This window comes from Schistocerca nitens, chromosome 5 (genome assembly GCF_023898315.1).
Source record: "Schistocerca nitens isolate TAMUIC-IGC-003100 chromosome 5, iqSchNite1.1, whole genome shotgun sequence".
In the NCBI taxonomy this organism is placed as follows: domain Eukaryota; kingdom Metazoa; phylum Arthropoda; class Insecta; order Orthoptera; family Acrididae; genus Schistocerca; species Schistocerca nitens.
The window spans coordinates 668,704,856-668,849,034 of NC_064618.1; the positions used below are offsets into that span (position 1 = coordinate 668,704,856).

At 39.9% G+C, this 144,179-nt stretch overlaps 1 protein-coding gene and 1 non-coding gene across 2 annotated transcripts; one reads left to right on the forward strand and one right to left on the reverse strand.

Annotated features, from left to right (window-relative positions):
* Window positions 1-7,899: 7,899 nt before the first annotated feature.
* LOC126259590 (uncharacterized) lies at window positions 7,900-100,944 on the reverse strand. Its single transcript, XM_049956502.1, has 13 exons — window positions 100,823-100,944; window positions 77,681-77,741; window positions 71,205-71,237; window positions 50,701-50,867; window positions 50,520-50,602; window positions 46,582-46,698; window positions 45,981-46,067; window positions 42,695-42,805; window positions 30,142-30,208; window positions 25,915-25,949; window positions 20,972-21,074; window positions 8,395-8,670; window positions 7,900-8,310 (listed from the first exon to the last, which is right to left on the reverse strand). The coding sequence occupies exons 2-13, from the start codon at window positions 77,732-77,734 to the stop codon at window positions 7,941-7,943; spliced, it is 1,503 nt and encodes a 500-aa protein (XP_049812459.1). The 5' UTR covers window positions 77,735-77,741; window positions 100,823-100,944; the 3' UTR covers window positions 7,900-7,940.
* On the forward strand, window positions 81,786-81,858 carry Trnas-cga (transfer RNA serine (anticodon CGA)). The gene has a single exon. It is a non-coding gene; the product is annotated as a tRNA-Ser (tRNA).
* Window positions 100,945-144,179: the final 43,235 nt, after the last annotated feature.

The following is a 144,179-nucleotide window of genomic DNA, read 5'->3' on the forward strand; positions in this document are numbered from 1 at the left end:
AGCCACAGAAAGAAAAAGATAAGACATATGAATCAAAGTGCCAAGGATAGAACACTTATCAAGAAATATTACATTTTTATTTTTTCTATCCTGTAATGAGCACAAGTCTAATAGCAAAGAAATTAAATTATCTATAGAGCATTCACACATGATTTGAATATTATACAGGGAATGTGGAAGATGATTTGGCAAGAAAATTCAGCTTTGGCACACAATGTATGGTGGCTCACATAGTGCAAATTTACGTAATAGCTGGAGTTTGTGGTACCATTTCAGACTGATCAAGTATGGTTGAATATGTGTGAAGAGACTATTGTTGTGCCTGTATGCAATTCAGCATCTCTGCTCCATGGTGAGGAGTAACTATTCCTTTCAGAATATTGACACTACTGTTGTGTTTCACTTGGTAATTTGGGCACTACACTAATCCTGTGTCAGTCATGAAACTGTTTAGTCTGCTCTCTGAATGCAGATGCCCCGGTCACTGAGGAAACAGATGCAATGTCACATCATTTGCTAGTGAAAATACAGCCTAAGAAATGCATGAAAATTTTGTACAATATCTAGAGGAAACTGTGGACAGCCAGCTACCAAACTAATACATAAAAATGAATATTTGTTTGGCTGTATATGTGATGCATTTCTGTACCATTCATTTATTTTGTACATTTAAATGTGTGTGCTTTGTACATGTGTACCTACTGAGAACGAAAAGGAGGCATCACAATGCATGCTGAGCACAGCTATCAACAGATACAATGAAACTTTGGTGAACACAACTGTGAAGGTTTAGGAGGAGGAGGAGGAGGAGGAGTAAGAACCAAATACCTCAGAAAAGGATGAGAATGAAAAAAGTGGTGGGGGGGAGGGGTGTGTGTGACATAGTACCATAACATGGGACAGCTAGGAGCAATGTCAGCCAAATGTAGTACATATAGGACTCATTTAATCCATGCTTTGCACATGTTCAATTACACGTTGTATACTAATGGGTGGGTTACCTGAAATATTTGTTTGCTTTTGCAGAAGACTAAAAGACCAAAAATTTCGTACATCCCAAAGCACTTTCATCAACTTTTCAAACTGTATCTAAGTATAGGTTACCATGGCCACTGTCACAGTCAATAAAATTCTTCTGGGTGGATGACTGCATTGTCAATGTGTAAAATTTCTGACATTTCAGCCGCTGTTGCAAATGGCCTCCTGCGGGTGAGTTTTGCTAAGTGTTAGCAAAAACTGCATCCTGAGGAAGGCCATTTGAAATCGTGGCCAAAACATTGGAAGCTTTACGCATTGACAATGCGGCCATACACCCAGAAGAATTTTATTGACTTTTGCAAATGAAATTTTATTCACAAACAATAATTGCATTTCATTTATTTTGTACAAGTAAATGTGTGTGCTTTGTATATGTGTACCTACTAAGGAAGAAAAGGAGGCACCACGATGCATGCTGGGCACAACTAGCAACAGATACAAATGCCAATGTAGAAAGAGAACCAATGGCAGTAATTGAAATAATACTTGTCATTACTTAACACTCATGAGGAGAAATAATAGAATTCCATTTTTTTTAAAAGATTAGATTTACCATTTCGGTACATAGATGTCCGAGAATCACCAAACACTGCCTTCCAAAATTCCTTCACCAAAGAAGACAAAAGTAAATATTCCAGAATTCGAATTGACAACAGCTGCCAACATGAGTAACTTCGAAGTAGATATCCTTGGAGTAGTGATGCAACTTAAACCACTTAATAAAATCAAGTCTTCTGGTACAGACTGCGCACAAATTAGGCACCTTTCACAGTATGCTGATGTATTAGCTCCATACTTGGCAATCATATACAACTGCTTGCTCACTGAAAGGTTCATACCCAAAAACTGGAATGTTGCACAGGTCACAACAATATCCAAGAAAGGCAACGGGAGTAATCGACTACATCACAGGTCCATATCATTAACATCGATATGCAGCAGGGTTCTGGGACATATACTGTGTTCAAACATTATGAACTACCTCAAAGACAACAGTCTATTGACACAGAGTTAACACAGATTTAGAAAACATCATTCTTGTGAAACACAACTAGGTCAATCACACAAAGTGAATTGATTCCTTATTTTTAGATTTTCATAAGGCACTTGACGCCATATCCGCAAGTGATTTGTTATCAAATTGCGTGCTTATGGAATATTATCTCATATAAGCAACTAGGTTTGTGGTTTCCTGTAAGATGGGCCACAGTTGATAGTAGCTGACTGTGTGTCATCGAGTAAAACAGAAGTGGTTTCTGGTGTTTCCCAAGGTAGTGTTATAGCTCCACTGTTGTCCCATATCTATATAAATTATTTAGGAGACAACCTGATCAACTGGCTTAGGGTGTTTGCACATGATGCTGTGGTTTATCATCTAGTAAAGTCATCAGAAGATCAAAACCAACTGCAAAATGATTTAGATAAAATATCTGTATGGTGCAAAAATTGGCAATTGACCCGATATAATGAACAGTGTGAAGTCATCTACATGAACACTAAAAGGAATCCATTAAACTTCAGTGACACCATAAATCAATCAAATCTAAAGGCCGTAAATTCAACTAAATATTTCGGAATTACTATTACGAACAACTTAAATTGGAAAGAACACACAGAAAATTTTGTGGGGAAGGTGAACAAAGACTGCATTTTATTGGCAGAACATACAGAAGATGCAACAGATCTACTAAAGAGACTGTCTACACTATGCTTGTTCATCCTCTTTCGGTGTACTATTGTGTGGTGTGGGATCCAGTTAGGATTAATGGTGGAGAGTGTGACATGAAACAGGATTTGGCATGGGCATCTTTACGACAAAGATGTTTTTCATTGCGGCAGGATACTCTCACAAAATTTCAATCAGCAACTTTCTCCTCTGAATTGGAAAATATTTTGTTGATCCTGACCTACATGGGGAGAAATGATAATCTCAATAAAATAAGGGAAATTGGAGCATGCATGGAAAGATTGAAGTGTGTGTTTTTTCCGCGTGCTGTTGGAGAGTGGAATAACAGAACTGTTATGAAGGTGGTTTGATGAACCCTCTGCCAGGCACGTAAGTGTGATTTATGGAGTAGCCAAATAGCTACAGATGTGGTAATTTATTGGACTACATAAGTTGCAGATCTTCCCCCCATGAACCATGGACCTTGCCGTTGGTGGGCAGGCTTGCGTGCCTTAGTGATATAGAGGGCCGTACCACAGGTGCAACCACAATGGAGAGGTATCTGTTGAGAGGCCAGACAAACATGTGGTTCCTGAAGAGGGGCAGCAGCCTTTTCAGCAGTTGCAGGGGCAACAGTCTGGATGATTGATCTGGCCTTGTAACATTAACCAAACTGGCCTTGCTGCGATGGTACTGCGAACAGCTGAAAGCAAGGGGAAACTACAGCCGTAATTTTTCCCAAGGGCATGCAGCTTTATTGTAAGGTTAAATGATGGTGTCCTCTTGGGTAAAATATTCTGGGATTAGTGAAGTTCGGTGGCAGGAGGAACAAGACTTCTGGTTAAGTGAATACAGGGTTATTAACACAAAAGCAAATATGAGTAATCCAGGAGTAGGTTTAATAACGAACAAAAAAATAAATAAATAAATAAATAAAAATAGGAATGCGGGTAAGCTACTATGAACAGCATAGTGAACACATTATTGTAACCAAGATAAACATGAAGCCCTCATCTACTACAGTAGTACAAGCTTATATGCCAACTAGCTCCACAGGTGATGAAGAGATTGAAGAAATGTATGATTAGATAAAAGAAATTATTCAGACAGTGGTCTGAGATGAAAATTTAATAGCCATGGGGGACTGGAATTCAATAGTAGGAAAAGGAAGAGAGGGAAAAGTAGTGGGTGAATATGGGATAGGGATAAGGAGTGAAAGAGTATGCCGCCTGGTAGAATTTTTGCACAGAGCATAGCTAACGCTTGGTTTAAGAATCATGACAGAAGGCTATATACGTGGAAGAGGCCTGGAGGCACTGGAAGGTTTCATATATATTATATAATGATAAGACAGAGATTTAGGAACCAGGTTTTAAATTGTAAGACATTTCCAGGGGCAGATGTGGACTTTGACCACAATCTGTTGGTCTTGAGCTGTAGATTAAACTGATTAAAACTGAAGAAACTGCAAAAAGGTGGGAATTTAAGGAGATGGGACCTGGATAAATGTACAGAGTTTCAGAAAGAGCATTAGGGAACAATTGACAAGAACAGGGGAAACAAATACAGTAGAAGAAGAATGGATAACTTTAAGAGATGAAATAGTGAAGGCAGCAGAGGATCAAGTAGGTAAAAAGACGAGGGCTGGTAGAAATACATGGGTAACAGAAGAAATATTGAATTTAACTGATTAAAGGAGAAAATATAAAGATGTAGTAAGTTAAACAGGCAAAAAGGAGTACAAATGTCTTAAGTATGAGATCAACAGGAAGTGCAAAATGGTTAAGCAGGGATGGTTAGAGGAAAAATGTAAAGATGTAGATGCATATATCACTAGGGGTAAGATAGATACTACCACAGGAAAATTAAAGAGACCTTTGGAGAAACAGGGGGCCTCTTGTATGAAGATCAAGGGCTCAGATGGAAAACCAGTTCTAAGCAAAGAAGGGAGAGCAGAAAGGTGAAGGAGCATATAGAGGATTTATACAAGGGTGATGCACTTAAGGACATTATTATGGAAAAGGAAGAGGATGTAGATGAAGATTAAATGGGAGATATGATACTGCATGAAGAATCTGACATAGCACTGAAAGCCCTACATCAAAACAAGGCCCCAGGAGTTGAGAATATTCCATTAGAAGTACTGATAGCCTTAGGAGAGCCACCCATGACAAAAGCAGATATATGAGACAGACGAAATACCCTCAGACTTCAAGAAGAATATAATAATATAATAATTCCAATTCCAAAGAAAGCAGGTGTTGACAGGTGTGAAAATTACCAAACCATCAGCTTAATAAGTGACGGCTGCAAAATACTGACATGAATACTTTACAGACAAATGTTAAACCAGGTAGAAGCCAACCTTGGGAGAGATCTGTTTGGATTTCGTAGAAATGTTGGAACACGTGAGGAGATACTGACCTTACGACTTATCTTAGAAGATAGATTACGGGAAGGCAAACCCAAGTTTCTAGCATTTGTAGACTTAGAGAAAGCTTTTGACAATGTTGACTGGAATACTCTCTTTCAAATTCTGAAGGTGGCAGGGATAAAATACAGGGAGCGAAAAGCTGCTTACAATTTGTACAGAAACCAGATGGCAGTTACACGAGTCAAGGGGCACAAAAGGGAAGCAGTGGTTGGGAAGGGAGTGAGACATGGTTGTAGCCTATCCCTGATGTTATTCAATCTGTATATTGAGGAAACTAAAGAAAAATTAGGAATAGGAATTAAAATCCATGGAGAATAAATAAAAACTTTGATGTTTGCCGATGACACTGTAATTCTGTCAGACAGCAAAGGACCTGGAGCAGCAGTTGAACAGAATGGACAGTGTCTTGAAAGGAGGATATAAGAGGAACAACAACAAAAGCAAAATGAGGATAATGGAATGTAATCGAATTAAGTCGGGTGATGCTGAGGGAATTAGATTAGGAAATGAGACACTTAAAGTAGTAGATGAGTTTTGCTATTTGTGGAGCAAAATAACTGATGATGGTCGAAGTAGAGAGGATATAAAATGTAGACTGGCAATGGGAAGGAAAGCGTTTCTGAAGAAGAGAAATTTGTTAACATCGAGTATAGATTTAAGTGTCAGGAACTTGTTTCTGAAGGTATTTGCATGGAGTGTAGCCATGTATGGAAGTGAAAGATGGACGATAAATAGTTTAGACAAGAAGAGAATAGAAGCTTTCGAAATGTGGTGCTACAGAAGAATGCTGAAGATTAGATGGGTAGATCACATAACTAATGAGGAGGTATTGAATAGAATTGGGGAGAAGAGGAATTTGTGGCGCAAATTGACTACAAGAATGGATCGGTTGATAGGACATGTTCTGAGGCATCAAGTGATCACCAATTTAGTATTGGAGGGCAGTGTGGAGGGTAAAAATCGTAGAGGGAGACCAATAGATGAATACACTAAGCAAATTCAGAAGGATGTTACTTTGAGATGAAGAAGCTTGCACAGGGTAGAGTAACATGGAGAGCTGCATCAAACCAGTCTCTGGAGTGAAGACAACAACAAGTTGCAGATCAGAAGGGGTTTACCTACTGTGGAGGGTCAAACCCTTCACTGACATACAATTTTTTTTTGTGTGAAGTTTGTTGAAAAACAAAGTTTATAACCCTCAAATTACCGATTACTGTTCAGAATTTTAAAGCCACATCACCATACTCATGAACATTACACCAGACCTGCTTGAGTGGACTGACTACCATAGAGATATGTTTTATTACTCATGAGACCTACATCACAGGCATCTCGGGTCAGTGTAAATACTTCTAATTACTTCTTTCATCTGGTGGCACTATTGTGCTTCTTTGTTCAATGATTAAAACTGATCCTTATGAAATAGTCTCATAATCAATACTTGCTCTGTATTGTATAACCTCAGTTCAAAGTGCAGCATTTGGTATTAGTTCCTGATGGTAATGATAAATTAAGGTTGGTTATTTTAGCTCACCAATGTTCTATTCATGCCAAGAAAAAGTAATAACTTTTTTCATTTCTTTAATCTAATTCAGTATGCACACAAAATAAAGCTTGCTCCTTCCCATCAGTATGTTACAGTAATAAATAACAAAACAAAAATTCACTTCAGATAATTGTAAAATTACAGGAAGACAGAATGATTAGACAATAATTACCTACAGAGAGCTAAATTCCAAGTACTGTTGAGAGATACATTAAGACATTGAAGAACTGTACTTAGTTTTTGTAATTGTTAGTTCCTTCTTCTGGGTGGCAAGAGGAATAGATTGTGGAAATATGGAAAGGAGCAGCACATCAGTATGACCAAATGATAAGGACCCACCTGCTGCAAGATTGGGTGAGATGCAAGATTTTCTACTTTAAAATGTGTCAGTCCATGGTACTTCGCAATTGCTTCCTGAATGTTTCTACTGCCCAATCATTCTGTCTGTTTATAATTTTACAATAGAAAATAAGACAAAACATATTGCACTAACTTTAAAGAATTGCATAATAATAGTAATGTACTAAGATAAATACCTACTAGTTTGGGAAGAACTTTTGGGTACTGAGAAGTACAACCTGCACCTAACAATTATTTAGCAGTCTTTCGTAATATAATCATTTGAGATTAATTAATATATATATGAAATGTAGCTAACAATACTAATATAACCACAGCTATTGAGCATAAATCCATCCACACAGGTGTTGTCATGAAACAGATTATGTGGTAACACCTTTGTCATCAAATGCAATAAGAGAGAGTACTGGCGAAAAATTGAGAGCCAACATTACATCAATGCATGCAAGCAGTTGATCAATTAACTCATTTAAAATAATTTTTGTATCAATGATTAGTCAAGTCAATATTTCTGTATGCTAACTTGAACCTTTTAGTTTTAATGCCCAGTAATTAATTTATGATTAGCACCTTGTCTTAATTTTGACACTCTCACTGCTGTAAATTATAGTTTCTATAAATAATTATGACAACTATTCAGTGAATAGGCCAAATTTATCAAATAATCTTGTTGATGCTACTACCGTGTCCAGAACTAGAAAAATTAAGATGCATCTTTAGATGGGCTTCCTTTTCAAAGCCAATAAGCTTGCAAAATCATTTAAAATACAGAACCTCTCAAGATCAATGACACACTTACTTAAAATAAAGGAAACATTAAAGAACAATAAAACAGAAGTGTCATTCAGTCAAATCTACAAAAAATATCACAAATGATTTATTAGAAGTTTTCTACTTCAAGGAGTATTAGAAGTATTTTGAATATTATAATTTACCACATTTTGTACATTCAAAACTGTGATTGCATGAACATTAATTCTGGGACTCTCCTGTGATCTGCATGTCTCTTCATCTTCCTGAAGATCTTCAGCTGTACTTGAATTCCCCGAGTCAAATTTTCGCCTCTTGACTAGAGGTCCATCAGAGAAACTATGTGGAACAGCAGTATTTGAACTAAGTGATGCACTACTTGAAGCCTGTGATACACTTGAGTCACCCGCTTGTTGTGCTTCAGTGTCACTGTTAGGAACTGCAATGCGGAGCAATGCACCATTCAAGGTGACATCTGCTGCATCTGATGTTCTTTCTTCTCGTTGCCACCCACTCCTGTAAATTAGTAGTGAAACAACATTAGCTACTTTATACTGTTATTTGTTACTTCCACAACATCCAAACGCAAAGAAAGATTACCTCTTCAGAGTATGGTGTTCTTGTCTACAGCCATCTGCATGGTGTGTTTCAGATCTATTAGGAGTATCAAATTTTAGCTCTTCTTCTTCTTCTTCAGCTGATAAGGAACTAACTGAAACATTGCTTGAAGCTTGTGACAGCCCTGAATCATTCAGATCACATGCTTCACTACCACCACTGTTGTTAACTCCAACATTCATCAAAACTCCAAGGAAGGACGGAGCCTCTGCATTTGGTGGCAAATTGGTCTCCGACTGTTCAACTATCTCGTCAGTTCTGTAAAACAAGAATAGCTTGGAACAGAACAAAATGCCAAATCAGTGATAATGTCATTCAGCTATTAGTTCCTTTAGCAACCTAAGTTACTTAACTCCTAAAAAATATTCTGAAATTGTTATGATAATACATTCGCTAATTAATTATTGAAGAATAACCAAACAGAACAGACCAATTCACCACTGACCAAACAGTTTCTAGCTAGCAATCTAAATTTGTATTTACTATCAACAAATCCTTATAAAGAATAAATTGATAAAATATGAACCTTAGTGATGGGCATTATCCTTTTACTGTTTGTATTAGCTCACCACAGCATTCAAATAATTTTTACATTCTCAATATGAAAACCTTCATGCTATGCATGGTCATATAGCAAATACTCTTGGCAGATCTCAACTGACACCCACAGTTTTATGTCTCTTATCTGCCCCCTCCTCCCTCAACTCAAAAAAATCACCCATCTTATATCTATTTTTTAGTTGTGCTTTACCCCTTAGCCTTCTTTTAGAATTTGTTTTTCTGCACTTCTCAGTGTTTTATTTTTTTATTCTCCACTTTTCTGCCTCCATACTTTCCAATTAGTTTCTCTTTTTACCTACTTTAATCTATATTTAAATTACTTAAAATTATAGTAATTATTTCTCTCCACTGTATGTCTTAGCACATTGCCATTACGTCACTTCAATTTAGCAATTATAATTGATTGTTACCATACACTCATTTTACTATACACTCCTTCGAGGATTTTAATAACATTTTCTTCCCATGCCTATTTCCTTTCCTAATTAATACCTTCCAATTACAAAAATTTCAGTGATTTCTCACAACTCAATAGAAACTTCCACCCAAGTTTCCACAGATCCTGCTGCTACTATTTGCTTAAGCAAATGTTCTACTTCACATAATGTTTACACTTAACTGTTCTGATTGACAATTTGAATGATATCTAGAGCCAGACAAATCACGAACATAGCATATCTAAAATTTTAACTTATAACATACTGTAACATGGCTAAAATGTCTTCCCTTGTTAATGAACATCATAGAAAATGCTGGAAATGACCACCTCTGACAATTATTCAGCACTGTGCTCGATGTAGGAAACTGTGAGACATGCCTAGCTACTCTGCCCGAGGGACAGCAGCAACTGTGTTTTCAATGTTTTGCTATAACTGTTCATATGTGTGAGGCTTATCTGAGTACACCTGAGCTTTCAATTCACCCCACAGGTGTCGCAAGGAGATCAGGTGATCTAGGTGGCCAGGAAGTTGTACTGCCTTTGCTCCTTTGCTGACTGTCCTCTCCTCACCGAACACCTCAGGCACACAACACAGTTGTCATCAAGGCAGTGTGCACTGTTCCTCCATATTGCTGGAAATATCTATACAGTCATCCACCTTCTGTGAGTTGATGTGCTATGGATTTAACAGTTTCTGCACATAATGGTTAACATTAACAGTTCATTGAAAGAACCAGAAATTGTGCACCAAACACCAATCTTGAGGTTATACAATAGCTCTGTTAAGCCCTGATTGATATTTTCTGATGAATAATAGTGCAAATTCTATGATTTCACATACACTAAAAGGCTTAACCACACCTCATCTGAAGAAATGAAAAACTGAGATCCAAAATTGCTGACTCCACTCACAAACCACTGGCAGAACTCAACATGCCAAAGTTCCTTTGGGTGCTTTAACTCATGCACAACAGTATGTTTCTAAGGATACAGATGCAGGTCTTTTCTGATAATGTTTTGACGTGATTATTTCTTAATTCCCACTTGCACACATAAATAGTGTTGAGATTCTGGTGGACTACATTCTAGGCTTGCTTTCACAGGAGTGACTTCTGATGTTCGAACTCATTTCCACATCTAAATAATTACTCTACAATTCACAATTGAGTGCATGGTAGAGACATTCCACTGCCAAACAGCATGTGGGAGAAACAAGCACTTAAATCTTTCTAGAAAAGCACTGATTTCTCTTATTTTATTACAATGTTCACTTCTCCCTATGTACGTGAGCACCAACTTTTTTTTTTATTTTTTTTATTTTTCAAAAAATGGAGGAGAAAGTTGGTGATTGTAATTTCATGAGAACATACTGCCACAACAAAAAATGCCTTTGTTTGAGTGACTGCCACTCCAGTTTGCATATTGTATCCATGGCACTCTCTCCCCTATTTCACGATAATACAAAACTAGATGCCCTTCTTCAGATTTTTCAAATATCCTCCATCAATCCCATCCAAGTCGGCTACTACACTGCATAGCAACACTATTGAAGAGGGTAGACAAACAGAGTGTAAGCAGTCTTTCGAATAGTTATGGTTTTTATTCACTACAGAGCACATCTAGCTATTAAGTTTTGCACTGCATACTCTGCTGGAGGTTTTGTCGGAACACTTTCAGTCAAACTCGAGCGAACAGTTCTGCACACATGATAAGAAGAAATCTGCTGACAACTGGTAAAATTCTCATTTTGTTGATACTCAACCAGTCTTGCGGCCTTAAACTGCATCATCTTTGCACATGATGATGCAGCTTTAGGCCGCAAAACCATTATGTATCAATAAACCATGAATTTTACCAGGTGTCAGCAAAATTCTTCATATCCTCCCTTTCAACAGCTGCAGATGCCATAAATATAAATACTTTTTAAGTTCTGCATATGTTTTTCACAAACTGTGATTTGCATTAGACTTGACTACAAAGCCTCTTTCTTAATCATAAACACCATTCTTCATGTGTTCCACAGGTTACTAAATGTGTCTGTTCCTGCCATGCACTCGATCATAATGGCACAGGGAAGTACTTGGTACAGAGTATGCAAAAGACATGCAGAGACCTACATGAGACAGCAACTGACAGATGCATCAAAAGCATGGTTCCAGCACTTTCTGTGGTGAGCAGTTCTCCTGTTCATTAACAAGAGTCATTTCCAAGTCAGTCTTCTAAGTATTTTCTGGGCCACTTCTTTCACCCATCCTGTGCCTCATGATCATGACCACAAGAGCAAACAAGGAACTACATGGAAAAGTGTGTTGTAACAGTCAATTGCTTAGTTTTCCAGTACTCAATGTTATTGCACACACACACACACAGGCAACAGTACAATATTTTGCATACAATTTGACAATTATTGAACTACACGAAAAAAATGTAAATTAGTTACAAACTACAGTGTGCACACTCTTTATTCAACATGTAAACGCCACTACAGATATTCAGATTTAGGTTACGACACGGTCGGTATGCCTGCCATTATCGGCGGTGATGTGGCGCAGACGGATTGCAAAATTCTGGATGACCCACTGAAGTGTTGGAACATCAATGCTGTCAATGACCTTCTGAATGGTTGTTTTCAGCTCAACAATGGTTTTGGGGTTATTGCTGTACACCATGTCTGTAGCATAGTCCACAAAAAGACATAGCATGTGTTCAGATCCGTAAAGTATGGTGGCCAATCTAGGCCCATGCCAGTGCCCTCTGGGTACCCCAGAGCCAGAATATAGTCCCCCAAAGTGCTCCTCCAGGACATCAAACACTCTCCTGCTTTGATGTGGGTCGAGCTCCGGCTAGCATGAACCACATCTTGTTGAAATCAGAGTAAATTTGGCTAATGGGGATGAAATCATTTTCCAAAACCATCACATACCATTCGGTAGTCACTGTGCCATCAAGGAATATCATGCCCATTATTCAGTGCCTGGACATTGCACACCACACTATCATCGGCTGAGGGTGAAGAGACTTCCTGACCATGAAATGTGGAGTCTCAGTCCCCAAAATGCACTAATTTTGCTTACTGATGAACCCATCTAAATGAAAGTGGGCTTCATTGCTAAACAAGACCATACAGCATGTACTAATCCTAATCATGTCCTGCAGCTAACCATGCAGTTTGAATGTCCTAACACAAAGCATTCAGAAGTTATGACAATTTTATTTCATATAGTTCAATAATTGTTATCCTGTAAAAATAGCTTGTTTGTTTTGTCTGGTGGAGGGTGCAGGCACTTACATTTTAACTTACACTTCACGCAAATCAGTTCAAACAATAAACACTCAAATAAGACACATTCTTTCAAGGTAGCAACAGTATTTATCTCTGGACAAGTATAGCTTCACATACGTTCAATAACATGTTGGTGAGTCTCTCTAATCATGTTTGTCTGGGGTGGTTGTCCCTTTGATGTAGTTGTCATTCATTTGAGCTTGTTCATCAGTTTCAACTGGATCTGTCATGAAACTTCATTTGATGATTGATCAGCTACTACTACTACTACTACTACATGATCTGGTAAGTCAATATTCTTGTAATCTTGGTGCACCTATTAACAACTCAGTCAATATAATTATGCATATATCGGTATCACTAGGTGTGGCATGGAAGGGTACATCTGCCAACAACAGATCATGTGGCAAAAACACCCATGGCAAATTTAAGGGCTGCTGTGGACCAGCACAGACCCTCTTGTCACAACCATCTGGCATTCCTAACAATTTCTCTGTTTTACCTATTGACGATGACCCTGGGCTACATGGTCTTTTTCCTGGATAGTGACTTGGATTTTGTTGTTAACTGCCATCAATGTTGTCTAGCACACAAGACTTGTCAGTCTGCTTAATGCAGTACTGTCTTCCCTTATCATTCAATCAAAAGTTGTATTTTCAATGAACGAAACTATGGGTGCACCGAGAGTGTGGTTCACATTTGAGTACTTCCGAGTCAAACCTCCAAACGGTGTTCAACTGTACTAATGTGTGAATTATGCAACAAATGTGCAGTGTGTTGTATTGGCAAAAAAGTATTAACTTCCAGAAATTTTTCATTTTGCCTATTTCCACAAGTCAGGAACTATTATTTTATGTGATTTATTTCTACATAATTTGTGCTTAGTAAAAGCTGTATTTTCAAAGAAGGAGCCTTACAACAAATGTCATAGTCTCAACATATGTAGTTATCTGCACCAAACAGTTTCTTCAGATTGGTTACTTAACCATTTCAATAAGATGTAAGTGCATTTTATTTTTCCTATACTCATTCATATTTATGTAGATCAATCATCCAGATCTTATCTCTCTTCTTTAATCCAGTAAAATCTCATGCCGAGTGAAGTGTGTAATAATATTTTTGATTTGTCCGATTTTCTTCTTCCTATTTTTGAACTATTTTTATCACTGACACTTGTGGTTCTATCTGCTATGGTGTTGTTAGTATCATCATTCATATCTCTCTCTGCATTAGAAGTTCTGCCAGTGAAACCCACCAAGAGCAGACATACTCTGTAGATTTGACTATTTCATAATTTTGACAACAGTTCTGATGTATATATTGCTTTGCAAAAACTTTGGGCTGGTTGTACTGTGGCTGGAAGATAATTTTTTTGCTTATCTATAAATGTGAATATGAAGAATTGTTCAAAACAATTCCACTGTTGGTCACAAAGGAAAGACTTTCCTTCTCATCCTGTATGGTAAGTCTTCACTGATCTGGAGTTCTGGGTGACTTTCCCAAAATCGACCACTTTTCCTAGACCTCTCCACTCCTTTTCCTTCACCCTTCTTCCTTCCTATTCAAGCCTTCTGCCTGAAGGAGGAAGTCACTGGCTCCAAAAGCTTGCCAATTACAACCATCTTTTATATGTGTGTTCTGCCGCCACTTTGTGAGTAGATTTTTTAATCTATATTAACACTTAGGAGCCAACGCCCATAAAAAATACGGGCGTGCCTGACCAACCCGAAAATCCAACACCCGTAATTTTATGGGCGCATGTGCTCGAACTTCCGCTTCCTTCCTTTACATGTTCGTAGGGCTTCCAATGGTCTGTGAGGCACAGCAGAGGTTATAGTTGAAGTATTTGATGATAAATGGTGCTAATTGGTGGTCAAGGGAGAACCACTGCTTTTTTTGTGAGGCTTTGCAAGTACTCAGTTGTATCATCATGGAAAGCGTAGATTAACAGATGATGAAATCACTCTTGAGTTATCACGCGAGTTTGAAGAAAGTGATGTTGATTTTTTGGAGGATGATTATTTGCTCGATTCTGATGATGACAGACTATATTCAAGAAGAAGATTCTGAGTCTTGAATTAAGGAATGCAGATAAAAAAATACACAATATTTTTTATTCAGATTTCAACTGAAAGAGGTTTCAATATGTAACCACAGTAGTAAGTGATTTTATTTGCAAATACTACTTTTATAGTAGAATCAGACAAGGAGAGCGAGCATCCAAATTCTTCAGAAGCATGTATTGCCATTGTTCCTGCCGATACCACACCTGAAGTGCGTGGGCAACCAAGGGTGAGTGAGAGACCGAGAACTTCATACTGTACCGATTTTGATAAAGGCTGAATGCCTACTGATCATGTGCCAAAGATCTATCCACTCTCGGGACACTCTGGAAAGTGCAACCTTACCAGTTTAGACCAGAACAGCACACCTCTAGACTTCTTTTTGTTTTTACTTACAGACAGTATGGTGAATCATATAAAGCAGCAAACTAATCTGTATGCACAACAAAGCATAAGGAAATTATGAAGCACAAATTCCCTTTCCCCTACCTGCTCACTATCAAAGTGGAAAGGAGTTACTCTCATAGAAATAAGAAAATTTCTAGCCATTGCAGTCCATATGTGTGCAAGTGTGAGACCCCGTATATGACAGCACTGGTCCAAGGATCCTGTTGTGTCATGTAATTTCTGTCCAAACATCCTGAGCTGTGGCAGCTTTATTTCTATTTTGAGAAACTTTCACATCAGTGACAATTCATTTGCTAAGAAGAAAGGAGAAGCTGGCTATGACCCACTGCACAAGGTGAGACGACTCCTGGATATGGTCTCTGCTAATTTCTCATGAGCATATACACCCTTTCAAAACATTACAATTGATGAAGGCATGTGCAAATTTCGTGGCCGTGTGTATTTCAAGCAGTACATGCCACAAAAGCCAAACAAATATGGTATAAAACTGTACATGTTGTCAGAGTCAGAAACAGGTTATGTCTTGAATTTTTCTGTTTATGCAAGTGAGAGGTCTCACACAGTGACACTCGTAAAAACATTCCTTGGAAATCTGCCAGGAAAAGGTTACACTTTGTTTACAGACTGATTCTACACCAGCCCAGTCCTTGCTTCAGAACTGGAAGCTGCAAAAACTGCTCTTCTGGGAACTACAAGAAAATCTAGACAGGGATTACCTCCTGCTATAAAAGATCCGAAACTTCAGCGAGGTGAACTAATTTTTAGGCATAAAGGAAATATCTTGGCATTCTGTTAGAAGGACAAAAGAAATATGTACATGATAAGTACAAGGCACACTGCAGAGACTCTGACTTTTGTTGATAAGAGAGGCAGAGAGAAGTCAAAACCAGCCTGTGTAGTGGGCTATAATAAAAACAAGTTGGGTGTTGACTTATCAGACCAATAACTATCAAACGGGGCTTTTGAGCATCGAATTGTGATGTGGTGGAGAAAGTTGTCATTCCACATAATACTAATGGCGGAGATAAATTCAAGTATATTGTACGACAAGGTAACTGGAAAATGCCTCACATAATCACAGTTTATGACAACTATCTGTGCAGGTCTTGCGGACAGCAGATATCTCTAACCACAACCTGGTACATCGGGACTCTCCAGACTATCAACTGAAAACCATTTTCTGGAAAAGATTGAGACAGAAATAGGCAAGAAAGAGAAACAAAAACAATGTGTAGTGTGTTCTCTGAGAGGCAAAAAGCTTACTGGGAAAGTGTGGCGCAAAGCCACAAGCTACCAGTGTAGTGAATGCAAAGTGGCATTGTACAAACTACCGTGCTTCAAAATTTATCATACAAAGACCAAAATTGCATCTTAAAAATAAAGCCAAAGGAAATTACTGTATATAAAACAAGCAGTATAAATAATTATTAAAATTCTTGTTTAAAATGATGTAGTTTTCCTTCTGAGCATTAAGTGCATATATCCTTCACCAATTTTTTCTCTTTTCAAAAACAACACTATAATTGAAAGTTTCATGAAAGAAAATATTAATTAAAAGAATGAAGTATTACACATAGCTTCAAACTAGAAAGTTCAGGCTTTTCAATAAGGGTAATGCCATTACTATAACAAAAACCATTTAATAGTTGTAGTAAATTAAAATACACAAAAACAGCTAGGCCTTGTGGTAGAACTTCATGCGCTATGGCTCAGGGCCCAAAGAGTTAAGTAATTTTGTATGACTAATGTAGTGCAAAAAACGCAACTAATTTCTGTTTTTCAAACAATGGAAACCCCTGGTTAGAATATCAACAATTTAAGTACTTATTCGTTAGTTTTCAGTCACAGCCTTATCTCTGGCGGCTCGGACCACACACACACACACACACACACACACACACACACACACACACACACACACGGATTTAACTTTCACAAGCTTTTGGAGCCAGTGGCTCCTCCTCCTGGTGGAAGAGTTGAAGGGGAAAGAACAGGGTTGAAGGAAAAGAACTGGAGAGGTTTAGAGAAAGGGCTACAGTTTAGAGAAGTCACCCAGAACCCCGGGTCAGGGAAGACCTACCAAATGGGATGAGAAGGAAAAACTGATTGTTGGGGACTGCACCAGACAAGATTTGAAAACCTGAGAGCTTGAAGCTGAAAAACAGCGTAATATGCAAGACAGAGTTTACTACTAAAACATCGTGCACGAGTTAAGAGTGGAAAGCTAAGTGCATTACATGTAACAGAGGTGGCAGGGGGGACACCAAAAAGTAAAGTCAGAAAATGAAAGATTTCGAAAACTGAAATGGAGTGAAGAAAGGAGTAGTTACTGTGAATAAATGCTGAGACGGAAGGAATTAACATAAATTAAGGCTAGATGGGTAGCGAGAACCAAGGACATGTTGTAGTGCTAGTTCCCACCTGCAAAGTTCTGAGAAACTTGTGTCTGGAGGAAGAATCCAGATGTTGTGTGTGGTGAAACAGGCACTGAGGTCACGACTGTCATGTTGTACAACATGCTTTATAACAGAATATTGTGTGTTCCATATGCCCATTCACCCTGACTGAGAACTGGATGGTAGTTGTGCCATTATAAAAGGTTGAACATTGTTAACATAACAGCTGGTATAGGACATTTGTCATTTCAAGGTGGCTCTCCCTTTGATTTTGTGTGTTTTGCCAGTTTCAGGGCTGGAATAGGTAGTAGGAGGAGGGTGCATAGGGGAAGTCTTGCACCGGAGGTTTGTCAAGGGGTAGGAGCCATAGGGTAGGGAGAGGGGTGGAGGAGCATAGAGTCTGACAAGTATATTGCGGAGATTGAGAGAGCTACGAAAAGCTATTCTAGGTGTGGTGGGAAAAATCTCAGACAGAATGGATCTCATTTCAGTGCATGATTTTAGGAAGTCATGGCCTTGTCAAAGTAGCTGATTGATACATTCAAGACCAGGACAATACTGGGTGACAAGTGGTGTGCTCCGAATTTGTTTTTTTTGGAGGGATCAGCAGTACCATGATTGGATGTGATGGCCTGGGAAATGTGCTTTAGAACTATCCTAGTGGGATAATTATGTCAAGTGAAGGTTGAAGTGAAGAGTGGTAGTGTATTGCTGTAAAGAGAGTGCACCCGAACAAATATATTTTCTTCGAATGCCAACGCTGTATGGGACGGAATGTTCTACATGGAAAGGACGGCAACTGTCAAAATATAAGTACTGTTGTCTGTTGGTGGGTTTGATGTGGACGGAATTTTGTAGCCAGCCTTTGGTGGGGATGAGATCAACATCAAGGAAAGTAACATGGGACTGGGTAGGAAAATGTGAAATTTAATTGGGAGAAGAGACTTAGAGATTCCAGAAATGTTAACAGGCCAGCCTAACTGTGAGTCCATACAGCAAAGACGTCATCAATGAATCTAAAACCAATCCAGGGGCTGAAGATTTATGGATCCCAGGAAAGCCCTCTCCACGTGACCAATGGAAAAGTTGGTGTAGGAAGGAGCCATCCTGTTTCCCATGGCCATATCCCTGATCTGTTTGTAAGTCTGCCCCTCAGAGCTGAAGTAATTGTTGGTAAGTACAAAGTTGATTAAGATGAGAGTGAAGGATGTCATAGGCTTGGAATCAGATGGGCATTAACAGAGGAAATTTTCAGTGGCAGACAGACCATGTACATGGGGGATGTTGGTACTGAGAGAGGGAGATGGCATCAATGGTGACGAGCAACATGTGTGGTGGTAGTGGAACAGGCACAGATTTCAGATGATCTAGGAAATCTTCTACAAGATCCTACAGTTAGTTGCCCTCTTGTTTCTCTGGATGGTATCATCTGCCAAGCCAACTACAGACTGTAACAACATGCCAGACTTCAGCTCAAAAAGCTATCCCACCTTCTCCTAAACTATGTCAACAATGGTGTTTCCCTTCCTCTCCCTCTGCAGATCCCCAAATATCCACACCATCAACAACCACTCCTCTCCTACAAACCAAGCTTGGCCAACCCCCTTAACATCACACAGCCTTCACCACTGCCTCCCAGACCTGTAATAATTCAATCACAAGAACGAGTCACAACAGTGCAGTGTTCTCAACCTTTCGACCCAACTTACTAACAAGTACTTCACCTCTGAGGGGTGTCATATACATACAGATCAGGGGTACGGCTATGGGAAACAGGATGGCTCCTTCCTATGTCTACCTTTCCATGGGTCACTTTGAGAGGGTTTTCCTGGGATACATATATCTTCAGCCCCTGGTTTGGTTTGATATACTGAAGACACCTTTGCTGTATGGACTCCTGGAATCTGTATGGATTCCTGGAATCTCTAAATACCCTCTCCCATGCCACTTTCCTTGATGTTGATCTCATCCTCACCAAAAGCCAGCTACAAACTTCCATCCACATCAAACCCACTAACAGACGACAGGACTTGTATTCTGACAGTTGCCATCCTTCCCATGTCAAACATTCCCTCCCATACAGCATTGGCATTCGAAGCAAACGTATCTTTTGTTCGGATACAGACACTCTACAGGAATACACAACCACTCTCACTTCCACCTTCACTTGACATAATTATCCCACTAGCATAGTTCAAAAGCATGTTTCCCGGGCATTTACATTCAATCACGGTACTGCTGATCCCTCCAAAAGAACAACTTCGGAGGACACCAATTGTCACCCAGTATTATCCTGGTCTTGAAAGTATCAGTCAGCTATCCTGACAAGGCCACGACTTCCTAAAATCATGCACTGAAATGAGATACTTTCTGTCAGATTTTGCCCACCACACCTAGAATAGCTTTTCATAGCCCTCCCAATCTCCACAACATCCTTGTCAGATCCTATGCTCCTTCTCCATTCATCTCCCTACCCTACGGCTCCTACCCCTGTAACACCTCTCCCCCCCCCCCCCCCCCCCGTGCAAGAGCTGCCCTATGCACCCTCCTACTACCACCTATTCCACCCTTGAAACTAGAAAAATATATAAAATCAAAGGGAGAGCTACCTGTGAAACAACATGTCATATCAGATGATATGTTAACACTGTTCAACCTTTTACATCAGCATGACTAACACCCAGTTATCAGTCAGGATGAATTGGCATAGGCAGAGGGTGTATACAGGCAACACAAAAAATTCTGTTGCAGAGCATGCTGTACAATCTGACAGTCATGACCTCGGTGCCTGTTTAACAACACACACCATCTGGATTCTTCCTCCAGACACCAGTTTCTCAGAACTCCGTGGGTGGGAACTAGCACTACAACATGTCCTTGGTTCTCGCTACCCATCTAGCCTTAATTTATGTTAATTCCTTCCGTCTCAGCATTTATTCACAGTAAATATTCTTTGCTTCAATTCATTTTTTCACCCATCTACATGCCAAGATGGGTGGAGCAGGAAGGGAATGTACTTATGAAAAAATATTTAGGTCCCCAGAGACTTATTGAAAACAGGTCTTACTTTACATCCCATTGCTCCTGATTATCATCTTTTTAAAATCTTTTATTTATGTATTAGATTGCTTATTATCTTTTTGTAGTTTTACCAGTTTTTATTTTCTTGAGCATATTAATATTTACACAATTTCTCGTGCTATATGTTTTGCAAGGAACAAGAACAGTAGGAACATAGGTAAGTAATGCTGTGTTTGTGAAGAATTATATAGAATGCAACACCAGTAGAACTGTGCCCAGGGTTCTTTAGGCTTGCTCGCAACTGAAACATGCATTCTGCCAACAAACACTCTTGCTGTCAAATGATGGACTCCGAAAGTCATATGCTGATATGGTAAACTTCACTTACCCATCTGCTGACGCTGGTAAAGTGTCATCATCATGAAATGCTGATGGATACCCACTCTCAATATTAATATCAGGATGAAAAATAGCATCAGTATCAGAGCCATCTGGAAAAATAATAGAAAAATAAAAATTTAATATAGGATTTTTTGTTTTTAAAATTCAGTCTTAATCACACCACGTATGTTACAAGAACATAGGTGACCGGTTTCGGTCATATCACATGACCGTCATCAGACCTGTAATTTAATTTAGAAAGTAATAGAAACCTTACTAGATTTACAATAAAATAAGACAAAATGCTTGTAAGGATAAAATACAATAAGACATGTTATACCCAAGGCGTCCTTCGAAGATGGTAGGTGGAGCACTCTTCTCAGCTGCTGCGATGTCAACTGGTGCCAGCATGTGATGAGCATACACTTAAGTACGAAGATGCTCTGCCTAACTCTTCTTCCTCCACCTCACATCAACCAATCAGTATAAAAATGGGTTCACATAATTGTCAAAACAAAAAAGAAAAGTACAATAATAAAATAAAAATAGTTATGTATAATATCTCTTTACAACCATGGAATTACTTAAATGTTGTCTAAAATATCAATTAAAAGCTTTAAAATAACTGTACAGACGATGCATAGTCAGTGTGCCCTCTATGGGCTAAGGCAGTACAACCACAATGGTTTCAAAGCCAACGATGTTGTGGAGGTCTTTGGCATTGCGGCATCATATCGATATGCGAGTTGTGATTCGACTGCAAGTATACATCTATGCTAGATTCAGTCTGTCTATCTTGTATTAACTTTATTTGGCACTGGAGATATATGTAATGACGGAATGATCAGCTGCAGGGTGGTATGATATTACATAGATTTTTTTATTATTATTTTTTAGTAAAATGTCATAAAACTGATTTATTAAAAATGGAGTCATATTTCATAATATTTCTAGTTGGAAGTTTAAAATTGTGATATAAATATTTACGTACTGTCCTAAGGTACATTTCTGCCATGGATACAACTGGGTCCTATGATTTTCTGAACAAAAGAGTGCATATGTGTTCATAGAATTTCGCCAGAGAGATCATAAATATGTTTTTCACGAAAATCTAACTGTTCATTGAGAAGCATTGACGGTTCATCTCTATAATGGGCATATATCTCCATCTCTTCCAAAGTATTTAATAATAATAAGCCTTTATTAGTGTAATGAAGGACTTGCAAATTCTGTTGTACCGTCCCTTCGGCATGCTTATTAAAAGTTATGTGATGGCCAAAGACTGATTTTGCTCATGCAGTACCTGATGTAAGTTCTTTGTATCGTGTAGTAAAGCTCTGGCCTGTTTGGCCAATGTATATTTTTCTACAATCACCACATTGGATCTTGTAAACCCCTGATCTGAGAATTCTATCGTTATCATTACCTACAGTATGTCTTAATTTATTTTGCAAAGTATTCTTAGTTTCAAATGCTATTATTGTTTCAGAATTCTTAAATAGATTAAAAAAGCATTTTGTAAGTCAGTGATCCACCGGATGTTAAAATTACCCCTTGAAGAAAATGAAATTAAAAAAGAAGCAACTATTGTAAATCAGATTGCGAAGACCAATTCTTTTGATACACGTCAAGTTGACATTATGTTTAATAAAGTGCAACAATCACGAAGTACACCACTAATAGGAGTTCATAAATACACAAAAATGATGTACCTGGGGAACATATCAGATAGGATCAGTAATCTATTTAAGAATTCTGAATAACAATAGCATTTGAAACTAAGAATACTTTGCAAAATAAATTAAGACATACTGTAGGTAGTAGACAGACTGAATCTAGCATAGATGTATACTTGCAGTCGAGTCACAACTCGCATATCGATATGATGCCGCAATGCCAAAGACCTCCACAACATCGTTGACTTTGAAACCATTGTGGTAGTACCGCCTTAGCCCATAGAGGGCACACTGACTATACATCGTCTGTACAGTTATTTTAAAGTTTTTAATTGATATTTTATACAACATTTAAGTAATTCCATGGTTGTAAAGAGATATTATACATAACTATTTTTATTTTATTATTGTACTTTTTTTTATGTTTTGACAATTATGTGAACCCATTTTTATACTGATTGGTTGATGTGAGGTAGAAGAAGAAGAGGTGGGCAGAGCATCTTAGTACTTAAGCGTATGCTCGTCACATGCTGGCACCAGTTGACATCGCAGCAGCAGAGAAGAGTGCTCCACCTACCATCTTCGAAGGACACCATGGGTATAACACGTCTTATTGTATTTTATCCTTACAAGCATTTTGTCTTATTTTATTGTAAATCTAGTAAGGTTTCTATTACTTTCTAAATTAAATTACAGGTCTGATGATGGTCATGTGAAATGACTGAAACCGGTCACCTATGTTCTTGTAACATACATGGTGTGATTAAGACTGAATTATAAAAACAAAAAATTTTAATCACTGTTCCAAAAATGTTTATTAAAATTGTTCAAAATATAGGATATCATGAATTACTGTATTAAAATATGAACTCAGCATGAACTGTGTCAAACCATTAAAGGAAGGAAAGTTTGAGTTTACCAACAGAATTATGATTAGACATGAAGTAGCTGTGTTGAAAATGGCCGAGGAAGGAAATTGGCAGTGGTCTAGTGCACTGTCCAGTCACTTTAATGTGCCCACCTATTAAAAAACTCAATAACCACCTTCTGCAGTACAGACGACTGCAAGACATACAGAAGAGAGCCAATGAGGTTCTGGAAAGTATCAGCAGGGATGTTGAGCCATACTGTGGCAGGTTTCTCGCGTGAGGATCCATGGCATGAACATATTCTCAATTGTCTTTAAATCTGGGGAGTTTGGTGACTAGGGGAGTATGATAAACTCATCCTGGTGTTCTCCGAACAATTCGTGCTGTGTGACATGTTGCATCAGCCTTGCTGGTAGATGCTATTGTCTCAAGGAAAAAAAAGACTGATGCAAACTTGTGTTGATCCATTGTGCCTTCCAGAATAGCAAGATCACCCAGGGAATGTCACAAAAACATTCCCAAGACCATAACTCTCTCTCCTCCAGTTTGGACCGTTCTGACAACTGTTGCAGGATGTTTTCTTTCTGAAGTTTCATGCAGTGCACACCAATAGTCAACTGTCTGATGGAGCAGGAAAGTCAGTCATCTGAAAAGACCACCTGCTGCTACGCAGTGGACATTTGTGTAGCAGTAATGGTATGCTAATTCCACCCTTCATCACCGACAAACAGCACTCAGCATTTATGCATGAACTAGGCACCTGCTGCAGAGGCCCATACACAGCAATGTTCACTGAACATTGATGAGACAATCTTGGTAGCCCCTTGGTTCACCTGGTTGGTCAGTTGCTCAACAGTTGCACATCTAGTCACCTTTACAAATGGCTGCAGCTGTCATTCACCCATCACCCCTCACCCGTAGTGCATCACCGCTACCTCACACCAGTTTTGATTAGAGCCATTTGGCCATGCATGGTATACTTTAACCTCAGTGTCACACGAACAGTTTACAAATTTGGCTGTTTTGAAAGTGCTTCCACCCCTGTCCTGAAAGCCAATGCCCTTTTGGATCTCAGATAAATCACTCTGTTTCCTCATTGTGACAACTGCACAATTCTCTGCATCCCCCTGATATGCTCCTTCACTGCTGCTTCTGTCACTTGCCATCTGTGTGTGGTTATTACATGTTGACACTGAAATGTAGATGTTATTCACTTAATGTAACTGTACCATGTATAAGCAACCAACTAAGGTGTTATTGGAAAACAGAAAATATTTACTGTATGACCATGTGGGGATTTCATGCCTACCCTGCCCATATAGGAATCTAGTGTCTTCACTACTGTGCCACGTAACATGGTGTATGATCTTGAGCAGCTCTCATAAATATGGCAGTGGGATCAACAAACAAAGAACTCATGAACTGTATGTCATGTTGCAGCAACTGATGCAGGTGAATCGCTTTTGAAATTCACCAAACAGCAGCATAAGAAATGAGCACTTTTGAATTATATCAGCAATTCCAAATATTTAAGTTATTTCATAATAACTGTGGTAGTTAAAACTAAAAGTGGCTACTATTGTTTTAAAAAGAATGCACTACAGGCTAATCTGCAGGGCAACTACCGAAATTTCTAACGTCTTTTATTAGTTAAAAAGATCCAGTTATCAAAATTAACTGTCAAAAGAGAGATTGAAGTGACAACTTCAATATTACATATATAATATAAAATATGTGAGTAAAATTCAATTTATTTTTCTCAGAGTTTGCAATTTTCAAATCATGCTGATAGTATATCAAGTTTAGAATGAAGCACAATGTTGTTTCTTTTTTCTTCTAAAAATAATCACAAAATGGGAAGTTTTACATTTAGTTAGCACTTTGAATAAATTTTAATCCACAGGTAAATGTCCCCCTCCACAATAAATGTGCACTGATGTGAAACTTCCTGGCAGATTAAAACTGTGTGTGTGTGAGACCATGACTCAAACTCCAGAGGTTCCGAGTTTGAGTCTCGATCCAGCATGCAATTTTAATCTGCCAAGAAGTTTCAAATATCCTTTTTCCTGCTCAAATGGTAAAAATTGTCTTCCATTAATTCTTCAGCAGAATGATTCAGCCTAATTTGAAATTTAGGACAAAAGCTGTAACTGATTGAAGCAGAAAATTCAAACGTATGGTGAATATTTTATAAAAACCTCAGAAAGTCAAAAATAAATTAAAAATTCTTGATTATGTTCTGCAACTAGTAAGCAAGGTGAACTGAGATACAGAGAACAATATGCATTCAACAGCAAAGATACATTACACAAAACACTCGCTTCATTTGCACACCCACTGCATAAATAGTTGTGACTTATGCAGTTCAGGTGTATTTGACAGCATATGAGGAACTTTTCACTTACCTGTGGATTGGTCATCTTGTCCCTCGTCAGGGAAACTGAAAAGGAAACAAAATTCATTTGATCAAATCACCTAAGACTTTTCACATGTACCTGAGGCGTAAAAAATACAACTCAGTCACAGCTGTTGTGAGGTCTGTGAACTACATCAAATATGAAAGTAAGTTGAACAGAAATGATGAAAAATAGCTTCACATGAGTTTATTGTGGGCTGAGGCTATAATATTCCACTCAATTTATTCAATAAGCTCTCACTCCTACACCATGTATGACATACTGTCCGAAATGTTTTTCTTTAATCTACCTATGCATGTGTCAATGTACAAGAAAATTTCCTGCTATTTCATTTTTGTTTTGCATGGAAATCACTTGATTGATATTTATTCATGTGAAAGTACTGTCTGCTAGAAACTGTGAGACAGGATATAGCTATAGTTGAGTCACCTCCTCTGTGGGAAATACTATAATGCATTTTATGGACTCCTTGACACTTCTCCTTACCCCCCACCCCCTGCTATCAATCTACAGTTTTTGTTCATAAAATCTTTCAAAATTTCTTCACTCAAGGAAGGAAACAATTACCAAATAGATTAGCCACTGAGCATAAGACACAAACATCATTCAACTTCTAGTTAAGCTCTAGAACAGAGTTGTTTCTTTACACTTTCCATCATCTCTATTCCACCCAGCAGGACTTTACAATATATTAATTAACAGTTACTCTGTTATACACTGAAGAGCCAAAGAAACTGTCACACCTTCCTAATATCATGTAGGGTCCCCATGAGCACACACAAGTGCTGCAACATGGCATGGACTTTACTAACATCTAACATAGTGCTGGAGGGAACTGACACCAAGAATCCTGCAGGGCTGTCCATAAATCCATAAGAGTATGAGGGGGTGGAGATCTCTTCTGAACAGCACATTGCAAGGCATTCCTGATAAGCTCAATAATGTTCATGTCATGGGAGTTTGGTGGAGTTTGGTGGCCAGCAGAAGTGTTTAAACTCAGAAGAGTGTTCCTGGAGCCGCTCTATAGCAATTGCAGACATGTGGGGTGTCACATTGTCCTGCTGGTATTGCCCAAGGACATCAGAATGCACAATGGACATGAATGGACAAGTTATCAGACAGGATGATTATGCACGTGTCACCTGGCAGAGTCTTATCTAGACATATCAGTTGTCCCATATCACTCCAACTGCACATGCCCCACACCATTACATGGCCTCCACCAGCTAAAACAGTCACCTGCTCACATGCAGGGTATATGGATCATGAGGTTGTCTCCATACCTGTAAATGTCTGTCCACTTGATACAATTTGCAACGAGACTCGTCTGACCAGACAACATGTTTGAAGTCAACAGTCCAATGTTGGTGCTGACCGGCCCAGGCGAGGCATGAAGCTTTGTGTCATACAGCCATCACAGGTACATGAGTGGGCCTTTGGCTCTGAAAGCCCATTTCAATTATGTTTTGTTGAATGATTTGCACACTGACACTTGTTGATGGCTCAGCACTGAAATCTGTAGCAATTTGCAGAAGGGATGCACTTCTGTCACGTTGAACAATTCTCTTCAGTCATTGTTGGTCCCATTCTTGTGGGATCTTTTTCCGGCTGCAGTGACATAGGAGATTTGACGTTTTGCTGGATTCTTGATATTCACAGTACACTCGTGAAATGGTCATACAGGAAAATACTGACTTCTTCACTATCTCACAAACGCAGTGTCCCATCGCTTAGGTACCATCTATAATACCACATTCAAACTCATTTAAATCTTGATAGCCTGCCATTATAGCAGCAGTAGCCAATCTAACAACTGCACCAGACTATTGTTGTCTTATATAGGCTTTGCCAATTGCAGCGCCATATTCTGCCTGTGTATGTAACTCTGTATTTGAATATGCATGCCTATACCAGTTTCTTTGGCACTTCAGTGTATAAAAAATTATAACATTACTCATATCTTCATCATAGAATACATACTTCAGTGTATAATAAATTATAACATTACTCATATCTTCATCATACAATATAGCTATTGGCACAAACTTGTGGGCAGCAAACATTTCTTCTCAGATAAAGAGCTAATGGTTCTGTGTAGATCATCGAATATCCCAAAAGCACAGTTGTGTGTGTGTGTGAGGCATATGAATTTTATGTATCAGAGTAAGAAAAATCAAGAGCATTCAAACTCAAGATGAGAAGCAGCTGAATTTTAGTTTCTTGATGTAGAAGTTCCTTATCCCTACTGTCATTCAAATTAAGGAGAATAATTTTTGTTTGTTAACATTTTCAACCACTAGATAAAATGATGAGAGCAGTTAGGTGATGAGGTAAAACAAATTAGAGCAGACAAAAATCAAGGGGGACATGTCAGTGTGTATACATACAGAAATTACTACTACTACTACTACTACTACTTACTACTTCTGTTATGGAGGATGTACCAGTATCTGATCAATGAGCAGAGCAGAGAAGGGGGTAAAGACTGGTGGCTACACTGACAGAGTAGCACAAATTGTGGGTGAGGGGAGGTGAATTGTGAGGTGGTGTCAGGCCAAAGGGTGCAGAAACAGTCAGGTGGAAGGTGTGGGAATGGTGGGTTACCTATGGTTAATGATTTCGGGAGCAGATAATGTGTTGTAAGGGTAACTCCCACCTGTGGTGTTCAGAAAAGCTGATGTTGGAGGGGTGGATCCAGAAGGCCTGGGCTGTGAAGCAGCCACTGAAATCAAGCATTTTATGTAGAACTGCAAGTCATGCCACAGGCGTCCACATTGCTCTTGGCCACAGCTTAGCAGTGGCCATTCATCCTCATGGACAGATAGTTGGTAGTTGTAACATTATAAAAAGCTGACCAATGATTGCAGCAGAGCTTGTATACAACACGGCTGTTTTCACAGGTGGCCCAGCCTATGATTGGGCAAGAGAAGCCTGTGATGGGACTGGACTGGGAAGTGCTGGGTGGGTGGATTAGACAGGTCTTCCACATAGATATCATCCCTGTGGCAAGTGGTTGGGGTTGGGAGTGGCATGGGGATGGAGGGGCAAGAGGTAGTGGTCATATGTGAGGTATATTTGCTTGTGTGAACATGTGCGTGTTTCTCTTTCCTGAAAAAGGCTTTGACCAGGAGCTTATTTGTAACACTTTTTTCATCGTGCCTGTCTGCAGCTCATCATGTCATCTTTATGGTATCTTTATGGTGAGTCTCGCTGATGTTCAGTTACATACAAAGGATTTTCTCCATCCTGAATTTGAATGTTGTGCCTTTTAAGCTTGTTACTTATTTAGAAGGTCCCCTCACTGCTAAAAATTCAGACTTGCATTGAATATTTCCTCCTCCACGTCTTCCAGAATTTCTGTAGCATAACTGCTTTTGACTCACTGTGCTTCCACAACAATTGAAATTTTGAACAATTACATTTTCTGCAATTCTTATCAATGTATCACTAAGCATTATATAGTTATAACTGTTTTTAATTATCATATTTATTCTGAATTGCCCTGTATAAAGTATGAATTTTAAACATCATTAACCCTTTTGCTGCTGTGGTTGCATATATACATGCTCCTTAGGTTTTCCTACAGTGCTATACACATATGAATGTGCACTATTATTCACATAAAAAATAATAAAACCCACCACCTCCTCATTGTTAATGAGATATGGCGATTGTTCTGACCACATGATTTACGATGCAGAAGAACGTGAATGGGCGCACTGTGCACAACCACCCTTCCAATTTAAAAAATCAGTAACTCAAGAATGAAATGAAACTTCCTTCTGGTTTCAGTTTTAAGTAAAATTGTGATACCTCACTTTCATTTCATTCACTGCAGTGTATGAAATAAGCCTACGAAATCCATTTTTACCTCTGCAAAATCTTTAAAATTTCGAACAATGTTTTACTTACTCTGATGCAGCACAGTAACTATGGTATATAACGAAAAGAAATTCAGTCCTTTGTCAAGAGAAGAAATTAGACTGCAAGATATGCTAAAAAACCAATTTTTTTCACCTAACAGCTTTTGAAAAATTGAATGATAAGTATTTCATGTTGATTGGAACACTGTGTCTCAGCACAGGCACCAGCATAGCCATAAAAAAAGCAGACTCAGCACAGAATGCAATGAGCACATTTGTAGCAGTGAAAAGATTAAGAACTGAAAATATTTGTGTCTACAGAAACCTGCATAAGAAGGCACTATTTACAAACCTTGATATTTGTAAACCGGGTTCTCTGAAGCACACGGCCTCTTTACATTTAACAGTTCGTTCCACAACTGAAACAAAACAAGACTTACACTAATAAATTACATAATTTCTGTAACATTAGTACATAACACATTAAACAAACACAAACACTTATCCTCACAACAACCATAATTCTGAGTGAAACAGAGACAAAATAGAAAGAATACAGTTTCTTCATACTTCGTAAGCATGCACAGTCTGTGAACTGCTTCCAAGTTTTCAAAAGGCAAACCAACATTTTTATCTTTAAATGTAAAAGAAAATAACACAGTCAACATTCTCCTCCTATGCTTCTATGTATCGCTTAGTCCAACATACATTGTGACTTCCTTTCCTACTCCTTTAAGTAAAGGAGCTCTTATTTCAAAAGTCTCAGATTCTCTATTGTGCTCTGTTTGTGCAGGTGTCAATAGTGCTACACCTTAAGTATTTCAGGATGCAGGGGAGAGGAGAAAAACTGACAATATCAAATCAATGTAGGTGACATTAAATTGATAAAAATTTACCACTGTAGCAGAGTTTGGAAATGCACTGCTGTGGAGACAGGACCACAAAATAGCAACCATTCAGTGACGATTGAATGGAAGTGTGTATGTGCCCAAAACTGCTGCATCTAATATGTGTCTGCGTCTGCATCTACATCTACCTGCAAATATGTACTCTGCAAACCACTTAAGTGAATGGTAGAGGGAACTTCCCACTGTACCCATTATTAAGACTTTTCCTGTTCCATTTACATGTGGAGTGCAAGAAGAATGATTGATTAAATGCCTCTGTGGGCACTGAAATTAGGCCATTTTTGCCTTTGTGACCCGTTTGGAATTGTAAATTCCTAGCTTCATCACAAAGTTGCTTCTTGAAACTTACTAATTAGGCTTTCATGTGATAGTTTGCCTCTATCTTTGTGATTCTGCCAGTTCAGTTTGTTCGGCATCCTGTGACACTTTCCCATGGGAGGGGGGGGACCCACCTTGTAATCATTAGTGCTCCTCCTTTGTATGCATTGAGTATCCCCATTAGTTCACATACTTGACCAAGGTTCTAAGATGGGTCATATAGGAAAAGTACAGATTTTTGTTATAAAATATTTATTCATAAACCTTTTTACAAAATTCATTCAGTCACCTTCAAAGTACTCTCCACTAGATGTCAGGCACTTGTCTAGTCAAGTCTTTTTTCCCACTGTTTGAAGCATATCTGGAACTTTTCAACTTTGATACTGTCCAATGCCCTTTGTGAAGCTTTTTTACAGTCTCCACGTCATCATAACGCTTCCCTTTGGGCTCCCCCCCCCCCCCCCCCCTCCGTCCCCACCCACAGATACAGGTAAAGTCACATGGAGCTAGGTCTGGTAAACATGGATGTTGGGAACGACAGATGCCATATAAGGGTCACTCGTGTGTGTGGGGCCACTGTTGTGATGAATGAAACAGTCACCTGATTGGCAAAGTTCCTGGCGTTCCCTCAGCACATCCTGTCACAGACATCTTAAAACTTCCAAATAAAATGGTTGGTTAACAGTCTGGCCAGCGATGCACAATTCCATGAACATAAAAAAATGATCATTGTCTTCACATTCAACTGCACTTGCCTCTTTTTTTTTGTCAGGGAGAATTGGGAGTCATCCACTGGCTTGACACTTCCTTGGTTTCTGATTCATACCTGTAACACCAACTCTCATCACCTGTAATGACTTTGTTCAAAGAGTTTGAATCACTTTCAACCATTGTTTTCATGTCCCGGCACATGGTTGTTTTTGTTCCTGTGTGAGAAGGTGCAGAAGAAATTTAAAGAAATATGTCTGCTTGTGAGATGTCTGCTTGTGTCTGTATATGTGTGGATGGATATGTGTGTGTGTGCGAGTGTATACCCGTCCTTTTTTCCCCCTAAGGTAAGTCTTTCCGCTCCCGGGATTGGAATGACTCCTTACCTTCTCCCTTAAAACCCACATCCTTTCGTCTTTCCCTCTCCTTCCCTCTTTCCTGATGAGGCAACAGTTTGTTGCGAAAGCTTGAATTTTGTGTGTATGTTTGTGTGTCTGTCGACCTGCCAGCACTTTCATTTGGTAAGTCACATCATCTTTGTTTTTAGTTATATGTTTCCTACGTGGAATGTTTCCCTCTATATATATATATATATATATATATATATATAAAAAGAAAGATGATGAGACTTACCAAACAAAAGCGCTGGCAGGTCGATAGACACACAAATAAACACAAACATACACACAAAATTCTAGCTTTCGCAACAAACAGTTGCTTCGTCAGGAAAGAGGGAAGGAGAGGGAAAGATGAAAGGAAGTGGGTTTTAAGGGAGAGGGTAAGGAGTCATTCCAATCCCGGGAGCGGAAAGACTTACCTTAGGGGGAAAAAAGGACGGGTATACACTCGCGCACACACACACATATCCATCCGCATATACACAGACACAAGCAGACATATATATATATATATATATATATATATATATATATATATATATATATATATATATATATATATATATATAGTGGTACGCTTTACATTTCTCGACATTTAAAGTGAGTTGCCAGTAACTGCCTCATGTTGAAATATCAAGATCTGACTGAATATTTGTATGGCCTTTATCAGACAGTTCATATGTACCCCAAAGAAATAGTGAAGAGAAAAACTGTAAGTTTATACAGGTATAACAATAAAAATATTATTTGGCTGGCAAATTTCTTGACAAAAATCATGAAAGGAGAAGGGGGTAACCTTCCAAATGAAGTGAAAATGAAAACAATATTGTGCTATTTTGCAGACTCAGATTTTCAGACTGGGAGGAGTAGACAGGTATATACACACCAGCCAACTCTGTAACTGTAATTTTTATATGAGTGTTGTTTGAAAAGTTCCTGGAATCACCACAAGAGGTTAGCACTAGCGCAACGAGTTGCCTGTAAACAAGTGCCATGTCAGTGCTCTTGGAAGAGGGCTGTGGTGGTAACGTGACTCTGTTGTTGCTCCCACGTAGTGATTTGCAAAGTTTTGGGGGGGGGGGGGGGAGGGGGGGGGAATCCAGATTCGAGCAGTGATTAAGTACTTCGTAAAGAAAGGTATGAAAGCGAAGGACATTCATGCCGATTTCCAGAATACACAGGGGGACTCTGCTCCTTCATATTCAACTGTTGCCAAGTGGACATATGAATTTAAAATTGGTAGGGAGAGCTCAGATGATGATCGGCGCAGTGGTCAGCCGAGATTTGTCACACCTCCACAAATCATTGCAAAAGTGCACAAAATGGTCATGGATGAACACCGATTGAAAGTGCGTGAAATTTCTCACACTTGCCAGATGTTACTTGAAAGGGTATATCACATTTTAACTGAAGAATTAGAAATGAAAAAATTATCTGCGAGATGGGTGCCACAACTCTTGATGCCGGATCAAATACGCATAAGAATGAACATATCAGAACAATATTTGGCCCGTTTTAAGAGAAACGAACAAGATTTTTTGCGCCGGTTTGTGACCACAAGTGAAAGAAACTTGGGTGCACTACTATACCCCAGAGACAAAACAACAGTCAAAGCAGTGGAAACATGGTGATTATCTGCCACCAAAGAAAGCAAAGACAATTCCTTCTGTGGCAAAGGTCATGGCGTCAGTGTTCTGGGATGTTTGTAGATTATCTCCCCACTGGGCAAACAATTACTAGAGAATACTATGCTAACCTCCTGGACAAATTGCAACAAAAGCTATGCGAAAAAAGGCCAGGTTTACCAAGGAAGAAAGTCATCTTCCATCAAGATAATGAGCACCTGCACACACGTGCCACTGCCATGGCAAAATTACACGAATTAAGGTATGAACTGTTGCCACACCCGTCTTATTCACTTGATATGCCTCCGTCAGACTTCAATCTCTTCCTCACACTGAAAATTTTCTTGGTGGACAAAGATTCACTTCAAATGAAGAATCGATAGCCGGAGTTGACAACTATTTTGCAGGCCTGGAGGAAACTCCTTTTCGAGATGGGGTCATGGCACTGGAACATTGTTGGACCAACTGCATTAATCTACAAGGAGACTACATTGAAAAATAAAAAAGTTTCAGTGATTTAAGTACTTTTGTCCTTTTCTGTTCCGAGAACTTTTCAAACCACCCTCGTACATTGTTCATCATGTTTTCTCACAGTATAAAGCTTATATTTTGCTATGTTGGGAATAAGTAGGCAGATCAGAAAAATTAATAACTGATTAATTACGAACATACTGATCTGTATCTCATAACGAAAACACATGTGCAACCATACAAGTACTTGACAATTGAATGTACCATTATGCTTCATATTTATCAAAATTATCTTATATCAGAAAACTCTGGAAGAGTCCCAATTCTAAGCAGAAAAAAATGTGATGTATTCATATAATGTGTTCACCTAGCTTCAATAACAAAAAGGTTTCCCCACATGTCGCAAAATTTTGTATAATCATCACAAAATGCATTTTCGTACACTGTTTGTAATTGCCTTAATAATACGTTACCGCACAAAAAACTAAAACATAAAGATAGTGCAACTGTTCAGAACACAGTGATGCCAGTTCCATACGTGTACACTGAACAATTTACTTGTTTGAGCGAGCTGAATGAAATGTAAAATTGTATGTATGCTCTGTGCCGGATGTGGCATACAACACACACCAACAACCTTCTCAAGGAGAGCAGTAAGAAAGAATTCTCCATCAGAGATTATGCTTCAAATTTTTTATTCATATGAAACTGAGGACGCTCTCTTCATTATTCACACAAGCCACTGTCTGCAAGGTCATTAATATTCAACATGAACAGCACATAACATTTCCCTGTGGCACATCTGAAGTTACTTCTACATCTGTTGATGTCTCTTCAATGTAATGTAACAGACAGATTGACAAATCAGACTAGGAGATGCACCTTTTTACTGAACAGAATGATACACAATGAACATTGTTTAACTATGGTCAAGTGTTAACTTCCAACTTATAAGGACCACCATCTAATAATAATTATTTTATATTTTGTGAACTGAAACACTTTAATACACATTTTGTTGAAGTCTCATGAAAATGACATACTGTAATGTAACCATCACTTCATTCTAGGTTTTCAGTACTACTTGAAATGTTTTTCATTGTAAAACATGATAAAGCTTCATCCTTCAGGTCACAAACATTGGAGAGAATTAGAATGCGTACTTATTTCTAGTGAAAATGTACATATTTGTATGTAAACTCAGACACACTTATTTAAAGGATATTTATAGAAGAACAATTTTGGAAATTAAAAAAAAGAAGTTTCTTTGAAATCGGTTATTCATACCTGCTTAATACGTCCACACACAAATATCAATTTGAACTAACATATTTCCATTGCAAATCCCAGAAAGATTGGAATCTTAATACTATAAAAATAAATATGAAATAAAGAAGAGTCCAGGTTGAAATACCAACAATAAAAATAATCATGCATTGTCACAATTTTATTTAATGGAGTCCAGGGGAAGTTCAACTAATGGGCAGCCAGTGCAGTTGTGAAGTTTTATGTTGTCACGAGGCACCAGTTAATGGAGGTGAAAACTGTTAATAAAAGAAGAAATTACGTAACATGGATACCAAACTTTATTTGTAAAATATAAAACCTGCCTCCTATGAATGATGGACCTTGTCGAGGTATGGTGGATTGTGTGCCTCATGTGATGCAGACAGCCATACCGTAGGTGCAACTATAATGGAGCAGTATCTTATTAGAGAAGCCACAGTAGCCCATTGTTCTTGTAAAGAGGTAGCAGCTGTTTCAGCAGTTCCAGGACCAACAGTGTGGATGACTGACTTGTTTGGCCTTGCAACATTAGCAAACACAGCCTTGCTGAACTGGCACTGTGAACAGTTGGTAGCAAGGGGAACTAATGCCATGATGTTTTTCTTGCCCGGAGCATGCAGCTCTACCGTATCTTTAATGACAATGGCATCTTTTTGGGTAAAATATTCTGGATGTAAAATAGTCCCCCCATTCGGAACTCCAGGTGGAGACTACTCAGAAGGATGTCATCATTAAAAAAATAAAACTGGCATTCTACAGGTCGAGCATGGAATGTTGGACAGGGTTGTTCCTTCACAGTTCCACTTCACACTCCCACCACTAACAGTCAATGTGGGCAGCTTTAGAAGGACTGAAATATTTCTGATCTACTTGTTACTCAGTTGACATTCAATGAGTAGTCCACTTTAGAAGTCACTTGAGTTCAACTGATAATTACTGCTATTACTGCTTCTTTACTGATAACACAATACTCCCCTCTCCTTTTGTACTGACGGGTCCACCTCTCACGACACCTAGTGGTCAATTCTGCATTACATAGGGGTGTCCAGATACTTCTGATTGGCTAATATATAGAGGATCTATACAACGGAACAAACTTGAGAACAATGTTATACAAAGGGAAGATGAAGCAAGCGAAGATGAGAAAGGCGATATGACACTACGTGAAAAATCTGATAGAGCACTGAAAGACTTAAGTGGAAATAAAACCTCCTGGAGTAGATGGCATTCCCTCAGCATTACTGAGACACTGGGGAATGCCAGCTATGACAAAATTATTCCACCTGGTGTGGAAGATACATGAGACAGGAGAAATATCCTCAGGCTTCAGGAAGAATGTAGCAATTTGTTCCAAAGAAGACAGCTGCTAACAGTTATGAATATTAGCAAACTCTCAGCTTAGTAAGTCATGGTGCAAAATACTGATATGAATTATTTAAAGAAGAATGGAAAAAGTGGAAGACAGTTTGAAGAACAACAATCTTACATTTATAGCATTTGTACATTTTGAGAAAACTTTTGGACTACATGGACTGCACCACACACTTTGAAAATTTGAAGGTAGTGGGATAAAATGAAGGGAGCAAAAGGTTATTTACAACTCATACAGAAACCAAACTGCAGACTGTAAGGCGATGAAAGGGAAGCCATAGTTGAGAAAGAAGTGAGACAGAGTTGTAGCCTGCCCTTGATATTCAATGTAAGTTACTAATTAAACAGTCCAATTGTCAAAATTTAATTAAATTGTAATGACAGTTTACTGGTACAGAGCTTACAAGTACCCCACTGTTGGTGCAACATCCTCTGGCATATATGTAAGGGACTTCTTCCAAATGTGTGACCAGTTCACATTAATAAGGGAAAAAGAATAAAAGAACCTACCAAGTTGTCACAAACACCATCTTCTCAGACATTTGCTGGAGACCATGCCCTTTAAATCCATGAGGATTTTCAGATGCCCACTGGCCAGAGGTATTGATGTTAAATACTTTGGCGGAGAATGTAGGAGGGTTTCGACTACCTCTCATTGTGCCCTGAAAAGAGAAATGTCCTGTCCACTATCCTTCCCACCCTGTTCACAGTGGTAGTCTGCCAACCACTGAACCTACACAATATACTAGTCCATCGTTACACAACCCGTGCTTCCAACCTCCTACCTCATGGCTCATACCCCCATAATAGACCTAGATGCAAGATCTGTCCCATACATCCTTCCACCACCACCTACTCCATTCCTGTCACAAACATCACCTATCCCATCTAAGGCAGGGCTATCTGTGAAACCAGTCTTGATCTACAAGACAAGTGCATTCTATGTGAGCATGACAACCAACAAGCTTTCTGCCCACTTGAATGGCCACCGATAAACTGTGGCAAAGAAACAAGTGCACCACCCTGTCGCTGAGTGCGCTGCTGAAAATGACATCCCTCATTTCAATGATTGCTTCACAACCGTGCCATATCAATCCTTCCCACCAACACCAGCTTTTCTGAGTTGCACAGGTGGTATTTCCCTGCAATACATCCAAAGTTTCCACTATTCTCCTGGTCTCAACCTTCGTTAGTCATTGTTCTCACCCTTCCAGCACCGTCAGTATTCCCATCCCAGCACTACATAGCACTCATCCACCATCACACCCACTCTTTTTACTTATCTCCTTTTCCACTACCCCACACACTGAATTTGTGAGGGCTCCTTAACTATACATCAGAAGAGCAGAACGGTCACCATTAATGGAAGAAAACTACAAGAATTTAGCTAAGGGAAAACATTTTAAGTCTGGTGATGGAAATTCTATGCAGAGTTACATCATATAATTCACTTCAACCTTCATTCCTCCAAACCAGTCCCTACATAAGATTATGATATGAACAGAAAACATCCCTCAAAGCATGATTTCAGTTCATTTATTTTCTTTTTGCCTCTTACTTTAGATAACAAATGTTTCCATAAAGTGCATGAAAACTTATTCAATTCTTTACATTAGTTCAAATAACAGCTTGATAGAAGCAAACATGCTTAAAAATGATAGCAGTGATCAAAGAAATTTGATGTTTTACACTAATTTTAATATTCATAGTATTATTTTTCTGTGCGTCTAGTGATGGCCGCACTTTGCTGCAAGCTTGATACGTATCCATGTTCAAATGTTTTGACTATGTAAGTGGCTTAAGACTTGAATAGTTATGGCTTGCACAAATGTGTATGGTTGACTGCATGTGCCAAATTTATGCATCTTCTACAAGAGAATGTCAGTTTCAAGGGCAGCGTGTCAGGACCTCCAACAGATTGATCATTATCTGTTTGCATTTTTTATTCAATCATGTACTAACTTCAGTGGTGAATGAAATGAAGCCATATCATGATAATGTTGAATGAGATTCAGTATATGAGACTCTGCTGTCAAATTCATAAGTAGTCGATACTCCAAAGAACAAAAATGCTGTCAGTAAGAAAATAAACTCCTTCAGAACAAATTTTAGGAGAATAGTTGGACACCTGCAAGGTTTTTTTGGCTTCTTTCTGTTGCAGGAAATTATAATGTTGCTGTTAATGTTTCATACTGTGTTTTAGTTTCTACCACAGCTTTACATCTTGCTGTCAACCAAGTCAACCAAGAGAGTTAACCCCTTACCGCATAATGTGCCAGATATGGCACATACCACTTTTCTCTTTGCCAATCTCGTATCTGAGAATATATTTCCAAACTGCATGTTGGGACAGATATGGCACACAGTCAAGAGCAGCTGTGCAAGTAGTGTATGCCATCTGTTGGGAGAGTAAGGAATTACGTGTTATGAATCTTTGCTTTGTGTTGCTAGCTGTTTACATCCAAGTTTGGTCACACAAACAGTTGCAATCAGGTACAGTAAACGATGATTTCAGTGTTTATATTATTTGCAGAGGAAAAAGGACATCTGTGGACAGTTATAAAGAGGTAAGTTTATATATTTGTTCATTAGAATACATATAATACTGAAAAATAGGTCTGTGACGTATATGGCACAACATGCAGTCTGGTCCAATCGAGTACGTGGTTGCATTTTACCTAAGGAGGCAGCAATGAAGATGAATGGTCGAGGCAGCATGGAGGAAAAGATAACAACAGTAGACGGTGTGCAACTGTCAGTAGTCTCCTGGTTTGATAATAAGTAGTCAACCCTTTGTCAACTTACGTTGGATGCAAACCAGAAGGCGAGATCAAGAGGCTTTTCAGGGAGGAAAACGATTATAAAATGGTACCTTGTCCACACTCTGTGATGATCTACAATGACTACATAGGGGGGTGTCGATCTATTAGATTCTATGCTAGGATATTATAGAATTCAAATCAGATCAAAGATATGGTACTTGAAGATATTCTTTCATCTAGTTGACTTGGCTTGTGTGAACAGCTGGCTGTTATGGAGAAGAAGAAATACGGACTACATGCCCCTTGTTGATTTCAAGGTCGCAGTTGCAGAGGACCTCTGTAAAATTGGGAAATCCTTATCCAAGAAACGTGGTAGTCCAAGCAATGAAATACAAAAACAGCTTGACTGCAAGAAGAAGAGAGGCCCTACAGCAGATCTTCCACAGCGTCAGGTGCGACTGGATGGGATACATCACATGCCTATCTGGCTGGAAAACCGTGGTCGTTGCAAGTATCCATAATGCAAGGGAAAATCCTATATAGCGTGTATGAAGTGCAGTACAACATTGTGCTTGAATAAGGAGAGAAATTGCTTCATCAAGTTTCATAATGAATAGAGAAAAATGGAAACAGAATGTGTGTTATCTTCTCAAAATGTGTGTATTGTAATGAATAGAAAGTGTAATTGTTTTACATAAATACAGTTCTGCTAGTTCATGTACGTATCTTACTGTGTATTTTCCACATTGTGCATCATCAATCCCAAAACTGGTATCACATGGTATTAGTCGTTACTGCATGCTGTCCCATATATGGCACAAACCCTTAATTCTAAAATAACCGCCCCTACATAAGATTTAGAATTTTTTAAGCATTTTTTATGAAATCAGAACATCGAACATAACATGTAACATTTTTTTCAGAAAAATAAAAAAAATCATGCAGTAAGGGGTTAAGTGACAAAAATTCAAGTATGTCTCGTCATTCAATCGTTGATAATTATGCCTTTCTCATGGATATGTCTTCAAGTCACCGAAAAAGTTAATGAACAAGTTTTTTGTTTTATCACATGTTCTTTAGATGCTCTCCCTCCCTCCCCCACCCCCACCCCCACCCCCACCCACCCCCCACACACACAAAAGCTCAAGGTATTAATCACACAAAATGTACAAGAATGCTTGAGCTTTGTAGAAGTAGAGAATGCTTGTGCAAAAGTGTTTAAGCATACATGAGCATCAAGCTTGTAGCAACATATATTTCCAAAAAATTTAAAGTGTAAAAAGGGAGACTTTTTTCACAAAAATTAAGATATGTTTGCAATAAGTATAATATAAATGGAGAAATAGTTGACCCTCCTCCCAGAACTGGTGTATATTGTGAGTATGTGAAAATCATTGCAAGCTTAAATTATGACGATGCTGCCCTCTGGACAGAACAATTTATTTTTCAATAAGAATATGTAAGCTACCTCATAAAACTCTTATTTCAATTCACTGCCTCAACCAGCTTTACTTCTCTCTCTCTCTCTCTCTCTCTCTCTCTCTCTCTCTCTCTCTCTCTTTTCTCTTTTTGCTTCACAAGTGCAGCCAGACAAGCAGACGCCATTAATAAACTTAGCCCATGAGAGCTATGACACTAACTGTTAAGATGATGACTAGTGCTTTCTGGGTAGTGCTTGAGGATACCATAATCTGTTATTAACAATAGATTAAACTGGCAACACATTTCAAACTTTTTGAATTTAAACATACATTTTTAGGATTAGCTCAAGAACCCCAGTCTGGAATGTATGTATGAAAATAGCTTTACACTGAAGAGACAAAAGGCATGGGATAGTGATATGCACATATACTAATGGTGGGAGTACCACGTACACAAGGTATAAAAGCACAGTGCATTTGTATTCAGGTGATTCATGTGAGAAAGTTTGAGACGTGATTATGGCTGCATGATGCAAATTAATAGACTCTGATAATGGGATGATAGTTGAAGCTACACACATGGGACATTCTATTTCAGAAATTGTTCGAAAAATCAATATTCCACAATCCACAATGCCAAGATTGTGCCGAGAATACCGAAATATCAAATTTCAGGGGCTAACCATCATCATGGACAATGCAGTGGCTGATGGTCTTCACTTAATGACCAAGAGCAGCAGCACTTTCACAGAATTGTCAGTGCTAACAGACAAGCAACATGAAATAACCACAGAAACCAATCTGGGACATACGACGAACATATCCCTTAGGATAAGTGAGGCAAAATTTGGCATTAACAGACTATGGCACCAGATGACAATACAAGTGCCTTTGCTAACAGCAGAACAGCTCCTGCAGTGCCTCTCCTGGGCTTCTGACCACATCCACTGAATCCTAGATGTCTGCAAAACTGTGACCTGGTCAGACAAGTCCCAGTTTCAGTTGTAAGAGCTGATGACAGGGTTCAAGTGCGACACAGACGCCACAGACCCAGGTCATCACCAAGGCACTGTGCAAGCTGGTGGAGGCTCCATAATGGTGTGGGCTGTGTTAACATGGAAAGGACTGGGTCGGTCCTCTTGATGTTTGGCTACTTTGAGACCATTTGCAGCCATTGAGAGACTTCATGTTCCCAAACAATGATGGAATTCTCATGGATGACAATGCAACATGTCACCCGACCAAAACTTTTCGCAACTGGTTTGAAAAGCATTCTGGATGATTCAAGCAACTGATGCAGGCACCCAGATTGCCTGATATGAACCCCATCGAACACTTATGGGAGATAGTCGAGAGGTCAGTTTGTGCACATAATCCTGCACTGGCAACATTTTTGCAATTATGGATGGCTAGAGAGGCAGCACGGCTCAACATTTTTGCAGGGGACTTCCAATGACTTGTTGAGTCCGTGACACATCAAGTTGCTGCACCACGCAGGGCAAAATGAGGTCCTACACAATGTTAGGGGACATCCCTTGACTTTTTTCACCTCAGTGTAGTACATTCAATGTTTGAAGTAAATGCTTGTAATGAATAATAAAATGTCTCTGGTAACAAGCTAATTTAATAATCATACCAAATGTAGCCTCATCTCGAAGAGGTGGCAGAGTGTTTTCATATGGAGGAGGTTGTGGTGGTGCAGATGGTCTGTTGCATGGTATCTGCTCTCCAAGAGAAGGCTTCCGTCCTGTAATGATGAGAAACAAGTTACTCCCACCATACTGCCAATCCCATGCTCTCAATTGTGTTTTACTTTAGGCATGTGTGTTCACAATTGCCACTCACTACCAGCATATAATAAGAGCACATACATTTGCTACCTAGCAAGCAAAACCAAATATGGATGTTTTCAACACAAACAATAATAAAGTATCTGGTAGTAGGGCTATTATTATGGTCCTAAGCTATGCAACACATGAAGTTGAAATTTATGTGGATGTGGAACTTGTCATAAAATTAAGTTACATAACATATATTTCATACAAAGAAAGGAATGATTAAGTTGTTTCCACAGATCATAAATAAAATAGTCATCATGGATGGGGACTAGTTCAAAAAATTGGAAATCTTTCATTTAAGAGTTCAAACAAACTTGTGACAAATATGTATATGCATGTACAAGGATGTGTATCAAATGGAAAGCATTTACTACTTCTTTACTTTCATTACATTATTATACTGAAGATGTATGGAATCAGAACTGGGGGGGGAAAAAAAAACACTCAGGCATCAAGGAGGAGTTGTGAGACATAAACTAAAGTTGGTAGGTGTGTTTCTACATCTGAAAGATAATGTCTATTCAAGTTTCATGCCAGGTGTATAAGAGTGACACAAATAGCACATATCAGGTCTGCTTCAAACACACACTGCAATGGTTGTGAGCGTTAGTTATATTTGGGACTGGACGTGGTGAGTTGATGTTAGTCAAGAACAGCTTTCAGGTGACAAAGACACAGTTAACATTTCACAGAGCTTGGACGAGATCATGCAATGGGGCTATGAAATACTGGATGTGCCTTTTGTGATACTGCAAAAAGGATTGGCAGGAATGTAGCCCCTATGCAAGATTGCTGGCAGCAGTGGCCACAAGAATGTACAGTCAGAAGAAGACCGGGCTCCGAACAGCCATGTGACACTACTGAGAGGGAACACCATCATGTTCAGTGACTGCTCTGGCACATCTTACTGCTTCTGTAACAGCATTCTGAGCAGCAGTTGCAAATAAACTCTTACAAGCTGGTCATTTCAAGGACAGCTCCAAGCCAGATTCCCTGTAGTGTTCAGTCCACTGACTCCAAACCACCAACATTTGCAAATTCAGTGCTGTCAAGCGAGAGTGCATTAGAGGGCAGGTTGGATGTCTGTTGTGTTTTCTGATGAAAAATGGTTCTGCTTTGGTGCCAATGATGGCCATGTGTTGGTAAGGAAAATGCCAGCTGAGGGCCTGCAACCAACCTGTCTGCAAGCACACTGGAACTAGACCTGGAGTTATTGTCTGTGTCACGATTTTGTATGACAGCAGGAACACACTCGTCATTATCCCGTGCACCCTGATTGAAAATTTGTACGTAAGTCTGGTGATTCTACCTGCTGTGCTGCCATTCGTGAACAGTATTCTAGGGGGTGTTTTCCAACAGGATAATGCTCACCCACACGATGCTGTTTTAACCCAAAATACTCTACAGAATGTCGATATGCTGCCTTGGCCTGTTAGATCACCAGATCTGTCTCCAATGGAGCATGTATGAGATATCATCAGAAGACAACTCTAGTGTCATTCACAACCTGTATTGACTGACCAACTGCAACAGGCATGGAACACCATCCCACAAACTGACATCCGGCGTCTGTACAATGCAATGCATGCGTGTCTGCATGCTTGCATTCAACATTGTGTCTATTACACCAGTTATTAATGCGATAGCTCTTCACATTTGAAATGGCTTATCTCATGATTACATTAACCTGTGATCTTGCTATGTTAATCACTCACATACATTAGCTAGATTAATGTATTCCCAAAATTTCAACACTCTAAATTAATTTATTTATTTGGTGTTGTGATTTTACATTTTCATGAACAATTAGTCATGAATAAATTCTTTTGGCTCCTCTTAAACTGAAGATTAGAAGTTAAACTTTGAAAGGTGTGTTATTGAAATTTTATGTTTCTGAATAATATACAGCTTACTAAACTAGCATGACTGATTCCTAATGTAGTAGACTTGTTTCTAGTGGCTATAACATGTTGTATTGGATTACATTACTTCTCGGAGCAGTCTTCTAAGTGTCAATGCATAACCTGCCTCCCACAGAGAGAAGTTGTGTTAAAAGTTAAGTAGCATGTGTTGCTTTACAAGCCTTCAAACAGCTAATGCAATGATTTATGAAGTTCGGAAATACTTGCCACACCCTCTTCTTGCTGTCCAATTATTCTTCAAGCCTCTGGCCTTTTGAGTAAATGCTGTAATGTTCTCAGCAGACTGTCAACATTTGAAGAGCGGTAGAGCCACATATTTGCACTGAATTGCATACTGACATTGGTGAATCCACTACAAGAATCCTGGCCCTGGAGTCAGACTGAGGACTTTGAGATGGACTAATCAGTGACATGATGAATCATGCTATTGATAGGCTCCATCCAGTATCTGTCTAGGTCACAGTATTCAAAGACAGTCTGATGTAGACTGTCCAGTTTACATTGTGACAGCACTTAATCAGAAACTGCTCCATTTAAGAGGGGAAAGAGATCACTGGGCCTCTACTCAACAGTCACTTTCCAGTGAGAGGCATCTGCTAGGCCAGCAGAGCAGAATGTGAGATCAGTAGTGCAGATGACAACCATTACATGACTGAAGTGCATGTTATCACCAAAAACATATTGAGAAGACATAGCTCTTGACATAATTGCACTACCCCAGGGCAGGTTGTCATAGACCCCTCCCCCTCCCCATACATTATGTGCAACACAATCTCCAACAAAAAAGAATAGTTAACATTGCTCTAAAGTAAAGTTTCAGAGACTCTTTGTATATAGCTCTGTGGGCACAAAATCTCAAGCTGCTGGGCATTTATTCCTTATGAGAAACTTTATTCTGATTTGCCTGAATTTCCTTGTTAGACAGAACACAGGAAGAACTAGAAGTGAACAAGTAAAAAATACCTTTCATCTTTAGAAAATTTTGAAAACTGGAAGTCTTGGCATTATTAAATGACTCAAAGAGGAAGAAGCAATACAATAATACAACATACGACAAAGATCTTAGAAGTCAACATCATAGCTTAAACAAGTAAATATTTCTTAATTCAAGACCAAATTAAAGCATTAGCTTTTATGGTGTTTGTCAGAATTACATATTTACCATTTGTATTTCCCAACAGTGGTGACATGCCATTTCCAGACCCAGCATTGAGTGTTTCTTGCATGTTTTGAACTGCTTGATCAGCATCTATTCAAAAATGGTAAAAATTTCATTTAATACAGATTGTATTGAAATTATTGTACCTTCAACTTCAGGGAGCTACCTGGTTCTGACTTACACACTACATGGATACCAGATTACCCAGTCTTCTTGTCTGATGACAACACATGAATCTCTTAACAGATTGTGTGTCAAAAATGACTGATTTTCATGAAATTGACAGTTTTTCAAAAGTCCTGCATCCAAATTTCAACAGATTAATGTTTAAGTATTTTTCTCGTAAGAAACATTACAACTAAACTAAATCTGATAACCATCTCACTCAACCAATCACTAAATCATAAAGGTTTTTATAATCATACTGAATAACCTGAACTGAAATAAGTCTTCAAATTTTTGGATAGGAGAGGCAAGTACGAGACTTTCAAGTAGAGGTATATAAAACAAAATATTTTACTTGAAAACAAAATACATCAAACAAAAATCTATCTTAATTAGATATTTAGCATACAATATCTGACCAACCAAACAGTCTGCTTACCTCTGTACCTCATTTTCCTCCATCTATGTATGAGATAACCAGCAACTACCACCACAATTGTAACAATAACACCACCTATGATAAGCATTGTTGTATAATTCACTGATGGTGCAGTACCTGAAAAACAATTACACAATTATTAACTATCTTTTTAATGCAAAATGAATGATGACAATGCATGTTTGTAAACGAGCATTTTGTCATTCCTATATAATGAAATTAGTGACAGTCAGCAAAAACAAAACCACATTCTGATAATAGGGCTTGAACAATTTTATGGGTATGACAAAAAAATAGAAAACAAATGGAATGAAAAATTGATATGCAGATAAGTCAATGAAAACCAGAAGTGCAATTTTCCATCACTGATCCTGACCTAATAACTAAATGTCTATTAAGAGTTAATGTGCTTACTGCCTTTATATTAATTTTTTTTCTATCATTTTTGTCAAATGTACTGCACTACATCAAGTTTTGTTTTTCCTTTTTAGTTTTGACTTTACAAAAATAAACGTTTCTTGCAGACAATATATTCATAAAAAACAATTTACAATGATCAAAGCCTGTAACATGCTACGGTTTAAGAAAACTGTCTACAATGAATCATCAAAATGTCTTAGAGCTACCAGAGCTGGCAGTCAAGTGTGCGTGAGGTGTGCTTGTTTGTGTGAATGAACAGAGTGTGAGTGTGTTTTTCTTTTTCTGATGAATGCTGTAGCCAAAAGCTAATGACTCAACTGTGTCTGCAACTTTATGTTTCAACTTTACAGTAAGCAGTACTCTATCTTTTCCTTTCTCCTTAGTTGTTGGTAATCCAAGCTGGAGTTTCCATTGTTTGATTCTCCAAGTTTATTCCCTTACATGTCCTTACTTGTTTTGCAATCTTTTTTTTTCCCCACACACACACATCATCGATCAGTGGTATGTCTCGCAACTAATAGTAAAATATTTAACTTTGCAGTTAAATGAAAACCATATACCTATCTACTTCAGCAGTACAAAAGTGTGTGGCTAACAATTTATTTTAATTTCCAATGTTATGGCTACTCTTCTGCTGTGATTCTTCAATCCAAAATTATCTTGAGCAAGACATAAATGGACAAAATATCTTCAATCTCCCATTAATATTTTGAAAATTTTACCACATTCTGTTGAGATCTTCAACTTTTGACAAAACTCACTTTGTAAAAAGGCACTAGAAAACTGCATAACTTTCATCTCGGCATGTACCTCATTTATGTTTACAGGAGTGGACAAGGTAAAACCACACACAAGAGAATGTGATTTTGCCTCAGTGTGAAGGTTACACGTACAGGGGGAAAAAATCAATTATGGTACATTTGGCACAGGAAAAATTCTCCATTATGGCAGTACTCTATGATAAAAAAGACAGATTGCAATCTAGTGCAGCTGGTCCAAACAAGCTCCTCTAACTGTACTCACTCAATCCACTAACAGATCACTGTAAGTTGCTCATCCTATCCACCCCCAGTTGCAGTTTCTTACACACTCATTCAACCTAACACATTGTCATTATCTCTCTGTGTATCTCTGTTATTGTCTCCTGTGTCACAGTCCCCTTCATTCAGTCCTACTACTACAGTCTCCTCTCACTGTCACACTCTCCATATTGCTCTCTCTTACTGCTAATTTAATTCCTTCCTTCCTACTGCTACTGTCTCTTCTCACTGTTACTGTCTCTCTCTTCCTCATTGTCATTTACTCACTCTCACCCACTTCCACTTTCTCTTTATTCCCCCCCCCCCCCCCCCCTGCACTGTCTCCTTCACTCTTTTCCTAGAACTGTTCTGTCACTGTCTACTATGTTCCAATGCCACTGTGTCCCTCTCTTTCTCCCACACTGACACACTCTCCTTTGCTCTTTCTTAACACAGCCACCATCAACTGTCTTCCAGTATTTATTACTTTCGCATCTCTTTGCCACTGCCACTATCTTCTTCTCTCAGCATTAACAAGTGTGACTGTGTTCACATGCCAAAATTTTTAAAGGTGATTTTACATGTACATGTAGGATAACTTTGAACCACTGTATCTTGGAAACAGGTAAAGATTTGAAGAATTTTCAAGAGTGTTAGAGATCAAGATCTTATGAATACATTGTTAAATTGCAGCCATCTCTGGATGTGTGGCTGGGTTTGTGTATCCAAGAAACAAGTTTTTGAAGTGTTTTTGAAAAACAGATAATTTTTGAAAATGGGGAGATGGCCCTTATAGATACATGCCTAGAGCATGTACCATTAAAATTTGAGCAATTTGCTGCAGTTATGTATTGTTTAGAGTTTGTCTCATACTGGATTTTACATGAAGTACAGCAACTTTGAAAATCCGTATCTTGGAAATGGATAAAGGTATTAGGAAAATTTTCAGTGTTGTTCAATATTGAGACCTTAGGAATATATTGCAGAAATTCAACCATTTTCTGTGCTTAGCCATCTTTGAATCCTTGGCTGGGTGGTCTGATGGTAAAAAAAAACATCTTTTGTGGGGTTTTCCAAGGAACCACCCATGAACTAATGGCACCCCTGTAAATTCCATCAAGCCTCCGTAGACCACATCAAATGCAGAAAGAACCGATTTACTCCGATTGCCTAAGCAAGAGGAAGTGTGTAATATTCATGCTCTGAGCCTGTACTGTAAGATCATGAAGATAAGATATGAGAAATTAGGGCTCATACGGAGGCATATAGACAGTCTTTTTCCCTCACTCTATTTGCGAGCGGAACAGGAAAGGAAATAACTTGTTCTGGTACAGAGTACCCTCTGCCACGCACTGTATCGTGGCTTGCGGAGTATCGAAGTAGGTGTAGATGTAGATAGTGACACTAAGATGATCCTTCTGTTGGGTATACAAGTGGCCCCTAGCTCAAGGGCTACCTAAATACTTGACCCTACCTTTTTATCACCAACAGAATCCAAGATACGAGCACCAGAAAATCCCGTTTTTATGTGCAGCATTTCGAAACATTAAGTACGTGTGCTGTCGCATACCAATAGAAGAAATAATGCTGCTCATCAAGTAGGCGAAGTTGGCAGCAGTGGCACCCAAGATTAAAATGTAAGTACAAACTTACATTGGACAAGGACAATTTTACTCCTCCCATGAGTTCATATCTTTTAACCATTGTGCAAACCTTGTCAGTTCCAAATATCCAGAATGCTGATGAGACATAGATACAGATCAAAAATTTGGTTAAGCAGACTAAAATTAAAACACAGATGTATCAGTTCAAGAACAAAGTTTGTAACTCATCACCATAAAATAAGCACTTCTAGTGAAATTGGCCTGTAAAAATTCATCTTAAATTAAAAACTTCATGGTTGCCCACATAGAACCTTTCATGGAACTTTGAGATCAACTGTCAAGTAGTAAACGTACTTTTATAGTTTGATGTTCCTCGATTGTGAACCTGTTGTATTATATACAGCTCTAATATGTAGTAGAAAGCAGCTGCAAGTAGGATTTGCTTCAGGATTGGAAATACAGAAAAACTGTACTGTAGCTATATAGCTTCAGTGGAAAGCTACATGGTGAACATGATTCCAAGTATAAAATTTTGTACCTGTTTAATTCACATTTTCCTCTTGAAACTACTACTAGTTGGCACGCTTGGCCTAAAGAACTATTCCAACACTCTCTCTTTTGTGTATTATTTATTATTACATTTTCTTTTCTTTCTTGTTGCCCCCTGCCCCTAATTTTTTTTAATTCACAACTTTCCTTGGCCACATATTGTGACTTTTGTTTCAGCAAGAGACTACATTTACTTGGCCAAACAAAAATCTTGTGTGAATTATGGTGCCATGTTGTTAACAGTCAACACAGTCAAGGATTGCAGGAAAAACACAACAAAAAAAGGAGATAATTAAAAATTTCAGAACTTATGACAGCTATACAAACAACTACAATGTGGTCTTACCAGGTATCAGTTCAGGAGCAGGCTTTTCCATAATCCTGCAGTAATCCCTCTCATTGCCATTTGTTAGAATCTCTGCTTCATAGCTAAGGGAAAAAAATGAAAACGATCAAAAACTATGGTAACACTGAAACACTGTTGACACAATAAGAGAGTTGCACTTGGAGCTGTGGTGTACACTCACCCATCAACGCACTCTCCACATTCACTAGGTTCCCTTGCACATATCTTCTTTGCATTTGGTTTCCTGTAGTATAATGCACAGTTATAACAATCAACACAACTTCTCATTTTATAGCAGAACATATTTTCTGAGCATTCATGGTCTTCTTCACAACCAGGATGAGCTAACTGCAATAAAGACAGACAAAATTACAGCAAAATTCGAAATCTAAGAATGGCAACATCGAAATGAGAGTATCCAGAAATTGTACGAAGGAGAAAAGCAAATCAGTTACTAGGCACTTAAGTTGCTGTAAAGCAAAAACCACACTTCCTTAAAACATCAAGTCAATAGGGCAAACAGCATTATTTCAGATTTGTTCTCAAGCTAAGTGCTGTAACCAAGTGCTGATTGAGGACTTTTATTAGTAATAACATCATTTTCCCCATAATTATTCGAAGAAAGAATAAATATTACTAAATGCATACAATTACTTAATTGGGTAGATAAAAAATCTACTCACCAAGTGGCGGCAGAAAACACACATAATAGACTGTTGTAAATGACAAGCTTTCTGAGCCAGTGGCTCCTTCTTCAGGCAGAAGGGTTGAAGAGGAAGGAAGAAGGGTGACTGTAAAGGACTGGAGAGGTCTAGGGAAACGGGTAGATTCTGGGAAAATCACCCAGAACTGCGGGTCAGGGGAGACTTACTGTATGGAATGAGAAGGAGAGACAGATTGTTGGGGACTTATCAGACAAGACTTGAAAACCTGAGAGCTTAAAGGTGGAAGACAGGGATTACTACTAAAACATCATACACGAGTTAATACAAGTAAGAAGCTAAGTGCATTGTACTTAACAGAGATGGGAGGGGGCAGTGAAAAATAGACAGGGAAGACAATGAAAGGTGTAGAAAACTAAAATGGAGTGAAGCACCCCAGACACCAGTTTCTCAGAACACCACAGGTGGTAACTAGCACAATATGTCTTTGGTTCTTGCCACCCACCTGGCCTTAATTTACATTAATTTCTTCCAACTCAGCTTTTCTTCACTGTAACTACTCTGCTTCACTCCATTTTAGTTTTCTACATCTTTCATTTTATTTCCCATCTACTTTTCACCGCCCCCTCCCACCTCTGTTACATACAACGCACTTAGCTTCCTCACTCTCATTAACTCATGCACTATGTTTTAGTAGTAATCTCTGTCTTTAATATTACCCTGTCTTACACCTTTAAGCTCCCAGGTTTTCAAATCACATCCGATGCAGTCTCCAACAATCAGTCTTTCCTTCTCATCCCGTACGGTAAGTCTCTCCTGACCTGCAGTTCTGGGTGACTTTCCCAAAATCTACCCCTTTTCCTAGATCTCTCCAATCCTTTCCCATCACCCTTCTTCCTTCCCCTTCAACCCTTCTGCCTGAAGAAGGAGCCATTGGCTCCAAAAGCTTGCCAGTCACAACAGTCTTATGTGTGTGTTCTGCTGCCACTTGGTGAGAAGATTTTATATCTATCCAATTACATAATTTTATCAATAATTGATTGTTTTCACTGTTAAATACATTCAATGGGATACTTACAATTTTCTTCACCAAACATGTTAGTAAAATCAGTATCTGGTAGCCCAGGACATCAGAAGTAACTTATGTACAGATTTGGCAAAACAAAAGAAGCAACATCCAGAAAGAGAAACAAAAGTCAATTTTAAACTACAGTGAATTAAATAAACAGAAATAACAATCTCTAAGAGACACAACCAGTCAGATGACAGTGGATGAGCCAAACAAGTTATGTGGCTGGAAAATTTCAAGATTTGAGAAACTTCGCCCATACTACATGCTACATGGTGGTGCTATTGGTGGAAATAATATCAAAACTACAGTACAGATACGGACATCTGCAGTTTACAATGATTATGGAGATTAATTTCCCACAGATAACTGAAGAACTAATAAAGATTATTAATCCAATGCAGCAGCAACAGAACTAATAAAGATTATTAATCCAATGCAGCAGCAACAGAACTAATAAAGATTATTAATCCAATGCGTCAGCAACAGAACTTAAAAGTTGTGAAGCAGCAGTTTGAGGTAAGATAATCGACTTTAAAAAAGGCAGACAGAAAATAAGGTGTAACTATGTAGCTGACAGCAAATCAACAGACAGGTACAAGACATGAAAATAGATACATATTTCATATGTGAGGTTATTTAATCTAGAACAAAAATGGAAAGGGATGGGAGGACACCTTTATTTTTACTGGATTAGGCAGGAATATCATGCAGGACCTATAGAAGATAGAGAGAGAGAAATGTATATGTAGTGAGAATGAGTCTGCATGGAAATAATAAATTGAGTGTTATGAACTCTGATGTACCAATTATCTTTGAATACAATATGGATGCATGCAGCATTTTAGAGCATTTTATCTACTTTTGTATGTTCAATGTCTTGTGTTTAAGTGTCCATTTACTGGAAAATAAAATTCTTAATATAAGCTATTTTCACTTCATTACAGTCCATCCAACAGTTTAGGGGCCCAGTAAATCATATTGGGTTACAGGGGTAGCCTCTGAAGTGGGTTCAATTGCATTGAGGGCTTTTCACCTGTCAGGTGAAAGAAAGGTGAAAGCTGTGTCGAATGAAGTTTTTCAGCATCCAGAAATTTCACAGAAGTAATTTTCATTCATGAAAATCTCAAATGGAAATTATCTTTTGCACAGAAGAAATTGCTGGATGCTGTTGATGGAAGTAAAGCATGGGCAGTTGAAGGGACAGATGTACAGAACTTATGGAATGTGATTAATGTAAAAACAATGCTTTTTATTTTATCTGGTATGGAATTTGACCAGCTGCAAACTTATGTTGTGTGCTTGAGCAAATAGTATATGGAACTGACTTATGATAAGTCTTGATCAGCAATAAGAAATAAAAAGTTCTTTCATTAAAAAAAATCTCTCTCAGTGATAAATACTGTGCAACATATTAGTAAGGTTGAAGTATTACAATAGTCTCTTGCAGATCATGGTCAACCATTGGGTTGGTTGGTTGTTGGGAGTTAAAGGGATCAAAATGCGAGGACATCAGTCCCTTCATCCTATGTGCACTGAACCAGAACCATTGGCAGATATGGCTGAGACTGACAAAGTTGTAGATGGAAATATGGCTCACTTGCTGTGGCTTGGTACTACTGTAACAAAAGCAGGCTAACTTTTGCTGCCTAAATAACAAGATTACTGCAAGAAGGCTAACATTTGTCAGAGAGCACAGAAACAAAACATATAAGTCAGTGTTCGCAATGCAATCACAGCAAAAGTTGTCAAGTAAGAAGAATGTTGAGAGCTATTATTGTCAGCAGAAAGGTCATTATAAGGCTTAATACAATGCAAGGTTGTTCAATTTGTCGAGAGAAAGTCAAGAACCTAGACATCAAGTTTTATGTGGCTACTAATTTTGATAATGTTTGACTTGCTTATAGTGCTGCATCAAAACATATTACTTTATATAAGGGATAGATTCCATTATTTAAAGCACCGGAGAAGTTCAAAATTCTTATTCAGATAGGAGGTAATTCAGTTGTCTACACTAAAGATGAGGTGTCATTCAAAGAGCGAGATGCCAAGGCGAGATTGGTATCTCGCAATGAAGCCACAATCAAGCTTAGTTGTTGCCAGATGCAGTGACAAATGAATGGAGTCATCATAGACATGCCTAGAAAAGTTTCCATACGCCACCCCATCAGTACGCTTGCTTATGTATGAGCACAGCACCACTGAGTCACTCTGCAACCACTGAAGATGACAACATTGTCTCTCTACTGAGTTTGCAGTGCAATAGTTGTATTAGGCAAAACTCAGCATAAATTTTTATTGTCAACTGTACTCTGTGAGAGGAGACTAGTATCTTTTTCTGTATCATGTGATACATTAATGCTCACTAACAGCAATAAATACTCATATTCCTGTGGAAATTTCGTCTTGTTCATAATCAAGTGATTAAATACTTTGTATGTGTTACAGTATGACCTCTGCCTCCTACAGGAGTAAAGTTAAGAACCTGACACTGTACTAATGAGTTATTTCACCCAGTACAACAGATGGTATTGGACCACTCGAGTTAAATGCATTAGTAAATGGGGTACAGGAACCTTGTCAACTGGAGGATACATTATATGCACATGGTTTGAGAAAAATATTATGGGGAGCAGCAGCCAAAAATCGGATTTAACAAGAACGAAATTGTGGAATTGTGGAATTTGGTGAGGGACCATTGGTAACTGATACAAAAGCTGAAAATCGACGTTACAGACTGTTGTTTTGTATTGAAAATATTGAACAAGGAAATTGCGAATCATCTGTGCATCTTTGTTATGGCACAATGGGTTGGAATATATTAACTCCATGAATCATATAGGGAGACCAACAGAGGAATACAGTTATCAGATTCATTAGGATATAAGTTGCAGTAGTTATTCAAAGATGAAGAGGCAAGCACTAGACAGTAGCGTGGGGAGCTGCATCAAACCAGTCTTTGGACTGAAGACAACAACCGCCGCAGCCACCACCACCACCACCACCACCACCACCACCACCACAAACAACAACAACAACAAACAACAACTTCAGATAAAAGTATTAATCAAAGAGAAAAACATGTTTCAAATAGAAATGTGCTTCAGGCAAAAGAAACAATGTATTCATTCCCCTAACGAGATTTATTAAGAGGAAGTATTGATGGTGGAATACTAGGCTGTACAACAGTGAACATAAACTAGGAAGTCTTTGGAACTACTACTCCCTCTGTCAATCCAGTAATAAGTTTTGCACATGGCACAGTTGAATAAGTCAGCAGACATAGTTAAAATACAATGAGGATTATTTATGTTTCTCATCTTTCTTTAAAAGAAATGAATCATTGGATGACCATTTAACTCTGGAAGGTATTGTGAAAACTTCTGAACTGCTAAGTACCATTAAATGCCAAGGTTTTTGTTGATTACCAGTGTTTTAATAAACTCTAAAGAATAAGGTGAGATGCTAGTTTCCTCAGAGAAACCGAAACAATATGAATTCTTTTACTGATTTGTAAATGTATCTTATTTCAATTGAGGTTTGAGACAAAAATTCTCCCTTAAAGAATCTAAACAACTTTATGCCTAAGAAATATGTAAACACACCATATTAAATATTGCTCAATAATTATCCATCTTTCAGGACCTTCAACACAGCAGTATATTATTGTGTAATTCTGTTAACAAAAATTGTCGACATTCAGACCTCTGTCACTTTTACTCAGGTCTAGGAGGAATTACTTCTGCATACATCCTGCCGCATCATTTTACTTAAATGTTGATTGCAAATACTACTTGTGCAGACTCCTACATTTTTGCTCTCAATGACTAATTTATTCCCGGATTTATAAAAGGAATGTGTCATAAGCAATTTGAAAAAGGCACCTGAAAACATATTGTGGAAGGTTGGAGAGCACAAGAGTCTGTTATTATGGGCTTTTTTCCCCCACTTTCAATAATGTAGTTTCTGTGTAACACAGACTAGAGTAGTCTACATTTAAAATATTGTGCTGAGTAAGTAAGTGGGTATGTAGGATTTTTTTGAGTGGTGGTGATTTGGGGGAGGGGGGGTTCATGTTTTTTGTGTGTGCGCATGTGCATACTTTGTCCGAAAGCAGATTTTATCTTTTTCTGTATCCCCATCTATTGACCAATGCCTCTTCCATTCGGTGAGCAGCCATCTATCTTCATAGAGACAGATGCTTGTTGGATTAATTTGATACTGTTAACATATGGCTCCATAGGCAGTAATTATTATAAAGCAACTGCACAGTATACATATGTCAATGAGTTGAAGTATTTTTAGGTTTTGTTAAGTAATAATGCTGCTTTTAAGAGTTTAGTGTCATAAACTTGTGAGACAACAAGATTAACTAGTGGTAAACAATGAGCTACAACATACTATTTAAAAACCTTACTTACATCACATTTCTGTCTGTAATAATATATTCAAAGTTTGCTACCTATACGAAGAGAGGTACTACAGTTACTAAAGTCCCACAACTACAGTTTACATAAATTAACATGCATAGATGTTGAGCATACTGACTTACGTTCTTTAGTTGTCAAACAGCTCCTAATGCCCAAAGATTCAAGACTGTCTTTCCAAAATCCCGAAGTAGTCTGTTTCTGAATCTGGTGTGCAGCAGCACAAGACTTTCCTTGGCATTGCAAAGGAGCAGTAGTAAAAAAAAGTAAGAATCACAAGCTGTGCCCCAAGATTCTGTTACAGAATATTTGCAAACGAAGTTTCCTCCCCAGAAACATTGGACAAACCAACAGATATCCTCCCTAACATAATTACAATGGCAGTTAATAAATCACAATATCTTGAATTGAGCCAGTGAAACATTCACATTATTCCAGAAGCAATCCTTTCTTTAGATGGTTCAAAAATATTTATTCTTTAACTGTATGATTTTCTCTTAGATAAGTATTCATATGTATGTGTACATATTTTTTTTCCTTCCTCCTGGGTATAACAGCTTTCATTCATTCTAAATAGTCATTAGTGTATTGAGTTCTTTTATACCTGTGTGGCCAGCCAAGAATGTAGCCCAGACTCGAGTAGTTATCAAGTGCAGATCTAAAACAAAAGTGAGTATTTCACCTTTGATCATTATTTATGCAGCATTTTTGCTAAACAAGCACTAATCTCACTGATTTGTCTCACCAAATAGCATAGTTATTTTACAAGATCCTGGAAGATTTTAAAGTGTTGCCATTATTCAAATCTTCCTTATTCTATGATGAAATCTAGAAGTAAAGATTTGATTAGTGTCATCTTCCTCCATAATGTGGCACACTCCCAATACATTAAGGTTGTTTAACAGCTTTATCTAGTCTACATTTGATTACCTTGTTCATACACAGTTGTTTTCTAATTTCATGTACCAGGTTTCTAAAGGGTATCTCTGTCTTTTCCTATCTCTTGGAAACTGGCAAAGAACTTCCCTTGTTCACCTGTCACCCATTCCCCTAGCTACATTGCCTGGACATCTCCATTACATTTTCATTATAACCTTTTCCTGGAAGCTGTTCCATGATCCATTTCTTTGTTTTCCCATCTCTCCGACAGCTTCCCGGAATTTGAAGTAGATATTGTAATGAACCTTCTGTTTTGGACACATCAGCAGTATACTTTTGAAAATTATTTTGTTTACCAAAAGCGCCCCGCCGTTCTTATTCTACAGTTTCTTCCTTTTACTGTTCATCCTATTGCAACAGTTAACATGACTAATGAGATCACCACACTTCATTTCATATTTTAGTACTAGTACGACACTTCCTAAACATCTAGGATTGTGTGATGTATCAGTGGACAATTCATGAATGCCGTAACATAGTTGCAGACAACAAGCTAACAGTACACAAGAAGGTACAGAGGGTTCTGTATAATCTTATAATGTAAAATTAAGGTAATGACAATAATAAACAAAAACCATTTTATGCTTAATTCTCGCAAATTAATCATCAATTCATTTCAAATTTTACAGATTTAAATACAGAAAGCCCAATGAAGGTGACTCGAAAGTACTGCAATGTGTTTGGGTCTAAATGAAAAAACAGTCTGCATAATAGGCAGACCTTATACCCAGTAATTTTTGGCAGATGAATATTTTATAATATTTTATCAATGCAAATGGTTTTCAAATGCCGACTAAGTGCTTTTGGCACTATTAGTAATGTGCCAAGAACCAATGAAATCATTTTCCTGTTTCACACCAAAGTTGCTGCAGTTTGATTTTCAAGTCTTTGTGTCTGGAAAGTTTTAAAAGTTGTTTCTCACCGATTCTGCTATCATTTAGAAGGAAAATGTCGATGATCCACACTTTATTTTACTCCATTGTAGTGATGTCTGGTGTTTCATGTTCCAGCATTCGATTTGTCTGAGGCTCCATAGTAATTTGGTACATTTGTTTTTGACAACTTTTTCTGGCTTATGATCCCACCAGTTTCCCACCACTAGCAGGTGATAATTTTGGTGTAAGTTCCCATAGATCATTCATGCCACAACATTGTGGCCTCTGCTTGTGATCAGTCTGAGTGGTCCTCTTGCAACATCACAAAATATGGTAAACTGCTTCCTCTGCAACACATCACCATGGAGCACTCTCTGCAATGAATACGACTTTGATGATGTTAATGCTGATGGCTTGTTCCTGAGCAGCAAAAAAAAAAAAAAAAAAAAAAAAAAAAAAAAAAAAAAAATTCTTTATCCATTTTTTGTCTGATCTTCTCCAAAAACTGCACATGCTAGGCTTTACTGCACAGACTGTTAAGCACTTGAGCACAGCTTTCCAGTAATGGTTCTTTGTTTGCTTTACTTTGAGAAGCCTTTTGTCACTGACTTCAATCACAGGTGATTCTTGCTATCTTTCACGGTGATTCTTGCTATCTTTCACACAGTCTGCCACACATTCCCATCTGCTTCACCTGCAGTTCTTCAGCATCTGCTTTTCTGGGCAACTATACGCTCCTGATGTCACTGCAAGGATCAAGTGAATGGTGAATTTTCATGAGTATTCTTGTTTTCCTGTCCATAATATCTAACTCTACTTGTGTCCAAGTAACAGCACCTGCAGTATATCTAACGACATATGAACCAAGTAATGATTTGGTTACCTTGACGATATTGCTGCTATTCAGCTTGCTTTTCAAACTTTTTCCAACCTCTTGAGTTTACTCTTTCCAGACCATACTTTCTACATGCCTATGCTTGACCTTACACAACTCCTGAATGTATAGGCATTTGCAGTCTTCTGGCTGGTGGCACTTTATGGCTTGTCCATTTGGCATTTTGATGCCTTCACTTTAAGAGATTTTGATCTTTTCTTTTACCCAAGCCAAATTCAATGCTAATGTTATGGCAGAAGATTCAGACTGTATTCATCAGATACTAGATTTTAATTTCAGATTTCCTGTAGAGCTTCAGTTCACCTATGCACAGCAGGAAGGATATATTCTGACAATTTTTCACTGTTTGGTAGTCCAGATTTGTTTTCTGTTAGATGATTGACATTGGGATCAAGGTAATGATGAATAGCAGTGGGGACAGCGAGGCCCCCATGGAAACACCTCTCTTGATGTTGAATAATGCATAACTTCCGACGACTTAACTGACCCGATGGTTTCCAGGTGCTTTATGATCCAACTGCATGATTTCTGGCTGAAGTACCTGTCCAGTCTACAAGTGAAAATGGGCTAACCCTTTAACTTAATGCTGAAGACAGGAAATATCCATGAATGGCTAACAACTTGAAAATATATTAAATACAGAAGGATACAGCTGCAGGTGCAATTCCAGAAATTACAGACCAAAAACATGACCATTCATCACGTTGAAGTTGCAGACAGTAATCATAGCTGACAGAATGCAGGATTTTTTGAAAGAAAACAACATACCAGTTGGAAAAGACCAGTTCTGGATTGAAAAAAAAATTCTGGATAACTGAAAATCCAGAAAATAAATCTACAAATGACCTAGATTGACTGCAAAAGAACTTTTGGTTCACTGCTGTACAGGGGACATCCAATTTTGACTTTCTTCACTTTTTTGTTTGATCATTTGAGATGTTATCTCCAGCTGTTACAGTCTGTTCTTAAGAAAATTTATTCCTGAAGTCCCTTATCCATTCAGCAGTTTTATTGTAGTCTCTCTCAGTTTTCTATACGTCTTTCCAGAACTGGGTTGTTGCCCTTTTTTCCAGTTTTTCAATTTTTGTTTCTGGTAGCTGATTCTTACTCTGGTAGAGTGTCCTCTGATTGCATCTGAAAGTCTGATTTTGCCTGTACTGGATGATCATGGCCTCTTATCTTTTGATTTTCCTATTCATTGCAATTATTTGTTGCTTAACAATTCCCTAAGCTGCTTTGATTTTCTTGTACTCACCCAAAACTTTATTGAGCATGCCTTCTTCTTCTTCTTCTTCTTCTTCTTCTTCTGCTGGTTACTCAGTTTATGCTCTTTCATGTCCTAGTTGCTTGGCTCAGATCTCCAGTCTTTGCTTTTCAGTTACAGCCAAACATTCCACTTTTTATTTCTCAGTTGATTTTCTGGCAGTCTTTGATGCAAATGCAAAGTTCTGTTAATAATATTGCTGTACTGTAAGTGAGTTGGTTCATTTATTTGATTTTTATTATTTGGACAGTTGCAAGGACAGACTACCTCAGCGTAGCCAGTTGTTTTTTGAAGAAAGTTATTGAAGTTGGGTGCTGTCTCCTCTCTGCATAAGATGACACAGGGCCACAATTTTCTTTCAGATTTTGTTATCTGTGAGTCAGTGTGTCATCAATTACTTATTGTTCCTCTTCTTAATCCACATTATTTGTAAGTTTTCTTATGATTCAAGTTGTTCAGTGACTCCAGGTGTTTGATGCCAAAGCAGGTTGTTTTACTTCTGTTTCACAAGTTTTCTAAATTTCTTAGAGCTCCATTTCACTTAAAATGTTGTTCTTACAATAAATCTCCTCTGATCAGCTGGTCTTAGTTTTGTTACCTTTGTGTCTAAGATATTCTTGCTAGTACATGCACTTGTGGTACCCACACTTTTGAGGTTCCGATGAGTAGAAGCACTTCATGACTTTGCAATTCTCTGACAGTGTATTTCTGCCTCTTCTGAGCTTCACATTATTATTATTATTATTTTTTTTTTATTATTCTAATATTATTTTGTTTGGCCATTGAAAGAGCCCATAGAACCACTGGCTAACTTCAGTATTATTCTGGTTACTATCTTCATAAAACTCCATCCTGCCACAATGGATCTTCATTACTAGTTTATTTTTGGACTGGATTTATTTCTGTTACTTGTTTGAGGATGAACTTACGACAGCAGATCTGTCTTCTGTAGTTGTCCTTGTCGTTGGCAGAGTGTCAAAAGTGACTTCCTCCAGATCCTTCTGGGTGCTGTCCAACCAATGTAATTTGGTCTTTCTGTTCCCATTTATAGTGTGAAAGATTTTTGTCATTACTCCTCAGTCAACCATTTGTGTTATTTGTCCATAAAACTGCATAAGTCTTTTCTGTACAATGAAAATCATTCTGTAAGGGAATAGAAATCTTCTGAACTTTTGTGCATCCAGATACAACAATGGACCAGTATATTTTTCACAATAACTATCACTCCATTTCTCAATGAGACTGACATTCTTGGTTGGCGGTGCATCAAACATGTCGAGAATTTCTGGGAGAATGTCTGTCTAAAAGCATGTTAGTTACATATTATTTGATCTTATTGTAAATGATTTTCAGGTCTAGCTTCAAATTTAATAGCTCAAATTCTTCTACTAAATGTTGAGGTTTACCTGCACTAAAGGCACACAGCATTAGGTCTCCAGAAAGGTGCTTCAGATATGTCCCACTAACATGCATTTTTTCCTAATTTCCTCAGTTCAAGCACCTGAAAACTTTCTCTAGGATTACTGAATAATTCTGGTAAAAATGGGATCTCCTCACTTGACGACTCTTTCAATTCTGGATTTCCCAGTATCCTGATGAAGTCTCTTGGAAGCTACATTTCAGATTTATATAATCTCTAGCACAACAACACTGGTTAATCAGTTTTTGTTTCTCAATAGGTTTAATACAACTTTGCTTGAAAGTAAGTCACAAGCTTTCTTAAAATTTATGAATCCCATACAAAACAGTAAAACTGGTCCATTCTATAATCAGGGTTGCCACAAGTTTCCCCAAGGGGAAATTCCCTGATTTCCAAACAGGTTTCAGCAGTTTTCCCTGACAAATATTGAGCTCAAGGATGAATAAGGACTTAAGTTGACAAAAAAAAAAAACATCGAAACGCAAGTAGCCCATGTAGCTTCACCTGAATGAAGACTTGCAACGCGGTGGCCACACTTCCCTGGATGGGGCCTCCCGGCCATCAATGCCACATGATCATTTCATTTTTCAGGTGTTATGCGATTTTTCTTTCGAGAAAAAAAAGAGTACATAGTATACAAACTGCCAGCGACTGCCACTATTTTCTTCTTCTTATCATCCATACTAACTAATATATGAACTACTTTTAAAGTGCCAAAATATACTGCAATAAATAAAATACCTATAAACACCATAGTGTACAATGTACTTGTGGTGAGACAGTCACAATTCCTGAAATCCAACACCCATGGCCTCTGGCCTGCTGAGGAGCACCACAGTCCTGGGTCCATGAATAAACCACGAAAATCCGCCACATTATGCCACACACAAACAGACCCGGCCTGCGGGCGGATCAATGGGACTAAATCCAGTGGGCTTCAGATTGGCAGGCCCGATCAGTTAGAGGCACCTGCAGAAATGGCCTGCAGTTTTGGTCTGTCAAAGTCCACTCACGTGGCCAGCTATCCATGTGTCACAGTCACCATGTTGATGAAAGGAGACCATGGTGTTCAATCCAAGCAACAGATAACTTGCATAAATACTCCAAAAATCCTTACTAATGATAACAGGTAAAAACTCACAATGATCGCCGAGCTGCAGACAGGCACATAGAGAAGACAGTCACTCTCACCACTAAATTTTCAGCCACAGCCTTTGTCAGAAAACAAGAGGACACATACTTTCACATAATCACTCAGACAACTCTTGCACCGCTGTCTCTAGCTGCTGCGTCAACAGTCTCTCGAGAATCAGATCCAAAGAAACCACTCCTCACTACCTCTCACTGGCAGCTGCTAGGCTAACGGCAAGAAGGGGTGGCACCAATGAGGGGAATGGTAGGAAGGGGAGAAGGAAATAACGAGGGAGTACGGAAGCATTGCACATACTCAGCTGAATCCAGCCAGCGACTATGCATGACATCTCAGTAAACAGACCATTTCATCCGAGACAAAAATAAGATTTTTCCAGTGTTTTCCAAATTTCCCTGATTTCCCTGTCACATTTGAAATTCCCTGATTTCCAGAACTTGTAGCAACCCTGATAATTTCATGCATAATTTGTAAATGATTCACTGTACCATATTAACAAGTAAACTGCTTATTCCTTTTCTTGATTAAGATTTATTTTTTCTTCTCATAGCTGTTAATAATTTTTGGAAATATCACACAAATTCTATGTTACTATTAGTTATTTGTCTTAAGCTGACTGCAATTTAATTAAAAAAGAGTTACACCAGACACATTTTGCTTTTAAGTTATAAAGCATCTTCTGTGGTTATTCTGCAAATTGGATACATACGTTTGTACATTTTTGTTTGTTTATCAATAATACAAATGTATTATCTTGCACATTTATTGAGGAGAAGGCTGATGGCTCTATAACCTTTATGTTTTGTGTCTTATATTGTGAAATATAATGAACTGCAGAATTGTTGCAGGTTTGTGGAATCGTCTTCTTTCGCATATATATATATATATATATATATATATATATATATATATATATATATATATATATATATATATATATATATATATATATATATATATATATATATATATATATACTGCATATTATTTCGCTACTTTATTTTGTATAAATGTTCTTCCAGCTTTAACCATTTTATTGTATCAGTATCTACAGATGACTTTCCTCTGTTTATATCTCTAATGGATTTACACAGTACAACTCATGTTTCCTTACTTTCAGAATATCATCATCTTCATTTTGAACTACCCGAGTTTCTGATTCATCTCTCTACCTGTACAAACATTTAAAGAAATTTTCCGTTGTGTGTATACATCACCTACATTGTTACTGTGTCATCAGATCTGACGATGAACGGTACCAACCCTACGTAAGTGTATTTTGTGTTCTTCACACTCTTACCATTTCCCACTTTTTCCCTTATCAAATTCTGACTATCTTAATATATCCTCCCTATTTGTTACATAATGGTGTGGTATAGCTACTACCGAACGTAATAGTTTCTGAAGTACTACGTGACAAAACAGATTTTGGCCACTCGCTGAGTGCACAAATAATTTCAATCTCTGTTTTTAATATTTTTCAGGTTGTGTAGTGGAAGCAGTTTATTTCTAACTAAAAATTATCTCTTGTGTTTTACTGAGCAGCAATTTTAACATTATATTCATTATTTTATTATCTTTTCAATCAAATGAAGTATTCTTATGAAAAAGTTGCATTTCTTACCACTGCACTGTGACAAGTTCTTAGCTCTAAATTTCTTGCACTTTGGTTGGTGCACATCAATTCATAAGAAACTAATATATTTTTTTTTTTTTTTTTTTTTTTTTTTTTGCATTTCAAGACTCAGGAGAAAATAACATATTTTAGTTAGCACAAAAAAAATTCTGATTGCTTTCACTCTTCTGAATTCCACATCTGCACAAGTGACAAAATCTAATTAAATTGTCTAAAGTGTGTTTTCAAATACATTAATTCAAAAAATATTGCTGCAGGGTAATAATGAGTTATGGTTAACTTCTCAGTTCTTGAAAGTAAAACTTCAGTGTCATGGTTCTTATATTCAACTACGGTAGACTTCATGAATTTAGGTAATGGGATAAACAAACAATTTCATGTCTTCAGTCATGGCAAAGTTGTCTCCAATGCTTGATAGGAACTGTTTTGTTTCTAGACAATAGTACCCATGTGACAGCGTGCTGAAATAAAATATTTCATTTTAGAAGTATAAAAGTGATAAGAACTAATCAAAAGTGAAATAAGTGTGGAATAAGTACTACAATCAAATAGCGCAAGCAATAACTGAAATTGTTAAGGGCTCATTTCTGACAAGATAGCTAAAATGCCAGAGGGGTAATGTGCAACAATGTCACATGCCCCTTTCTTGAGCCATTAGAGATATTTGGAATTCAGACCAGGATACTAGTGCAAATATTACTGATGAGGAGTTCTAAACCAGTTCTCCTATTCTTGCCAGCCAAATAGTAGCAATGAAATAATCTTTCAACACCAGAATTTGAATAGGCTATTTATGAGTCTAGTGCCACAGCACTAGAATGTGTAACCTCAGCAACAGAGGGAGGTACAGAATTGGATAGTACTGAAATGGTTATTTTGAATGTTCATCATTTTAAAGTCAATTACTGATGACCCTTAATGTGAGAGAGAATGGCATGAGAGATTTTCAGTCATAACCAATTATTTGCACATATGACAAGTCTGCTATTATTATAGCACATAAAAATGTCCAGTCAAAAATTAATTTATCAGAGACGGAAGAATGATCAAGCAAGGCTGCAGCTCTGTGACTGGAAAGAGGCAAGTGTGATTGTTGAAAGAACTAAAAGGTTAATCTCAAAAGTTCCAAAAATGAAAGAAAATATAGGAGGTGGACCATAATTCTGTTGTGTCTCTTCAGAAAATTTATCCTGAGCATGCTTTCACTGCACCATCCAAGTCAAGTGTCAGTGAGAGCTGTTCTCTTCAGTAAGTCACTGAGACCGGTTTTAATCTTTTACATGTAAATCACTAGCTGAAATACCTATCAACTCTTCCTTTGTACATACATGTTACACCATTAATTATTTTTACTCATCTATTTGAACTTCTTTGAAGACTGGAATCATTACAATTAAAGTTAAGTTCATTTCAACAATATTTATCAAACACTACTGAAGTGCAAATGGAACTAACTAATTACTCTGCTCCGAATACAGTTTTAGATGAGAACTTGTCTGTGTATTTCTTTAATCAATACAAATAAGAATGAATGTGAAATAGTGTTCACATTTAAATGAAGGACAGACAAATAAAGCAAGTTTCACACAACTTTGCACTTTCATCAAGTGCCAACCAATTTTGATTTCTTAAAAACATAAGATTTGTTGTTTGTGAGGCACTTCACATTGACAAATGACTGCTCGGGTTCTTCACACAACAAGATTCCTTCAAATGACTGATGTGCAGAAAGATTCTGATGACAACACTAAACACAAGGTTTGCTTCCGCCATTTGCTGATACGTGGTGACAATGGTAAGTAGCGGTCGAAAGAAACGGATCATGGATGTCAGGCAGTTAGCTTGGACCTCTGTCAACATAACCTCATTCAAACATTAGTCAATTTATGTCTGCATCATAAAGCTGTTCTTGATTGAAAATGTCAGTTTACGAGCCTAATTCTCGTCATTTGCGGCAGGTGTTACTGTTTTGTTTCAATATGAAGAAAGCAGCGGCTGAATCTCATTGAATGACCTCGAGTACATATGGTAAGGACGCCATTAGTGAAAGAACGTGTCATGAGTGGATTCAATGCTTCAAGAACAGTGATTTTAACGTCACAGACCGGCATAGTAGTGGAAGAGAGAATGTTTTCGAAGATTCCAGATGTGCGGACATTTCTGAGTGAAGACTCGCATCAAACTCGAGAAGAATTGGCACAATTAGTGGGAGTGACACAGCAAGCCATTTCAAAATGTGTCAAGTCCCAAATTGGATCGATTCATGGATCGCTTCAAAAGACGAACAATTTTTTCGACGCGGGATGCGTACACTGCCCAAAAGATGGGAGAAAGGAGTGGCCAGCGATGGAAAATACTTTGAATGATACATATGTAACCAATTTTTTCATTAAAGCCTCAAATGCTGGAGAAAAAAATGTCAGAAGCAAAGTTGTACACCTTGTAGAAAAGAATAGTCCATAAAAAGAGAGACTAAGTAAGCAGCAAAGACCTACAATCTAAAAATAAGGGCTAAAAATGAAACTCAGTAATCAGAAAATGTACATATAAGAAAGGTGTGCTATACCAACACAGGTATCTAAGACAGGAATTAAAAGACAACACAAGAAAGAAGTCTTTATGGAATCAGTTATTTTAACAAAGCTAAGAAGAACATAACTACATATGCACACTGCCATTTTCATATACTAAAAAAATATTTACAGTTGAAACTGATTTATACGTTTATCAGGGGAAGAGGAAAGAGTACTTGTAACTCAGAGTTACTTTGAACTCAGATATAGATAAGTAACACAAATCAGAGTTTTCACTGAAAACATACAATGGGCCTAAATACGTAAATTTTACCAACAACAAGGCTAGAATACAGTATTAAAAGAAAAAGTATTATTTGGTCCTGCTTTAGGTACTGTATTGTAATTTGGGACTTTGTACTGTACAAATGAAGATATAGTATTAAAGAGAAAATACATTATTTTGAACTTGATCCTGCTTCAAAGAAACTGGATAACTTGGCTTGTTTCACTTTTCGTGCATTATGCATATACACCTCATTTTGCAAAATTTCATTAATATGAATTCATAATGTTTCCACTACATCTTCTCGCACTGCTGTAATGCCTGCTCACACCAACAGCACTTAACACTTCACTCAGTTTAAGTGTTTCAAGGTTCAAGTCGTCATCTTCCGTCTCCATCACTAACTTGAAACTGGTCCACTTTCTTAATCATTACTGCAATGTTGCCACACATCAGCAATAATCCTCTCATACGGTAGTTCTGTGCACATTGTGAGATTACCATCAAAATGTACAAAACTGTCGAAACCTGCATTCTTTAGTAGAGCTAGGTCATTATCAGACAACATCATAATCATCATCATCAGCAGCAGCAGCAGCAGCAGCAATCTCTCCCAGTTAAGCACCAGCATTACAGAAGCAGTTGACCGAGAAGGATGACACCAGCTGCCAGGCAGCCAAAATTCCATGGCTTGTAAGAAGTTAATGGAGAGATTTAATTTCCTCCTCAGTCAGTGCTATCAAATGTTGAATCTTTTTTTTCCCTATAATACACTTTGAAATTTGCAATAATTCCCAAATGAAACAGCTGTACACTGATGTAGTTTGGAGGCAAAAATTCTACTAAACATTTTTCAAAACTACTTGGGGTGGATGTGCTGCACATCGATCCATAATACAGAGGGTCATCTTTCTTTTCTTTTCATTCTAATAACCAGTTTTTTAACCACTATTCCATTAAAATCATAATCATCCGAGAATTTTTATTGGGTTTGTATTCCATAGATTTCATCTTTACACCTCTGAAATGACCTTAGATTCTTAGATTTTCCTACCACAAGTATTGGAAGTTTGTCAGATCAATCTGCATCCATGGCAAGAAGAACTGTCACGTGAATTTTATTTCTCTTCCCTCCATGGCGTCAATCTTTTCGGCCAACTTTTCACTAGGAAGCAAACTGCAGATCAGACCAGTCTCATCACATTTGTAGATGATTTGATGTTTATAATCCTCCTCAAGATACCCAGCACAATCTCATCAATCCAATGTTGCTCCATGAAGCTTTCAATTTGCTGGAAATTTTTCTCCCTGTGATTCCATGATGGTCTTTAAATCCATGTGACAATCCTGATAAAATCCTGAAATGTTGTGATGTTCATACCTCTAGCTGAAACTATCGCCTTTGCTTTCAGCAAGTCGCCAATGATAGAACTGCAGTCTGTTTTTGCTGGAACCATGTAAAAATTGGCTTTTCCAAATCTACCTCCTTACTGACAGCTGTATTTTGTTGATTTTGCACCCAATTTTTAAAACTTGTTCAAAATACTATTTCTTAAGCTGATGACTGTACATAGCATGGTACAGGCAATTCCTAAATCTGAAGCAATTTCACATCTTGTTTTGTGTGGATTAGCATCCACCTCTTATATGAATTTTACTTTCTGATCTAGTGTGTAACTTTTCCTTTTCTGTTCTCCATGGCTGATCAAATGCAACTTGATGACAGAACTTCTGTTCAACAATAAAGGCAGCATGCAACTTTTAGCTTCTCGATTGTTACCACAAAAATTCTTGTAATGAAAACAACAGAGCCAAGAGAGTCTTGTTTCCATGCCACCCACTCTGGTTAATCATGTTTTTGTTCCTTTTCTCTGCTGCACCACCCACTTTCTGTACTTACATACATCATTAAAGCTACAGAAAATATCACAGGGCTTCTTTTCAAACAACAATGCTCATTATAATTACATAAAACTCAATTCATTCCACCAGAATTTGTTACTTTTAACAGTGAATTATGTAAAAATGCATTACGTATACATAATGTTTAACTAACAATATTATGAAAAGTAAAGTTGCCACTCAGCATATAGCAGACATGCTGAGTCACAGACAGGCACAGCAAAAAGACTGTCACAAAGATTTCAGCCAGTAAGGCAATCATCAAAAATAGATGACAGACACATGCAACTGAAGCCATACTATGATCAGCAGCATCAGTGCATGATGGGAGTGGAGACTGGGTGGGAGTAAAGAGGTGGCTGTGGCAGGGAGGGACAGTAGGGTAGGGACGGCGGATAATGAAGTGCTGCTGGGGGACGCTCAGAGAGGAGGTGGAGAGAGGGCAGGGCAGCTTCGGACGGTTCGGTAGGTTAGACAGAAGTGAAATCAGTCATGTGGTCTACAAGCTAAGCTGCAACCACTGTGCTCTACATTCTATGTGGGCACGACAACCAACAAGCTGTCTGTCCACATGAATGGACACCGACAAACTGTGGCCAAGAAACAAGTAGACCACCTTCTTGCTGAGCATGCTGCCGAACATGACATCCCTCATTTCAATGACTGCTTCACAGCCTGTGCCATATGGATCCTTCCCACCAACACCAGCTTTTTTTTTAATTGCATGGGCGGGAACTTTTCCTGCAATACATCCTACATTCCCCTAACGCTCGTGGCCTCAACCTTCATTAGTCATTGTCCTCACCCATCCGGCCCCTTCCCTGTTCCCATTCCAGCACTACACAGCCCTCATTCCACTATTGCACCTAGTCTTTCTACTTCTCTCTTTTCCGCTACCTCCCCCCCACCCCTCACCACATCTCCCCTGCAATCCGTCTAACCTCTGACGGCACACAGCTGCCCTACACTCTGTCCACCATGTCCCTGTGTGACCCCCAGCAGCACTTCACTGGCCCCCTCCCTGCCCCAGTTCATCCTTACCCCCACCCAGTCACCACTCCCATCATACACTGGTGGTGCTGCTCGTAGTGTGGCTTCAGTTGCCTTAGACTGCAGTTTTTTTTTTTTTTTTTTTTTTTTTTTTTTTTTTTTTTTTTTTTTTTTAACAAAGGCCTTATTGGCAGAAAGCTTTATTTGTGACAGTCTTTGGGTTGTGCCTATCCGCAACTCAGCATCTCCACTATACGGTGACTAGCAACTTTCCTTTTCATAATATTGTTACATTCCATCCTCGATTTTCCATTGTTTAAGGTTTAATTAATGCATTTTAAATTATATTTTGCTGGGACCAACAAAACTTTACATATAAATAAGAATTACGCAGAACAGAGTTACGTATAAATCAGGTTCAACCGTAATACATTAAACATGTATACTGGGCTATAATACTTGCTCTGCGATGTGGAAGGGCTTTGTCCTTCAAGTATATAGCAAAATTTAGCATCACTTGAAATTTTACACTTTTGCGCAGTTATCCAGTCTTTCCTGTAATTAATATTAGGTGAGACATATGTAAATGTACGAAAAATGTAGTGAGCATGCTTGTGATTTTCTGTTGTATTAAAAGTACTGAGAACAATGACTTACACCATGTGGACTTGAAAGGGCTTCTGCTGCCATCTGCAAAATTAATAAAAGAATAAGCATTAGAGAATTAGAAAAAGCAACAAAACAAGAATGAGTAATTATGTTCTCAGATAGTCAAATGCATAAAACACACACACACACACACACACACACACACACACACATTGTGCATAAATATTTATTTTATTTGTTGTTATTCCCAGATCAATATGTACACAGCCTACCACCTATCAGTGCTATTGATGAAAATTTCATCTATTCACATTATTGCCAGGTAGCCTATACATGCACAATTTGTCTTGCCACCCAAAGTTCTAGGTTATTTATGTAATTCACACTACTTTTCATTAAGTTAATCTCTTTTTCCCTGCAGCAGTGCTTCCTGAACACACATTCGTTCCATGTCCTTATTCAAAGTTATTAAAGTATGAAAACACTACAAACAGTACACAAATGTCTGATACCATTTACTAAAACAGTTGGCATCTGAAACAGCTTCCAGTCATTTAGGAATGGATAACTACAGGTCCTGCATGGGTTTGAAGAGAATCTCATACCATTCTCCTGCATAATAGTGGCAAGTGCAGGTAACAACGATGAATATGGATAACAATTGATGCAACATTCTCTCCAAAGTAGACCACAAAGTCACACTAAATACTGAGATCTAGTGACTGTGGTGGCTTGATGACATGCAAAAACTGTTTTGTGCTCACAAAGCCAGTCCCGGATGATGCGAGCTGTGTAAACAGGGGCCCTATTACCTAGGAAGACAGCATTACCACTGGGGAACAAACAATGTATCATGGAATGGACCTGATCATCCCAAATGGTCACAATCCTTGGTAGTAATGCTACCTTGCAGAGTAACCATGGCTGCAACAGAACACCACAATATAGCTGCCCAAATCACCACCGAACTCTGCCATGTTTCATTCTTGGGACATGAAATCGGCCTGCAGTTTGAAACAGCCTGAAACAAGGTTCATCTGACCACATGGGCATTCTTCCTCTTTACCTCAATGCAGCATTTTATATCAGTGAAAAAATTGCATAATAAATTGGCCAAGGAGATGAAGATATATTCTTCACATGTAATATATACTACAAATTAAAGATTACTTGAAGGACTTGTGGTTATAATGAAAGCGAGAACTATCCCACATCCTGTCACATTACAATAAGTGATTACAATTTACAAGAAAATGATGTGCCATGATCTATTGTGCATGGTAACATTCTATCATTCTCCTGAGTTCAACATCTCCCTTATCATGGATGGATGCTTACTCAGTTTTTCAAGCAGTCTGAGGAGAGGACATTAAGGAAGTTAAAGAGGCATAGTTAAATGTTTACGCGTCTATAATCAGTTTTCTTAACACACTGGAGGGGGTGCAAGGGGCTTGTTCAGGTCCAGGAGTTACCAGCAGGTATCCATAGTGTGTGTATGCGCTCTCACTGATGTACTTCAAAAATATGCTTTATATTACAAGTTATCTTTTGAAAATTGCATAAATCAAAAAATATTGTACAATACAGATGAACAGAATGAGACATTCCATTTATTAAGGCACTGATCTCATATTCAGAAGCACAGAATTTGCTCTGTTCATCCAGCCTAATTTAGGTTTCCTACGATTTCCCTACACCATTTCGAGTAAATGCCTGGATGGTTACTTCAGCAGACGACATTTCCTACTCTCATACACACACACTTGTGTATTGCTTGTGTATGTAATTTTTAGGTATTTATTTTTGTTATAGTATGATAACAAATCCTGTATCACCTTAAAAAGTTCCCTGGATGAATGAATCAAATCGGCCTTTCTAATTTCCATTTTTCTTATCTATTAAAATTGTTTTTGTTTGTTTAAATTTCTATCGCTCCTTTGTACATACTGACACCGTAGTAGTTGGATTTCAATAAAACCTTACCATAGGATAAATAAATTTGGTGGTTCCCTGGCCCCAGTGCATAACCTGCTACTGTTGATTTATATGGATTTCTCAGACAATTACATTTTAACCAGGTGTAAATGATTCTTTTTCTAGTTCCTACATACACTTGACCCCCATGTGCACAAGATTTTGTGTAATCCTGCTGTGGCAAGTGGCAGACGCTCGTACTTTTGTAGTTTTCAAATATGCATGCAACAGTTTTTGGTTCAAACACTGTCAGTTTCATGTCATTTTAGTATCTGCTATCTGCAACTGTTTTGACAAATGGGAGGGTAAACTTTTACTTTCATATGCTACTTTTCACAAGAATCTATAGATCTTTTAGGGTGTTGTGCCCTATTTATCTGTTATCAGAACAGCCATTTTTTCAAAAGACATTCTTGAACGATTGAGCTCATCCTACAAGTACTGCAGTTCACCAATTCTTTTAGCCCAGACCACTAATATTTTCATCAGTCCTCTTTTCTATTTGGGATGGTAACGAATTTTTGTTGATATATGCAGGGAGTGGGTTTTCTGCAGGCTTTGTGCCCTAGAGCTCCATCAGGTTTTCTATGAATCTGGTTCAATCAAAAATGGAATCTGACCTTTCTACTTTCTGAGTGTGAACTTTATTTTAGAATTAATACCATTCAGAAAATTTAGAAACTATGAGAGTTCGTTTTCTCTATAAGGCTGTATAATGAAAGTATCATCAGCATACCGCTACCAACATGAGGGAATCTTCAACACTGAAAGGTTGTTTCTTCAAATTTTTCCATATTTCTTCACTGAAACCTTATGAGCAGGTTCCCCATAGCTATGCCATGAGTTTGCTCATGTAATTGTAACTCCCACCGAAAGTGATTTTGTATAGATAATGTTTAAAGTGATCTCGCATATCATTTGCAAAAACAGTTTCCAAGTGAGACATCATGTCAGAACTTTTAATTTTTTAATAAAATGACCAGAATCTTTAATGAAGTATTAGTTTTTACTATAAATGACTGCAGGAGAGTGGCAACGTGTTTGGCAATCCCTTAGGTCATAAGAAACTGAGCGCTAAAAAAAAAAAAAAAAAAAAAAAAAAATTGCATCTCACAACTTTTCTTCTTAAGGCAATAAACAAGCTAATAAAAGCCTCTTCGATTTCTCCAATCAACAAGAAGGGTCTCATCAAACCAGAATCATTGCCATCAAGAAAGAATGGTTTACCAAAAATTTGAAAACCTGCTATTCCTTTAAGCTCTGTTGTTAGTGCTACTAGTTACCTGACGACTGGTTACCTGTCTACAACTTACTTCAAACAGCAATACAAATTATATGAGCAAACTCAGTGCAGTTTAAGCAATTTTTTATATGGAAAAATTTGAAGAAACAGTCCTTCAGTCAGTGAAGTAGGATCCCTCATGTCTGTTTCAATACACTGACAATACTTTTGTTATATGACCCCATAGAGAAACAGCACTCTCAGAATTTCTAAATTTTCTGAAGGATATTATTTTTAATGTAAAGTTAAAGGTGGAAATGGAGAAAGAAGGTCAGGTTTCATTTTTAAATGCACAGGTACTTTGAAAACCTGATGGAACTATACAGAACAATGTCTGCAGAAAACCCACTTTCGCACGCACGTGTATCTTCACAAAACTTGCCATCACCATCCAAAGCAGAGAAAGAGGTGTGATCGAAACATTAGTCATCTTGGCTAGAAGAATCTGTGAAGCACAGTATTTTTACATCACACTATCACTTAAGAACAGCTTTCAGAAGAAATGACTGCACACACAAAGATAAAACACTGCACTACACACAATTGACAGTGTTTAAACCACCAACAAAGGTGTGCACACATTTGAATACTGCAAAGGACCTACACCTGCCACTTGCCACAACAGGAGTATATAAAATCCCTTGCACACTGGTCAAGTGTACATAGGAACTATAAAAAGCATTTACACTTGACTAAATAAACACAGGAGCAATTTGTGCCTGGAGAACATGGATAAAGAGCAAATTGTTGCCTCGGGAACATCGATAAATCGGTAGTAGCAGATTGTCTATTGGGACCAGGGAACCAGAAAATTCATTTCTCTAATACTATGGTTTTATCAAGATCTAATTATTAGCATACTAGGGAATACAAAGGGGGCCATAAAAATTCTAAAGACAAAAACAATTTTAACAGAAGAGAAGATGCACTTAGTGCTAATTAAAACACACAGAACCATTTCCTCTCCACTCAAAGCTTTGTGATACACATCACATTAGCACAACTCCGTGATCCTGGGCAGCAGTTTGGCAAGGTCAGAAATACACCATGGTGTGGATGTGTATAAAAAGTTAGGCTTGCTGAGCTTGTTTCAGTTTGATACTGCTTTCTGAGTCTTTATAGCCCCTGATGATATGTCTAGCACTGAGAGATGAAATGTGAGGCACGGCAACATGCCTTTGACCACACCCACAAGCTCATAAAACAAAAATCACAAAGGACACTAATACCAGCTGTGACATTGTATGATATGTTTTAGAATTATATTGACAGACAACCCAGGCTACTGACAGTTCCATACTCAAATTCTGTTTGCAAGATAATTAAATCCTAGTGTTCTCCACACTTCCTAAAGCAATTAAGCTTACCAAACAAAATATTTGTCACCCCCTCTTAAAGAAGCACATTGGTCACTTGGAGTGCTGCACACAGTGTAGAATTGGTACCAGGCAGCCATGTGACATCACTGCTGACATAAGCCATGGCAGTGAAGTGGTGTGTATGTGCCAGCCAGTTAAATGGAATTAGTGTGTAAAATGGTTCAACACAGAGATGTGGCAGAATGACAGGAAGAATCTATCAGGTTTAGATGTGCTCATGACAAAACCAGCAACAAAGTTGCCAAATTTGTTGATGGAGCAACACTAACTGCCCAACATGCCTACAGGAATGGTGTACCACTCTCATCAATGTAACACTGCACAAGAACAGAGGTAGTAAAAAGATTCTAATCAACAGCTAACATTGGTTGCAAACCCAGGCACAAACTGTTGGTTTTAGTTACTGACAGTCCATCCCAATGAGTTTCAAGTGGAACATTGTTAAGGGAACTGCACCCAAGCTAGACAATGGCTGACTCGAGGTGTTTATTGTGCTCCAACAAGTCAATTTTCCCTCTTTTCAGATGATGGGAAGTGTAAAGTGCACTGACAGCTCGATTAGGTGTATAACCCACAAGGTGTACAGGGAGTAATTCAGGTCAGAATTGGTTCTGTGACGTTTTGAGGATTTTATTTGCATACTATGAGTTGTGTCCACCCACTACTGTTACTGAACATGAAGCAGGATGTTTAATTCACCACTACTGGGGACCAAGTGCTTCCCTTCCTTCTACACGCTTATGATGTGAACATTGCTGTATGCCAAGATGACAACTGTGTTCTCATAACTACACACATGTTCATGGTATTGCCAACTCACTGGCACCCAACTGCACATCATCTGGTCTGCTGAATGACCCTATCTTGATCTCTCAAAAAAATGCCTGGGAGTGTGTCGAACAGCAGGTGAATTATAGATATCAAAATCACCACAATTTGGTAGCTTCATGGGATACTGTCAGCTTAGTTTGGTATGGCATTAACTGAAGAAACTTGTGGGCACTCTCTCTCCAAAGTGAGCCCAGTATCAAGATTAGGGGTGGGGTTACTCGGTGTTAGTGTGATGTCTCCTTGGCGGAAAGGGGGGGGGGAGGGGGGAAGTACCAATTTTTTTGCACTGTGGGCTTTATTAATTAAACTAAGTACTATGTTGCCAAGGGGAGAGGGGGAGCCATGATGAATCATATGATCATTTATATGTTGTAAAGATGGCTTGAGGATGGAGGATTCTGCAAATTTGGTTTTTCATCCTAAACCAAAATCAGCTCCTGTGCCTACATGTTTTATGGAGCCCATGTGCTTTTTGTTATTCACATAATATTATGGCCATACAAGTAATTTCAAAATCTTAAGAGCTTCTCCACTAAAATTTTATGCTCTATGTAACTGATGGGCCTTCACAAGCTGTCAAAAATTTTGACAGTATCCATCAAACATTGAACTGAGACAGTGAGAATGCTATAAGAAGCATAACTCCTGAAATGCCAGGCCCTCGTTTAATGATGGATGACTACAGTATAGATGGATTCTTTTAACAGCGTTGGTGAGTGGTCAATAGACAGTCAGTCCCTGCAATTAGATGGTGGCCCATTGGTCACTCTTCCAGTTACAGTAGTTCTCTGCAGTGCCTTCCTTCATTAACTTGCCATGACATCCCCCATTTAAAGAAAAACCCTGTGAAAGAAAATTTGAAATGGAGCACACTTCAACTGCTGTCTCAAAATGATTTGTCACTCTTGCAAAGTGCCAATAAACACTCAGATGTTTACTTGCTTTGACATATTCCAGAAATAAGTATTTTACATAGAAACAATCATCTACAGTAGTGCAGCAACCAGAAAAAATATTTTTGATAATTCTATATTTTAAAGTAACATTCTTAATCATACCATAAGTAAGAATGTTGCAGTAGACACCATCATTCGAAACCAGACTGTTAGCATCGTTGCCCTGAAATGAGAACAGAGAATATAATCAATTATTAGATACTGTACACTGGCAAATGAGAATAAAAAGGTGGAGATGTGTAACATCTGTATGTTTAAAGAGTGAGCTTACACATTACCAAAAACATCATGAATGTCCACTACAGAGTAATTGATACTGTCATTAGTAACTAAAGTTGCCCTTTTTCAGGAACAAGCTAAGTGTTACGGAAAAAATAAATTATGATGTACATTCACTGCTGGCATATCTTTACAACCTGAGTTTGGGACAGTTCAGTTATTCACACATGCTTCTTGTACTGCTGAAACTGTATGCTCTCCGACAATGAAGTTTCTGTAAGTGCAGAATACATCCTTTTTGTACGGAGAGTAAATTGTATTATGCTTCTCATGGATTCAACTAATTTAGAAATAGGACTTTTACAGTTTGATGAGTTATAAATGATTTTCCTTCTAGAAGAGACCCGTGTGTGTGTGTGTGTGTGTGTGTGTGTGTGTGTGAGAGAGAGAGAGAGAGAGAGAGAGAGAGAGAGAGAGAGAGAGAGAGACCCCCACGGTAACGACGTCGACATGTCCTGTTAAATTTTATAAACTTAAATTTTATGAACTGATGAAGTTTGCTGCATTCGAAATATTGTCTGAAATAATTACTGTTGATTACACCTACATTCGTCGTTGATATGATAAATAATCGTGAAGCTGCTAATTCAGAATATGGGAAAGATTTGAATGCTGCAACGACTGCCGTTCGGCGTTCTTGGCCTTGCTGTGAACTGCTGAACATCGTCGCTCCCCGTCGCATGTATTGCGTCATCCCAACCGGACTGCTTTCTCCAGCAGGTAGTCAGGACCGGGTGAGTCAGCAACCCACCATCCCCTCCCTCCCAACCGGTTTTTTTAACTTTTTTGCAGCGACGGATCGCTCTGTGAGCAGACGCGCGGCTTCTTTACGGAATGCAATTTTAGGCTAATCACCGCCTCAGCACAATATCTGCCATAATGATACTGCACAGAATTCTACACCGATAACCGCACCATCTGCGTCTATACGCAGAATTCTTACGATGACTGACTGCGTATTATTTGTTGAGCACGTATCGGTTGTTCTTACCGATATGTTGAATAGGATGGGGCCAGAATGGCTGCTCCTTTTTGCTTCTACAGCTGGCCATAAACAAGAGATTAAGCATTTCACGATCTTTAAAGCAGTAAAAATACGCCCCGCCGTTTTTCCCCACAAGATACCGGTATTCCAGTTTTCTAAGCAGACTTCCGTCGGACATTTGGCAATTAAACATTCTTGTGATATCCCCCGCGTTGTATACACTCGTTTCCCCGACAGATCAATATAAATCATGTCACTTTTGGTGTTATAGCATGACAGATACAGGTATTTCATAAACAAATCCTCTACTACAGATCACCAACTTCCTACCAACAAATCTGAAATCACTACTCGTTTTAATTACCACGGACCCTTTGTAACCGCCCCATTGCACATAAAATGGGCTCCCCAGGATTTTGTGGGACTTTACTTCCACAAGGATAGCTACTAGTTATCTCATGTCTACTTTCAGAGCTAGGTGCCAACATTGACACCAGATCGTAACTTGCGAAGCCGTGGTTAAATAATACTGTGTGTGTGCTTTTAATTGTGATTCAGCCAAGTCACAGTATCATGACACTGATTTCGCGTGACATTTTTGCCTGGACTAATATGAGATGTTAAAGAATTTGTCAAAGATAAATTATCTTCACCATGACATTTAGCTGACGAAGGCCAACGAATACAACATGTTTTGTTTGAGTTAAATATTTTATAAGGTACCGTACGCACTAACCCACGGACTACAAGCATCGGTGAAACACTTTCTGTGGCCTTTGTGGTCCATCAACAGCTAAATGACTGAGGACGAAGCAATAGCCTAATCGAAGAAAGAAAGATGACAGGGGTTTGAAATACGCTTCTCTCGGGTACGAGTCCGATATATTAACCACTGCATAATCGTACTTAACTGAAGGCGATAAGAGGGGGTGGGGGGACGAAGGTGGAAGAACAGAACTGTCTGTAGTTTTGCTGCTGGGAACATCTCAACCTCAGTCCGATCGAAAACATATCACCACATGCGTAAACATATCAGGATCAAGAAGGTATTACAAGTTTTCTTGTACAATATACTCCTCCGATACAATGAAACAGTACTGTGTTATAAGGTAATTACAAACATGTTAACCCGTAACTACTCTAGTGAAATGCTCATACACTAATACTCTAGTGGGGTCTCGGTGTACCCCAATAAGAAAAACGAAACTGTAATTTAAGCAAATTTTATTTTGAATTGCACTTTCATCACTGAATATTATAAGCATTTTTACATATTTGAGATATGATTACAAACAATTTTGGCACACTTAAAAAACTGTGGTTGGGGCAAACATGTTTTGAGCATTTTTCACACACTATTTTGGTTTTCTTGTCCACATTTCTTGCGCACATGTAGCATCTTGCTTTCCTCATGGGTTCTGGCTCTGAAGATGTTGAGGTAAGAGGAGTACCACCACGTTTAACAACGTCTCTCAGTTCACGAGAAAGTGGTCGGACATCTCGACGTTGTATATGGGGCTTTACTAAATCCATTCCAAGCTTTTGTAGCAATTCTCTTCTTTTTAAATCATTTGTTTGGTGCACTCAAGCAAGACAGCAGCATTGACTGCTACTATGTTTAGAATGGCATAAAATACAGACATTGGCCATCTGCGTGTTCGCCGTGATAACGAATAGTTGGCGCATGTTTGGTCCAGTGCGTCCACTTCTCCTTTTGTGGAATTGTAATCAATGATCATTTCAGGTTTTTCCTGTTGAGTACTAATTTTCTGATCGTGATGCATAGACGAAAGCAACACAACAGCTCGACCTTTCCGAGGAACATAAGAACAAATTGTCTTTCCTTCGTTATGCCCAAATAATGCAGATTCTACTGGGCGCTTTCTGTTTGGTTTGAATTCTTCTGGGATCTGCGGTTTATTTTGCTTTAGAGTACCTAAGACAGCCAACTTTTTGGCTTCTAGTTGATCACAGAGTTCAAGTGACATGAACCAATTGTCTACTGTCACATGTCTATTGCTTCCCTCAATTGGTGTTATTAATTCCAAAACATCCTGTGTTGGGATTGATAATGTACTTTTATTTGTCCCTTTTCATGTGTAAACAAATGCATTGCATAAATAGAATGTTAGTGAGTCACAAAGGTACATAACTTTGAGGCCGTATTTGGCTGGCTTCTTGGGCATACACATGCGAAATTTGCACCTACCACGAAAGGGTACTAACATTTCATCGATTGTCACGTACGCTCCTGGAGTATAATACTTTTGACATTTGTCTATAAAGAGTTCCCACACATCTCTAATAGCTGCACAATCGAATCGCAAACAAGACAAAATGAAAAAAAAATCTCTGAACGCTCATAGTGGCTCGAAACATCACGACCAGTTCCATCATTAACAAAAAGTCCAACAACATTTTCGTGATTGGATTTCATTACTCCAGATAAATAAAGCAGACACAGAAATGCTCTCAGTTCTATTATATCTAGCGGCTTTATGAACACTGGCTTAGGAGCTCTGTATTTGTTTGACATGTCATGTATCTTGACATTTGTATTGGTGAGTATTAGTTGCAATAAATCTTCACTAATGAACAGTTCCCAAGCAGATAATGTGTCAGTTGAATCAATCGTTTTTGCTTCACGTTTATCACCTGGAAGATGACTGACTGTATTGTGCCCAGAATGAGATTTTCACTCTGCAGCGGAGTGTGCGCTGATATGAAACTTCCTGGCAAATTAAAACTGTGTGCCGGACCGAGACTCGAACTCAGGACCTTTGCGTTTCGTGGGCAAGTGCTCTACCAAGCCATGTCTCCGCAATATCCTTTCTTTCAGGAGTGCTAGTTCTGCAAAGTTCGCAGGAGAGCTTCTGTTAAGTTTGGAAGGTAGGAGACGAGGTACTGGCAGAAGTACAGCTGTGAGGACGGGGCGTAAGTCGTGCTTGGGTAGCTCAGTTGGTAGAGCACTTGCCCCCGAAAGGCAAAGGTCCCGAGTTCGAGTCTCGGTCGGGCACACAGTTTTAATCTGCCAGGAAGTTTCATATCAGCGCACACTCCGCTGCAGAGTGAAAATCTCATTCTGGGAATTAATGTTATCATGGAAAGTGTGCTGTTTTCGAAGTACTCTAAGATTTCAGTCGCGTAAAACACTATAAAACACTAATTGAGATAGTCAAAAACAACTTACGTTTACACTCTGGTGGGCTATTCTGAGACCTCTTTTTCTTTATCTCACATTAATACTGGAAACACCGCATTCAACACTCCGCGTTAAAAGGCAGCACTTCACTGAGGATTAACAAGAACACAGGTGCCATCTGTTGTTCCGTTCGCGTACTATGTATTGTATCCTATCGTCTGGGGTTCTCCGGGACTAGAGCAGTTAAGGAATAACAGTCTCACTTCACGGCGTTAACTAAATCTGGCCAGCTGATTTACTGACGCCTTTCGTGTGAAACATAGTGTAAACGTGACGTCGGGAAGACTGATATTTGATCGGGCTGGCAAAATCGATTCAGGCCTAATATGTAAACAAGAAAGAAATCAGTTTTTAAAATCTGATTTTCCTCTTCTACAAGTTGTGTCGTACATAAACGTGGTATGTGACAGGGAACACGCACGGAGATGGAGAAACAGTTGAATCTAAGTAGGCATTGCACAAGGGGTTTCTCGTGCGATGTGTAGGTCGTTTTTACGTCCGAATCGGCGGTAGTAATTTTTAAATAATTTAATTAATTTATAAATACTAAATGTTACGTCGGTTCTTCACCACCTAACCTTTGACATCTATTCCTTTACACTAATTCATGTTCTTTTACGTCTGCAGTAGTACTTGTTTCTCGGTGTCAAGATTAGACGGTGTGTCGACAGCCAGCCGATTACACCACAAAATGGCCAACCCGCCGGACGCACACTATCGCGGCGCCTGACCTTGAAGATAATTTATCACGGACTTCGTCGCACTATCAATTTTTGTGAAGCGGAATAATTCATGTCGTCCATCCCCTTGGAGCTGGGTCTACTTCTTTCAAATTAGTTCTGATTTTGCGCAATCTTTGAGGGTTCAATAGTAGCTCCCACCATAGATGTGTCATTCAGTAGTCAAGCCAGCGCTTTCTTAATATGATTAAAGCGTAACAATAAAAGTTGTAAGTAATAGTTAAACATAACTGCACGAGTTGCCAATATCCGTCAGATCCAATATTTCTTAGACTTACAAGGTACTATAATCAATGCGGTGTAGCACCTTTGCAACGAGAAAGTGTTCCTAAATCTATTAATCCGCGCAATGGTGCCAATACAAGGGGGCAAGGAGGGACGACGGCTGCTCCCTCGCACTCAGGGGAAGAGAAAAATAATGTAGTCAGGTGTTTTACTTTCAAGAAAATGATTTAAAAGTCTGTATTACGCAAGTTTTTAACATGGTCGGAACTGGAAGTTTATTATAGCTTCTTAGAAGTCTTCCAGTATATTACATATACTTCATATACCTCCTTGTGCCGTCGTCGTCGTCCCCTCCTACAAACTATCGTGAGGGCGCCCTTGAATCCACGTGCAGATTCAGCACGTAGCCAAAGTTTTCAATATTCGCAATTCCTACAGTATTGTTTCCAATATTCAACTTGCCCAAGCTTGTGTTTTACAGCAACTGGTACTTTTCAAAAAGAGAACTTTTTTATGATTATGAAATTCGAATACTTTCAGTTGCTGGCATTGCTGTTCCTGATTACTTTGTGCCAGTTTATCATGCGCACCTTGAAGTATTATATACCAGCGAGCTTTAGACACATGGCAAAAAGTTTACGTTTTCTTCTACGGAAACGAAGGGATGCTCGAGATCTGTAGCAAACGTGGCAGAAAAAAGATCAGAGAACCTTCAAGATGTTGAACTGCATTCGCTTTTGCGTGGTCTTGTCGGCTTCATTTCCTCTTCATGAAAACCATAAATGTGGGTTAAAATGAAATCAAAAGTGTGAACAAAATTGATAAAATTTTATTGAAATACATGTGAAATCCTTTTTTTTAAAAAAGTCTTTCCCTTGCTTCCGACTTTGTAGATATTTACTACCTCATAATTATCATTAACTTGTAAATCGGTATATGGGTAAAATAACTATGTTATTTGTCTTTCCTCTGACATTGTATTTCTTTGCTTTTTCTTTTTTCTTTTTTTTTTTTTACTCCGCGCTCACTTGATGTGCATTTTGAAATTGGCATGGTTAACAAGATTTTCAAAATTTCCACATTCAGAAAAGCTGCTTTCATGTGTATTGCTTTTTGTAAGTATTATTAAATGACTGCTTCTCTTCATCTAAGAGGATAAAAAACTGTTTCAACTCTTCTCTAAAATTACTTTAAGCAGTTTCATCTTTATATAGAGTCACGGGAGCGAAATCTAATGTGCAATTCGTGTGTTTCCTGGTAGGAATTGTCTACAAGGGAGGTCATCACGAGAGCATTTGAGTACACATATTGCAGCCAGCTGTACATCTTGGCACACATCAGCATCAACGCTCTCTGACGTGTGGGTTCTGAGACCATTTCAGTTCTTTCCGGAGATTGGCAGAAGCCTTGAAGACAGACAGCCTCAATCGTGAGGTCTCTGCACATACGTCGATTTGAAATATCGTTGTGAGGGCTGGTCGTTAAGAGAATAGGAATTTAATATCATAAGTTCTTACTGGCAGTGCATCCGCAGTAACGTCCGAGGGTTCATGTCTCTCTCAAAAAAGCAGAAACCCCCACAACACGCTAGAAACTGAGAATTAGTTTAAATACAGAGTTGCGATATTTTCGACACCATGTGGGAAGTATAGCGGGAAGATAAGACTCCTCAGTACGTGTTTTTATTGGGACAAGCATTAATATTAGGTTTAGCGAGGTCCAAAAAAGAATCGGACTGATCCTAATATCAATCTTTCACCACCCACATTTACTCTTGTCCATATTTATTTATTTATTTATTTTGATCCAACATCAACTGATTACAAAAAAAAGGTTTTTTGTTCCATTCTTCTGGATAAGTCAAAGCCTGCCTTACTAGAGTTACATATTATTGCCTGGCACTTTTATCTACACAACTTTTTCTAAATTTAGCTGAGAGTACAATGTTACATACATGGACTATACATAAAAACAATTTGTTATTGCAAAACTTAGATTAAGGAATCTACAGTTTGTGACACAGTATTCAGATCTGAGAGTACATATATTTTTAGACAGATGGTCTTCCATCATACAAGTGTACTAAATCTAGAAACTCAGCTATTTAATATATAGGATTGTTTAGGAGCCATAATTTTAATTTCTTTTTTAGTTTTGTAATGGGCAATTTGGAGATATTAGGATTGAAGCAATTCAGTAGTTTTATGCCTTCATAGTGAGGGCTTTTCTCACTAAGTGTTGTTCTATGACAGATGATACGGGGTCTCTCTCTACCTCTAGTGTTGTGATCGTGTATTTCTTTATTAAGTGTTTTGTTACTGTTTACTGCCATAATGATTATCTTCAGTACATGCAGGTTATGAACAGTTAGTATTTTAAATTCTTCAAACAAATTTCTGCAGGATTCCCTGGCACATTTCTTCCCCATAATTCTAAGCGCCTTCTTTTGTAAGATAAGTACACTTTTCATATTACCTTTACTGCTGGATCCCCATACCTCTATCCCATAGCTTAGATGGGATTCAAATAGTGAAAAATATATTCGCCTCAGAGTGGTGATATTACAAAAAGGTGTCAGTTTTCTTAGAACATATATGGTAGTACATAGCTTTTGCAAATATCATTTACACGGTCAGACCAGTTTAACTCTGCATCACGTGTCAGGGCAAGAAATTTGGTCGAGTATTAGTTCAGACACAATGGCCATTGAGTTATTCAAATATAACATTAACTCGGCAGCACCGAATAACCTGAGAATACTGTAGTAGTAGTAGTAGTAGTAGTAGTAGTAGTTGTAGTACGCCTACGAGTATCGACTGGTTACACACACACACACACACACACACTTTAGCGACAGCAAGAACAAAGCGGTCTTGCGAAGTAATACTCTATCCATTGCCAAACAGGTGCCTCCGACAACTAATCCGACAGCCAACACGAGGAATAGTGCATAGGTTTTTAGACTTCCTGGCTACAAACATTGCCGATCTTTTCGAGTATGTCAAGCATGAAAAGGGAGGGGGGGAGAGGGGGGGGGGGAGGCTAGCGATCGTCATAGTACGAAAGCGAGCTGGAAAGTAATGCCTCTGCATTTTTTATTCTATTCTCAGTATCGGTTGAGATATTACACGTCATACATTTACTCAAAAGGGATGAGTCTCGGCTCCAACAGGAATTCAGAGTTCCAAGAGTATTTAGACACTTTACTTACCACTGTGATCAGTATAGTGAAAGCATTAGATTGTATTACCCTTAGTTTGCCCACTATCGGCTTTTAAAAATATGCAGGAAGTTCAACAAAATGCATGAAACAATATGCAGAATGACAAGAAATGGCTCTGAGCACTATGGGACTTAACATCTGTGGTCATCAGTCCCCTAGAACTTAGAACTACTTAAACCTAACTAACCTGAGGACATCACACACATCCATGCCCGAGGCAGGATTCGAACCTGCGACCGTAGCAGTCGCGCGGTTCCGGACTGAGCGCCTAGAACCGCAAGACCACCGCGGCCGGCCAGAATGACAAGAGGCACATTTGATAAAAGCAGTATCTGGACAATCCTCAGAATCACATTCTTGAGTTGCAAATTAAAATGCTACTCGTCCGACATTCTTGAATTCAGAAACATGAGTAGTAGTACTAAGCCGCTTGGCAGGAATACTGAAACACAGATACACCGGAGCAGACAGCTAGCTTTGAATAATAGAATGCATTTTCATTATGAAAATTCTATTTCCTAATTTAACGTCGAAGTCACAACAGAGTGTCCTTAGGGTGTCTTTAGCCTTATGGCACATAGTTTATATTGCCTGAAGAAATTTACATCCAAAGGCTGGGCGTATTTTGTTTTTGGGGAAATGAACATGTGTTCAATGTCTTTGCCCGCAAATGAATAATTTACTATTGTTGTGTACATAAACACTAATGACATTCATGGAAAGTGTTTTTAAATGATCTTTTGACATTTTCTCACTTGTACTAGCCTCCAAATAAAATATGTTTGGTCGAGGATTGTCTTCAGTGGCCATTTTAACTTTCCGGTCGAAAGTTTTTTCCTGAAGACAAATACAGTTTTATTTTTTAGGTGTCCACTCATCGAATGTCCAGCATCACTTACGTAATTATAAATTGTACTGTGTGCAGACTGGATCAAGGCAACTGTTAATTTCCCCTTTTAGATAGTGGCGCACCAGAGGTTAGTTCATAATTAAATCCACTTTGACCAGTGTTCCAAATGCAGTGTGGCTGTATGTGGGAACTTTCAGTTTTCTGGTATACTTCTTCGACATGAAGGGCCCCAGACTGGTCAATATCTTGATCTTCCGAACGTCTCCGCCTGTTATGAAAGCAGTGATGTGTCTACGGCACTTCCTATATTCTTTGTTGAGACGTGTTACCAAAGTTACACGACATTTAAACTTCGTGTGCCCAATTTCCCTTGCTTTTTGCATTGTCGAAAATTTTATGTGCCTCTAATGTATACATTTCCCTTCTATTGGGGTAGTGTGTAGTGTTTTTTTCACAGTTCTTTGATTGCCTTTTTTCCTCAAAATATATGTTCATTTAGTCTTTCTTCTCCGCATAATCAAACATTACTTCGATGTCCGATGCGCTTTTTACATATGGGTGTCTCTTCAATGATGAGGTCGCAACTTCACGTGGATCATAAATACGTTCAAGACTTTTCCAAAACTTTTGTTAAAATATTAATAACATTGCATATCTGTTGGCTTCTCTTTGAGAAGTGCTATTTTCGCCGTTGCCACTAGCACTACAACCTCTAAAACTATTAATCCCGTTATTACGTATAAAGTCGGTTTCTTCATACGCTATCCTATCCAATGTAGCTCTATTTGAGACGTGAAATGACTATTCACGTTTCTGAATAATCAGAGCCACCAAAAACATTGCGAAAGCATCACCATCCTGTCCTACACTGTCTTCGGTTGGATAACACCTTATCTTGGATCTCACAATATTTAAAACGTTCCAAATACTAATGGTTTCGTTCATTTTTGCTATATTATGTGACAATACTGACACACCTATACTAAAGACTACTTGCTGAGGTAACTGCTTTGTTTAAGAAGCTTCAAGAGTTTTCATATAAAAATTTGGGAGGCATCTCTCTTCAGCACGCCCCCATAATTACAGGAATAGTGGTCAATTAGGGCAAAAAGAGCATGACGCAAGTTACGAGAGTATTTGTGGTGGGTGGAAATAAAGGTCACTATTACGGTAAAAGCCGAACTGAACTCTGGTAAAAGAACAAATTAAGATCAAAGGAGAAGGTGAGGAGATTGAATACAAGAAGTCTGTTGCAGATCGGCATGGGGGTTGATTGGCGACAGAAGGCTGGAAACAGAATGCAGTGAAAGAGGAGCCTCGAAGCTACAGTCGACCCTCTGAGCCGGATCGGGTTAAGTTAAACAATTGTGGTTGACAGTAAAAGACATTACGAACAGCGCTCTAGCAAAATAAGTACCGAGCAATAAAAGAGGGCAAAGACCCGGTTTGGTTTAATGACATTCACAAAATGTTGCGAAAACAGACTACTACACACTACCTACAGAAAGAGACTGAACGGAGACCTATACAGAAAACTCAATAACTCGTGCACCCGCAAAAAAAGGGGCATGTGCCGAACCTACAATAATTTTCAGTCCCATCTTGACGAAAGATGATCAGGAACATTCTGGAAACACGTAAAGTCAATGAACGGATAATACGGTATCAATGTTAGACAGTCGCACATTCAAATTTGATATATTAACAAGCAACACCGATACTAAAATCGTGCAGAAAGCGTTAGACCCTGACGGAATTCCAGTTTCATTTTACGCTGAATATACTGCAGAATTACCCAACTTCCTAGCTTGTCATTCCTGTTTACAAAAGGATGAAATAACGATAACGTAGAAATTCCAGACCAATAATGTTTACCCCCTTCTGTTGAATGATCCCAGAGCATGTTCTACACTCAATCATTATTTGCATCCCTGGATGAAAATCTTCCCTCAATAAATCAGCACGGATTCAGAAAAACATCACTCGTGTGATATACGGTATGTTTTATCGATATACAGAAATCCTGTAAATATTTGGTGCAGTGAACAGGTAGGATCCCTTCTTAGTTTTGTAACAGACGTTCGGCGCTTTACCACATCGCTGATTACTAACAAAGATTCGATCATACGGAGAATGTTCGCAGGTACCTGATTGGCTCGATGAATATTTGACTAACATAGTCCAGTACCGTATACCAGATAGTGGCTGTTCAGCAGATCGGAACGAACATCGGGTGTGGACCAAGAAGGCGTAACAGAAACTTTATCGTCGTCATTATTCACAAATGATTTATCAAGTTGGATCAGCATCGTTAACAGTTTGTTCCCCAATGTTATCTACAGCTAAGTACCGTCGCTGCAAGATCATAATGAAATTCAGTAATCCTTGAGCGAGATTTCCAAGACGTTTTAATTATTTTTTAAATATTTGTCATTCCCTATCCCGATAGGTACGGCGGGCTGTTCGAATAATGATCCACTGGATTGTCAGGGATTTTTCAGCCAAATACCAGACGAACTGGTAGAGGGATAAAGGGAGTCCCATTCAGGAATTTTTGGGATGGCACTTCCAGCCCAAACATTTCCTTATACCCAAGGGTAATCTGCCTAAAACCTCTGTCGGAACAGTGGGATGTGAACTATTTTTAATTTGATTTGCATGTATAACGCCTCTTTACGTATGGATAAATGCAGTGTAATACCTACCTAGAACAACGAGAAAGAACGCGATAACATTTGATTACAAGATCAGTGGCAAACGTCTTGAGGACGTCACATCGTAAAAGTATTTTGCTACAATACTATAACCAGGTTCATCCAAGTAACGCAAGTGTCGCCACAGCTCGTCGGTTTCTGCAGTGGCGCCGTGAGCTACCGTCCACACAGGGGGTGCCACAAATTCTACGTAGTTGCGCAGTTTGCAATATGGAGCCAGCTTCAGCTGAGATGTTTCGGCAGGTGTTAATGTAGCGCAGACTGTGGCGTTAGAACCGAGGTAACAGTTAAATGTAAATAAAAGAAAACGCAAATGTTGGATACGAACATTGGTTTCGCGCAGAAATAAAATAGGGGTTGCAATTATGCTTCTGAAACAATTAACACTTGAAGATAATTCGTTCGTAAACCATTAACGAATGACAAAAATTTCAAGTACTTGGTTAGTGTATCGAGCGCCATTCAATGTTTCTTTCGAGAGTGAGTCAGTAAGTCGCAAACTCTAGAATAGCCATATCGTTTTAAATTTCGCGCCAATACCTATGTAGAAGATGCTAAACTTCGCATGGAAGGTAGCCGATACACATTATTCTGTAGCCTATGCTTAATGATCTGTGGTCAAGCCACCATGGCCTGTCTGCTACGAGTGTGTATACGGCCAGAACAACGACATTTTTGTGATCCGAGGAACTGTCCACAGAGCACGTCAATAGCGAAATGCGTCCCATGTACGCACATCAAAAGAAGTTTTGCAATACCTCTGTTCCGAGAGTTCCCGAACCTGCACAAAAAATTGGAATAGAGATCAAAACAAACATCATTTCCGCCCTTTTTATTGCTCATGAAAACCACACATTGCATGTTGTATCACCATACAGCGAGACCTTCAGAGGTGGTGGTCCAGATTGCTGTACACACCAGTACCACTAATACCCAGTAGCACGTGCTCTTGCATTGATACATGCCTGTATTCGTCCTTTTCAATCTACCAAGGCATGTTCGATAGGGTTCATGTCTGGAGAACGTGGTGGCCACTCTAGTCGAACGAAGGAAGTCATTCGCACGATGTGAGCGCGAATTGTCCGTGAAGACGAATGCTTCGCCAATATGCTGCCGATATGGTTGCACTATCGGTCGGAGGATGACATTCACGTACGTACAGCCGTTACGGCGCCTTCCATGACCACCAGCGGCGTACGTCGGCCCCACATAATGCCACCCCAAAACAGCAGGGAACCCTCTCCACCTTGCTGCACTCGCTGGACAGGGTGTCTAAGGGGTTCAGCCTGACAGGTTGCCTCCAAACACGTCTCTGAAGATGGTGCGGTTGAAGGCATATGCGACGCTCATCGGTGAATAGAACGTGATGCCAATCCTGAGCAGTCTATTCGGCATGTTGTTGGGCCCGTCTGTACCGCGCTGCATGGTGTCGCGGTTGCAAAGATGGACCTCGCCATTGACATCGGGAGTGATGTTGCGCATCATGCAGCCTATTGCGCACAGTTTGAGTCTTAACACGACGTCCTGTGGCTGCACGAAAAGCATTATTCAACATGGTGGCGTTGCTGTCAGGGTTCCTCCGACCCATAATCCTTACGTAGCGGTCATCCACTGCAGTAATAGACCTTGGGCGGCCTGAGCGAGGCATGTCATCGACAATTCCTGTCTCTCTGTCTCTCCTACATGTCCGAACAACATCGCTTTGGTTCACTCCGAGTCGCCTGGACGCTTCCCTTGTCGTGAGCCCTTCCTGAGACAAAGTAACGATGCGGACGCCATCGAACCGCGGTATTGACCGTTTAGGAATGGTTGAACTACAGACAACACGAGCCGTGTACCTTCTCTTCCCGGTGGAATGACTGGAACTGATAGGCTGTCGGACCCCCTCCGTCTAATAGGCACTGCTCATACATGGTTGTTTACATCTTTGGGCGGGTTTAATGACGTCTCTGAACAGTCAAAAGGACTGTGTCCGTAATCCACAGTCAACGTCTATCTTCAGGAGTTCTGGGAACCGGAGTGATCCAAAACTTTTTTTTGATGTACGTATGATTCTGTGTTTCATGAGAATTTTTGATCAATTCGATACAGGAATTCATCAAAGAACAAAAGAAAAAGGTCACAAATGCATCCTGGCCGCCCTGGTTACGCAGTGATGGGACATTGTTTCCCCGTCTAGGAGTATTTCGCCATCTCCGGCCACTTCGGCCCTGCAGGTTGCAGCAATTTAAAGAACGAAACAAACTTGTTAGATGCGAATGCTGCCACTTGAATTCTAAGCTGTAGGCTTTTAAGGCACGCAGCAAAGGTAGAGCAGAGGCAGTGTGGCTTTTGTAAACCACGCTTTCCGATGAGGCACCGCACACTGCGTGCAGCAGAGGCGTAGGGCAGGCCATTAGCAAGGGTTGTCCGAGCTGCTACTGCGCCCGCGTCGTTCCCTCGGGACCCGTTGATTCTGCGCGGTAGGTAGCAAGCTCACTGCTCCCCGCTCGGACGACAAGGCGCGCTAGTAGGCCGATCTGCAATCTTTCTCAAACGACTGTAAAGAAACTATTCGCTTAACAAACTGACTGTCGCACATCTCACAGCTTACTTTGTCAGCTTCATGACGAATTGCTTATCATTACGTGAATGGTAATAGTTATTGTGATATTCCGAGATTAGCTAAACCACTAGAAAAATTCTTAAAGTTTGGATGGAAAAATATGGGTCGCCACGAATTTGCATTTGGTGCATGTTAGTCATACGTTGCTGCTTGCAAAATGTAGCTAATGTATTGAATTATTCTTTATACTTGGAAGGATATCGCTACCAGTCTCCAATCTCGAAGAAATGGATTGTAGGTGATGCTCTCAGTCCCGAACACTTGCGCCAACGAGAATGCCAGAATGAAATATTCATAAATCCGTCGTATCTCAAACGGTTTTAGATATCGAAACAAGATTTTGCCAAATGATAGCACAATAGCAGCAGAGTATTTTGCCATATGATTAACATGCGCAATTTTCATATCTATGGCGACATTCAAGCTAGTACAGATTTCTTCAATGAATTAATACAGGATAAAATTGGAAGAATGATCCAGACGAGTTACATTACATCAGTTATTACTGTAACTGCGTTACGTTAGTATTGTCCCCTTCTTTTATAGCTGCATACTGTCACAGAACAGAATCTTCTGATGAATTAAAACACTTTGCACGTAAGGAAAGCTCGACTCGTTTCTACACCTACTCGGAGGAGGCGACAGCAACCGGTTAGTACTCAGTGGTTCCATTTCCTCCTCCTCGGCGAGATTACTTGATGTAACGTTTGAGTCCTCGAGTAATTATACAGTACACACGTAGCTGTGACAATTCTCTCTACAGTCTGCAGTTTACACTAAAAGGGCCATTTACGCACATGAATCTGGAACTAAGATACCAAATGCACACTCCACAGTTTGACGAGCACGAGAAAAGCTGTAGTTAAAAACTTTTTTTTTTTTTGTCAGTAGCGGCAACTCTTATTAACTCTACATTTACGGTAGGATGGCAGTTTGTTTAAAGAAAAAAAACGGAAATGTACAGACAAACTAGCGATGGACACTGCAGGGTTCTCCGTGCTTCGTAGACGCTGAGCCACTACTGACATGGGCATCTTTGACCTCGAACGTTCGAAAGCGCAAGAGATCACGCTTAGCCCAACACTCGATCATAAAAACAACAGTAGTCTGTGTGATTTCCAGCAAAACTCCTCAGCAGGGAATTTTGTACAGTCGTTTTAAACGTAGTCACTGCCCCGCTGACAAACAGAAATTATGCGAAATGGTCGTACGTAAAATCTATGAACGCTACAAATAATTCAATACCTTCTCTTGCTGACAGTACGGGTAATGTAACGATGATAAACAGAAGGCCGAAATTCTAAATGTAGCTTTCAAAAACTCGTTTACGATAGAGGACTGCAGCACCATACCCCTTTTCAATTATCTAACAAACGAAAGGATGGCTGACATAGTGTTTAGTGTATCTGGGATTGTAAAACAGTTAAGACCATTAGACGCCAGAAAGGCATCTGGCCCAGACGGTATACCCGTAAGATTTTATGTTGACTATGCCACAAATATAGCACCATTCTTATCCGTCATCTATCAGACATCATTGGAACGGCGGAAAGTTCCACGGGACTGGAAGAAGGCCCAGGTCATATCAGTCTATAGAAAGCGTAGAAAATCGGATGCCCAGAATTACCGGCCAATTTCATTAACATCGATTTGTTGTAGAATCATGGAATATATTGTGTGTTCAGACATAAGGACCTTTCTAGGCTCTGAGAAGCTCATCTGCAGAAACCAGCACAGTTTTAGGAAACAGCGGTCATGAGAGACACTGCGGGCCCTCTTTGTGCGTGATGTACAACAGGCTCAATATACCGGCTCCTAGGTTCATGCCATATTTCTCGACTTTCGAAAGGCGTTCGACTCAGTTCCGCACTGTCGCTTGCTACAAAACGTGCGCGCTTACGGTCTATCCACTGACATATGCGGTTGGATAGAAAGTTTTCTTACAGACAGGGAGCAGTATGTCGTCCTGAACGGGGTAACTTCAACAGAAACAAGAGTAACTTCAGGTGTGCCCCAGGGCAGAGTAATAGGTCCTCTGCTTTTTACGATTTACATAAATGATCTGGTTGATGATACTGACAGCGGCATTAGACTGAATCCCTGTATTCATCACAAGACTCACTATTTGTCCAGGATTATTTGTTGCTAAAAGGTCAAGTATGCTTTCACAACCATTTACGCTTCGAGTGGGCTCATGAACTAATTGTTCAAGTGGATTTGATATCTTCTAAGTTCGTTTTCCATTACAATGTCACACATGGAAGAATGAAACGTTTTTCATGGAAATAACACAGACCAATGTTTTTTTTATGATCAAGTGTTGTTCTAAGCATGGTTTCGTGAGGTTCCGAGGTTTGAGGCCAAAGATGTCCCTTGTGAGCTCTGTCGTGCCTATACTACGCTCTCTAGCTCTGCCTCTGCTGTGTGCCATATACGGGCCTAACGCTTTGTCGAGCGATGGGAAAGTGTAAATTTACAACTGGAGCCTGTTGAAAAGGAAAATGTCAGTCTGGTACACGCGGCTCCGATGTCTCTATCCCAGTTTGCGACTTATTGATTGACTCACACTCGTGTTTTTGCTTTGTAATGATTACATCAAACCCAGTAACGCTTTCAAACATTGTTCACAATATCAATCTACGATTCATACTGAAAGTTTCTGTCTTTATAATCACTTTTTTGATACACTGGCATAGATATTCCTCATACCGTTCTCAAATTACGGCTTAAAAATCTCAGCACCAAGGAGGAGTTGTGCAACATACACGAAAGGCTGGTAGGCGTATTTCTACATCTGAAAGACGTTGTCTATTCAAATTTCGCGCCAGTCACCTAAGAGTGGCGATAGTAACACCACTCTGAGGACGCAGATCAGGTTTGCTTTTCAATATACGCTGTAACGGTCGTGATCCTTAGTTACCTTTGAGATTGGACGTGGTGAGTTGATAGTCAAGAATGTTTTTAAGGCGACAAAAACTCCATCACCACCACCTCACTGAACTTGAACAAGGTCTTGTAATAGGGCTACGAGAAGCTGTATATTCCTTCTGGATATTGAAGAAAGACTAGGCAGAAATGTAGCCACCGTACATGGTTGTAGGCAGCGGTGGTCATGAGAATCTACTGATGCAAGAAGACCGGGCTTTGGACGGCCTCGTATCACTACAGAGGGGGAAGACCACTGTTTTGCGTATGGCTCTGCCGCATGTACTGCATCTGCAGGAACAACTTGAGCAGCAGTTGGCACCATACTGACAACGAATTATTAAAAATCTGTTACTTCAAGGACAGCTCTGAGCCAGATGCCCTGTAGTGTGCATTCCACTGATCCCTAACGACCACAATTTGCGACTTCAGTGGTGTCAAGCGAGAGGGCAGGGTGGAGGTCTGTTGATTGCTCATGAAAGCTGGTTCTGCCTCTTTGCCAGTGATGACCATATGTGGTTTAGGAGGAGCCCATTTGAGGGCCTGCAACCAACCTGTCTGCGTGCTATACACACTGGACCTACATTTGCAGTTATGGTCTTGGGTGCGATTTCATATGACAGCAGCAGCACTCTAATAGTTACCCCACGCGCGCTACCTGCAATTTTTGTACGTCAGTCTGGTGATTAGACATGCTGTTTTGTCATTCATGAACAGCATCCCAGAGTGTGTTTTCGAACAGGATAACGCTCGCCCACACACCGCTGCTGTAACTCTACATTCTCTGCAGTGTGTCGACACGTTGCCCTGGTCTGCTCTATCACCAGATCTACCTCCAATCGAGCACACAAGGGACATCATCGGACGACGACTCCAGCTTCATCCTCAACCAGCATTAACCGTCCCTATTTTGACCAACCAAGTGCAACAGACATGGAGCTCCATCCCACAGACTGCCATCCGGCACCTGTACAGCACAATGCATGCAAACTTCCTGGCAGATTATAACTGTGTGCCGGACCGAGCCTCGAACTCGGGACTTCTGTAAAGTTTGGAAGGTAGGAGACTAGGTACTGGCAGAAGTAAAGTGTGAGGACGGGGCGTGAGTCGTGCTTGGGCAGCTCAGAGGGTAGAGCACTTGCCCGCAAAAGGCATAGGTCTCGAGTTCGAGTCTCGGTCCGGCACACATTTTTAATCTGCCAGGAAGTTTCATATCAGCGCACACTCCGCTGCAGAGCGAAACTCTCATTCTGGAACATTCTGGCGGTACACAGTTTATTAATGTACCTGCACTTCACATTTACAACGGCATATCACGCCCTTACACTAGCCTGTGATCTTGTAATGTTAATCACTCAAATATTTTATCTAGACAAATGTATTCCTGAGATTTCATTATTCTACATTAACTGTTTTTTTTGTATTGTAATATTTCAGTCACAAATTTAATGACTGTAGCTAAAGACCTCTTTTTAGACACGTTATCCACACAGAGGCGCGAAGCATTCCATAATGACAATTCGCGAACGAAAGCGCACCGAGATGTTTCGAAATTTAGTGAAGACGTAGACGTCGGACACATATGCAAACTGCGGTGCCACTCCAGTATGGCACTAGCTGTGGCGTGTGTGAACCTGGCTTGAGGAGCGATAAACAAAATAAGATCACGTAAAATCTATGTTAGAGAACTCGAATTGAAGTCATATTTGCTGGATCAGTTATGTAAAATAAATGGGTTTCAACAGGAACGATGTACCAGTCCTGGCAGAACACCTTGTATCTGACCGTTTCTTCATTGTGTAAGACCCGTCATCTACTTTATTGCGTGCTATTTTCTAACCAAATGTCGTGAGAGAAAAAGCACAAATAAAAAATTGTATACGCTTTATAACACTCAGCACTAACATTAACAGCTAAGTGGTAATTACAGCACGGAATAAATGTTGTTAATTGAGCGTGTTACTTATTCTTGTTTGTAGAACATATTGCTTCCCTGACATGTTTACTACATTATCGTATTATTGCCCTTGAAACTATCTTACACACACTGCAAAATTATGGATGGTAGGTAATACAGATTCCTACTACACGTACTCAACACTAGGTCTTTCTATAGGGAAGTAAGTCTAGATATCTAACATCCCTATTTGCTAGTAAGTAGTGCACTAAAAAAGTAAGTTAATCAGTATTCACAACAGTCACTAATCTAAAATAATATAACATTTAGGTCATTTTATATCCTCCAGTGTGTGCCATAAGAGAACAAATAATTATTTGCGAAACTTCACCACACGTACGATACGACAAGTAATTAATGTCCGCTTCATTCTTTTCTGTACTTTTGTTGTCACTTTAAAAACTCTTCGTAATTTTAGCATAAACATTGTCAAGAAATTACACTATTTTTAAGAGATTAGATTTGCTTTCATATGCTCCATATTAGAGTTTGACAACAGACTATTGCTAAGGCGCAGATGCTCAGACGCAACAATTCTCGTTAGTGTGCGCTCTTCACTCTGTATCCAAACTGCGTGTCGCAGTTCGTCAAGCGACGCGCTTATCAACACAAAATTTGAGATTTCAAATGTTCTAAACGTTTCTGCGTAACAGAAGACGCGACAATCTTACACGCAAAAACTGATCCCATTAGTCGCATAAATACAGCGTTCTTCAGGATAAATGCTGGAGTTAACTGATTACCAACACTAATCCTCCTTGACGCCCATTGTCAGTGCGTAAATTTAAGTTACAAAACATTCTGACCGGACACTGACCAGTAAAATCCATTTGACCGTCTCATCAACGCTGAGACAAATGTGTAAAATTTCTGGTCAAGAACAAGGCAAAGAATCGAAAGTGGCCTTTTACCACGCCGCTCATGGATTCGCCCAATTTGGGCAGCTAAGTTGTCGAATGAAGCTCCTCCGGGGACTTTAATAACTGCCGGATTTGAGCGAAAACGATAAAGAAGAGCCTACAGCATGGGACACGTTCTGAGAAATTTAAGTATGCTCGACATCATATCTGAGGGTTTGGTAAGCGGCAGACACAAAAGACCGCACGGTCAGACAGATAATGCAGAACGTCGGCTGTGAAACCTTCGTGCAAGAGAGAAAGATGGTGAAACATGGTGGTATCTGGAGAGCAACTTCAAATCAATCCTAGGATTGTGAAAGTAAAAAAAAAAAAAAAAAAAAGAACTGTTTAGGGAAGTTGCAATAACCTACGTCATCTTTACCTGTAAGGCAAATTCTGGAAATGGAAATCTTTTCCAGTGCATCCAAATAGTATTCACGCTTTACTCCCTACTGTCTTTGATCTATGGTCAAGAAATAATTCTTATAGTACTCTGCTGATTTAACAGGTTAGAACCGCCCACTTTGACACAACGGACAAAGCACGCTACCAATTTCAAAACAGTAACTCACACACTTCTCTCTCACTTCACTGTACAGCATTTCGCGCTAGGTTCAAATGGCTCTGAGCACTATGGGACTTAACATCTGAGGCCATCAGTCCCCGAGAACTTAGAACTACTTAAACCTAACTAACCTAAGGACATCACACACATCCATGCCCTAGGCAGGATTCGAACCTGCGACCGTAGCGGTCGCGCGGTTCCAGACTGAAGCGCCTAGAACCGCTCGGCCACACCCGGCCGGCATTTCGCGCTCGGGCTTTATGCGTCTGTAGTGGGGCGGAGCGAGTGATAACCAGAGTGCGAGAAAGTTTAAAAGCTGAACTTTCTGAAGGTAATAACTGCGCACTATAACAATTATGGCCCAGATATCCGCAGCATAGATTGCAAAGGATTGCTGGAGCTGATCTCTTGCAAGTGTGCTTTTTTCTCTTCAACATACGAGGTTAAGTTGGTGGTGGGCATGAACACGACAGTGCTGCCATACCCAGGATATGTCTCACTTCGCTCTGCCGGATAATAAGTACCAATTTTAGAAGAAACTGCACCAGGCGTTGAACAGTTACGTTAACATGATACCATTTTCCCACCCTTACCTGCAGGTACCTTCACGGTATCCACAGAATATCAGAAGTGAAGGCCCGTATTACGGCACGAAAACAAAACGACAGCAGCGCTCCAAGGGGAGTAAATACGAGAAATATGGCGCGGAAATCCTTATTACTGCTTTTCAAAACACTAGTAGTAGATGATATTTTTCATTTATACCCTCTCGATGGGTCTGGTAGTCTCGTGGACAGTGTATTTATTTGTAAAAATCAATATTCCAATTTCGACTGTGTGGCTGTTATCAAGTGGAAATCTTGTTCCTAATTACCATCTTGTGCGTATCGCACTCTTTGAATTGCGACGTAAATATGTCGTTCGTGTTCTGATTAATTTTTGCTCTCATCCGTAATATTGGACGAGGTAAAAGATGCCATATTTGTTTCATATGAAATAGAAATTGGTTTTGTAACATGGTATTCTGTGCTCATGTCCATTTGTTACTGCTTACGAATCCGTGTATGAACTGGTCGATTTGAATGCACTGTTAGTATATTGCTAATATTTTAAGTTATTTTTGTTACCATTCGTTTTTCGTACTCATTTAATGGAAATCACCGAAATTTTCATTGCCTTCTGCTGAAATGCACTTTTTGCAGTACCTGTTAATAACGTGTGAAAACATTTGCGTAGCAATTGTCGCACTTCTAGCAATTGAAAGGAAGGCTGTTCCAGTCACCAAGACTAAAAGCAAAGGGCCTACTCATCTACGTCTACATCCACATACTGCAAGACACTGAAATGCATGGCACTCAGTGCCAAGAAGCAAAACTATTCAAACCAGACTTACATCCCAGTCAGTTGTAAGATATAATAAAGCTGAATATCAATACTGTCAATGGAGTTCTCCATTAAACGCGAGAAAGTACGGAAAACGGATGCAAGCAAAAATAACATAGAATACGAGCAATATACTTAACAATGCATTTAAATAGAGCAGTTCGCACTTAAATTCGTAAGCAATAACAGATACACATGAAGTTCGCAAAACACCATGCAAAGAAAGCAGCTTCTGTTTCATATGTATCGAAAACAAATTTGGGATCATTCCCATCCGACAGTACGGAGGCAAGAAGACCACAATACGCTTAACATCCTACAACGCCATTCAAAGAGTGCAAGACACACGAGAAGTCGTAATCAGATGCACACTGCGTTGAAACCAATTTCTGTTAACCATGAAACAAAAAATGACATGGAAGACTAAAATTCAGCATATAAGAAAGCGAGATGATGGCCCGATAAACTTTCAGCGCTCCAAGTGGCGAGGCAGCAAACCAAGGGCTTGTTCCCAGAAGTCCCTGTTTAACCATGTGAGGGTAACCGCCCACCACCGGCACAAAGCACGAAGTTTGGATCAAATTACTCGAGGACTTTCAGTTTAGAAAATACATTACATCGATGTTATAACTAGTATCGAAAAAGGCAACCCAAGTTAATTAACGACTCTACCACCATAGTCAAACACATACCTTAAGCTGAGAGATCCACTCTTGTCTAACGAAACTGGCAAGAAAGTGTTGAAGTGCTGGCGATAGGTAGGACTTGACGAAACATTCAAACGTATGGCACGCGATTGTCCGCCACGAAAAGAAAGACCAGAGACAACCCGTGGCGAGCTTTTAAGTACATATTACTGCGCCCCACTGGTTGTGAAACCACCGATCACGAGTTGCGGGACCAGTGAACCGCGTAGCTCTTGATAGATAAGACTCTTCCTGAACTGACCACAGGCCACGGGGAAATCCGCCCCAATGTGTATTATCTGTGCGAAGGAAGGTGACAGAAAGCTAGAGTAATACAGAGGCTGCCTGAATTTAGCTATAAGGGATCGAATGACTACATGAAGAGCATTTGATCATGCCCGAAGAACAGAATATGGTTGCCAATGTCCCTGTAGTGGACGATTAGCTGCATCTGCTGGCGAGATAAGATATTCCCCGCTACCGCGCACATGACTCACTGTCAGTCTTCTAGTAAAATCCTGCCGCTGATATTCCGAGAAAGGCGGCAAGAGGTTCGGCGAAGCTGCGATAAAGAGTAACTCAGTCAAGGTGAGCTTCCCCTTGGCGTGAATCGAATCCAACATATCTGGAAGGATTGGGTGAAACGAAAGAATAGTTGCACTGGGCATCAGGAGGAATCAAGTTAGAGTCCCGATATCGTTACCCAAAAGCCCTATATGTATTTTGCAATAGACGACACACGCTACCAAACAAAAACTATTTGATCTGGGAATTAAACTATTTTATTCTACTTACCGAAAGAGAGCATCAAGCAGCCAGCCAAGGATATGAGCAAATATGAAGGTTGCTTACCTTTCCATTCTAAACTAACATTTTGTTGGGTTTCACGCTCATTCCGCTGAACTCTTCACACTTTCTTTCTACATTGATTGTCGTATACGCATTTCCACCTCAAAGGTTCTTTCAACAATTACCAAAAACTGTACACGAAATGAACTGTAGCTAGTCACTTGAAACCAACTTCGCTGTTTGAATAGCTCTCGTCGTTAATGCCACTACATAACGCTGATGGGATATCGATCGTTATGCACATATACAGGTGGCAGTAGTCTCGCGTACACCAAGAATAGAAGGGCAGTGAATTGGCGGACCTGACATTTGTACTCGGGCGAAAAGGTTTCTGACGATATTATGGCCGCACGATGAGAATCAACAGACCTTGAATGCGGAATGGCAGTTGGAGCTGGACAAATGGGACATTCCATTTCGGAAATCGTTGGGAATTTCAATATTTCTAGATTCACTGAGTCAAGTGTGTACCGAGAATACCAAATTTCAGGCATTACCTCTCACCATCGACAATACAATAGCCGACGGCCTTTAGTTAATGACCGAGAGTAGCGGCGGTTGCGTAGAGTTGTCAGTGCTAACAGACAAGCAACACTGCGTGAAATAACCCCAGAAACCTACATTGGATGTACGACAAAGGTATCCTTAGGACAGTGCGGCTATGGCAGCAGACGACCGACGCAAATGCCTTTGCTAACAGCACGACATCGCCCTATTCGTTCATAACGATCGGTGCAGTAGGTTTGTCTCGGTAGTGACGTCATTTTCGGCTCTTTATCCGAATTTTCTATTCAGTAAGCTTCTGAGACGTGTTGCCGAACGGTCCTCCCGCCGATTTTTCGACAACTGTACCAAGAGGTTTTGGATTTCGGTATGGCCCTGTCGTTCGGTTAGTTGTGGTTTATTTACACCTACAATTGGTTATTTTAAACATATTGAGCGGTTTTAGCTAGGATTTAGTGATTTTGTTACTAAATAATCAGCACAGGACGCGTCTAGTTGGAAAGTGACTTGATAGACTATTTTCCTTTGTTAGAAATATGGTTAGGTTGTCACTGTGAATATTTACAAAACCTTTTCGGTCAATATTCTCTCAAAATAACTTTTATGCAATTAAGAGTTTAAAGATCATTAAATATCACGACATTGGTTCTGCTTACATATATTACTTGAGTGTTAGCCGGGAATCTAAGAGGACAACGTAAATTACTGCAAATGAAACTAGCAGCAATCGTCTTTATACTCTAGCTTGTCACAAATATTTGTCTGTAATCGAGTCCTTAACAACATGCAGAGATGAATGGATCAAACCACAAATCTTTCAGAATATACCACCATACATGAAACATTTTGATTCGTCAGATACATGTTATAAACTACAACGAGCTTCTATAGCTGCTCTCTCCACACGTTCTCAAAAAGGCGATTTTTTAAACTTTTTTTATGAACCAAATCGTTGATGTATCATATAGGGAAGTAGGCTACTTCATCATTTGGCTCTCTAGGAGCGAGCTACAACCACATTCTATGCATCTTCTTATTCTTGGACACACTCTTAAACAATTTTTTCGGGTTCGTGGAGATGTGTTCCATCTATGCAACTGACTGAAGGCAGTTTATTCCTATACGCGTTTCGCTTCTTTTATTTGTGAAGCATCATTACGAATAAAGGAAGCTAAACGCGTATGTCAATAAACAAACTGCCTTCAATTAGTTGTATTGACGGAACGTACGTCCACGAATTTTGAAGCAACTAAGGAACGGCAGAAAACAAAAAAATACGAATTTTTCGGGTGTTTTTATAGCTATATTTGTACAATGTGGTACTCCACTCCATTCCTAGCTCATATTCCGAAACGTAAAATCCAAAATAAGACGTCGACGTGAATGAGAATAAAATGACAATGTGACATTTACGACAGCTTCCAGAACACAGTCAATATTCTATCGTTATCATGCATTCATGGAAGCCCCTGGTCAGCGAAATTTGAACAGTATTACGTACTCTAACCACACTTTCCGGTAATGTGACGAATGGCATGCCTGTGTCGACTGCTAGCTGCTTCGAGGTCGTGCCGCTGTGGTGCTGCAGTGCGCATGCCTGGATCTGAGACATATTGCTTTTCACTGGTTGGCACGAGGAGCACTGACAACAGCGTTTCGGTTCGCTACAACCGTTCGGCATCGCTTTCGAATTGCTTGCTGAATAATGTTGGGGCTCTGTTTCGAAAACAAGACCGTTCCGTGCGCTCGGGTACCGAACCGATCGGCAAAATGACGGAAAGATATAGAATAGGGACCCTGGGCTGCACCCTAGACAACTGGAAAACTGTGGTGTGGTCAGTCCTAATTTCAGTTGGTAAGAGCTGATACTAACGTTCGAGTGTACCGCAGACCCCACGAAGCCATTTACCCAAGTTGTCAACAAGGCACTGTGCTAGCTGGTAGTGACTCTATAATGGTGTGTGCTGTGCTTACATGAGGTGGAGTGGGTCCTCTGGTCCAACAGAACCGATCATTGACTGGAAGTGGTTATGTTCGGCTACTGTAAGACCATTTGCAGCCTTTCAAGGATTTCGCATACCCAAACAACACTAAAATTTTTATGGGTGACAATGCACCACGTCACCCAACAATAATTGTTCGCGAATGGTTTGAGGACTATTCTGGAAAATTCGAGTGAATGATTTGGCCACCCACATCGGCCGACATGAATTTCGTCGAAGATTTATGGGACATAATTGAGAGGCCAGTTCGTGCAAAAAAAGCCTGCATCGGGAACACTTTCGCAATTATGGACGGCTGTAGAGGCAGAATGACTCAATATTTCTGCAGGGGACTTCCAACGACTTTTCGAGTCCATGTCACGTACAAGTGCTGCAATGTGGCGGGCAAAAGGTTGTTTGACACGATATTAGGAGGCATTTCATTACTATTGTCAGCTCAGTGTATACACCTGAAACTTTAGTAACTAGAATAAATGAGTATATCACATGGGCCTTAAGGCACTGAAATATCTGAAAGAGGAAAAAAAAATCATCAAAATAATATTAGGAGGGGGTCTCTTCCTTCTCTGCTTAAAAACTGATGTTGGTATGACCACCATCGCGCGATGAGGTATAGTAGTACCGTACGTGCCTTCCGCTGACCTTTTGATCTGACATACCCAGCCAGTTACAAGTAAGGATACCTACAGTTTAAAGAGGACAGTGAACCACAGTGCATCCCAGCATGTTTCACATTAACAAACTTTGGTACAGGCGAAGTTAGTGATAAAAAACGCAAAATTCCAAGACAAACGACATCGCATACCATATTTTTGGATCCATTGTTTGGCATTTAACGACAAGTCCCCTAACACATACCTAAAGAATAAACCTTATCACTTACTAATACACAGAGTAAAAATTTGAATACGTTTACATCGCAATGCGTCGCAGAATAGCAATGTCAGGATACTTATAACTCCAATATTGATCTTGATAATAGATCCAAAGTTTATACAGCTTGGATGTCCTGAAAGAAACGGTTTGAGTACACGTCTTGTGTCTAATTCACTTTAGCTAGATCGTTGAGGTTATCCGGCGTTCCAGTACTGGATGACGTATTCTCTGCCGACTGAGAAAGATTGAGTTGAAAACATACAACTATTACAGCCAGGATTCTTGTTGAAGATGAATTCAATGCCATCGATGAATGGAAATGCTGCTGGGAACAAAACTGCTCTCCACGATGCCTGTAAGTCCTGCGTCCACGAGAAACTCTCTGGATCTGACCAGCCTCGGGCAGTTTGGACTACTCAGAATCGCATCCGAACGCGCCATGGAAGGTGCAGAAACGTTCGCCAGAAGTAGGGAAATTCTTCACCACCATGTTGTTACTGTGGTGCTGAACGACAGTTGCTCGTGTTGTATCACCAAGACCTGCACTTGGCTACAAAGGCGCCTTCGAAGATTTCTTGACAGTGACGAGTTGAGTGATAACCTAAATAAGATACTCTGATATTCGCCTATAACTACTTTCATTTGTATTATATTATACTGGAGATCTGTACTGACGTTGGTATGCAGTAGTTTAGTAATCTTTGTACATGTACAGCAACTCTTGTGATTAAAAATAATGTATGCCACGCGATAAATAACTAAATCATTCTAAAACAATGCTGAGATCCTTCCAAAAACAATACCACTGTCTGTGCACACGTCACAACGGACTACACGCTTGCGGCCATACTAATTCCAAATTCAGTCGTTTAGTTCTTTAGCAAATAGTACAATGCATTTAAGTGTTGTACCTCAGCCTCTCGATTTAAAAGTGTGCACCTACGTGCGTTGCCGACACGCACGCACACACACGCTGACGCCGCACTCGAAATGTCAAGGTTCAGGAAACAGTCGAACCAACGCAATGCACCGACGTCTTACGATGACAGAGCCGCGGATACTTGATAAGAGACCTACACCGCATCTCATGGACTGGTTTGAGACTCACTGCAGACAGCCACGCCTAGAGAGCCGGAGAAAGGTATTTCCTGTCCCTGTAATGAATGCCACTTGGCTGCAAAAAAGAACAGGCCACATTATGGCTAAACCCAAACGAGCAGGACGCGCGTGCGCGCCCACACACACACACACACACACACACACACACACACACACACACACACACACACACACTCGATTGTCATTGAGTGCACCACATACGCCTCATGCAAACTGAACGGAAATATGTACAACAGCACCGCCACACCATGAACTTCGTAGACTGTCGCAATGATTTGAGAAGAGAAAAACAAAACAGTAGTCGCCTATTCAAATATCATGTCGGTTCAAAGCAGAGACAGAATGCAGTTGTAGGAGACTAATTTCGTTTCTTTTCTTGAAAATTGTGAAAACCCTGTACTTGTCTGTTCAGAATGCTTAAACATGTCTATTATACTATCACCAATTTAGGGGCTTCGAAGATTTTATAACTTCCGCTGCCTTATCGTGCATGCAGAAAGTTAATTTTACCTTTTTCTTTTAAAATCTTTTTCTACTTCGGTGGGTCTGAATTCCGTAGTCGGCTTCGGGTGGGAAGAAGAGGTAATTGCAGCTACGTCCCGTTGGTACTTTGACACGTGAAATTCTGTCCACCTGTACCACGGAAGCCCAGAATTACAAAACTTTCAAGACAGAACCACAACTGTACTTTGACTGCGTGTTAAATGTCCTCTTATTACACTGTACATTCAGTAAGGGTATCTGTCGCTATGGCATTTACTTAGCGTTCTCTTTTCTGTCTTGTATTTCTTCAAGGCCAGGCCTCTTTCCAGTGCTTGCCTCCGGATACTGCATATCGCAACGATTTCTTGAACTGCTGCTCACACCAAACATACTTCTACGTTATTCACTGCATTGGTTGTTTCCTACTTACATTCGACCGTTTCATTACAAATCTTTTATACGACTTCAAAAACGCCCACCTATTGTAGAACCGTCATTCCGACAAAACCACCGTCAGTTGACGTTTTGTTTCTTCGATATGGTTCTGTGTCCTCTTGACATCTAAGTCTTCAGAGAAAACAAGAGGTAGTTGAGATATATCAAAGATGTCCTAGCTAAATGGAAGCGATTTCCGTGATGGAATCATCCAATTTTTTAATTTGGGGACTCAAATTAAGCCTAAACAAGGACTGCCGCCACAGGAAGATTTAATCCTGGCTTTTCTAGAACGAGAATCCGCTTCCTTACAATTAGTCCAGTTTGCAATATGATGTTTATCGACGTAAGACTAAGTGATTACGAACTAACAACGGAAAATACAGCCACAAAGTCATTAATACAAAGGGCGTTCAAAAAGTTGAGCACAGTCGTCTATTTTTTTTTATTTTTTGCAGGAGAAGAATTAAATTTTTGTGAACATACTTGGACCATTTAGCTATAATCTGGTATATGAAAGCATTTTCTTTTATTTACAGCTGAGCCATAATGGATCGTGAAGTAGATGTCAGGTTGCGACAACGGTCGGTGATGGAGTTCCTCTTCGAGACCGACGATGACTCTGCCACATCGATTCACAGGAAGTTGCTCCCCGTTTATGGGGAGGACAGTGGATCGCAACAGTAGCCAGCGGTGGTTGCAGAGTTTTAAAGAAGGTGATTTCTCTCTACTGGACAATCCACGATGCGGTAGACCATCGACGGCAGTGAGTGATACGAATAAGGAGACCATTGATCAAATCATCCAAAATGACGTGTGTGATGACACGACAGCGTGCTGAAATGACTCGTTTGTCACTGGGTAGTGTGGTATCATCAGACTAGACCATGACAATGCCAAACCCCATACAGCCGTTATGACGCAGGAGAAAATCAGGAAAATGGGTTGGAAAATTGTTCCTCATCCTCACTACAGTCCGGCTTTTCCTCCGTCTGATTTTTAACTCTTTGGTCGTCTGAAGGCCTACCTGCGCGGTAAAACATTTGATAGTGAGAAAGACCTTATTTCCTGTGTCAAGCGATGGTGTAAAAGTCAATCCCCAGAACTTTACCAAAGTGCATTTACATCATGGAAAGAACGTTGGGGCAGATGCGTCACAGCTGATGGAGGCTACATTGAGTAGGCTCAATGTATAGCTAAATGTTCGAAGTATGTTCACAAAAAATTTCATTCTCCTCCTGCAAAAAATAAAAAATTACAGAGGGTGCAAAACTTTTTGAACACCCTTTGTATTTTCCGTATCTCCTGACTTAACGCAATAGTGACCTCTCCCACATGGCTAACTCAGCCAATAGAATTCTCAAAGTTTCGGATCTTCTGTTTATTCAATTCGCTTGTCCGTATAGCTGTGTTAATCCACGTGCATTTTACTTCGGGATAGATCTCATTCTTATGCACCTTTTAGAGGCTGCCAACAATAATTCAGAAGCACTGTGTATCAAAATGCAATTTAGCTGCAGATGACATGTTGAAGCATCCAAAATTCTGAGGACTCCCAAACAGCTCCTCAAATGTTGCAACTGTCAATCAGAGATTAGATCATTTCAACAAAGTTTTTGAGCTGAAATACGTTTGTTTTCGTCTCACGTATAACTTCCACACGTAAATTAGAATCACTGAACTGCCTACCCATAAAAAATAAGGCAGCTGCGCCAGAACATGTTTGAGGTCTACAAATGGAAATATTTTTCTTGTAGAGGTGGGCTCCACGAATATAGGTTAGTCGGCAGTCACTGAATGATGGCACAGTTTTAATTATCTTCATAATTATTATGAAGACAGTGACTTTGCAGGCAGCTATACAAATCTAATTCGAAATAGTGGAACAACTAATTCTACTGCACACCGCATTATTCTGAGTAACTGACAGGTCATTCCTGATTATCTCGATTTCTATAGCAGTTTGGCTGCAGACACAATGTTACCGAAGCGGTGGATTCCGCGAAAACCGGCTTCGGCCGAAAACGGCCCATATTTTCGTATCAGTACGGCAGTACGTGAGCGGTCAAAATGCAGATGATATCGCCCAAACGCACAGACTTTGGACAACAAACAGTGAAATTCATATCAGTTTCTTTTCTTCGATCAAATTGGCCGACGTTCTCAGACACGAAACAAGGACTGTGAGAAATCTGTACGGAAAGTCCAAGAAAGGAGGAGTATGTGGCTTCCTGAGGATGAAAAATACTAGTCTGCTATGACTCGGAATCTAGGCACTGAAATCGCAGCTTTTCTGGACACCAAAAATAGGCAAAATCTGTATCAGAAATGTTAGGCGTAAATTACAATCTCAAAAAATAATTTGTTCAAGTGGGAAGGGTAGCGTAGTTTATGCTTAAAGTTACTTGTGGAGGAACTTTTTTGGGTTGTGGCAGATGGACATTAGTTGTCTAAGAATTATTACTGCTTACTGGTGTTTTTATCCCGGTAAGTTGGTGATTCTGTTATATGAGATGATCTGCAAATGTGCTGTATGTGTTTCACATATCAGTGTTCTATATGTCAAGAGTATCTCATTTTAAAAATTTATGTTTGTCTTTCACACGTATGCTTAATGATTCACTGAAGATTAGTTGAGATATGGCTGTTTTGCTGATTTTATCTGAAGTTTGTAATCTCGCTTTTAAGTGCCACCACTAATCATCACGAGTATGTAATAGAATGTTTCTCTCTTCATCTGATACGTTCCTAAAACTTGTCTGGTTATTTCAACAACTGAGGAAAAAGCGTACAGTACTCGCCACTTTCTTTTCGAGATATATACAGCTCATTCACATGCATTCGGCGTCTTATTAGTAGCAAAAGCCGCAATGCTGCACTTATTTCCACGCACGGAGGCGTCGTGACATCCATCCCGCTCAAAAAAGTGAAAACGTAACGTTCTTGATTAAATTCTAACCTAACCTCATTGATACGCCAAAAACTGACGACTGCCGGAAGAGAGGGGACGCACAGTGACGAAGCTGTTCCTGATCGCTAGCAATATTTGTTTCGTAGACGACAGAACTTCAGTAGAGGAACGTTAGGGGGCAGTGGTAGCGCCTCTTCTGGAAAATGTACGAACTAACACAAGTGGTCTAGCTGCCATACACGTTGGTCTCAGTGCGAGCGTCTCTCACTTCAGTACTGTATTACTATTTGGAACGTAGGCTGCGGTGCCAGAACGATACGAGACTTAAGGTTTAGTGTAAACTGGAAGATGACCGTGAAGCGGTAAACCCAACGAATGTGATGTCATGGGGAGGAGCGGTGATAGTATTCAGAAAACGGCGATTGTTCAGAGTTCATGTGAGCTTCTCGTTACTCAGCTTAACTTTGGCTCTACATGTGCTGAATAATTTTACTCTGAGCAAATATTCCTCTGCCTTCGTTTCGTATTATGATACTAGGCTAGAGGTGTCATAATGACGTTTATCGACAACTAGCTTAGCACCGACCGCTTGGCTCGCATAGACTATGGTCTGCACAGCTTATTCCGTTTTCCTTAAACCGAATTTTTATGGTGTTCACAAACTGCAACATCATCTAAGCTTTTCACAGTAATGAAGGCAATAGAAGCATGGTCTCTTCCGAATACACATCTGACCAAAAAGCGGTTTTAGTATTTTTTTAACCCTGCAGTTCGAGCTCTTGTGGTGATATTTCCATAGAAACTTTGATCCCATAACACGTATTACGTTGTAGGTCACACAAATTTAATAAGACGAAATATTTTCATAAAATTTTTCACCACCCATTTCACTCCCTTTTGGGCTGAATTTCCAAAAAACAGTGAAAACATGTCTTGCAATTTCTAATCGGGAAGCCAAATACAAATTTTCGGTGATTTGGTTTCAAAAATGCATTCGTAATGAAATATTTTCATAAAACCTTTCATCCCCTATTTTAACATCCCCCCTCCGCCAGGCAACGAATTTCCTAACGCACTGAAACACGTATTTTTTTGTCCAACCGAGAAGTCAAATACCAGTTTTCATATATGTAGGTTTAACAATTATTTATTTTAAAAATTTTTACCATTATTTTCTTCTGTTACCCAAGGGTTTCTATTAGCCCTCGTCTTTTTACCTACTTGATCCTCTGCTGCCTTCACTACTTCATCCCTCAGAGCTACCCATTCTTCTTCTACTGTATTTCTTTCCCCCATTCCTGTCAATTGTTCCCTTATGCTCTCCCTGAAACTCTCTACAACCTCTGGTTCTTTCAGTTTATCCAGGTCCCATCTCCTTAAATTCCCACCTTTTTGCAGTTTCTTCAGTTTCAATCTGCAGTTCATAACCAATAGATTGTGATCAGAATCCACATCTGCCCCTGGAAATGTCTTACAATTTAAAACCTGGTTCCTAAATCTCTGTCTAACTATTATATAATCTATCTGATACCTATTAGTATCTCCAGGATTTTTCCAGGTATACAACCTTCTTTTATGATTCTTGAACCAAGTGTTAGCTATGATTAAGTTATGCTCTGTGCAAAATTCTACAAGGCGGCTTCCTCTTTCATTTCTTCCCCCCAATCCATATTCACCTACTATGTTTCCTTCTCTCCCTTTTCCTACTGACGAATTCCAGTCACCCATGACTATTAAATTTTCGTCTCCCTTCACTACCTGAATAATTTCTTTTATCTCGTCATACATTTCATCAATTTCTTCATCATCTGCAGAGCTAGTTGGCATATAAACTTGTATTACTGTAGTAGGCATGGGCTTTGTGTCTATCTTGGCCACAATAATGCGTTCACTATGCTGTCTGTAGTAGCTAACCCGCACTCCTATTTTTTTATTCATTATTAAACCTACTCCTGCATTACCCCTATTTGATTTTGTATTTATAACCCTGTAATCATCTGACCAAAAGTCTTGTTCCTCCTGCCACCGAACTTCACTAATTCCCACTATATCTAACTTTAACCTATCCATTTCCCTTTTTAAATTTTCTAACCTACCTGCCCGATTAAGGGATCTGACATTCCACGCTCCGATCCGTAGAATGCCAGTTTTCTTTCTCCTGATAACGACATCCTCTTGAGTAGTCCCCGCCCGGAGATCCGAATGGGGGACTATTTTACCTCCGGAATATTTTACCCAAGAGGACGCCATCATCATTTAATCATACAGTAAAGCTGCATGTCCTCGGGAAAAATTACGGCTGTAGTTTCCCCTTGCTTTCAGCCGTTCGCAGTACCAGCACAGCAAGGCCGTTTTGGTTAATGTTACATGGCCAGATCAGTCAATCATCCAGACTGTTGCCCCTGCAACTACTGAAAAGGCTGCTGCCCCTCTTCAGGAACCACATGTTTGTCTGGCCTCTCAACAGATACCCCTCCGTTGTGGTTGCACCTACGGTACGGCCATCTGTATCGCTGAGGCACGCAAGCCTCCCCACCAAATGAATTTAATTGATGAAAGGAGAAAATATAAAAATGCAGTAAATGAAGCAGGCGAAAGGGAATACAAACGTCTCAAAAATGAGATCGACAGAAAGTGCAAAATGGCTAAGCAGGGATGGCTAGAGGACAAATGTAAGGATGTAGAGGCTTGTCTCACTAGGGGTAAGATAGATACTGCCTACAGGAAAATTAAAGAGACCTTTGGAGAGAAGAGAACCACTTGTATGAATATCAAGAGCTCAGATGGCAACCCAGTTCTAAGCAAAGAAGGGAAGGCAGAAAGGTGGAAGGAGTATATAGAGGGTTTATACAAGGGCGATGTACTTGAGGACAGTATAATGGAAATGGAAGAGGATGTAGATGAAGATGAAATGGGAGATAAGATACTGCGTGAAGAGTTTGACAGAGCACTGAAAGACCTGAGTCGAAACAAGGCCCCGGGAGTAGACAACATTCCATTAGAACTACTGATGGCCTTGGGAGAGCCAGTCATGACAAAACTCTACCATCTGGTGAGCAAGATGTATGAGACAGGCGAAATACCCACAGACTTCAAGAAGAATATAATAATTCCAATACCAAAGAAAGCAGGTGTTGACAGATGTGAAAATTACCGAACTATCAGTTTAATAAGTCACAGCTGCAAAATACTAACACGAATTCTTTACAGACGAATGGAAAAACTGGTAGAAGCGGACCTCGGGGAAGATCAGTTTGGATTCCGTAGAAATGTTGGAACACGTGAGGCAATACTAACCTTACGACTTATCTTAGAAGAAAGATTAAGAAAAGGCAAACCTACGTTTCTAGCGTTTGTAGACTTGGAGAAAGCTTTTGACAACGTTAACTGGAATACTCTCTTCCAAATTCTGAAGGTGGCATGGGTAAAATACAGGGAGCGAAAGGCTATTTACAATTTGTACAGAAACCAGATGGCAGTTATAAGAGTCGAGGGGCATGAAAGGGAAGCAGTGGTTGGGAAAGGAGTGAGACAGGGTTGTAGCCTCTCCCCGATGTTATTCATTCTGTATATTGAGCAAGCAGTAAAGGAAACAAAAGAAAAATTCGGAGTAGGTATTAAAATTCATGGAGAAGAAGTAAAAACTTTGCGGTTCGCCGATGACATTGTAATTCTGTCAGAGACAGCAAAGGACTTGGAAGAGCAGTTGAACGGAATGGACAGTATCTTGAAAGGAGGATATAAGATGAACATCAACAAAAGCAAAACGAGGATAATGGAATGTAGTCAAATTAAATCGGGTGATGCTGAGGGGATTAGATTAGGAAATGAGACACTTAAAGTAGTAAAGGAGTTTTGCTATTTAGGGAGTAAAATAACTGATGATGGTCGAAGTAGAGAGGATATAAAATGTAGACTGGCAATGGCAAGGAAATCGTTTCTGAAGAAGAGAAATTTGTTAACATCGAGTATAGATTTAAGTGTCAGGAAGTCGTTTCTGAAAGTATTTGTATGGAGTGTAGCCATGTATGGAAGTGAAACATGGACGATAAATAGTTTGGACAAGAAGAGAATAGAAGCTTTCGAAATGTGGTGCTACAGAAGAATGCTGAAGATAAGGTGGGTAGATCACGTAACTAATGAGGAGGTATTGAATAGGATTGGGGAGAAGAGAAGTTTGTGGCACAACTTGACTAGAAGAAGGGATCGGTTGGTAGGACATGTTTTGAGGCATCAAGGGATCACAAATTTAGCATTGGAGGGCAGCGTGGAGGGTAAAAATCGTAGAGGGAGACCAAGAGATCAATACACTAAGCAGATTCAGGAGGATGTAGGTTGCAGTAGGTACTGGGAGATGAAGAAGCTTGCACAGGATAGAGTAGCATGGAGAGCTGCATCAAACCAGTCTCAGGACTGAAGACCACAACAACAACAACAACAACAACAACAACCATTATTTTACCCCCTTGGTGGTTCAATTTCCAAAAAATGCAGAAGCACAGGTTTTTCGATTTGTGACCAAGAAACCAAATAGCAATTTTCATAGTTCTAGGTTCAAAATTGCCTTAATGGCAACATATTTTCAACAAACTTTCATTTTCTTTTTCACCCCCTTAGGGGCGAAATATCTATTCCTTGCTAAATTATGTCTACAGTATGAAATCAACACCGTCTCCAAAATTCAAGTTTCTATCCTTAGCGGTTTGGGCTGGGCGATGATGACTGAGTTAGGGCACTGGCTAAATTGTGTGTACAGAGATTCTACCATTGGTTCCGCCATTCTATTACTCCCGCAGCTGAATCCATTGTGAACTGCTATCCTGTATTTTTCATATTTTCCAGACAAAAATACTGTGCGAGACGTGTGGTGAGATAATTATTTCAAATAAAAAAAATCATTTCTCGTCTACATTTTAGTATCATAGATATATATTTAGTATAATAGACCAGGACAAGCAACCCGCAACTATAAGACTGGTTTGAATGCTGTAACGCTGTACTAAGCATTTTCCTATCTTTGAACCGACCATAACCAGTCGCTTATGTAGCTGGACATACAGAACAATTTTATGTTTGTCGATTCCGACCACAGAGTATACGCTGCCGTGCACTTCAACGCTGCGCTGATGGCATTCGTATTCGTTGTCGATTAAACAGGTGTTCAGAATACACCCAACACACTGATAGTCTTACAAATGGCCGTCTTATGAGGTCAAACATCTCGCATTTTGCTTCACCACCGTCTCATTAAATGCACAGGGTTACCGAGAAAGTTTCACTTGCGTCATAAAGAGAAAACAAGCACTGCTGCCTGGAAAAGTTTATCTGAACAAGTACAGCGACCACTGAGCTACTTAACATATTTATACCAGAAACGAAACACCATGCGACAGCATCAACTTTCATACTTCCATGTGATTAGTCTGACGCCAGGAACTGGAAACTGTGCGAGATATAAGTTTTGACCTTCCCATCACAGTAAAAATTTCTAACGTGGCGTCGGAAATCAGTCCCCATCTTCAAAAACATATTAGTGTTATTGGTATCAGAGAACATCGCAAATTGCGAGAAACATTCGCTCACAGTCAATAACGCGACAACGTAGTGAAAGCACCGCCGACCCCACGCAAAATAGAGAAACTGGAAAAAGTACCATACTTTTTCCAAAACTACACTGTACAACAAAATAAAGTCGCTCGAATTCCGTACCAACTACGGTCATTCACGAGATTAGCTGCGCCTAAAATGTAGAAATTAAGTATGATCTTCAGAGAATTAATAATGTAACAAGACGAAAATAAAAATATCAGCAGCTTCAAAAACTATCGGGTAAATCAAGTCAAGAACTGGATATGAGAGACCCAAAAATTGATGAAATACTTACATAATTAGCGGAAGTTAACAGTTTCAGATATAGGCAATGGTGGCAACAGTAAAGCAATTTCCCTTGAAATAAACGTACAGGAAATTTAAATCCAAGATATGCTAAAAGGGCCATAGAAGTATTTCCTGTACCCACGAAGGAATGCAAGAATAGTGTAGCAAGCTAATGGATTTGGATTGGTACAGCTAATGAAACAATTATAGCAACGGCGACAAAAATTATAGGCCTATAGGGTATTTCAGAAAGATTTACCTGATTTCACAAGACTGTAAAAAAAAAAAAAAAAAAAAAAAAAAACACGCCGTATATTTCACCTTACGCAGAGGGCTATTAAAAGCAAGGCTGTCATCAACGCCGTATTGGTTTGAGTACCACAGTGCTTTAGTGGGCATGATCCTATTGGCGTTAGTGCGCCATTGCTTCCCCCGACCTTCGAGCTGATTTACCCAGCCAACGGGGGACTCCCAACCATGATTCAACTAGCCATTTTTCACGTTAACGTACATTGCCATAGGTGAAAGAATTGATAAGTGACACAAAATTATTAGGACTTACTGGGAATCGAACACGAGGCGTCTGTATCTGCAGTCTGACATTTTACCACGGAGCCCCATTCAAGCACAGAACTAAAGTCTTTGTTTTCAAAAGAACCGACCGATTTTAAAGAGTAATTCTTTTACAAGCGTGCAGATACAATCATTGGATACTTTTTACAGTTACGTATAGGATCAAAGTTATCACTTACCTTTCACCCTCCACTGACGCACGACAAACATAAGACGACAGCCCAACGCGTCCCGTCCATTACTGAAATTACTTCATACACTGCTGCTACGCACAGTCGTAGTTCACACGAAGTTGTTGGAAGGGGAGTCGTATAAACAATCTGTCACAAACCTACACAAAAAATCTCGTGCCGTGAGATCAGCATTCGAGGCCAATGGTGCAAGGGGAGATACCTTCGCCGCTCCATCGTTTAGGCATGTCATTTCTAAGAAACTGCTCTTACATTCGTTGCCATGGTACCACCTTCACGACTCGCCGGCTACCTGCACAAGGAAGACCTCTACCACCCATCACATAAACGGGCAATTTACTACTGGCGCCAAGCTAAACGCATTTCGATGCTTTAGTTAAAATTTGTCCCAAGTTTTTATCTCCATTCGTGTAGAACACGTAATCTTGTGAAATGTGATGTATAATCAGTTTTACTTCATACACGTAGTAATGGAGTGTATGTTTAGAAAATCTGAAATAAGAAAATACGATGTTCCAAAAAAATCTGACAGACGGAAATAATTGCAAAGGCGATGATTACGAACAACGGTAAGTTACATACCTTTTAAGCCCACCCTTCCAACATCCGAAGGAGAAGCTTCCTGTCTTCTCTGCCCTCTTCCGAACATCGAATGTAACACCGAAGGCAATGACTCTTAAAGAACAAGGGCAAATGGGGAGGGGGGGGGGGGCGGCGCAGCAAATAAAATGAATAAAAGCTAATAACAGAGAAGAGGAAGCAATGGTTGGATGTTTTTAACAAGAAACAAGGGCAGTGATAGAAGGGATAGAGGAGCAATGTAAAGATTAATGGAAGAGAGTTGGGGACGGAAGTAGCTCTCTCCTTCACCTCCCCCCCCCCTCTCTCTCTCTCTCTCTCTCTCTCTCTCTCTCTCTCTCTGACAGCCAGCCCAAAAAGGCTCTGCTGGCTCGGTATTCGTTGATCTGGCGTACCTCCTCCGGCAGAACCTTTCCCAGGCGGTCCGTTCCATCCACTGCTGCGCTGCATACCTTGCCTTCTAGGGCTTCTCCCTCATCCGCTCGTGGGCCTATCACACCCTCCCCCCTCCTGAGAGTCACGTAGTTTTCTCCAACATACAGAAACGTAGAAGTAAGTACATAAAATAAGCGGTACAAAATAATAGCATCGTCTCATAGTAACCAATCGAAATAAATCCTGTCGTAATCCTTGATATGCACCTTCCCGTACCAAATCTCGCTGTCATTCAATTATTGTAAACAACGTAATTCCAAAATCCTATTACGAATAAGTGGATATTAAACGAAATCATTTAGCTATTGCTGGTACTAAAACTATTGCTGCAACTGATAGTCAAAATCTGCTAGGTGAAATGGATTGTCTGAGTAGTTAACTTCTTTTTTTTTTAATATACCACTCTAAAGTAAATGCATCTCCTCTCTAAAGTACCAAATTCTTAAAATAGAAAACACATATGCCTGAATTTTTTTATCTGCTGATTCTCTTGTACATGAGATGATTAAATCACTGAATTCCCCTTCGTGCACAAAATATTCGTATCTGAATAGTTGGTGACCCACTTAGAAAGAAAGCTCAAACGAAAGATACAAACAATAGAACTTCAGCTGACATAAATAATATTGTTCCTCGTGGTAATACTTTGAAGTAATAATGTGCTGAGCCGGCCGCGGTGGTCTAGCGGTTCTGGCGCTGCAGTCCGGAACCGCGGGACTGCTACGGTCGCAGGTTCGAATCCTGCCTCGGGCATGGGTGTGTGTGATGTCCTTAGGTTAGTTAGGTTTAAGTAGTTCTAAGTTCTAGGGGACTTATGACCTAAGATGTTGAGTCCCATAGTGCTCAGAGCCATTTTTTGAATAATGTGCTGAGAGACGAAGTGGAACGACGACACACATTCTCAGTTTTTGGTGAAGAAAATGAAAGCAAAGGATTCGCTGCTAGGATTCTGAGAAATCACTTGTCTACAAAACTTCATACGAGGCAGTTCTACGATTCGAGCTTTACTAATATCTAAATACATGGACCCAAATCTTAAGAAATATAAGACAAAGAAGAGCGTTGCGAGCGTTCACTGACTTGTCTGTCTGCCGAGAGAGTGACAGTAACATCGAAAAATCTTATCTCGGCGACACTACGTCGACGTTAATCTCACGAGGCCCTGCTTATAAAAAGTAAAGCTCACACTTTCAAGACAAAAACTTAACGTATACATTATATCAAAAGTATCCGGACACCTGGCTGAAAATGACTTAAAAGTTTATGCATGCCACCCTCCAGCGGCAATGCTAGAATGCAATACGGTGTTGGTCCATCCTTAGCCTTGATGACAGCTTCCACTCTCGCAGGCATACGTTCAATCAGGCGCTCGAAGGTTTCTTAGGGAATGGCAGCCGATTCTTCACGGAGTGCTGCACTGAGGAGAGGTATCGGTGTCGGTCGATGAAGCCTGGCACGAAGTCAGCGTTCCAAAACATCCCAAAGGTGAGGATTCAGGTCAGCACTCTGTGCTGGCCAGTCTATTACAGGAATGTTATTGTCATGTAACCACTCCACCGCAGGCCGTGCATTATGGACAGGTGCTCGATCGTGTTGAAAGACGCAATCACCATCTCCGAATTGCTCTTCAACAGTGGGATACAAAAAGGTTCTTAAATCATCCATTTAGGCCTGTACTGTGATAGTGCCATGCAAAACAACAAGGGGTGCAAGTCCCCTGCATGAAAAACACGACCACACCGTATCACCACCTTCTCCGAATTTTACTGTTGGCACTACACACGCTGGCAGATGACGTCCACCGAGCATTCGCCATACCCACATCCTGCCATCGGGGTTCCACATTGTGTACCGTGATTCGTCATTCCACACAACGCTTTACCATTGTTCAATCTTCTAACGTTTACGCTCTTTACGCGAAGCGAGGCGTCGTTTGGCATTTACCGGCGTGATGTGTGGCTTATGAGCAGCCACTCGACCATGAAATCCCAAGTTTTCTCACCTCCCACCTAACTGTCATAGTACTTGCAGTCGATTCTGATGCAGTTTGGAATTCCTGTGTGATGGCCTGGATAGATGTCTGCCTATTACACATTACGACCATCTTCAACTGTCGGCGGTCTCTGTCAGTCAACAGACGAGGGCGGCCTGTACGCTTTTGTGCTTTAGTGTCCCTTCACGTATCCACTTCACTATTACATCGTAAACAGTGGACCTACGGATCGTTAGAAATGTGGAAATCTCGCGCACGGACGTATAACACAAGTGCCACCCAATTACCTGACCACGTTCGAAGTCTGAGTTTCGTGGAGCGCCCCATTCTGCTCTCTCACGATGTCAAATGGCTATTGAGGTCGCTGATATGGAGTACGTGGCAGTGGGTGGCAGCACAATGCACCTAATATGAAAACGTGTGCTTTTGGGCGTGTTCGGATACTTTTGATCACATGGTATATATCCAGTAGATCGGCTGCCGATAGAATTAGCCACATCTTGTCACAAAGAGGAATACAAGCAAATTTACTGCTCCCAGGTTCCATCCCAAATTGAACGGGAAAAACGTTAATATATCGTACAACAAAAGTACTCTCTGCCACGTACTTCACATGGATGCGCAATGTAAAGATGTTCTGCCACGAGACAATGGTGGCAGTTAGCTGAAGACAACCACGTTTATTTCCACCTGTCAGAATTAAGCCAATCCAACGTCTGTTAGTGAAACTCCTAACGCCCGCGCGGGATTAGCCGAGCGGTCTGGGGCGCTGCAGTCATGGACTGTGCGGCTGGTCCCGCCGGAGGTTCGAGTCCTCCCTCGGGCATGGGTGTGTGAGTTTGTCCGTAGGATAATTTAGGTTAAGTAGTGTCTAAGCTTAGGGACTGACGACTTTAGCAGTTAAGTTCCATAAGATTTCACACACATTTGAACATCTGAAACTCCAAACACTGAGCCTTCGGTACCTGTATCAGTCATCATCTCGTGTGGCCTGGTACTAGTCTTTCTAATGGACGATACTTCAGCGACTTGCGTATCCTTAACATAGCCTAGTTACCCAAACGCGGAAAACGGACCTACAGTTTAATGTGGAATCCGAACCACACCTCTGTCAGTATAATAAAGGACACGGAAGAGCAGCGATCTTGTCGCGCTTTGCAGCTAGAGCGCGCGCAGTTTTACAGCACCAGAAACTTCACTGCGGTACCACACTGCCCAAATTCACACATTCCCCTTCAACGTTCGGTTTGCAAGCTCTTGACATTCTGATTTTTCCGAGCTCTTTCGTAGCAAGCTTCATACATTCTACTGTGTAGAAACATGCCGAAAAGAGAAACATGACAGGCATCGAAAACGAACCACAGCAGTTATCATACCGGCCGCAATCTGTGACGTCAGCTATCAGTAACCGAGGCGCGACTGAAGTTGGCGCTGAACCCCGTAGTTCGATAGTTCCCAACCTTTCTTAGACCATTACCACTGAGTGGAGTCAAGCATAAGCTAGTGCCCCTGCCCCAACCCTCCCCTTCCCCAAAATTAACGCCAACTTTAGAACCTAAATAAGCTGTGGAATGGAAATCTTTTCTAGGAACATTTATTTTTAAAATGATGGAGGATATATATATATATATATATATATATATATATATATATATATATATATATATATATATATATATATATATATTGTTGTTGTGGTCTTCAGTCCTGAGACTGGTTTGATGCAGCTCTCCATGCTACTCTACCCTGTGCAAGCTTCTTCATCTCCCAGTACCTACTGCAACCTACATCCTTCTGAATCTGCTTAGTGTATTGATCTCTTGGTCTCCCTCTACGATTTTTACCCTCCACGCTGCCCTCCAATGCTAAATTTGTGATCCCTTGATGCCTCAAAACATGTCCTACCAACCGATCCCTTCTTCTAGTCAAGTTGTGCCACAAACTTCTCTTCTCCCCAATCCTATTCAATACTTCCTCATTAGTTACGTGATCTACCCACCTTATCTTCAGCATTCTTCTGTAGCACCACATTTCGAAAGCTTCTATTCTCTTCTTGTCCAAACTGGTTATCGTCCATGTTTCACTTCATTACATGGCTACACTCCATACAAATACTTTCAGAAACGACTTCCTGACACTTAAATCTATACTCGATGTTAACAAATTTCTCTTCTTCAGAAACAATTTCCTTGCCATTGCCAGTCTACATTTTATATCCTCTCTACTTCGACCATCATCAGTTATTTTACTCCCTAAATAGCAAAACTCCTTTACTACTTTAAGTGTTTCATTTCCTAATCTAATCCCCTCAGCATCACCCGATTTAATTTGACTACATTCCATTATCCTCTTTTTGCTTTTGTTGATGTTCATCTTATATCCTCCTTTCAAGACACTGTCCATTCCGTTCAACTGCTCTTCCAAGTCCTTTGCTGTCTCTGACAGAATTACAATGTCATCGGCGAACCTCAAAGTTTTTACTTCTTCTCCATGAATTTTACTACCTACTCCGAATTTTTCTTTTGTTTCCTTTACTGCTTACTCAATATACAGATTGAATAACATCGGGGAGAGGCTACAACCCTGTCTCACTCCTTTCCCAACCACTGCTTCCCTTTCATGCCCCTCGACTCTTATAACTGCCATCTGGTTTCTGTACAAATTGTAAATAGCCTTTCGCTCCCTGTATTTTACCCCTGCCACCTTCAGAATTTGAAAGAGAGTATTCCAGTTAACGTTGTCAAAAGCTTTCTCTAAGTCTACAAATGCTAGAAACGTAGGTTTGCCTTTTCTTAATCTTTCTTCTAAGATAAGTCGTAAGGTTAGTATTGCCTCACGTGTTCCAACATTTCTACGGAATCCAAACTGATCTTCCCCGAGGTCCGCTTCTACCAGTTTTTCCATTCGTCTGTAAAGAATACGCGTTAGTATTTTGCAGCTGTGACTTATTAAACTGATAGTTCGGTAATTTTCACATCCGTCAACACCTGCTTTCTTTGGTATATATACACACGTGTGTGTGTGTGTGTGTGTGTGTGTGTGTGTGTGTGTGTGTGTGTGTGTGTGTGTGTGAGAGAGAGAGAGAGAGAGAGAGAGAGAGAGAGAGAGAGAGAGAATGACGAAGGAATTCCTGGTGCGTCGCAAGTGCTACAACCAACTCCTCCTCAGATAAGACAGCTAACTATCCACAGTAAGGGTAGACACTTGTTGCAAAACGTACTTCCCCTGTATTACTCTTCTCCATTGCGGTACTTGCTTGACCTGCACTCTGCAACCCCATTTAAAATCAAACATTCAGATGTCTGCACTCAACTCATTCTTTGTAAGTCACTTGATTGCTGCACTCTACTTTCGAATGAGCAGAAATTGGACGACTTAAGGCTGTTAATGCTTTGTGTCTAAACACTCTAATAATAATAATAATAATAATAATAATAATAATAATAATAATACTGCGTGCACCACTATAATAGCCCTTACGTAGTTCCTGCTGTGTCGTGCTGTCAATTCATTTGTCTCGAAGCGAGTAATGAACCAAATTCTGGATTATTGCAGGTAGTATCTGCAGCTTGGAGAGTATATTTTCTCGAGATATATAGCATTTGTTACACATATCAAATTTATCATCGGCGAGTTACACATAAATTTATCATCGGCGAGTTACACATAGCAAATTTATCATCGGCGATGTACGGGGCACAGCGCAACATGTGTGTGTAGTGAGTGTACTATGTGAGGAGCCTGTACCCTCCACCGTATTAATGCTGCTAATTGAGAACAGTAATAACTGATAATTTATCTAAACAGTATTTGAGTCTTGGAAAATTGTGATAACAGTAATGATATTTTGAAAATAATTTAGTTTCGTAACTGAAACAATCGAATCGTTTAGTTTTTACCCCCCAGAAAATTTCATTTTATCCCTCAGGAGGTAATTACCCCCAGGTTGGGAAAAAACTGCTGTAGCTAAACCTCTATCCCCTTCCCGAAGCGAAAAGTTAAGCCCTGAAACAATTAAGAGGATCTTTTAATGCAAACAAAAATCGTTGCGTTAAGCAACACCATCAATGGCTGTAAATGTATATCAATTTCATGTATTTTCCATTGCTAACCTCTGCGAGGATGTATGGTCAACATCTCTCGCCCTATCACAGATGTGGGATCAAAAACATTTTTGTTACGTTGATAATATATTAAAATGGACTTCCGTCAACTGTCGACTTAATCTCCTATGTAGTTGTCTTATACAGTTATAAGCAGTAGTGTTATCTGTATTTCGGTAAAATGAATTAACTACAGTACCGTGCAGAGATAAAATTCTCCGTTTAGGACAGTTTAACATCAGAAATTTATCGAAAGCTGGCGAAGGTTTACAAACCAGCAATCATTTTCAACAGTGACCACCGTGGTCGTATTTTTCTTTTTTCTTTACTCGAGTCATCAGTCTTCCGAGTGGTTTGATGCGGCCCCCAAGGAATTCCTCTCCTACGCCAACATTTTCGTATCCGAGTATCATCAGTCACAACCCAAGTCCTCAATTATTTGCTCGATGTATTGCGAACACACTCTTACTCTACAGATTTTTTTTTCTTCTGCAGCTCCCTCTGGTACCATGGGAGTTATTCCCCGATGTATTAGCAGATGTACTATAATGCTGTCCCTTCTTCTTGTCGGTGATTTCCACAAATTCCTTTCCTCTCCGAGTCTGCACAGTACTTCCTCATTCCTTATCAGTCCACCTTCCCCCATGAACCATGGACCTTGCCGTTGGTGGGGAGGCTTGCGTGCCTCAGCGATACAGATGGCCGTACCGTAGGTGCAACCACAACGGAGGGGTATCTGTTGAGAGGCCAGACAAACATGTGGTTCCTGAAGAAGGGCAGCAGCCTTTTCAGTAGTTGCAGGGGCAACAGTCTGGATGATTGACTGATCTGGCCTTGTAACATTAACCAAAACGGCCTTGCTGTGCTGGTACTGCGAACGGCTGAAAGCAAGGGGAAACTACAGCCGTAATTTTTCCCGAGGACATGCAGCTTTACTGTATGATTAAATGATGATGGCGTCCTCTTGGGTAAAATATTCCGGAGGTAAAATAGTCCCCCATTCGGATCTCCGGGCGGGGACTACTCAAGAGGACGTCGTTATCAGGAGAAAGAAAACTGGCATTCTACGGATCGGAGCGTGGAGTGTCAGATCCCTTAATCGGGCAGGTAGGTTAGAAAATTTAAAAAGGGAAATGGATAGGTTAAAGTTAGATACAGTGGGAATTAGTGAAGTTCGGTGGCAGGAGGAACAAGACTTTTGGTCAGGTGATTACAGGGTTATAAATACAAAATCAAATAGGGGTAATGCAGGAGTAGGTTTAATAATGAATAAAAAAATAGGAGTGCGGGTTAGCTACTACAAACAGCATAGTGGACGCATTATTGTGGCCAAGATAGACACAAAGCCCATGCCTACTACAGTAGTACAAGTTTATATGCCAACTAGCTCTGCAGATGATGAAGAAATTGATGAAATGTATGACGAGATAAAAGAAGTTATTCAGATAGTGAAGGGAGACGAAAATTTAATAGTCATGGGTGACTGGAATTCGTCAGTAGGAAAAGGGAGAGAAGGAAACATAGTAGGTGAATATGGATTGGGGGGAAGAAATGAAAGAGGAAGCCGCCTTGTAGAATTTTGCACAGAGCATAACTTAATCATAGCTAACACTTGGTTCAAGAATCATAAAAGAAGGTTGTATACCTGGAAGAATCCTGGAGATACTAATAGGTATCAGATAGATTATATAATGGTAAGACAGAGATTTAGGAACCAGGTTTTAAATTGTAAGACATTTCCAGGGGCAGATGTGGATTCTGACCACAATCTATTGGTTATGAACTGCAGATTGAAACTGAAGAAACTGCAAAAAGGTGAGAATTTAAGGAGATGGGACCTGGATAAACTGAAAGAACCAGAGGTTGTAGAGAGTTTCAGGGAGAGCATAAGGGAACAATTGACAGGAATGGGGGAAAGAAATGCAGTAGAAGAAGAATGGGTAGCTCTGAGGGATGAAGTAGTGAAGGCAGCAGAGGATCAAGTAGGTAAAAAGACGAGGGCTAATAGAAATCCTTGGGTAACAGAAGAAATATTGAATTTAATTGATGAAAGGAGAAAATATAAAAATGCAGTAAATGAAGCAGGCAAAAGGGAATACAAACGTCTCAAAAATGAGATCGACAGAAAGTGCAAAATGGCTAAGCAGGGATGGCTAGAGGACAAATGTAAGGATGTAGAGGCTTATCTCACTAGGGGCACGATAGATACTGCCCACAGGAAAATTAAAGAGACCTTTGGAGAGAAGAGAACCACTTGTATGAATATCAAGAGCTCAGATGGCAACCCAGTTCTAAGCAAAGAAGGGAAGGCAGAAAGGTGGAAGGAGTATATAGAGGGTTTATACAAGGGCGATGTACTTGAGGACAATATTATGGAAATGGAAGAGGATGTAGATGAAGATGAAATGGGAGATAAGATACTGCGTGAAGAGTTTGACAGAGCACTGAAAGACCTGAGTCGAAACAAGGCCCCGGGAGTAGACAACATTCCATTAGAACTACTGATGGCCTTGGGAGAGCCAGTCATGACAAAACTCTACCATCTGGTGAGCAAGATGTATGAGACAGGCGAAATACCCTCAGACTTCAAGAAGAATATAATAATTCCAATCCCAAAGAAAGCAGGTGTTGACAGATGTGAAAATTACCGAACTATCAGTTCAATAAGTCACAGCTGCAAAATACTAACGCGAATTCTTTACAGACGAATGGAAAAACTGGTAGAAGCGGACCTCGGGGAAGATCAGTTTGGATTCCGTAGAAATGTTGGAACACGTGAGGCAATACTAACCTTACGACTTATCTTAGAAGAAAGATTAAGAAAAGGCAAACCTACGTTTCTAGCATTTGTAGACTTAGAGAAAGCTTTTGACAACGTTAACTGGAATACTCTCTTTCAAATTCTGAAGGTGGCAGGGGTAAAATACAGGGAGCGAAAGGCTATTTACAATTTGTACAGAAACCAGATGGCAGTTATAAGAGTCGAGGGGCATGAAAGGGAAGCAGTGGTTGGGAAAGGAGTGAGACAGGGTTGTAGCCTCTCCCCGATGTTATTCAATCTGTATATCGAGCAAGCAGTAAAGGAAACAAAAGAAAAATTTGAAGTAGTTATTAAAATCCACGGAGAAGAAATAAAAACTTTGAGGTTCGCCGATGACATTGTAATTCTGTCAGAGACAGCAAAGGACTTGGAAGAGCAGTTGAACGGAATGGACAGTGTCTTGAAAGGAGGATATAAGATGAACATCAACAAAAGCAAAACGAGGATAATGGAATGTAGTCAAATTTAATCGGGTGATGCTGAGGGGATTAGATTAGGAAATGAGACACTTAAATTAGTAAAGGAGTTTTGCTATTTAGGGAGTAAAATAACTGATGATGGTCGAAGTAGAGAGGATATAAAATGTAGACTGGCAATGGCAAGGAAATCGTTTCTGAAGAAGAGAAATTTGTTAACATCTAGTATAGATTTAAGTGTCAGGAAGTCGTTTCTGAAAGTATTTGTATGGAGTGTAGCCATGTATGGAAGTGAAACATGGACGATAACCAGTTTGGACAAGAAGAGAATAGAAGCTTTCGAAATGTGGTGCTACAGAAGAATGCTGAAGATAAGGTGGGTAGATCACGTAACTAATGAGGAGGTATTGAATAGGATTAGGGAGAAGAGGAGTTTGTGGCACAACTTGACTAGAAGAAGGGATCGGTTGGTAGGACATGTTTTGAGGCATCAAGGGATCACAAATTTAGCATTGGAGGGCAGCGTGGAGGGTAAAAATCGTAGAGGGAGACCAAGAGATCAATACACTAAGCAGATTCAGAAGGATGTAGGTTGCAGTAGGTACTGGGAGATGAAGAAGCTTGCACAGGATAGAGTAGCATGGAGAGCTGCATCAAACCAGTCTCAGGACTGAAGACCACAACAACAACATATCAGTCCACCTAATTTTCGAAATTAGTCTGTAGCACCACATCTCAACTGCTTCGACTCTCTTCTGTTCTGGTTTTCCCACAGTCCATATTTCACCACCATACAATGCTGTGCTCCAAACGTACATTCTCAGAAACTTCTTCTTAAGGCCTATTTTTGATACTAGCAGACTTCTCTTCCTCAGGGATGCCCTTTTGCCATTGCTAATCTGCTTTTCACGTCCTCCTTGATCCGTCCGTCATGGGTTACTTCGTTGCCTAGATGGCGGAATTCCTTAATATCACCTACTTCGTGATCACTAAGTCTGGTGTTTAAGTTTTGCTGTTCATTTCTGCTGCTTCTCATTACATCCGTCTTTCTTCGATGTACTCTCAATCCATGTGTTGTGCACATTAGACTTCAATCCATTCAACATATTCTGTAATTCTTCTTCACTTTCACTGAGGATATCAATGTCATCAGCGAATGTTGTCGTTGACATCCATTCAGCTTTAATTTTAATTCACTCTTGAATCTTTCTTTTTATTTCCGTCGTTGCTTCTACAATGAACAGACTGAACACCCTTTTTAATCCCAGCACTTCGTTCTTGGTCTTCTAGTCTTACTGTTCCCTCTTGGTTCTTGTACACGTTGTGTATTACCTGTCTTTCCCTATAGTTTACCCCTATTTTTCTCAGAATTTCGGACATCTTGCACCGTTTTTCACTGTCGAACGTTTTTTCCAAGTCGACAAATCCTACCAACTTGTCTTTACTTTTCTTCAGTCTTGCTTCTATTGTCAACCGCAACGTCAGAATTGCCTCTTCAGTGCCTTTATCTTTCCTAAAGCCAAACTTGCCGTTGTCTAACACACCCCCAACTTTTCCATTCTTCCGTATATTATTCTGATCAGCAACTTGGATGCATGAGCTGTTAAGCTGACAGTGGGATAATTCTCTCATTTGTTGGCTCTTGCTATTTTCCGAATTGTGTGTGGATTGTTTCCGAAAGTCTGATGGTATATCTCCAGACTCATATTCTACACACCAACGAGAATATTCTATTCGTTGCCAATTCAATGATTTTAGAAATTCTGGTGTTGTTATACATTCCTTCAGCGTTATTTGATCTGAAGTCTTCCAAAGCTCTTTCAAATTCTCATTCTAAAAGTGGATTCTGTATCTCTTCCCTGTCTCCGTTTCTTCTTCTATGATGTCATCAGACGAGTCCTACCCCTCATAGAGGCTTTCACTGTACTCTTTCCACCCATTCGCTCTCTCCTCTGCATCTAACAGCGCAATTTCCATTACACTCATAATGTTATCACCCTTGCTTTTAATTTCACCGAAGATTGTTTTGACTTTCCTATTCACTGAATCAATCCTTCCGATAATCACATTCGATTTCTTCACTTTTTCATACAGCCATTTCGCATTAGCTTCCCTGCACTTTCTATTTATTCCATTCCTAAGGGGCTTGTATTTCTGTATTCCTGCATTTCCCTGAACATTTTGTACTTCCTTCTTTCGTCGATCAAGTTAAGCATATCTTCTGTTACTCATAGTCCCTTCGCAGTTACCTCTTTGTACCTAAGTTTTCCTTCTTGACTTCTGTGATTGTCCTTTTTGGAGATGTATAGCCTCTTCAACTGACCTGACTACTGAGCCATTCCTTAGCACAGTATCTATAACCTCAGAGAATTTCCAGCGCCTCTCTTCACTTCTTAGTACTTTTTTATCCCCATTTTTTGCGCATTGATTCTTCCTGACTAGCCACTTAAACTTCAGCCTACTGCTCATTATTAAATTGTGATCTTAATCTATATCGTTCCTGGCGACGCTTTACAAGCCAGTATCTGATTACGGTATCTCTGCCTGGCCATGATGTAATCTGACTGAAATCTTTTCATATCTCCCAGCCTTTTCCAAGTATACCTCTTTCTCTTGTGATTCTCGAACACAGTATTCGCTATTAGTAGCGGAAATTCATTGCAGATCTCACTTAGTCTTTCTACTCTCTCATTCCTACTACCAAGGCGTTTTTTCTCTCCTAACCCTTTCTTTTACTACATTTCCTACAACCGCATTCCAAACCCCCAAGACTGCTTAGATACAGCCATTTCGCATTAGCTTCCCTGCACTTTCTATTTATTCCATTCCTAAGGGGCTTGTATTTCTGTATTCCTGCATTTCCCTGAACATTTTGTACTTCCTTCTTTCGTCGATCATCTCCTTTTACGTCCTGAATTATCAGTTCAATATCCTCGTACACTTTATCTCTAGAGCTACTGCTTGCGACATCGGTATGTATACCTGAATTATTGTTATCGGTGTTGGTTTTCTGTCGATTCTGATGAGAACAAGCCAGTTGCTGAGCCGTTCACAGTATCTCACACTCTACACTGCCTTTCCATTCATAACGAATCCTACCATTTACTGCTGCTGCTGCTGCTGCTGCTGCTGCTGTTGATATTATACTACATCTACAACCTACTCCGCAAGCCACCTAATGGTGTGTGGTGGTGGGTACTTTCGGATCCACTATCTGATTCCTCCAACCCTGTTCCACTCGCGTGCGTGGGAAGAATGTCGGTAAGCCTCTGTATTGGCTCTAATTTCTCGAATTTTCTCCTCGTGGCCAATACGCGAGATGTATGTGGGGGGAAGTAATATGTTGTCAGACTCCTCCTGAAAAAGTGCTGTCCCGAAATTTCAATAGTAAATCTCTCCGTGATGCACAACGCCTCTCTTGTAACATCTGCCAGTGGAGATTGTTTATCATCTCCGTGACGTTCTCTAGCCAGCTAAACGATCTCGTGACGAAACGCGCCGCTCTTCATTGGATCTTCTCTATCTCCTCTATCAGTTCTATCTGATGGGTATCCCCGATAGATGAACAATACCCAAGAATCGGGCGAACAAGCGCCTTATGAGACACTTCTTTCGTGGACGAGTTACACTTGCTTTAGATTCTTCCGGTGAATCTGAGTCTGGTATCTGCTTTTCCCACTATCTGTTTTATGTCGTCATTCCACTTGAGGTCGCTCTGGAAAGTTACGCCTAGATATTTTACGGCAGGCGCTGTCTCCAGCTGTTTGTCATCAATAGTGTAGCTGTATAGTAGTGGATTTCTTTTCCAAAATATACGCAATATGTTACATTTATTTACGTTCAGTGTCAACTGCCAGAGCCTGCACCATTCATTCATCAATTCTCTGCAGGTCATTCTGCAAATTCTTACAATCTTCTAGCGTTGCTACTTTGGTAGAGATACCTGCATCATCTGCGAATAGCCTTAAAGAGCATCCGACGCTTTCTACTAGATCATTTATATATATTGTAAACAGCAACGGTCCCGTACACTTCCCTGTGGTACCTCGTATATTATCTTTACATGTCTCGATTTAGTTCCGTTAAGAGCAACGTGTTGAGCTCTATCTGCAAGGAAGTCTTGAATCCAATTGCAGGTCTGCTCCGATACTCCGTCAGCTCGTATTTTTTCTTTCTTTTTTTTTCATTAAACGGCAATGCGGGCCTCAGCTGACCAGAAATATTTATCTTTTTTACTTCGCTGACTCCCACTACACCTAGATTGAGCCTTAGCAGTTTCCTTTTAAGATTTTCTAGCTGCCCTACCACGTTCAAACTTTTGACATTCCACGCTGCGACTCTTAGAGTGTTATCCTTTCGTTGGTTATTCAATCTTTTTCTAGTGGCTCTGAGCACTATGGGAGTTAACTTCTCAGGTCATCAGTCCCTAGAACCGCTTGGCCACTCCGGCCAGCTTCAATCTTTTTCTAATGACCATTTCCCCTTGTCATTTCCCTCCCGAAGATCCAAATAGGGAACTAATCCGGAATGTTTTGCCAGTGGAGAGATGAACATGACAATTTTTCAGTTATGAGTCACATGACCTGTGGATGCACAGTATGTGTCTTTATTGCTGTGATTTCTATTGCCTTCTGCATCCTCATGCCACTGATCATTGTTGATCCTTCCGCCTTTTGAACGACGTTTCCCACCCAAGGGCAAGAGAGTGCCTTGAACCTCCGTCCGCCCCTCCGCGCTCTTTGACAAGGCCGTTGACACAATAAGGGTGAGTTGTTGTTGTTGTTGTTGGGTGTGTGTTGGGGTGATGGGCGCTCAACATCGAGGTCATCAGCGCTTGTTGTTGTTGTTGTTGTGGTCTCCAGTCCTGAGACTGGTTTGATGCAGCTCTCCATGCTACTCTATCCTGTGCAAGGTTCTTCATCTCCCAACACGTACTGCAGCCTACATCCTTCTGAATCTGTTTAGTGTATTCATCTCTTGGTCTCTCTCTACGATTTTTACCCTCCACGCTGCCCTCCAATGCTAAATTCGTGATCCCTTGATGCCTCAGAACATGTCCTACCAACCGATCCCTTCTTCTTGTCAAGTTGTGCCACAAACTCCTCTTCTCCCCAATCCTATTCAATACTTCCTCATTAGTTACGTGATCTACCCATCTAATCTTCAGCATTCTTCTGTAGCACCACATTTCAAAGGTTTCTATTCTCTTCTTTTCCAAACTATTTATCGCCTATGTTTCACTTCCATACATGGCTACACTCCATACAAATACTTTCAGAAACGACTTCCTGACATTTGAATCTATACTCGATGTTAACAAATTTCTCTTCTTCAGAAACGCTTTCCTTGCCATTGCCAGTCTACATTTTATATCCTCTCTACTTCGACCATCATCAGTTATTTTGCTCCCCAAATAGCAAAACTCCTTTATTACTTCAAGTGTCTCATTTCCTAATCTAATTCTCTGAACATCACCCGACTTAATTCGACTACATTCCATTATCCTCGTTTTGCTTTTGTTGATGTTCATCTTATATCCTACCTTCAAGACACTGTCCATTCCGTTCAACTGCTCTTCCAAGTCCTTTGCTGTCTCTGACAGAATTACAATGTCATCGGCGAACCTCAAAGTTTTTACTTCTTCTCCGTGGATTTTAATACCTACTTCAAATTTTTCTTTTGTTTCCTTTACTGCTTGCTCAATATACAGATTGAATAACATCGGGGAGAGGCTACAACCCTGCCTCACTCCCTTCCCAACCACTGCTTCCCTTTCATGTCCCTCGACTCTTATAACTGCCATTTGGTTTCTGTACAAATTGTAAATAGCGTTTCGCTCCCTGTATTTTATCCCTGCCACCTTCAGAATTTGAAAGAGATTATTCCAGTCGACCTTGTCGAAAGCTTTCTCTAAGTCTACAAATGCTAGAAACGTAGGTTTGCCTTTTCTTAATCTAGCTTCCAAGATAAGTCGTAGGGTCAGTATTGCCTGACTTAGTAGTGTTGAACAATCTGTGAGGAGCGTCAACAGATTCCTGTTGTAGGTTGACAACTGAATAGAGGGATGGACACAGTCATTCAGTTTGCTGCTTTGGTAACTGTCCTCTAAACAAGTAGCTATCACTCAGATTGTTATTTTGAACCATGCTTAGAATGTGTGATATTCATTCACGAGCGACAGATGCTGACATAATCCCAAAGCATCCCCGCGCCCAAAAGACGCAGCAGGTTGTAGGCATGTCAGCTTGCGCTAACGCCATCGCCTGAACCACCAACATGGTCCACTCACCATGCTAGCAATAAGACGGGAGACGTTTCCGTACAAGTACTGGGCACTTTCCTCTTAACGTGGCCCTCGCACCTTGAAAAAGATGCGTTTACGCGGGTCATATTTTACGTCCACATTTGGCCGCAATAGCATTGCCATCAACATTGCTGTAATGTGGCTGGAATACACGGCGATTCTACGGTACGGCCGGCCAATGCTGCTGATAGTTGCCGACGGGTTGCCCATGTTGTCCGCCAAGAATGGAGAGTATTTCTTTTTGCAGGGCAATATCTATCTACGTCCTTGTCAGTAAATGCTTCCCTCTCGCTCTCATCTATGTTTCCTGTATCTCACCAAGCGTACTGCAGTCATGTGTCTGAACGAAAACAATATAATTTCGATTTTGTTCGAAAGTTAGTGCGCGTACATACCTGTTTTGTTGTTGTGAGTTTGTTGTGTGCAACAACTGAGAGGTGGACAAACGAGAGACTTGTTTCAAGAATGGGACGTTGAAAGTAATGTATACAAAGATCGCAACTTGAAAAAGTACAGTTGGCCAGCTTTGAACTTTGTCGTGTGGATTTCCGTATGCTGGTGGAAAACAAAGAATTTAAATGAAAGTTATATTATCTGAAACTTACCTTAAGTCCTTCAGTCCTACCAAAGCACTGCATACTTTTCGTACCAAGAGATTAATTTTACGCTTTGAAGAGGTACACTGAACTTATGTACCAATCACCAGTAGCTACAAATCCCAAGTGTGATCGCCAGTCGGGTTCTCCCTCATATTTTTATCGGTTCTAGCAGGTCTCGAACCTTAATTTTAAATTTTAATAATTAACAGCCTCAGTTGCACCGTTTGCCTAGAATTTACCTAGGTTTCAGTCGGGATAACCCAACCTTCTTCTGAATAACAGTAACTACCGTTTGTCCATAGTAGAGATCGTCAAACTAAAACTACAAATCCATAAATTATCGTCAGACTATAGAACTTATCTGGAACTGCCTCGGCCCCACTTCGCGACCGCAATGCGGCAGCCACGAGTGATATACTTAAAAAAAAATACCAGGAATCTCAATGTGTTCCTTTCGAGGAGAAGTTTGAGAATCCCTGTTTTACATCAATCCGACCTTGATATCCCAAAAAATTAAGTATTTTTTATACAAGCTTTTGGAAAATGGGCTCCTTCATACATGCGCAACACATTCCCACAATTTTACGAGTTGCATGCAACAGATTACACGATATTGTTTGCCTTTCTTCAGAAAGCCTTCCTTCCGGTACATTTTTCAAATAAGTGATTTCTACTCGTCAAGGGTCGCCTCTGTTTAATTTACAGAATATTGATAAGAAAATCTGTAAACAAAAGAAACAAAACAAAAAAATAGAACACGAAAAACAACATTAAAACGGACCCAGAACAGAACCCACTGCAACCACCCAGTTCACATGACCCCAATCATATTCAAATCTGCTCCCCTGTTTGCTGACACTGAAGGACAACCTATTTTCTACTTTCTAGGTATGAAATGAACCATCTATATGTATAGGTGTTACATGTATAGGTTCTACATGTTGAGCTTTTTCCCTAACTGTATAATGTTGCAACTTACGCGAAACACATAATAAAAATGTTTCTTATTAAATGAAAAACCCACTGCCCTCAACCTATCATTTAGCGCTGCTAGCGCCTCACACTCAAAGCATAAGTTGTACTTTCTGTGCATACTCCTTTCCTGGAGCCAAATTATGTGACCTGGGAAGTGCCGCTATCCTTTCATTTTGCTTCCTCAAAAACTTTCGAAATCGCTGGTACCAAAGAAATTGGCCGAGAGCCGTCAACATTAACCGTTCCTCCCTCTTCATAAAGTGGTTTCGCTAACGAATATTTGACTGTATCTGAAAGTCCTACTGCACAGGTGCCTGAGTACAGAACTAATATAAGGTGCAAAGATCTTCGTAAGCCTACTTGATACTTCATCATACCCGTGAGTGTGTTCATTGAAGCTGACAAAAATATTGTCTCTATTGACGCCAAATTTGAGTGAGTGTGAATTTTTTTGACGTGTATAACAGGTCTATGTGAAATCAAGTTAGCTGTTGGATGTTTTCACCACCAGATTCCGCTGTAACAAACAATCTTTCAAAGAAAAGCTAAGGTCAGTAGCACGTAAATATCCAGATCACGCAATACCAGTTGGAAGACCTTTAATCTAGAGAGTATGAACTGGAACTATGGATTCATTCCAGATAGTACGCACACAGTCTTGTGAAGTGTTCCGAAAACTGCCTTGAACGACTGGTTAGACGACCTACACGCAATGGAAATATTTTACACCTTGCCACTACAAACATACCTGACCTTGTCGCCCAGTGTCACTATAGAAACAGGGATTAGTGATCGTGATATCATAGCGACGATTGTTACTAAAGTTAGTAAGTCCGTCAGGAAGTCCAGGAGACTGTCATTGTCAGAAAAAGTAGATAAGCGGCTATTAGCAGCCCACTTAAGACAATGAATGGACATCATTTGGCTCTATTACCAAGAACGTAGATTATGTTTGGTTGAAACTATGGTAAGTCGCACTCTGGAGACGTTTGTGTCAAGTATGTAGATTAAGAATGGAAAGGACCCTCCGTGGTTTAATAATCTAATTACGAAAATCCTGAGGAAATGATTGCTTCACTCTCGGTTGAAAATAGAGCGTGCAAGTTCAAAATGGCTATGAGCACTACGGGACTTAACTTCTGAGGTCATCAGTCCCCTCTAACTTAGAACTACTTAAACCTAACTAACCTAAGGACATCACACACATCCATGACCGCGGCAGGATTCGAACCTGCGACCGTAGCGGTCGCGCGGTTCCAGACTGTAGCGCCTAGAACAGTTTCGGCCATTCCGCCCGGCAGCGTGCAAGTGTTGACATGCAAAAGTTAGTATAAATTTGTGCGTATCCGTAAGAAGAACAATGTGCGCCGCACACACCTTCCACCGTCATACTTTACCGAAATATCTTACGAGAACCCGAGAAAATTTTAGTCAAACGTAAAATCATTACGCAGGTCGAAGGACTTTACCCAGTCACTCGTCGACCGGTCTGTGGTGGCAGCAGAAGACGGCGAAAGAGAAGCTGAGGTTTTAAATTTTACGTTTAAGAAATCATTCACGCAAGCGGATTGTACAATCATACCGTCGTTTGACTGTATACAGACTCCCACATGGAGGACATAGAAATTTGCATCCGTGGTGTAGAGAATCAACTGAAAGAGTTGAAAACAAGCAAGTAACCAAGGCCCACATTGAATCCGAATTCGGTTTTATACAGAGTACTCTGGTGCGCTGCTCCATTAGCCTCCATTTATCGCACATCTCTCGCCCCGCGAAAAGTGCCACAAGAATGGAAAAAGCGCAGGTTACTCCAGTATATATGAAATGTAAAGGAACTGACCCGCATAATTACACACCAATATCCCCAACATCGCTTTACTGCAGAATTTTTGAACAAACTCTGAGTTCGAATACAATAAATTTCCTAGAAACGAAAGCTTCTGTCCACAGATCAGCATTGATTTACAAAGCGTCGCTCGTGTGAAACTCAGCTTGCTCTTTTCTCTCAGATAGTGTCTTGTAAAGTGCAAACCATGGATGGAGGGCAACAGGCAGATTCCATGTTCCTGGATTTCCAGGAAGCAATAAACACGGTGCCCCACTGCAGACTGCTGACGAGGGTCCAACCATACGGTTTAGTTTCCCAAAACTGTTAGTGGTTCGATACTTTTCTTAAGTAATAGAACCCACTAAGTGATCCTCGACGGCGAGTGTTCAGAGACAAGAGTATCGACAGGAGTGTTCCAGGGAAGTGTTAAAGTACCGCTTTTCTTTTCTATTACATAAATGACCTGACGGACATGGTGAGTTGCAATTAGGACTACTTGCTGATGACGCTGTCGTGCATGGGAAGGTTTCGAAGTTGAGTGACTGTAGCAATATACAAGATAACTTTGACAAAATTTATAGTTAATCCAAATAAGCAGGAAAAACAGTCCCGTAACGTTCAATTACAGCATTAGAAGGGTTCAACTTGACACAGTCACTACTATTAAAGATCTAGGTATAACGTAGCACAGTGATATGAAATCGAATGAGCGCGTCAGGTTACTAGCACGGAAGGCGAATGTTCCACTTCGTTTTATTGGGAGAATTTTTGGGAAAGTGTAGCTCACCCACAAAGGAGATGGCGTATAGAACACTAGTGTGACATTCTTGAGTATTGTTGGAGTGTTTGGGGTTAAAAGAAGACACCGAAGCAATTCACAGATGGGCTGTTGGATTTGTTACCAGTAGATTCGATCAGCAATACGGAGATGCTTCGGCAACTCAAATGGGATTCCCTGGATGGAAGACGACGCTCTTTCCGCAAGATTTCGAGAACCAGCATTTGAGGCCGACAGCAGTACGACCATACTGCCAACAACATACGTATCGCATTAAGGACCGTGAAGGTAAGACGCGAGAATCAGGGCTCGTGTGGAGGCTTTTTTAGTAGGCAGCCGTTCTTTACTCACACTATTTGCAAGAGGAGCAGGAAAGGAAATGACCAGCAGTGGTACGTGGTACCCTCCTCCAAACACCGCAAGGTGATTTGGGGAGTATTTAGATGTAGAGTTTTTGCTGTTCAGTTAATGACTAATTCAACTGCAGCTTTACTTGTCTCCTGTACTTGCGTATGGTGTAATTGTGTCTGAACATCAGGTTTTTGACAGTTCCGCATATTTACGTGAACCAATGAACTTTTTTTCCAACTATTTACGGGAAGTGGTTATTACGTATATTGCAATACTCGTCCTAGTGTGTTCACTAAACTAACTGCAGCCTCCTAAGATTCCACCAGAACCAAACTACGGCAGAAGGTCGTCCAAGTGATACGACATCAGCACAAACTCGATATATTAACCGCAAGATCTAAAAAGTAGTTTATTCCCCTACAGAAATAACTTACAAGCTCACCCAAGGTAAAATTAGTCCTCTGACGTGCACCGCTTTATAATATGTCATCTACTAAACCTCCACCTCGGTAGAACTGCAAGACTGAGTTATGTGCTTCTGCGGTAAAACAACAACGTCATCTGTAAGTGGTGTCCGGTTACCGTTGACGTCAGCTATCAGTAGCCGAGGCGCGCCTAAGGTTAACCAGTCCCGTTGATAACTGGGAAGCAAAAGCAAGAATTCTAAGATACTTCAAGAGGCTTCAGCCACACGTTATCTCAATATATTTGCTAAACAAATGCTTACTGTAATTCAGGTGCACTGCCCATGAGAAAGCCGTAAGACAACAGTCAGTGAATAATCACTAAATAAGCCCTCATGCCTGTCTTTAGGTCTTTTACTTCTAAAAGTATCTTCTTGACTAGTTTATCTGTGTGTTAAACTCATTTTAACTTATCTTTAATAGTTACGACTGAAAGCGCTATAGTGAAAATCTTATTATTGAAATTATGCCCGGATGCTAGACCTTCCGTTTAGATTCTGTTTACCTCTTCATAGCTATACAAGTGTAATTTGAAAGGGTTTGCAATTACTTGAATTTTCACCATACCTGTAAGTAGGAGCTAACATCTGTTACAGTGAGAAAATACGACGCAGCAACCAGATTTCGGTATCAGCACGAACAAGTGCATGAATTCGTGATTGGCAGATATAAATATCAAAATAGCTGTCGACGATCCTAAAAGAATAAGAGAATGTACCGGCACGGTGATAAAGTCATCCCTGAGGCACAGGATATGTCTGCCCAACTACTGTATTAAATCTCGCCTATTACTCTTAACGTGCCCAGTGAGCGCGACTACCGAGATAGGTACACACAACCAAGGGTCAGAGGATTGATACACCCCAAGCCGAACAATGTGGAAGGAAAGGGTCAGTACTCTAACATAAAATGTTAGTATCTTCTTGGAGCTACCGAGTGAATCGTTTGAGAAAAACTTACAACGCGGGCAGAATCTAATTACGAGACGTGAAGCAATCCTGCGCCGTCAGAAAGAGGATTTCGTGTGTTCCAATCGGAACAGATAATTGAGAAATACTGATCAACCCACCAGCATCAATCACTGCGATACGATATTGCAGTGCCTACATTATTCCAAATTACGATGTAAATGCCTGTTCCTCTGGACATGCATACATGTCCAAGGAACAGGCACTGCGGAGACTGCAACCATTATGAAATAAACATAATATATTCGCAGTTGCGAATATTAACAACCATCATCAGCTGGAGTAACAGACATCAATATCGTATTTATTCGCCGACACCGGACTTTAAAATGAAATGTCTCGCCTGTACGAGAATACACATAATGGATGTACGCGTTCTGGTTGCAGACACATGGCTGACGACGTATGGAGGTTTGGGTCTGGCCGCGAGACGGGCTCGAATAGCCTACTGTAAGGCGTCCGCTCTCGATAAGCGGGAAATCCGGGTTCGAGTTCCGGTCTGGCTCAAATTTCCATTTTCGTCAATCCATTATACAGCTAATAGTTGTTCATATTCGCAACTGCGAATACATTTCGTGAAGTGCATCAATAACAGTCAGTAATGAAACTTCTAGCAGATTAAAACTGTGCCCAAGCGTAATTCGAACCTGTGACCTTTGTCTTTCGCGGCTGAAAGCCCTTCCGACTGAGTTATTCAAACATGACTCACGATCTGCGCTCACAGCTTTACTTCCATCAGTACCTCACCTACTACCTTCCAAACTTCACAGAAGTTCTCCTGCACACACTGCGGGACTAGCACTCCTGGAAGAAAGGATATTTCGGACACATGACTTAGCCACAGCCTGAGGGATTATTTCCAAAATGAATTTTCACTCAGCAGCAGAGTTTGCTCTCACCTGAAATTCTCTGGCAGACTAAAACAGTGTGGTTTCTGGGACCATTACATTTCGCGGCCAAATGCTCAAGTGAAACTATCCCCCTGGGCTAGGCTAAGCCATGTCTCCGCAATATCCTTTCTTTGAGTAGTACTAGTCCCGCAAAGCATACACGAGAAAATCTGTGAAGTTTGGAAGGTAGATGAGGTACTGCCCGACGTAAAGCTGTGAGGACGTGCTTCGGTATCTCAGTCGGTGGAGCAGTTGCCCTCAAAAAGCCAAAGGTCCGCTCAACTTCAAGGAGGAACATTCCGCTTAGGGAAACAACCTCTACTCTTCACATCTAGTACAATTTCGAGATGGGGTTGGTATAGCTTCCGAATGTTCAACGGTCTCTCGTGTTATCACACGATCCAATCGTCTTCCGCAAGATGCTGCGAGCAATGCTCTAATTTGTATTCGTCACGTGGAGACCGGATTTCATCCTTTGGCTGACTTTCAAGTAAGGAACATGTGGATGATTGCTGGTAACAACTGACGTCGTACACAGTTAAACAATCACAGCGGAAAAGGCTAAGATAACACTACGACAGGTAAGGTGTAATGGTAATATAAGCTGTACCACACAAGAGGCGCGATGACCCCATGTTACTGACTATGCATCAAAATATGACCCAAAATGGCGGGTTCACGTGCAAACCTACTACACACAATATTACGAGTACAACAAAGTGAAGAGCTAACATGAAAAAACCGCGAAGTTATACAAAGGCATTTTTAAAGAATCTAAACTTGACCAGATTGCTGGACAAATTTCACGAAGTGTAGGGGGGAGGGGTGAGAAATTACTTGACAACAGAATTTTCAAAGCGAAAAGCACTGGAATAGTAAAAGTGGATAGTCCAGAAAGCTAAATTCATGTTAAGAAGGGTGTAAAATGTAAAGTTTCTCAATTTCGCTGTTAAACTTTCACGTCGAAGTAGCAATGAAGTGAGAAACATTTGAAAGAGGAGCAAATTACCAAGGGGAAAGAAAACAAATGGTAAGGTTCGCGGACGACAAAGCTGTTCTGGCCTAATGTGGGAGATACGTGGAAGATCCGTTTAAATGAATTAACAGCATGTGACACTAAGCATGGTTACGGCTAAAGGATTTTTTAAATAATTATGCTATAGAGTAGTAGAAAGAATAAAAACTTGTTTAACATCAAAACTGGAAACTACACACCAGTAGAAGAAAAAGGACTCTCTAGAAAAGAAAATTACACGGGAAGCTGAAGCAAGAAAAATTTCAGAAATAGGGGGGCACCTGAGAACAGAGCTTCACTGGCAAAATACTGATGCGGAACTAAGAAGTTCCAGAAGATGTACATCCGAAGCACAGTCATGTGTCGAAGTTATATGTGAACGATTGGAAATCCAAAGCAGACGATATTGGAAGCAACTGAAAAATAGTGGTATGGAAGAAAATTATGAAGAGGTGAAACAAGAGATGAAGACGCACTACAAAAATAAGCGAGGAAAGGTATACATGGAAGCCATTTACTAGAAGGAGCAGCTTAGCGCGAAATCCAACTACGGCCTACAGGAATAGCTACCGTGGCGCAGTAGAGGGGGAATATAGGAAAAGAAGACAAAAAAATACAATAGAGAGGATATTAGCTGTAAAATTCAGGTGGAAATTAGATGATCAGCACAAGAAAGTAAAAGATGGATCAGATCATTCGAAACAGTGATATTAAAAAACAATGGAATTAATGGGCGAAAAATATCTTGAATTAATTGGACAGAAATAAACTAACACACTACTAGAGGGTTGGTTCGAAAACATTTTTCCCCACAAGCGAATTATCATTTGGCGGCTCCCTTCCCCTTTTTCCCTCGTACGCTTACACCCGTGGCGGAACTAACTGAGATACGCACTGTACTCAAATCTTGCAGTTGGGCATTCCTGTCAGCTTGGAGCCACAAGCGGCCGCAACTGAATGTGATACGTTTTGTACAGAAATCTTACGGTTGAGGTGCTTCTCGGGCCCCTCTCAGCTTGGCGCCCCCAAACGGCGGCTTTTGACGCTCGGGCCTTAAACCGGCGCTCCTTATAACCACTGCGTAAGACCGCTTCTGACAAGGGAACCTCCCGATCGCACCCCCCTCAGATTTAGTTATACGTTGGCACAGTGGATAGGCCTTGAAAAACTGAACACAGATCAATCGAGAAAACAGGAAGAAGTTGTATGGAACTATGAAAAAATAAGCAAAATATACAAACTGAGTAGTCCATGTGCAAGATAGGCAACATCAAGGACAATGTCAGCTCACGAGCGCAGTGGTCCCGTGGTTAGCGTGAGCAGCTGTAGAACGAGAGGTCCTTAGTTCAATTCTTCCCTCAAGTGAAAATTTTAATTTTTTATTTTCAGTTTATGTGACAAAACTCTTATGTTTTCATCACTTTTTTGGGAATGATTATCACATCCACAAGAAAACCTAAATCGAGCAAGGTAGAAGAATCTTTTTACCCATTCGCCACGCGTACAAGTTAGGTGGGTCGACAACATATTCCTGTCATGTGACGCACATGCCGTCACCAGTGTCGTATAGAAAATATCAGACGTGTTTTCCCGTGGAGGAATCTGTTGACCTATGACCTTGCGATCAAATGTTTTCGGTTCCCATTGGAAAGGCACGTCCTTTCGTCTACTAATCGCACGGTTTTGCGGTGCGGTCGCAAAACACAGACACTAAACTTATTGCAGTGAACAGAGACGTCAATGAACGAACGGACAGATCATAACTTTGCGAAAATAAAGAAAGTAAAATTTTCAGTTGAGGGAAGACTTGAACCAAGGACCTCTCGTTCTGTAGCTACTCACGCTAACCACGGGACCACGGCGCTCCCGAGCTCAAACCGTCCTTGATGTTGCCTATCTTGCGCATGGACTACTCAGTTTGTAAATTTTACTAATTTTTTTCACGGTTCCACACAACTTCTTCCTGTTTTCTCGATTGATCTGTGTTCAGTTTTTCAAGGCCTATCCACTGTGCCAACGTATAACTAAATCTGAGGGGGGTGCGATGGGGAGGTTCCCTTGTGAGTAACGCTAGGATCCCTCAGCCCTTGTGGTCACATTTGCTGAATAATTTGGAATTGTTAAGAAGACCTTTATAGAATAGTTCCAAGAACACTACCTGGTTAGGGTATCCGGACACCTATTAGAGGGCATTAATATGGGGTTTTTACACCCTTTGTCTTCGTGACAGCTTGGGCTGTGCTGAAGACACTTTCAATTAGGTGTCTGTATGTGGGGGAATGACAGCCCATTCGTCGTCAAGAGACGAAATCAGAGAAGGTAGTGATGAAGGACGCTAGGGTGTGGCGCGAAGTCGAATTCTAATTCATCCCAAAGGTGCTTCGTGGGTTCAGGTTAGGACTGCGAGCAGATCAAACCATTTCAGGAACCACTGCCTCACACGGATGCTCCTTTTACAATATGCGTTATCAATCTGACAATCATCGTCTCTGAACTGCTCCTCTACTTTATGCAGTACACAATGCTATAAAATATGTCCAAATCCTTCCACATTTAACATTTTCTAAAGCGCAATGCGGGGACCACAATCTAAAAAAGAATCTACCCCCTCCACCCCCGCCCTCCTTACTTCACTGTTGATCCCGCGTCCGGCCATCCTGATTTAGGTTTTCCGTGATTTCCCTAAATCACTCCAGGCAAATGCCTGGATGGTTCCTCTGAAAGGGCACGGCCGACTTCCTTCTCCATCCTTCCCTAATCCTATGAGACCGATGACCTCACTGTCTGGTCTCCTGCCCCAAAGAACCCAACCCAACTTCACTGTTGGCACGGCAAATGACCACAGCTACGGTTCTCCAGGCACCTGCCAAACCCAAACCCTTCCATAGCATTTCCACAAAGTACAGCGTAATTCATCACTGCAAATAACGGCTTTCCAGTTATCCACTGTCCAGTAGCGGCGTCATTTACACCGATTCAAGCATCACTTAACACTGGATACAGAAATGCGAAGTGTCGACCAT

Coding starts and splice junctions, on each gene's coding strand:
- LOC126259590 (XM_049956502.1), bottom strand. CDS start 77,734: ATGCTAACAGTCTGGTTTCGAATGATGGTGTCTACTGCAACATTCTTA. Junction 42,806..45,980: donor ACTGTTGGGAAATACAAATG/GTAAATATGTAA, acceptor TCATCATTACAG/GACGGAAGCCTTCTCTTGGA. Junction 25,950..30,141: donor CCCGGTTTACAAATATCAAG/GTTTGTAAATAG, acceptor TTTCCTTTTCAG/TTTCCCTGACGAGGGACAAG.